The sequence below is a fragment of the Panthera pardus genome, unplaced genomic scaffold (genome assembly GCF_024362965.1).
Source record: "Panthera pardus isolate Hobbes unplaced genomic scaffold, ASM2436296v1 HiC_scaffold_27, whole genome shotgun sequence".
NCBI lineage: Eukaryota > Metazoa > Chordata > Mammalia > Carnivora > Felidae > Panthera > Panthera pardus.
The window spans coordinates 98,574,707-98,718,885 of record NW_026526843.1 but is presented as its reverse complement, the minus strand read 5'-3'; the positions used below and the strand labels follow the sequence as shown (position 1 = coordinate 98,718,885).

The window sequence follows — 144,179 nt, the reverse complement described above, 5'->3', positions numbered from 1 at the left end:
TTTGTGTCCACACTAGTGGATGCTGGGATGGTCCAATCACTGCGCATAGTTCGCTCTAGATACATAGCCTATGCCACAGCAATTGCGAAGGAAAAGTGGTCTCCTTCTGGAACCGCCTCTGAGTGATTATCGGACCATAGCTGTATTGTATTTGCACAGCCCTGCAGTCTTCAGCCTCCTTCAACGCGAGCTCTCTCTGTTCTCGTAGCTTCTGCGTGCGGCCCGCCTGCTCTAGGGCCAGGGGAGGAGTGTGCCAGCTCTTTTCATGTGCCAGGAAAGGCGCTTGCCACTAAGGGTTCTTCACAAATAAATCTCTTGCATGCTCAGTTTCAGGTAGACTTTCTTCTTTGGAGGGAAAGTAGCTGACTCCCGTCCGCTTAAATGATAAAGGCCTTCATTGGGAAGGTATGACGTGGCCCACCGAACCAGAAAAAAGGCTGAACTGGCAAGCCCTAGAAAAGACAGGAACCGGGGACACTCCAGGAATCAGGCGGCAGGAATTAAGGCGAATCCTTCCAAATTCCAGAGCGGGGAGGGGATCGTATTGGTCTGGCTTGTATCAAATTGGCCAGAACAAGGGCAGGCCATCTTGATCGACACTCCACAGAGACCGTAGGTGGTGTGAGAGGGGGTGATCGCCTAAGGAAATTGGAGATCCTTCCCTCTAAGTGAGGGGGCAGGGGGCTGCCTGGCTGGTTGCCTCAGTGGGGAGAGCGTGCGACTCTTGATCTCTTGGGGTCATGAGTTCAAGCCCCGCTTCGGGTGTAGAGATTACAAAAAACATAGATTAAATAAATGTGGCTGGAGGGCACAGCAGACGTTCCTACACTTGGAAACCTAGGTACTTCTGGTCAAGCACCCTCTCCGGGTGAAGAAGTACGGGGATTTGTTTTGTAACGTTCCATCCCTGAACCTCACGGAACTGCTCTTGAGTAGGGAAAGGGGTAACATGAGGCAAGGATAAATGAGGGACCTTCAGGGAGGCAGACCGCAGGTACACCTGGGAGGGGAAGGAGAGGACCTGTCTGGGCTAGATGCCGTGCATGAAGTCTCACAAACTTTCTGATCAGGTCCCAAGAAAAAACCCCGGGCAGAAACTGTCTGTGGCCACCCACTCGGGTCCCCACTCACTCTGGAAAACTTTACCCTTTCCCTCAAACTCTATCGCGTTGCTCACTCGCTGTTGTGTGCCAGATTCATTCTTCGACTCGGTGAGACAGGGACCCGTGTCTCCGCCACCCTCCTGTAACACTCTGGGCCACATTTATCTGGATTTTGGAGACGGTATGCCTGGATTTGAAGCCCGGTGCTGCCATTTCGTAGCTTTGTGAGCTTGAGACGTAACCTGTCCGGATCTTGGTTTTCTTATTTGAAAAATGGAAATCATACAAACATTTTCATCACAGTGTTGTTATGATGATTAAATGAATTAATCTATCTTAATACACTTAGATGGGTGTCTAACATCTAAGAGCCGTCTACTTCCTGGCTATAATTAGGGAGAGATAATGCATTGTTGTATTGTCTGAGATCTTTAATTATGGTTTAAAATATTCATTATTCTTGGGGCTCCTGGGTGAGTGTCTGACTCATGATTTTGGCTCAGGTCATGATCCCTGGATTGTGGGACTGAGCCCCACAGCTCCGTGCTGAGTGCAGAGCCTGCTTACGATTTTCTCTCTCTCTCTCTCTCTCTCTCCCCCCCCCCGCCCCTCTCCTCCCTGCTCTTGCATACGCGCTCTCTCTCTAATTTTAAAAAAGGAAGGCAAAAAATTATGCTTATTGAAACTATGAAATGGCCTTCCTCTCCTGGCTTCCCAGGTCATAATATTCCTGCTGGATTTTCACCACGTCAGTTTTCTTTGCTGCTGTAATAAGTGAGCGCACGTTTAGTGGCTTAAATATATGTTTATTTCTTGCAGGTCTGGAGGTCAGGGTCTCATTCCTTTTGGAGGCTTTAGGAGAGAATCTATTCCTTGCCTTTTCAGTTTCTAGAGGTTGCCTGCGTTCCTTGGCTCCTGGCCGCTTCTTCTGTCTTCAAAGCCAGCAATCCTCTCTGTTTTCTGGCATCGCATGACTTCCCTTTCCCTTATAGGGACCTCCTCCCTCTTTCCCTTACAAGGACCCTTACATTACCTTGAGCCTGCCTGGATAGTGCAGGATAATCTCTCCATCTCAAGATTTTTTTCCTGTAAAGACTTTATTTTTTAATTTTTGATTTTTTATTTAAAAACATTTTTAAATGTCTATTTATTTTTCAGAGAGAGACAGAGCATGAGGGGTGGGGAGGGGCAGAGAGAGGGAGACACAGAATCCGAAGCAGCCTCCAAGCTGTCGGGACAGAGCCTGACGCGGGGCTCGAACCCACAAACTGCAAGATCATGACCTGAGCTAAAGCGGACGCTTAACTGACTGAGCCACCCAGGCGCCCCAAGACTGTATTTTTTTTTTTTTAAGTAATCTCTACACCCACCGTGGGGCTTGAACTTACTACCTTGAGATCAGGGGTGGCCTGGTCTCCCGACTGAGCCCGTCAGACACGCTTCCACCTCAAGATCCTTAACGTAATCACATCTGCAAAGTTCCTTTTGCTTTGCAGCTTCTGCGGATTAGGACAGGGACGTCTTTTGCGGGGGGCATTATGCTGCCTGCTGCAAGCACTTAATAAACAGGTGCTACATTATAAATTTCTAATTAGTTCTTATCAAGAATGGTTAAGCTTGTTCACCGAAGTCGACATGGCTCCTTTGTTGACCTCTCCTATCAGATGTATCTTGGCTAGAGTTTGAAATGCCAAGATTTGAAATGCCAAAGCGGATTAAGAAAAGGATCCGCTCCCAAATATAGTATTGGCAAGTTTGACACCTTTGAATTAAGGAAGTGTAATCCTTGGGGTTTGGCCCCGGGGGGAAAGGCTTGTGTATTCCGTGTCAGGTTCTAATTTACAGACTCTTCTCTGTAGCTTACCTGTGAATGGCTTTGTGTCTCCCGCAGTGCAGTGGTTCTGGATGGGGGGGGGGGGGGGGTGGTGATTCTGCTTCCCTCCCTCACCCAGAGGCTATTTTGATTGTCAGTGACTGAGGGTGGGTGGACGTTTGGTGGGCAGAGGCCAGGGATGCCGCTAAACAGCCTACAATACAGGGAACAGCCCCCCACACCCCGCAAGGAAGAATGTTCCCACCCCAAATGTCCCTAGTGTTGAGGCTGAGAAACTCTGCTTTAGTGAGTATTCCAATTTTGTCCCTTGACTATTTTTTTCCCCTTGACTATTTGATTCGTTCTGAGACGGTACCTTACAGATTACAGGAAAGGTTGTTTTAGCCAATTGAATTTAGATTTTACCGAACCATGTTTTCCTATCATTAAGCAAGTATAATTTTGTCTGTTAAAAAAAATAACCTATACTTTGTGATGATTCTTTTAGAAACATCATGATATAAGACTAAAAAATATGCTGGAAATAAGAAAGAAATTCATTTTAGACTCAGTGTGTCAGCTTTTTTTTTTTTTTTGTAACTCTTTCGTAACATTGATTTAAATAAAACATTTATTTTCCTTTCTGTGGGAGGGGAGCCTGAGTATAACTGCAAATGTTTTCTCAGTGGAGGGTTTGTGAATCCTTTAATGAACTTTCCGATTTTCTGCATCAATCCGTCATGTGACTCCCTGATTTTGTAAAGGCAGCCTCTATTTTGGGGTTTTCTTGTGAGGCTATAGATTCAGTACCTGACCGAAACACACAGGGCTGTGCAACGTCTCTCTCCGAGCCCTAAAGGACCAGGGGGAAGAACGAGCTCTCTTTCCCTGAATGATGAAGGTGATGTTAATCCAGAGCTGTGACTTTTCTCCTGGCAGCTGGAGTCCTGCAGCTGGGTGAAAAGCAACCAGTCCCCTGGAGATGGCAGTAGCAGGCAGGGATGGAGATCTTTTGCCAAGCAGCCCCAGCCAGAACGCTGGGCTCCTGCCGGGACCTTGGTCTGTCCGGACGGGTGGCCGTGATGGGTCCTTGTAGCCGCAGAGGGCTGCTCTTGCTGGTGCTTGTCCCGGTGAAATTCCACCTTCGCTTTCTCTCAAGTTTAGTCGTCAAGTGCTGCCTTAAGTCCTTTTTGAACAACGTCTTGTGTAAGTGAACGAATACGGAAATAATATTCCTGGGGCTGGCTACACGCTACTGCATTTGAAAACCTATTGAATTGCAGGCACAATATTCCCAGGACTGAGGTCCAAAAGGTAGTAAGAGCGAGTCCTTGGGCTGGAGAGGTTTCAAAACACACAAATCAAGGATTTCAGCATAATGTACGACGACCGGCCTCGTAACCCAGTGCTATCGACGCCGGGGGATCAGCTTAACCCAGCCAGAGGGGTAAGAAAGCCTTTCCCGAGGAGATGGCACCCGGCCTGAGTTGAAAGGAATAAATAAGAATTAGCCAGGTGAAGAAAGATAAAAAGAGTGTTCCAGGGGCGCCTGGCTGCTTCAGTCGGCAGAGCGTCTGACCCTGGATCCTGGGGCTGTGGCTTCTAGCCCTGTGTCCCCATGTTGAGCATACAGATTACTTAAAAAAAAAAAAAAAAAGAAAGAAAGAAAAAGAAAAAGGGTGTTCCAGACAGGCGGCACAGGATGCGTAAAGATCTATGGGTGGGACACATCATGACATTTGTTTTATTACTGGATCGCAACGCGGAAGCCAGGGTGACTGGAGAGTTAAGTAGCGACCAAATCGAGGAAGTGCTAAAAAATAAAGATGCTTTGGTATTAAAGACGTCAGTGGTATATGCAGCGGACTCATCTGGGGGTCTCGTTTTCAACGGATTCCCTGAGTCCATCTGAAGAGATTTCTACACACCCCGCCAGCTAGTGGACCTCATGTCGGAGTTGAGTGAATCTTGTTCCTCAGTTCAAAGCACGTTGACATCTGTCTGGGCAAAGTTCTTCCCTTTGATGCTTGCCTGTCTTCTTACTATTTACCAATTTCCCCCCCTTTGCCCCCGATCCTCACTGCCATTCCACTTCAACTCTGCTCCCCTCTCTATTCGTGGATCTTTATTTGAAAAGGAATAGCGTGTTTAGAAACATACTCATTTTTTTTTTCCCCCGAGGACACGTTCCACATTTTATTTATATTTTAAGACTAACTTTAATCTCAAAATCACATATCCATACACCTGTTTCCTTTTTTTGTTGATTTCACTTAAATGCATGGTTTGTCAAACAAAGACTGTAAACAAATATTTACCATGTCTGTTACATGTAACACACAGGAACGGCTTTTTAACAGATACTCATCGGCCTCCCCCACGACATTTTTTTTATCATAAATACAGGTATCAAAACAATCCTGAACTTATTTTTCATATTTCTCGCAGTCAGCACCCACACCGCTTCAAAAATTAACACAATTTGTGACAAGATTCATTGTACCTGCCACTTTAGACAATTTCAACTTGAAGCTCTTTCGCCAAGCAAGATGGATAAAGCATGCCATTTCGGTTTTTCCTTCTTGAGATTTTTTTACTTTTCAGAAACATACATGCTTCCACAGCATCTGACTCTTCTCTCCATGCTTTCATCTTGTAACCCTGAATTCTATTTTGAGTACTCCAGGTTTATGCTTAAATGACAGTGCCTTAACAAGAGAAAAAAAATGGTGCTGCATTTTTCCTCCTGTAAGCTGAAAACATAATGGTGTACGTATATTAAATATATTCTTACAAATGTCCAGGTCATGTTTACCAGCTGGAATTCTTTTACTTAATGTGTGGGTATTTTGCAGTGTGATATTTAATCAAGACATGAACATGAGTAGAAGGCTGTCGATTTAAGACAAGTTTGAGATCCACTAAAATTAATTGTTGTATGTTTGTCCTTCGGGTGGCTGTGGAAGCTTCATATTTTCTTTGGACATCATTAGACGGCTTAGCTCTTGGAGTACAACTTTAATGCTATGTGAGTGTTGCCATTTTGCTAACACTGGTAGGCTCCGTGCATCCACCATTCCACTGGAATTATTAATTCCATTCATATTAATTTTGGTTACAAATGTAACTGATGAAGGAGCTTCTGGGTATTTAGGTCCACATTCTACTTTCAGGCTATATATTCTGTTTTCATAATTTGTTCTTGGTGGCCCAGTAATCATGCCTGTCCACCTTGTAAGTGTCATATCGTCATCATCTGCAAGGCCCCAGCTAACCGTACCATCGCCTACTCCTTTCTGTCCTTCAAGTTCCTCCTACAAGTGAAAATTACGAGGAACTTTAACTCCTGTGGAGACCGCCATCTTCTCCCGCAGCCCGACGCCGAAACATACTCGTTTTAAATGTACAAAATGTTACTGTGCTCCACATCAGGTCTCTTGCAATTTTTGTTCAACTCTTTGTTTTTCTACCCTTGTCACCTTGCTCTGTGGTACATCCCGTTCTTTGCTTGTTTCTAACTGCAGTATGACTGCACACATTTTGCTTATCCAAGGTATCACGGCTGATACATTGTTTTTCCAAATCCTTCCATGGCAAACAGCTCTTTGATGAGCATTCTCATTCACACCCCCTTACGGACCAAATAAACACTTTTCTGCCTCCCAAAGTCCTGATTCAATAGGTCTGAAGTGGGTCACAGATAATTTTTTAAAAATTTATTTAAGGGGCTCCCGGATGGCTCTCTCGATTAAGCATCCAACTCTTGATCCCAGCGCAGGTCACCATCTCACGGTTAGTGAGTTCGAGGCCCGTGTCTGGCTCTGTGCTGACAGCGTGGAGCCTGCTTGGGATTGTCTCTTCCCCCTCCCTCTGCCCCTCCTCAGTTCTCACTCTCTCTCAAAATAAATAAATAAACATTTAAAAAATTATTTAAAAAAATTAAAAAAAAATTTTTAAAGTAATCTCTATAGATGCCTGGGTGGCTCAGTTGGTTAAGCATTCGACTCTTAGTTTCAGCATAGATCATTCTCTCATGGTTTGAGCCCCTCATGTGGTTCTGGGCTGACAGTGCGAAGCCTGCTTGCGATTCACTCTCTCTCTTCCTATCTCTCTGCCCCTCCCCTGCTCTTGTGCATGCGCTCTCTCTCTCTCTCTCTCTCTCTCAAAAGAAGTAAACTTTAAAAAAAAAGTAATCTCTATACCCAACATGCTGCTCGAACTCATGATCCTGACATCAAGAGTTGCGTGCTCTTCGGACTTTGTGTTGAGAAATTATATTCACCTCTTGTTTGATGCAGTTCCTAGAGAGAGATTGCCCCTGGATAAGGTATGAAGGTCAGCTTGGCTGTCTCCCTGGCTCTTTAGTGCTGCCCCAGGACAAGTAACAAAACGGTCGGAAGATCTCCCTCCCTTCAAAAAGGCAAGCTGGCAGGCCTCCAGGGCTTGGCTGTAGAGTGAGGTCAGTCCACTCCTCAGATCAGGTAAACTGAAGCAGCTTGTGAGGCAGAGCAGTTCACAAGTCGGAAGACGAAGGCCGTCTGCAGCAGAAGGCTTGAAGCTGCGCAGCTAACACACTACTTGACATCCCTTCTGGAATGGTCTGGCGCAGGGAATGAAGTTAAAATCAATCCCACAAGCACAAATAAGCGAAGCGGACCACTGGTGTTCAGAAACTTCTATCTTGTTGATTTTAAAGAGGCTCAAAACAACGTCGGGTCCGGAGAAAAGAGCCATGCCTAACTTTCGCAAGGATCTAAACCCCGTGTCTGAAACGAATCCGGTGTTATATGTCAAAAATACCTCAAGTGCAACACAGAAAACAGAGCCACGCACCGCCCTGTTGCGTCTTTCCCTTAAGGCACCTTGGACACCCTCTTCCACCTGCTTGAGCAGGGAGAAACAAAGAAGGAAGCATGGGGGAGAGAACACTGTAATTCCCATCTCGGAAGTATTATCCATCCATGCCTCTGACAATATGTAAACAGATTCTGTGCATGAAATTCCTCAGAACACAATGACTCCCTCTCCTTGTATATTACATAAGTATGTACACTTCTTTAGTACGATTCAAGTGGAAGCGTTCCTCTGCACGTAGCTGAGGCTTATGCCTCTTCAAGGTAAGCTCAGGGGGAGATTTCGGTGGTGCATGCACTCTAGGGAGTGTTGAGCAACTAGCTCTTGCCTAACACAGCCCCAAGGAGGAGTATCAGCGCCCCCAGCAGGGGAAAATAGGAGATGCAATGAGTAAACAAACCACTGATCACCATTTCTTAGGTATGCTACATGCTTCTCTGACTGCTGCCCTTGCTCACAACCTGAAATACATCCGCCCTCTATCCTCTTCCTTCTAATCTCCAGCTTGAAATTCTCCACGGCCCAGCTGATAGAGGTTTCTTCCGTGAAGTCTTACTTGATTCTTCCCATCCCCGTCCCCATCCTGATTTACCAACTGGAATCCTCTATCTGGCTCTGTCTCTCTCTCTTTTTTAATATTTCCTTATTTTTGAGAGAGAGGGAGCGTGAGAGTGCAGGAGGGGCAGACAGAGAGGGGGGCAGAGGATCCGAAGTGGGCTCTGTGTGGACAGCAGCGAGCCCAAGGTAGAGCCAAACTCAAAAACCGTGAGATCGTGACCCGTGCCGAAGTTGGATGCTCAACTGACTGAGCCACCCAGGCGCCCCTGTGTCTGGCGTTTGGTGCCGTTATTTGTGTCTCTAATAGAAAGCCTGTGCCTTTCACTTTTGGGGGGAACATTTTTTTTATTGTGGTAAAATATATGTAACATGAAATTTACCCTTTTAACCATTCGGTGGCGTTACGTGCATTCACAACAGCCATCACCACTTTCCATTTCCAGAACTTTTTCATCATCCCACACGGAAACTCTGTACCCATAAAACAATAACCACCACCCTCTACCCTTGGTCACCTCTATTCTATTTTCTACCTTTATGAATTTGCTTATCCCCGATACCTCTTACAAGTGAAATCATACAATTTCCCCCCCCCCCGTATCCGGCTTATTTACTTAGTATACTGCATTCAAGGTGCATCCGTGTTGTCGCATGTGTCAGAATTTCCTTCTTTTTTAAGGCTGAGTAGTATTCCATTGTATGTGGAGATCAAATTTTTATTCATTTGGTTATTTAAGTAAGCTTTATGCCCAGCGTGAGGCTCAAATACTCACAACCCCAAGATCAGGAGTCGACATGCTCCACTGACTGAGTCAGCCAGGGACCGCTTGTGCATATCACATTTTGTTTATCCATTCATCTGTTGATGGATGTTTGGGTTGTTTCCACCTTTTGGCTGTTGTGAACAAAGCTGCTATGAACACGGGTGTGCAAATCTATCTGTTTGAGTCCCTGCTTTTCATTCTTTTGGGTGTATACTCAGAAGTAGGATGGCTGGATCGTAGGGTACTTACTTCCATGTTTAACTTTTTGAGCAAGCGTCCTTCATTTTTTAGCCTACGTACACAAAGGGAAAAAACAAGAGCCTGACTAATAATGTCTGTGATACCTGGCTAGAGCTCTCGGCTAACTTCCTGGAGCTCTATCTCCTGAGAATTCAGTCTGGTCGATCCAATCCAAACCCTTGCTGCTCTGAGCAGCGCATCTACTCCAAGAGGGGGGGTGTGTGGGGGGGGGGCTCCGAGCAGAGGGGCATTTTATCACGTCTTCGGTAGCGTGATTCTCACCCCAGACCTCTGCTATTTTGTTTTCTCTGGCTCTTGGGTAACCTTGCATTTGTGGTATAGGGCTGCTTTTTTAGTTTCAACCGTTGATTTGTTCCCCTATTCCCAATGAGGAACACAGCACTTTCTGAAGAGGACGATGCATCCTACCTTCCCCATCTGCAGTCCCCACTTTATATGTTCTCTTTCGGCTGCCGCTGAGTAACTGACCGTTGACCATTAATAGTTTGCCAGTTGCACCATAGGTAGCCTTGCTGGGCCCAAGACGGCTGGCGTTCACCAATCTGGCCCTTCTCTAGGCTGGGCACACAGCTAAACCGAATTTCTCAGCCACCCTTGCATCTGAGAGCGAGGCCGTAACTGAGCTCTGGTCCGTGGAATTCGGGCAGAATGGATGTATGCCGCTTCTAGGCATAACCTACGTATCATTCCACATAATGGTCTATGTGTACCTCTCGTCAGCTGTTAGCTAGATGGCACCAGAGGTACCGAAGCCACAGAAAGCAAGCACCGAGTCCCTGAGTCATCATTTGGAGGACAGCCGTCCAGGAGAGCTGCTCCGACAAGAATGTCCGCTAGCACTTGAAGGGAAGAAGAAAGACACCTGTGACTGCGTGAAGCCTCTGAGATCACCTACTCTGAATACATTTGCATTTCCACTTTGACGACTCCACTTAACAAAGACCTAGACGAAGACCATGGGAAGCTGTTCCGTATAATCTTTTTTTTTTTTTCCCTGCAAGAATTTTAGCAGCACATGGCCATTCGCTTTGCACTTTTTTTTTTAATATGAAATTTATTGTCAGACTGGTTTCCATACAACACCCAGGGCTCATCCCAACAGGTGCCCTCCTCCATGCCCATCAGCCACTTTCCCCTCTCCCCCTCCACCCCCCACCCACCCTCAGTTTATTCTCAGTCTTTAAGAGTCTCTTAGGGTTTGCTTCCTTCCCTCTCTGTAAATCCCCCCCCCCTTCCCTCCCCCATGGTCTTCTGTTAGGTTTCTCAGGATCCACATAAGAGTGAAAACATGGCATCTGTCTTTCTCTGCCTGACTTATTTCACTTAGCATAATCCCCTCCAGTTCCATCCACGTTGCTACAAATGGCCAGATTTTATTCTTTCTCATTGCCAAGTAGTATTCCATTGTATGTTCCGGGTAATCTTACTGACTATCTTCCTTCATTGTTACTCCTATGTCTCGAATTAGGTGCGATCCTTTGGCTCACCACCCTCTTAGGCTTTTCTACTTAACTGGACATTTTTTTTTTTTTTTTTTTTCTGGGGGAAAGAAGGCAACCCTGTAGCAGATTCTTTCTGAAAGAATCTTACGCCCAGCACTAATCCATTCTTAGGCTGCAAAGTACTTCCCAAAGTTCTTCCCGGAGGATTTAGGGACCATAAATAACTAAGACATCCAATAGATTGTGACATTTCCGTGGATTGACTAAGTAGGCAGTAATAAGTTTGGTCCTAGGGTACTCTTTTATTATTTATTTTATAATACTTGGTTGAGTACCTGTCCTTTGTTTTTTGTTTTTTGTTTTAAATCACCACTAGCCCCCCCAGGCCCAAAAGGGTTAGCAGGAACTTGAGAGTGGGGATTTTGAATTCATCTTTATATCTCTAGTAATGCCCAACACGTTATCCTTCAGATTCAAGCAGTCAGTAATTGTCTGTTGAACTTGATGGGGCGGATCGCAGGAGTTTTATCCACATACCCATGACCTCACTGATTCAGCGACTTCCTCTAAACTACCAATATGTGAACTTACAGACAGGCTGATGTAGGATCCACTGCGTACTCTCGGCAACATTTTCTTTTTTTCTGAACTCTTGCCTAGAACCCAGCGTGAATTTTTCAGCCAACCTTATTGAGATACAGTTTACGCACAATAAAATGCATAGGTATAAAGTAAATAGTCTGATGAATATTGACAAATATTAACAGCCCTAAAGCTTCTACATCAATAAAGATCTAAAACATTTTCACGACACCAGGAAGTTTCCCTATTCCCCTTGAAGTCAACCCCCTTCACCACTGCCATCCCTCTTGCCCCAGGGAACAAATGAACTTTTTTTTTTTTTTTTTTTTTTTTTTTTTTTTTTTTTTAGTTTATTTGTTTTGACAGAGAAAGAGCACAAGCAAGGGAGGGGCAGAGAGAGAGGGAGACCGAGAGAATCCCAAGCAGGCTCTGTGCTCCGCACTGAGCTCCACGCAGGGCTTGAACTCGCGACCTTGTGATAATGACCTGAGCCAAAATCGAAGGTCGGATGCTTAACCGACTGAGCCCCGCGGGCGCCCCGAACTTTTTTCTGTAACCATAGATTAGTTCTCTGTGTTCTAAAACTTTATACAAAGTAAACTGTAGAGTATGTGCTCCTTTGTGTCTACCTTCTTTCACTCAGCACGGTGTTGGTGAGATTCATCCAGCTTAGTGTTAGTATGAGCAGTTCTTATCATTTCGTGTTTATTGCTGGGCAGTGATCCGTTGTTTGAACACGGCACAATTTGTGTATCTATCCACGTGTTGATGGACGTAAGTGTAGTTTCTAGTTTTCGGATATTAGGAGTAAAGCTGCTCTCACATCTTATATAAGTCTCATTCTTGTCATCACTTGGTATTGTGGTTGCTAGTATAAATTTACTTGTAACAAATGCTTCATTCTAGAAGGAGAGAGGGAGAGAGAGATTGAGAGGGAGAGAGAGAAAGGGGTTGGGGAGGGAGAGAGAAGAGACAAGGAGCCGGGAGGAGGGGAGAGGGGAGAAAAGAGGCAAAGAGAGGAGAAGAAAAAAAAAAAAGTGCAGTATTTAAGACATAGAGTCATAAATACAATCAGGTTTTCCCGGGTCTGCTCTGATCTCTTATCAACTAGGCTGCATTGCCTTTCAAGGGAGAAATATGAAGCCATATTCTTTCTGTTCTTGAGGGGGTGGCCTGAGCTGGACATTATGTAGAGTTTATTCTAGGAAGCTGGTGGTTTTTCAAGTATAATTTGGACAGGAAAAACTGCAATTCTAAAAGAATGATCTGCGTGTCAGGAACTGGTAATAATGTTGAAGTTCCTGTTCACGTGGTAAAACCTGGCTGTTTTGTGCTTGTGGGAGGAGACATCTTTTTTCTTTTGTTACTGCATGAAAACGAAGCCTTTTTTCCTTGCAGGCGCATTCAAACTAATGATCAGCAAAAGAGGCAAAAGCCAGTAGCTATGACAGATAATATGGGGAGAGAAGGGCAGGGCGTACATTCTTAAACTTCACTTTTACCTAAACAAGGACAAAGCTCATCTGGCTCAGTAGGAAAACACAATGAGTGTAACTATGAGGTATGATTCAGAGAACTAGTCTTTCTAGGGTAAAAGCGTGATCCTTCTGAGATTGATGAATTTGAATACGGAAAGCAAAAGGGGCATTCTAAGTAGCGAGGCCAAAAAAAAAAAAAAAACGGATTTAAAAAAATTCATTGGAAATGACCACCGTTATGAATATCTGCTCAGTATTGAAACTGTTCTCCTTATTGAGACATAATTTAAAAAAATTTTTTTTAATGTTTATTTACTTTTGTGTGAGAGAGAGACAGCATGAGCAGGGGAGGGCAGAGACAGAGAGAGGCACAGAATCCGAAGCAGGCTCCAGGCTCCATGCTGAGAGCAGACAGCTCGTTGCAGGTCTCGAACCCATGAACCGCGAGATCATGACCTGAGCCGAAGTCAGACGCTTAACAGCCTGAGCCGCCCAGCCGCCCCGAGACGTAACTTTTTTTTCAGTGTGTGTATTTATTTTGACAGAGACAGAGACAGCACGAATGGAGGAGGGGCAGAGAGGGAGAGAGAGAATCCCAAGCAGGCTCCACACTGTCAGCACAGAGCCCGACGTGGGGCTCATATCCACGAAGCTGTGAGAGTGTGACCTGAACCGAAACTTACATGTGTAAGTTAACCGACTGAGCCACCCGGGTACCCCGAGACCTAATTTGATGTCACTCGTCTGCTCCCCGGTGCGGGACTCTGGATCATTAGTGCCCATCAGCTTTAAATCTAGAATACAGTGAATGAGAGAGGTGTCCCCAGCTTTGTCCCTTCGGGGTCCTTGCTGTGCACTCAGTGGGCAGCATCGCCCAGGGACAATCGGTGGGGAGTTCGCATTAAAAGAGACATTTGTCTCACGAACCACTGATCAAGTCTTACCCAGCGCCCTGACCACCACGAGCGAGGCCGAGATGGTGAGCCAGCACCTGCTCTGTTACGAATTTTATTAAGGCGCCTGTTTGGAATACAGGCAGTACATGTGAGCTTCCTTTCCTTCACTCACTCATTCACTCATTCATTTCTGTACTTAGTATTTATCGAGGTCCTGCTGTGGACCGGGTACATGTTCTAGGTGCTGGGCGTACATAGAAATGAATAAATAGACAAGAATTTCTGCCTTCGCACCAGCAGGGGGAGACAGATAATAAAAATAATAAGCAGGCAAATGATAGAAAGTATTAGGAAATGATGCATACGGAGAAGAAAAAAAGCAGGATAAAGGGAACGGGGGTTTTGGGGGCAGAGAGGGGGTGCCGCTGGGAGAATAATAAGCCGTTACTACTCTCACGTTTATTGAAGCCAGATTTCCCCTGGGCCAGAGAGTGGGATTTATCTCACTACCATGACAACCTAGAACTATGTCACGGTGATTCTAGATGGTCCGTTCGGCACTCTGGAGGAGGAGCCTGAATTGGGACGTCATTGTGTTTAGTGTAGGTGATGACATCACCGTCATGCATCTCAGTATCTCGTGGTTATCAGGTGACAGGCCAAGACCCGGAAATAAGGTACCAGGGCCACCGCATGCCGTGGAAATTTTGGAGTGAATCCTGCCACCGCCCCAGGGCATACAGTGCATGTATTGACTGAGCGCCTGCTCTTTTTTCCTTTTCGTATAAACAGCCTATCTTTCCTCAGGCCTAGAAATATCTGTTATGACACGGTTTTATCCCTGGCATGGTATTTTCCTTTGTATGTGTTGTGATTTCTGAACAATTCTTATTTTACGACATCTGGTTAATTTCCAAAGTTTCACTGTGATGAAACAGTGTCACATGTAGCTTTGGATATATCTGTGGTTTTGTCCTTCAGCTAATTTGCAAAAATGAGTTCAGAAGATAGGCAGACTTTTAACATTTTTTGATGCAAATTACCAATTGCCCGCTGGAAAGCATGAATTTGGCCCCACCTGGCCAGCTGTGTATGAGAGCGTTTATTTTCCTATATTCTTACCAATGTTTGTGACACCATTCTTTTTACTTCATTCGTTTTCTTTTTACTTTACTAATTTGAAGGGTGATACTTGCTATCTCATTAATGTTTTCAATTGCCCTATCTTTGATTGTGAGGTTTACTGGGATTTATAGGTTTCCTTTTGGAAATTGCTCATTTTTAACTGGGGTGTTTATCTCTTACTGATAGCTAAGAGCTCTTCCGATATTAAGGGTATCAGCTTTTTTGGGCCATATATGTTGCAAATATTTAACCAATTTAACAATGTGCTTTAATTTTATTGATAGAGTTTCTAAAAGATGTTGATGCTTTGGCAAGTAAAATATCTTAGTTAAATTTATTATGGCTTTCGTCCTGTGCTTTCTTGATAAGTGCTTTTTGTGCCCTCGCAAATTATTTAAATATTCATTCAAATTCTCTTCATTTTCTGTATTTTTAACATTTAGCTAAATGGTGATATGTGGAATTTATTTTTGTGTCTGGATTTATATAGGACTCCTGCTTTCCTTTTTCTCAAATGCTTGTCTGATAGTCTCAGGACCATCTCGTTTTTAAGAAAAGTTTTTTTAATGTTTTTATTTATTTTTGAGACAGAGAGAGACAGAGCATGAGCGGGGGAGGGGCAGAGAGAGAGGGAGACACAGAATTCAAAGCAGGCTCCAGGCTCCCAGCTGTCAGCACAGAGCCCGACGCGGGGCTCGAACTCACGGACCGCGAGATCATGACCTGAGCCGAAGTCGGCCGCTTAACCGACGGAGCCACCCAGGTGCCCCTAAACAAATTTTTAAAAAATCATAAGAAAAACAAGCTCAGTTAAAAAAAAAAAAAGATTTCAAATGTGTGTAACGAAGACATTTTTGCTGGCAAGCATAAATGAAGTTGACGTGAGGTAACGTCATTGGGTGGGGTTGACTCTCAAGCCTTTTTTCCTCCCTGAAAACAAACGTAAATGCTGCATTTTCAAAATGTAAGAGTCTTTCCCCTCGTGGACTTTTGGGCCCACTTCGACACCAGCCGAGTTGGCTCACTGAGCAGAACTCTCCTTGTAAGTTCTTTCCTCCTCTCTGTCTTTTCCCTGCTGGTCTCATTATTAAAAACATGCTACTGTCAGGTATAAATGATGTTCCTCACTAAGTCCGCTCAATAATAGCATTTTTTTCCTTTCCCTGTGTTTTTCCTCCAAATCTAACGATGAGCCATCTTGCCTTAGCGAAAAAAAGATCCCAAGCCTCTGTGACTCTTCCCGGGCTTGCGGGCTGGCAGGACTGGCGGTCTGAGTGATTGATCCATAACCTTTGGGCACGCAGGCAATTATAAGTTGCCCATAAGCTTCGCTGTGCCAGCAGCGCAAGTGAAAAACTTGGGGATCTAATTCTGGATCCGCGGAGCTCTCTTTGTGTGATGTCACATGAAATAAGGGGGAGGGGAGGGTGGGAGGGAGGGGGAAGGAAGCAAGGAAGGAGGCTCCACTGCCCATCTCCCGATCCACTTACCTACCTACATCTAGTATATTTTTTCGTCACATGTATTTAAAGTGGAGATACGATTCACGTGCCCAAATGCCCATCTTTTTAAACGTGTACGGTTCAGAGGCGCCTGGGTGGCTCAGTCATTAGAGAACAAGGAAAACTGTATTTTCACTTCTAATCGTCATGAAACATGATACTGATTACTTATTTGTTCTTCTCTGCCCATGCCTAATTTTTTTTCCTACTTCTGACCTTCAACATTTCCTTCTAGAGCCTTTCCACTAATTTAGGAACACGGGGCAGAGAAAGCCAAGTTTCTGGTGTTCGAAGGAAAATGAAAGTCAGAAATAGCCCGTGTAAATCAAAGTTTCAATATTTCCTTTCCCGCAATCCTGGGAGTTGTCGATGATTTTTATTTTCGCTAATGAGGCAATAACTCAAGAGCTGGTCCTCTTCTGTCAGGAGACAAATATTATGAAACAGAACTGTCATTTGTCTCTGAGCTCTGCTTTATGCAGGGGCGTATTGTGTGAGCTTGTAAGGAAAAAGGGCATTTTCTCAGCCAGGAGTGAATGAGCTGTAATAGACTGATTACTAAATGGTTTATCATAAAAATCTCTGTACTGGAAAAGAACATTAAAGGTCATATGGTTCAATCTCCTGTCTACAAATACGCTCATTCAAAGCTTAAGGGCCACGTTAACATGTTTTCAAAGCTGCTAAACACTATCATCATCTAATTGTATGACTTCTCTCTTCCCAAAATGTTCTATGACACATGGATTTTCAAATCGATTATCTAGAATTTTGTGACATTCAGAGAAATTGCAGACGTCCTAGACTAGGTTATGATACTCTCAGGAAAAGGATTGTTTTTCCAGAAGCAGAACTGGTTCACTTTTCTGTTTAGTTTAAGCTATTATTTACTGGCTGTAGGAGGAAAGCATTGCTCCTAATTTCCTTGTGGTTGATGGATGGTTAAATTAACGGCCCTCCAGCCATCACCTGTCCCTGTCTGTCCTTATGTAGTCCCCAACCCTCTCCACAGACACTAGGCTTTGTCATGTGACTTCTTTTGACCAATGGGATGTTAGCGGATATGACACAAGCAGAAACGAGTAAAGTGCTCGTGCATTGGCATTTGCTTACTCTCTTGTTGCTTTATTTTTATTTTTTTAAATTTTTAAAAATTTACATCCAAATTAGTTAGCATACATATATGTACCACATCTTCTTTCTCCATTCATCCATCGATGGACATTTGGGCTCTTTCCATACTTTGGCTCTTGTCGATAGTGCTGCTATAAACATGGGGGTGCATGTGTCCCTTCGAAACAGCACCCCTGTATCCTGTGGATAAATGCCTAGCAGTGCCATTGCTGGGTCGTAGGGTAGTTCTATTTTCAATTTTTTGAGAAACCATACTGTTTTCCAGAGTGGCTGCACCAGCTTGCATTCCCCACCTGTTGCTTTAATTAAAAAAAAATTTTTTTTTAATGTTTATTTATTTTTGAGAGAGACAGACTGAGAGAGAGAGAGAGACAGAGTGCGAGCTGGGGAGGAGCAGAGAGAGAGGGAGACGCAGAATCCAAAGCAGGCTCCAGGCTCTGAGCTGTCCGCACGGAGCCCGACGCAGGGCTCGACCTCATGGACCACGAGATCATGACCGAACTAGTCACCCAGGTGCCCCTCTCTTGCTGCTTTTAGAACCCAGTTTTCATGTGAACAAGCCTAGGCCAGTCATCTAGAGACGAGAGGACCAGCGAATAGCCAACATCAACTGCCGACATGTGAGTGAGGCCATCTTAGACCATTCAGTCCCATTTGAGCCACCAGATAACTAAAACTGCTTGAGATGAGACCAGCAGAAGAACTACATAAGCCGAACTCAGCCCCGATTGCTGGCCTACAGCATCCTAAGCAAATAAAATGGCTGTTGTTTTAAGTCACTTTGTTTTAGGGAGGTTTGTTTAGAAGCAATCGGTAACTGCTGCCTTCCTGGTATATAGGGAAGCCACCTGCTTCTCTGGGGTGAGATTTTTCAGTTACCATGTGAGGAAGAAACCTTGTAAAGTCAAAATTGCCATTGGATATCCCTTAGGCAGTTACCGTTTACAATCAAAGCAAACATTTTGGGAGAGATTGTTAATTTTCTTTTGAGCAACAGAAGGCTGGTGTTTGTGGCCGTGTGACGTGAAGCACCCATCCCGTATCTTCATTTTTTTAAATTAATTAATTTATTTTTGAGAGAGAGAGAGAGAGAGATTGAGAGATGGAGAGTGAGCAGGAGAGGGGCAGAGAGAGAGAGAGAGAGGGAGAACCCCGAGCAGGCTCCGTGCTGTCAGCACGGAGCTCAAAGCAGGGCTCCATCCCAGGAACTGTGAGATCATGACCTGAGCCGAAATCAAGGGTTGGATCCTTAACCGACTGATTGACCCGGGTGCCCCTCTGTATCTTCAAATATTTGTTTTCCAATCCATTGGATCGTCACCAGAATCACTCCTCTCTTGCAAACGCCCCAGCCCCTCGTGCCTTTTCCCCTCATCATGTTTGCCTAGCCAGATTCTAACCCTGGTCACTGGCAATTGTCCTACTCTGCATCGGTGGTAGAGAAACTGAAGTTTGCTGGAGAAAATCCTACAACCTCTGTTGAAGATTCTCGCTTTAAGTCTCCAGTAAGCCTTCAGTACTCCTGGCCGATCCTACTCTATTGCTCTTGTCAACTCACTTTCCAAACGTGAAACAACTGTTTCACGCTTTCTTCTCTCGTCTTTCACCTCCAATATCCCCTCCTTCCCCCAGCCCCGAGTTTAGGTGTCAGGTTCAGTGATTCCTGACAATCGGATGTACTCTGTCACCACCACCACGATCCAGTTAGAGAACACTTCCATCATCCCAGAAAGTTCTTCCATGCCTTTTTATAGACATAATGTTTTTTGTTTCTCTCGAGTAAATACCTGGAATGGAATTGCAGGGTCGAATTTGCCGCCAAATCCAAGCACTGATGAGTCTGGCCAGCATCGCCGTAGGCAGCTTTGCGGTGACTTTCTCTGGTAACTGATTTGCTTGCCATCCCAGGCCTGGGCCACCTCAGCGAGCTTCCCCGTCATCAGAGGGACCATACCCTCTCCAACAAGGTTGCGCATCTCTGAAATGGTGCCCTTCTCCCGGTTTGTTTCTTCCCTGGCTGCTCTCCCAAAGCCTTAGAGACAGTGGCTGCTTCCTTCACTGCTGTTCCCGTAAGGTTAGTTTCACTCTTCTTCGTAGTTAAGCCCCTGTTACTAGTGAATGATGACCTACGCTGAATTTTCCCTCTGCAAATGATTGGTCTGGGTTTTGGGTTTTTGTCTCCTGAGTGGATCCTGATCTTTTCTACTGTACGTCAAGAACGTGTCCTGAAATACCCACCCCTTCCCGTTTCTATTGCTAGTAGCCAAGACCAGCCCCCAACATTTTTTCTTGAACAAATGCGACAGCTTTCTGTCTGGTGTCTCTACTTTTCTATTGTCCTGTCCCCAGACTTCTACAGTCCATTCGTATAACAGCCATAGTGAGCCACCCCCCCTTTTTTTATAGTAAGCTGCACACCCAATGTGGGGCTTGAACTCATCACCCTGAGATCAAGAGCCGCATGGTCTACATACTGAGCCAGTGAGCTTTCAACGTAAATTCAATCATATTCCTATACTGCTTAAAATCCTCTGATACGAACTTCTGGTTTTAGCTTAGAGATGGAGACAGCTGGCATGAGGGTCTCTCCCATCCACCCAACAGTGAAAACCTGGACAAAGTGGAAATTAGTGGTTTTTCTTGAAGGAGCCAGAAGACTGAGGTTATAGGACAACCACCTAACCCAACAGCTGAAGGATGCCAAGTTCTTGCAGGGATATATGGGACCTGCGTGTTGGCTTATCTGGGGCCGAGGCCGTTCGACTCCATACGAGCTGGCCAGAGGATTCCGCCAACAGCTCTTAAGAAACTGCTCGAGGGGCGCCTGGGTGGCTCAGTCGGTTGAGCGTCCGACTTCGGCTCAGGTCATGATCTCATGGTTCGTGAGTTCGAGCCCCGCATCGGGCTCTGGGCTGACAGCTCAGAGCCTGGAGCCTGTTTCAGATTCTGTGTCTCCCTCTCTCTCTGCCCCTCCCCCATTCATGCTCTGTCTCTCTCTGTCTCAAAAATAAATAAACATTAAAAAAAAAAAAAAAAAAGAAACTGCTCGAGGCCAAGGGTGGGCTGGTTTGAAGACGTCACCCTCTTGCAGGATTTTCCTCCACAAACCCCAGCACACACTCCTAGGGAAGTTCAGGGCGAATTGTGACAAAACTTCCCATCGGGCTGCTGGCTGGCAGAAGCTTACTGTCGGCAACAGGAGCCATTGCTGACGCTCTGCTCAGCCCGTCTTTCCTACTTCCCCATGGAAAAAACCCTACATTTCCAGGGGAGCACACAGCACAAGTAGTAATCTCAGGGCACTGGTGAAAACCCGCTGTAGTTGAGAAGACAGAAGAAAAAAAAGAAACTCTACCTCTGAAGGAAAACCGAGAATGTATACTAGGTAGGGGCGCCTGGCTGGCTCAGAAGAGCACGTGACTCTTGATTTCTGGGTCCTGAGTTCGAGCGCCACAGTGGGTGTAGAGATTACTAAATATATATATATATATATGTAAATAAACTTACCAAAAAAGAAGAATGTACATTAGGCCAAAGCTACAGCTGGGGAGTCCAGAGCCCTTGTGAGACTCAGAGACTCTGCCTAAGACTGATGCAGAGTCAGACCAGCAGAGAATGCTCTTGTCTCCTGCCCCTCATCACAGGTCAACAGGCAACATGTCAAAATAACCGTACAATAGAGTGGGGGGTGTGTCGAGGGGGGATTTGCAAGAGACCCACACTTTCAGTGCCATGGCACACATGGGAAATCCAAGGCCAGAAGGGGAGACATTGAGAAAGTAACTTGGGCAAACCAGCCCACATCAAACATTTTCCAAACGACCTTACTTATCTTGCTCGTTGTTGTGTCTCTGGGACTTACTACAGTCCAGGCGCTTTGTAAGTCCTTACTGAATGGCGAGCGAATGACCCTCTCTTAGCTGCTGCATCCAGAGACCAACTGAGGGAACATCAGATTCATATCTCATTGAATGAAACGGTCGGAATCCGCTGATATTTAAATGCCAATTTGTTTCCATTTAAATGTATTCACGTAAGCAATATTTAACTTATTATCATTTCTGTCTTTCATTCTTTTTTAACGAATGTAGTTTAACCCGTGTAAGTGAAATGAATAGGTGGTGAAGTCCCACTGTGGTATCTCTTTCCTTTAAGCAGCGATCTATGCCTTAGAAACCCCGTCAGAGTTGCAACGGTGCAAGCTACGTGCCGTTGGTTGCTGTATCTTCACCTGAAATGACCGGTTTTCAAAATTATTCAAATGAGGATTCGATCAAGGAGATGGCCTCATTCATAAACAGCTGGCTGAACATTAATGATGAATCAAAGCCAACCTGGAAAAAGCAAGCTCACTATTTTGGGGATCATGATAGACACAATCCCAGAATCTTCACTCATTGAAAAAATGTGCAGGGGTGGGGGACATTGGGAGGGGAACCCAAATATCAACGAAATCCCTCATCTTTGTTATTATATTGTCTTACGGGGTAACCTTCCGCTCGCTGGGCATCTGTTTCTTATCTGTAAATTGGTAGAATTGGACCAGTGACCTCTGGGTCTTAAAATTGCTAAAGAAAATTAAAGAAAAAAAAATCTAGAATAGATAGCATTGCCGAACTGAGAATTATACTACATTCCTCTCCACACACACATGTGCACGCGTGCACACCTTGTTGTCTTGGTGATAAAACAATTTCTTTTTTAAATGTTTATTTATTTTTGACAGAGAGAGACAGAGTGCGAGCAGGGGAGGGGCAGAGAGAGAGAGGGAGGCAAAGCATCCGAAGCAGGCTCCAGGCTCTGAGCTGTCAGCACGGAGTCCGATGAGGGGCTGGAACTCAAGAACCCCGAGATCATGACCTGAGCGGAAGTAGGAAGCTTAACTGACTGAGCCACCACAGCGCCCCGGGTGATTTTTTAAAAATATACCTGACTCTGCAGAAAAGGCTACATTAGCTTCTTATTTCAACTAGCTTATATGTACTTTTGGTTTAGTTATTTTTTAAGGATTTTATTTGTAAGGAATCTCTACACCCAACATGGGGCTCAAACTTATAACCCCAAGATCAACAGTCGCATGTTCTACCAACTGAACCAGCCAGGTGCCCCTACGGTTTTGATTTTAAGAACTTATCTTGTTTCTTGACTGATTGATAAATATGTTCACCGAGGAAAACAAACATCTGTGGAAGACTTCCTGTGTGCCAAGTGTTAGTTTCAGTCATGGATGGCATATAGTCCCTGACCTCACGAAATTTGGGGTGGAGTGGGGATGGGGTAGGGAGGATAATCTAACAAACTAGCATAATAATGTGTTCGAAAATTTGGTAGAGTGATAGAATGTTGCCTAGTAAGAAAAATAAATAATTTTAGAAAAAATGTGTAAGAATCCAAATTATCTTTTCATTTGTTATTACTAAAGACTTAACTCGTAGATGGGTGCCTGGTTCGCTCAGTCAGAAGAACTGGGTGACTCTTAATCTTGAGGTGCTGAGTTCGAGCCCCAAACCGGGTGTAAAGATTACTTAAAAATAAAGTCTTAAAAAAAAGACAACTTATAGAGATCACTGATAATGTAGAATATATTTATTTAAGGGTTGAGAGTCTTATTTTTTTTAACTTTATTAATGCACAAATATAATTTATTTATGTGCTGATTTTATTTTCCTTTTTAATTTAGTTATTTTTTCAATTAAAATTTACCTGCCCATGGTTAAAAGCAATGGTTCTCAAAGTGTGGTCCGCTGACCCCTGGGAATCCCCAGGATACTTTCCGGGTGCCCATGGGGTCAAAATAGTAACACTAAGACTTTATTTGCACTTTTCTCTGTGTTGCCAGTGCATCCATGGTACAAAAGCAAATGTGGGCAAAACTTCTGACTTCTTAACACAAATTAAGGAACTGACACCAACCTGTACCAACAGTCATTATATTCTTCAGTTGCCAAAAAAGGCAGTTGCACCTCAACGGTCCTTGAATATGCAGTAAAAATGGTTAATTTTATTAGATTTCGATCCTCGAACGTGTATCTTTTTTTTTGAACACATACCTTTTTAATAGTCCGTGTAACGAAACGGATAGTGTGCCAAAGGATGGGGGCTGTCTCAAGGAAAACGACTTGTGGGATTGTTCAGGTTCTAAATTGAATTGGCTGCTTTGTTCAGGGAGCGCCATTTTTACTTCAAAGAATGACGGGAGACAAACTACGGTATTTCTGATGTGGATATTTGGGAGACATTTTCTCAACAACGAATGAAGTCCGCCTGTCCCTATAGGAAACTCAGCTGACAGTATTTGTTGCCAATAAAAACTTAATAGCTCGCCTGCTTGTTCTTTTTCAACATGTCCGTGTCTCCTGAATGTTAAGGAATTTGTGAGGTGGACCCAAAGACCTTTGGAATTTGTTGAAAGACCACCCAGTTTCCCTGAGAAACAAAGTAGTTCTGAACACCTTGTAAATAAATCTATTTGGGATTACTTGCACATTCCTGTCATTGGTGACCAAGTTTTGCAGGTAGTTAAATGCGTCGTGAGTTTACCCACATATTTTGTGTCTTTTCTTGGAGGAATTTCAGTTGTTTGAGGCAATTGAGCTCATTTGAGAAGAGATCCCTTCCTTACCGTCTGCCATTATCTATTCTAATATTTCACTAGGAGGCCCATATCTGTAACCGCAGATGACATTTATGTGTATACACAGCGTGGTCAAAGTATGGGAATAGATCGTATGAAAATGGGCGGAACTGTTGGCAGACAAACTTAAAAAAACCCCACGTAGTACGTTTGTAAAGTTAGTTTAAGAGTTTTCTAGTGTAGAACATTTACGATCTTTAAAAAATGATATATTTTCTCATTACATAAATAACACATACTAGTCTTCCAAAATTTGGCAAGAAAGAAAATCGTAAAAAAGATAATGAAAATTCTCCATAATCTCACTATCCAAAATCCACCACAGTTAATGATTTGGTGGGTTTTCTGCCAGGCTTTTTTCTCATCAGAGTCTGGACGAGCTAGGAGGGACCTCAGAGACTATCTAGTCCAACCTACTCATTTTGCAGATGAAGAGAATCCATTAAAAGGTTGACGCTATTTCTGGTTTTCTTTCAAGTCGTTTCAGCAAGAACAGTACACTTATGGAAAAACCCCGGGTTGCATCTTGGGTGAGACCCAGACAAAGAGCCTGATGTAACCTAGTTGGCTTCTCAGGCCTTCTTACTTTGATCATTGCCTGGGATGATGTGACATTTGGAGCTGCAGCAGTCATTTTGTGACCTAAGGTGACAAGCCTGAGGATCAAAAGCTCAGACACTGAAGGTGACAAGACTGGCATGATAGAAAGAACATGGGTCTTTACTGATATAATTGAGCTGCCAGACTAACCCCAGAAATGCACATCCTCAAATGTCTTGGTGAGGAGAGTAAATACTTGACTTGTTTAAGTTCCTTTAAGTTGGGTATTCTGTTACTCAGAGCCCCCCAAATCCAAATTCATAAGCCCTGTGACCTTGAACACATACAAGTATTAACTATTCTCTGCCTAGGTGGCTCCGTTGGTGAAATAGAGATAATACACACACACACACACATTTTACAAAATTATACACAATCATTTGTATTCTATTTCTGCCCTATAACATTGTATAATGAGATTCTCCTCTGTTCTTCAAAATTCTTCTAAACGCACAACCTTTGATGGCCACAGAGATGTTTGTCCTAAGTTTTTCTCCAAATGCCCTTACTCTTGAGCATTTAGATTGCCAGTAAATTTTCTTTTGCCAAAGGAAAGGCTGCAGTGAACCCTCCTTGTACGTGAAGTTACGTACCTTCAATTCTTTTTTGAGCATGAATTTCTAGAAGCAGAAATCCTGTGTCACAGGCTTAAGGCTTATGGTATCAATTGCCACGTTGGCTCCCTTCTGTCTCTCACAGGCTTAACTTTGCTTTAAAAGTGTACGTGAGTGGCACCTGGCTGGCTCAGTTGGTAGAGCCTGGGACTCCTGATCTCCGGGTTGTGAGTTCAAGCCCCAGATTGGGTGTAGAGCTTAAAGTAAAATAAAATAAAATAAAGTAAAATTAAATTAAATTAAATTAAATTAAATTAAATTAAATTAAGTGGGAGTACCTGGGTGGCTCCATTAGTTATGCGTCCAACTTCAGCTCATGTCATGATCTTTCGGTTTGTGAGTTTGAGCCCTGCACCGCACTGGTGGTGTGGAGCCTGCTTGGGATTCTCCCCCTCCCCCCCGCCCGCTTCCCTACTTGTGATCTCTCTCTCTCAAAATAAATGAGTAAACCTTAAAAATAAAGTGAAAAGTGTACATTACTGGGGAATATTCTTTTTAATAAGTAATGCATTTACATAGTTCTAAATTCAAAAGTAGTGGCATGTGGGTGGCTCAGCTGGGTGAGTGTCTGACTCTTGATTTGGGCTCAGGTCATGATCCTAGGGTCATGGGATCGGGCCCCACATCAGGCTCCGTGTTGAACGTGGAGCCTGCTTGGGATTCTCTCTCTCTCTGTCTTTCTCCCCCATTTGTGTGTGCACGCTTGCTCTCTAAAATAAGAAGAATCAATTTATTTTTTTATTTTTTTTTAACGTTTATTTATTTTTGAGACAGAGAGAGACAGAGCATGAACGGGGGAGGGTCAGAGAGAGGGAGACGCAGAATCCGAAACAGGCTCCAGTCTCTGAGCTGTCAGCCCAGAGCCCGAGGCGAGGCTCGAACTCACAGACCGCGAGATCATGACCCGAGCCAAACTCGGCCACTTAACCGACTGAGCCACCCAGGCGCCCCAAAAAGAATCAATTTAAAAGTATACACTGGAAAAATTTCCTCCCATTTCTTTTCCCTAGCCACCCAGTTCCTCTCTCCGAGGTTTCTGGGAAAAACTCCCAAATATATTCTAAGCATATATGGGGCCCTGGCAGGAAACAGATCGTACAGTCAAATTAATCAATTTGAGGAAAGACATTGTTTACGAAGTAAAGAGGGGTGTTGGGGAGCCCACTCGTAACGGGACTCGGAGGACTAACGGGGTGGGGAGGGGCAGGAAGTGACCCTCGAGGCAGAAAGGCTGTGTGGAGAGGACTGCCTTGACCTTCAGTGGAGACACAGCTAGCCTGTGGCAATCCCGCAGGGAGGCGCCGGGTGAATAAACTCCCTGAGTTCACTGGTCTCCTGTTGGGGCCTCATTCTGGTGGAAACCAGACGGCCAGGGAGCCCACTCCTGGCATTTCCTTTCATATCGGGAAGCCCGATTTCGTGGCAGTATCTCCTGTTCTCAAGCTTGGTGTACAGAGAATGGCTACACTGAATTTCTCAAAGCAAGTGTTGCGTTTACCGCCGGTGCCTTCTTTCTTCCTTTAATGAAGGAAGCGTCCTGTGGGCCCTCCCGGGGAAAAGGCGGGGGACGAGGCTCTCCAGTTACTTCTATTAATCCGTTCCTCCATTCTCCCTCCCTCCCCCGGGAGAGTGCCTCAGTGACATTAGGTTCTTTTCCATCCAGCCTTGTAATCCGCTCTGGGGGTCCACTCCCACCGATCCCAGTTGTGGTGCGTAGGATTCTTTAGAAAAGAGAGCCCGATTCAACGCTTGATTCACAGTGCAGTTTGCCTGTGACTGTCCAGGTTTTAACACTGATTGTCCCACATCCCTGCAGCCCCAGGCAAACCTGGCTGATCTGTTACCCTGAGCAAGAGGTCAAATCCCAGGGCAGCAGCGATGAGGGAAAAGGGAAAGCAAGGCACGGAAGCAAGGACCAAGGGAAAGCGAACGCAAGGTGGTGTATTAACAAACCGGCCAGACCTTCGAGAGAAAAATAACAGCCGATTGCTTGGTCGCGCGACTTCTCTCCAGACAGCCTGTGCCAAACCACTGCTCCGGGGCTCGGACTCACAGACCGCCAGAACGTGACCTGAGCTGAAGTCGGACGCTCAACCGACTAAGCCACCAGGCACCCTCCATCATCTTTATATAATCACTATCATTGCACGGCAACCAAACTCCACCGTCACTTGCTCTCACGAAACCTTGCCCTTTCATGTACACTGTGTGATAATTTGAATTACTGTGATGTCGCTGAATCCATAAAGATTACCAGCGTCCCAAGGAAGGTCTCTATGCACACTTCGCATTTGTGATCCATCGTATCCCAGAATGCCATTTTAGCGTTCTGTGTCTTAGGTCCAATTCTGGTACCAAATACTGGATCATGCAGGGTCCCAGCATAAACCATACGGCACATTTCAGCCGGTTAATTGAGGTGAGTTAATAAAAGGGCCATTTAATGGGCACCTGGGCGGCTCAGTCCGTTGAGTGCTCGACTTGGGCTTGGGTCATGATCGCGCCCTTTGTGAGTTTGAGCCCCACATCGGGGTCTGTGCTGACAGCTCAGAGCCTGGAGCCCGCTTTGGATTCTGTGTCTCCCTCTCTCTCTGCCTTTCTTCTCCTCACACTCTGTCTCTCTCAAAAATAAACAAACATTAAAAAAAAATATATATTAAGAAAAGAAAGGGGCCATTTACCAAGGTGGGGGGCAGGGCTCAGAGAAGAGTTGGTGTGATACTCCGGGGCTAGCAACAGCATGAGGGAGCAAAGGGAAGGAAGAATTACCAGAACCAGGTGAGAATAACTGTATGGAAAGGGACCCTAGACAATTTTTATGGCCTTTGGTAGAAGGATATGGCAACTCACAGTCCAGCAGAAGAGGAGTAAATATCCTGTCCTTACTCTCCTCCCACCTTCCAATCTCCTCAAGATGGCGTTGTTCAGTTTCGGGGGCACAGAGCAGAATATGGATAGGTAGGGAGCAGACTGGATGGTCAAATGGAAACGTCCAGCACACCTCTAAATCCTGTACTTCTTACCGCTATATCTGAAGACACTGGCCCACATCTATTGTGTGTAGTATCTAAATAATGGGAAGTCTAGGAAAATGCCACTGTTATTTTATTTTATAGCCGTCATTTCCTAAGTCGCGCTGAGATTCCCCAGTACAGGTGACTCTCACCATAGAGTTTCGAGGGCAGTGTTAGTCACATCTACATTTTTAAAGCATATATATTTCATACACTTTTGATATATTAAATTAAAAAATTTAATTAAAAATTGTGATATTAAATGGGGTGCCCGGGTGGCTCAGTCGGTCAAGTGTCCAACTCTTGATTGCGGGTGAGGTCACGATCTCCCGGTTCGTGAGTCTGAGCCCCGAGTCGGGCGCTGTGCTGATGGTGCGGAGCCTGCTTGGGATTCTCCCTCTCCCTCCCTTCCTCTCTGCCCCTCCCCTACTCGTTCCCTCCCTCCTTCTCTGTCTCTCTCAAAATAAATAAACTTAAAAAAAAAAGAGAGATCTATTTTGGACATGTTAGTTTGCTACCCATGTGGAGATATCTAGCAGGTAGTTGGTTCTTGAAGTCTGGCGTTCAGAATAGACGGCAGGTTTGGGGGTTCCTGGCTGGCTCAGTCAGTGGAGCGTGGGACTCGATCTTGGGGTTGTGAGTCTGAGTCCCGCGCTGGATGTAGAGATTACTTAAATAAATAAACACTTAAACTTAAAAAAAAAAAAAAAAAGGAGAGAACAGGTTTGGAGATACAAATGTGAGAGTGACGAGTGAACAGGCAGTATTTAATGCGATGGGACGGGATGAGTTACGCAGGGAAGTAGTGTAACATAGAAAAGCCCAGAGGCTCCACCGTTAAGGACCAGAAAGAAGAGGCAGAATCAGAAAAGGAGAGTGAAAAGGGCCGGAGCGGTAGGCGGGGGAGTTGGGTTTTCTCGAAGCAGGTTTGAGAGAGTGGAGCAGGCAGAAATCCAATTAAAGATTAAGGATATTCAGTAGAAAAAAGGACGTGGAGATAATGAGTATACGCAATTCTTTCGGCAAAGTTTGCTGTGAATGGGACAAAGAAATAGAGCTATACATTGTTTAATCTTTTCTTTTTTCTCTCTCTATAAATGCAGTGTTTAAAGAATGATACCTTTTATGACACTTAAAAGAATTTTAAAAGCTTAAAAGGGGGTTACCTGGGCGGCTCAATCCGTCAAGCGTCTGATCTTGATTTCAACTCGGGTCACGATCTCACGGTTGTGAGAACACAGTTGTGTTCATCTGTGCTGATCGTAGAGCCTGCCTGGGATTCTCTCTCTCCCTCTCTCTGCCCCTACCCAGCCCACACGCGGGCTCTCTCTCTCTCTCTGAAATTAAATAAAACTTTTTAAAAAGGGCCTCAAGGGTATTTTTCATAAAGGAAAATATTTATAATTTCCTATCATTTCGCTGGTAGCCCTTCTGGTCTGGGTAACCTAGGCTGAGGTTGGCTCATTGCGGGTGACTTCATTCACGTGTCTGGTTATGTCTCTATGTCGCGTGAGGCAGGGGATGGTTTGACCACATGTCTCATTATTCAGCGGGCTAGCCTGGGCTCATTCGCTTGGTTGTAGTTAGAGAGTACCCGAGAGCAACACACAAATATGTTTCAAGTCTTTGCTGGTGTCACATTTGCTATTGTTCCATTAGCAAAGCAAGCCACATGGGCAAGCCAAGCGTCAGTGTCGAGGGCACGGAGAGAGGAAGGAAATTATTCCAATTCTTTTTGCAAACAATCCCCTACAACTATTAGTGAATCTCTAATGATGTGAATTCATCCTTTGAGCTGCTCCCCTTAGAAACCTCAACGTTGTTTTCTACCTCTCTTTTTCTTCTCCTCGTGTAAGATGGAAATTATTAGCTAAGCGAAAATGTATTTGGTGGGAAATCATTTTCTCTCAGTACTTCAATAATCCAAACACTAATATAAACTTTGATTACAGACCCATTACTGTTTTAATTAATTGCATTCAGAAACTGGAAGGAAAGAACATAATTGGCAGACTAAAATATAAAATTTATTTAAATTCCTTACAACAAAATGTGGCTTCATATCCCGGTAATACGTTTCATTTTATTTGTTTTCTTACAAATATGCAGAGGTAATCACCGATAAGTGGTGATATTTAAACACTCAGGAAAAATATTAAGTGGTACTCCTGCCTTAGATGATTGTGTATATGCTTCTTATCTGAAGTTGGCAGCGACTGAGATGAAGTGGTTTTCCAAATGACTGCTTTGTCAGTCCGTTTTCTTTCAGCTAATTGACTGATTTCTGTCATTGCTGCCTCCCCAGGGGGTCACTTGCACTCACTCGGAGTACCGACAGTCCCGTGTGGCGCTAAAGCTTCTCACAACCGTCCGTCGCATCCGTGGATACAACCCTGTTAGGGGCCTTTAATTATTAAAATTTTATTTTAATTCCGGTGCAGTCGACATACGGTGTCAGAGTATTTCAGGTGTACCACGTAGCGATTCAGCAATTCTACATATTTATCGCTCCGCGCTCCTGGTGATAAGTGTACTCTTCGTCCCCATCGTCCATTTCACCCACCCCCCCAGTGACCTCCTGTCGTTTGACCGTCAGTTCGTTCTCTGCAGCTGAAAGCCTGTTTTTTGGTTTGTCTCCTCTTTCCCCCCTTTGCTCGGGGTTTTGTTTCTTAAAGTCCGCACATGACCCAAGTCATACGGTATTCGTCTCTCTCTGACTGGCTCATTTCGCTTAGCATATGTTCTCCAGCGCCAATCACGTCGTTGCAAATGGCACGATTTCATTCTGTTCACGGCTGGGTAATATTCCGTTATATTTACATAGGGCACATCTTCTCTACCCATTCCTCTACTGATGGGCACTTGGGCGGCTTCCAGGATCTGGCTGTTGTAAGTAATGGCGCAATAAACATAGGCGTTCATATGTCCCTTCCAGTTGGCGTTTTTGTGTTCTTTGAGCACATAGCCAGTAGTGCAATTACCGAATCGCAAGGTGGTTCTATTTTTTTTTTTTTAATTTTTTTTTTAACGTTTATTTATTTATGAGACAGAGAGAGACAGAGCATGAACGGGGGAGGGTCAGAGAGAGGGAGACACAGAATCCGAAACAGGCTCCGGGCTCTGAGCTGTCAGCACAGAGCCCGACGCGGGGCTCGAACTCACGGACCGCGAGATCGTGACCTGAGCCGAAGTCGGACGCCCAACCGACTGAGCCACCCAGGCGCCCCAAGGTGGTTCTATTTTTAACCTTTTGAGGAACCCCCTAACTGTTCTCCACAGTGGCTGCACCAGTTTGCTCTCCCGGCAACGGTGCAAGAGGGTTCCCGTTTCTCCGCATCCTCGCCAAACGCTTGTTTCCTGTGTTGTTGATTTTAGCCATTCTGACAGGTCTCAGGTGGTTATCTCTTGGTAGTCTTGATTTGCATTTCCCCAGTGCTGAGCGACGCGGAGCGTTTTTTCACGTGTCTCTTGGCCCTCTGTACGTCTTCTCTGGAGAAATGTCTGTTCGTGTCTTCTGTGCAGGGGGCCTTTTAGAAAACACTGAGCAGGGATCCTTTCCTACCCGGAGAGCTGCACGAGGACACGAGCATGGCCTTCTAGAGGCATCTTATTGGTCTCCGTTCCAATTAGCTTTGTTAACAACCTGGGCCTTAGCTGATTCGTCTGAAAGCCAGGGGATTACCTTTAAAGTCTTCCTTCAACCTGCGGCATTCTGAGTCCGGGGGGGGCTCGGTTGGTGCGATGGAATCAGCAATCTACTAACCGTAGAAACGGAGGAGGGGCCCTGAACACCCCCCCGTTCTGATAAATACAGGAGGCAGAAGCAATCACGAGTTTACCTTCTGCCGACACAAATCCCAAGTGACACAAGTAATGGCAAGGCAGGACTCGAATACTTCGTCAAAGAGTTACAATCATCTGTGGCTGCTGTTGGTTGCATAACTGAACCCTACATCCTTTTTCACATGTTAGAAAATGTCTGTGCAGCATCACCTTGCGGCTGAAATGACTGTCCCCCTGCTCTCTGCAGTTCATCGGGGTGACCGGATCGGGAGGGAGCGTCCACCACTTTCTGGGCCCCAGATGGCTGAGAAGCTGTACGAGTCCCAGGTGCGGGCAGTCCTCCGTTAACGTGCATAGGCACGGGGCCACGCCTCTCGGGCAAATGATCCAGAAGGCTTCCTGGGTCTCAGGTGCCGCAGGAAACCTGCTTGCCTGGCTAAGCGCTCGCTCCCCTTCCTACCGCCGACCTGTGTCAGGACCCCAGGCCGCACTGGCTCAACCCCCGCCGGCCCCCGCGTCACTCAGGCCGCTCGTCTTGAAAGCAAATGCCTCATCTCCAGGTACATTCTGTGTCCCCTTCTGTTTGCTTTTTCTCCACAGGCCTCAGGGCTTCCGTGTTGAGTAAACACTTTGTCAGTCTAGTGTCGCCCTCAGAGAGTTTAGAATAGATCTGGGAGTCCCAAGTCTCATGGTCCTTAGAGCTGAGCCCTCGACTTTGCTCTGAAATAGCCCCATCTCTTCCCTTCGTCCCTCTCTGCCTCCCATTCTTAGAACCACCAAGAGCCAAGGGCCCTCCAGTTCCCCGACTACCATGCAAAACAGCCTTTTTTCCTGACCGCATAGGACGTCTGTGGTATCGTTGTTCAAAACTCTCGGGGCGCCTGGGTGGCTCAGTCGGATGGGCGGCCGACTGCACCTCAGGTCATGATCTCGCGGTCTGTGAGTTCGAGCCCCGCGTCGGGCTCTGTGCTTCCGATTCTGGGCCTCCCTCTCTCTCTCTGCCCCTTCCCTGCTTGGTCTTTGGCCCTCTCTCTCTCAGACATAATAAACATTAAAAAAAATTTTTTTTTTTTAAACTCTCCCCACGAGCCTCTGAACAACTGCGGCTCTCACGGGGGCAGGGGGCTCCATCACCAGCCCTTTAAGCTGCAAGTAGAGGAAAACCCGCCTTACAGCAGCTTAAATACAAATAGAGCTTATTTTGTTTCCCTCAAAGCGGAAAGTCTGAATGTAGGTGGTTGCTTGCCTTCATCCGGGATCTCAAGGACTTTGGAGCCAGCAACTCTATAATCGTTGGAGCTTTTCCTTCTGTTTGACCCCCTACGGTTTGCATTCCGGCTTTGTTGAGATGTAATTGACAGAGCGTTGCGTAAGTTTAAGGCGCACAACGTGTCGACTCGATAGGCCTCCGTATTCTGAAATGATTACCACGGTAGGGTTAGTTCACCTCGCACAATTATCATTGCTTTCCTTTCTGGGGTGAGAACATGTAAGATTTATTCTCAGCAACTTTTAACTCTGTAATACGGTATCGTTAACTGCAGTCCCCAGGCTGTACGTTAGCCCCTTAGAACGTGTTCATCTCATAATTGACAGTTGGTCCCCTTGGCTGACACCTTCGCCGCCCTGGCCCGGACCCGCCCCCGGCACACCGGCATCCCACCCTCGGCTTCTCTGAGGATGACCTTTTCGGATTTCACCCATGAGCGACGGCATACGGGATTTTCTTCGTCTGACTTAGTTCAGTCAGCATACGGCTCTGAAGATCCAACCGTGTTGTTGCAAATGGCAGAACTGCGTATATTCTCGGGGCCGAATAATTATCCGTTGGATACGTGTGCTGCCCTCTTCTTCACTCGTCCGCAGAAGGACAACTAGCTTGTTTACATCTCTCAGCTCTTTGTAAATGATGCTGCCCCGAAAGTGGGGGTGCAGGTATCTCTTTGAGACCCTGATTTTATTTCCTTTGGATATGCACTCAAAGGAGGGATTGCTAGATCACGTGTAATAGTCTTTTTAGTTTTTTGAGGCACCTCCATACCGTTTTCCACGGTGGCTGCGTTAATTTCCATTTCTGCCAGTGGCGCCCAGGACTTCGTGTTTCCCCACATCCTTGCCAACGCTTGTTGTCTCTTGTCTTTCTGATAATTGCCACTCTAACGGGTGTGAGGTGACAGTCTCCTGGTGGTTTTGATTTGCACCTCCCTGATGATTAGTGGTGTGGTGCATCTTTCCATATATCTGTTGGACGTGTATCTCTTCCTTGGAAAAATGTCTATTCGGTGCCTCTGGCCGGTTTTCAATGGGATTGTTTGTTTTTGTTTTGTTTTGTGCTTGCTTTTGAGTCGTATGAATTCCTTACATATTTTGGACGTCAGCCCTTTATCAGATATGTTGTTGGCAAGTATTTTCTCCCATTCTGGAGGTTGCCTTCTCATTTTGTTGATTATAGGCCTACTGATTTATTTTTGCTTTGGTTGACTGTGCTCCTATTCAAAATATTGCTGGCAATGGGACGCCTGGGTGGCTCAGTCACTTGAGCGCCCGACTCCGGCTCGGGTCACGATCTCACGGTTCATGAGTTCGAGCCCCACATCGGGCTCTCTGCTGACCGCTCAGAGCTGGGAGCCTGCTTGAGATTCTGTGTCTCCCTCTCTCTGCCACTCCTCCTCTCGTGCTCTGTCTCTCTCTCTCTCAAAAATAAACATTAAAAAAAAACTGCTGCCAAGACCAATTCCAATGAGATTTTTCCTGATTTTTTCCTTCTAGGAGTTTTACGGTTTCAAGTCTTAAGTCTAAGTCTTCATTTTGAGTTAACTTCTGGGGGTGGTGTAAAATAGGACTCCATTTTCATTCTTTTTGTGTGATTATCCACTTTCCCCAACACCACTTATCGAGGAGATTATCCTTTCTCCATTGAATGTTCTTGGTTCCCTTTTCAGATACGAATTGTCCATATATGCTTGGGTTCATTTCTGGGCTCTTGATGACGTTCCATTGGCTTAAGTGTCTCTTTTTATGCTAGTACCATACTGTTTTGATAATTATACTTTTGTACTTGATGGTCAGGAAGTGTGATGCCTCCAACTTTATTTGTTTTCTTGGGATTGCTTTGGCTACTTGGAGTCTTTCTGGGTTCCCTATGAATCTTAGAATTGCCTTCTCTATTTCTGTGAAAAATGCCAGTGCACTTTTGATAGATAATGACGTTGAGGCTGTAGATATTTTTTGGCTAATATGGTCATTTGAACAATGTTAACTTTTCCAGTCATGAGCACAGAATATCTGTCCTTTTATTTGTTTCTTCTTCAACGTCTTTCATCAAGGACTTAGTTTTCAGAGCACAAATCTTTCACCTCCTTGGTTGAATTTCTTTGTAAATATTTTTATTGTTTTTGATACTCTTATGAATGAGATTGTGTTAATTCTTTTTCAGATAGTAGGCTGTTCACGTTTTGACGTGAAACTGATTTCTCCATGTTGATGTTCTACGAGCAACTTTACTGAATTAGTTCATTAGTTCTAACAGGTTGTTTTTTTTTTTTTTCTGGTGGAGTCTTAACGATTTTCTCTATATAAGATCATATCGCTTGCAAACACAGCCATTTTTCTTTCTTTCTTACTTGCCTGCCTTTTATTTCTTCTTGCTTAAGTGCTCTGATTAGGGCTTTCAGTATTGTGTTGAATAGGAGAGGTAAGAGTGGGCCCCCTTATCTTGTTCCCAATCTTAGAAAAAGAGTTTTTGGGGGCGCCTGGGTGGCTCAGTCAGTGAAGCGTCCGACTTCGGCTCGGGTCATGATCTCATGGTTCGTGAGTTCGAGCCCCGCATCAGGCTCTGGGCTGACAGCCCGGAGCCCGCTTCAGATTCTGTGTCTCCCTCTGTCTGCCCCTCTGCTGCTTGCACTCTGTCTCTCGCATTGTCTCAAAAGCAAATAAACATTAAAAAAAATAAAAATAGATTAAAAAAATAGTTTTCAGTCTTTCACCATTGAGTGTGACCTTAGCTGTGGGCTTGTCATATATGCCTTTACTATGTTGAGGTACTTCATTTTGTACCCGGTTCGTTAAGCATTTTTATCATAATAGGACTTAGATTTTGTTAAATGCTTTTTTGTGCATCTATTGAGATGATGCTGAGATCTTTTCGTTTTCTTGTTTTTTTTTAAGTTTTTTGAAGTTTATTCTTGAGAGAGAGAGAGAGAGAGAGAGAGAGACTGTAAGCGGAGAAGGAACACAGGGAGAGGGAGACACAGAATCTGAAGCAGGCTCCAGGCTCCGAGCTGTCAGCACAGAGCCCGACGCGGGGCTCGAACTCACAAACCGCGAGATCAAGAGCTGAGCTGAAGTTGGACGCTCAACCGACTGAGCCACCCAGGTACCCCTCCTTTTCTTGTTCATTAAGTTTTTATTTTAATTCAAGTATAGTTGATTTTGAACTTTGACTCCTTTAGTGTGGTGCATCATGTTGATTGATTTGCATACTTTGAATCATCTTTGCATCCCAGGGATGAATTCCACTTGGCGGTGATGTGTGATCCTTTTCATGTGCTGTTGAATTTGGTCTCCTAATATGTTTTTTTAAATGCTTCCAATAATTTTATCTTTTAATGCTTATAACAATTTTATTTTTTTTATTAATTTTATTTTTTTAAATTTACGTCCAATTAGTTAGCATATACAGCCCCCCAATATTTTGGTGAGAATGTTTGCATCTATATTTATCAGATACCGGTCTGTGGTTTTGTTTTCTTGTAGTGTCCTTCTCTGGCTTTGGAATCAGAGTAATGTTGGTCTTGCAAAATTAGTTTGGTAATGGAAATTCCTCTTCAATTTTTGGAAGAGTTTGTGAAGGAATGGCATTCATTCTTCTTTAAATGTTTGGTGTCATTCCCCAGGGAAACCATTTGATCCTGGGCTTTTCTTTGTTGGGAGATTTTTGGTTATTGATTCAATTTCCTTCCTCATTATTGCTCTGTTTATGTTTTCTATTTCTTCATGATTTCGTCTTGGAAGTTGTATGTTTCTAGGAGTTTATCCCTTCCTTCTTGCTTATTTAGTTGGTTGGCATGTAATTATTCATAAGAGTCTCTTATAAAGCTTTGCATTTTGTGGTAACAGTTTTTTTTTTTCACTTTTGATTTGATTTGAGTCTTCTCTTTTTGTTAGTCTAGCTGATCTTTTCTATTGTCTTTCTGGCCTCCATTTCATTTTTTAAAAATACAATGTTAATGTAATTAAATTTTTAAATTTTTATTAATTTTTTGAGAGCAGGGGGAGAAGCAGAGGGAGAGGGAGAGAGAGAATCTTAAGCAGGCCCCAGGCTCAGCATGGAGCCCAATGTGGGGCTCAGTGTCACGACTCTGAGGTCATGACCTGAGCTGAAATCAAGAGTCAGACACTTAACGGACTGAGCCACCAAGTGGCCCTCCATTTCATTTATTTCTGTTCGTGTTATTTCCTTCCTTCTGCTAACTTTGAGCTTAGTTTGTTCTTCGTTCTACTTCTTGAGGTATAAAGTTAGGTTGTTTGAGAGCTGTGTTGTCTCTTAAAGTAGGCATTTATCACTATAAAATTCCCTCTTGTTTTTTAAAAAATTCTTTAAGTTTTAAAATTTAAAGCCCCGGTGGACCTTGACCTTACAACCCTGATATCAATAGTCACGTGCTCCACTGACCGAGCAAGCAGCCAGCTACCCCTCTAAAATTCTCTCTTAGAACTGCTTTTGCCTCGCCTGTAAGTTTTGGTGTATCATATTTCTATTTTCATTTGTTTCAAGATATTTTTTTTTATTTCCCTTTTGATTTCTTCTTTGACCCATTGCTTGTTCAGGACTGTGTTGTTTAATATCCAAATATTTGTGAATTTTGCAGTTTTCTTCTTCTTGACTTCTAGTTTCCTATCACTGCGTTCAGAAATGATACTTGGCATGATTTTAATATCCTTAAATTTGCTAAGGCTTGTTCTATGGTCTAACCTATGATCTATCTTGGAGGATGGGCCAAGATGCACTTGAGAAGAATGTGTACTCTGCTGCTGATGGATGGAATATTCTGTACATGTGCGTTAGGTCAATGGGGTCTAAAGCATAGTTCAGTTGCAATGTTTCTTTATTGATTCTCTGTCTGGGTGATCTATTCATTGTTGAAAGTGGGGTATGGAAGTCTCCTACTCTTCTTGTATTGTTGTCTATTTCTCTATGTAGATAGGTTTGTATTTGTTTAATATCTTTAGGTGCTTTGGTGTTGGGCTCATAAATATTTATGAGTGTTATATCCTTTAGATGAATCCACTCCTTTGTCATTATAATATGACTTTCTTTGTCTCTTGTTACCATTTTTGGCTTAGAGTCTATTTTGTTTGGTATGAGTAAAGCTACCCCTGCACTCTTGGTTTCCGCTTGCATCGAATATGATTTTCCATCCCTTTACTTTGAACCCGTGTATCCTTAAAGCTGAAGTGAATCTCATTCCTACAAGGAAGTATGTACTTGTGTCTTGTTTTTTTTTTTTTTTTTTTTAATCCATCCAACCACTCTATACCTTTTGATTGGATAATTTGATTCACTTACCTTTAGAGCAATTATTGACAAGTACGGATCTACCAATGCCATCTTATTAATCGTTTTCCCTTCTTTATTACGTAAAGCACAAATCTCCATGTCTTTGAAGTTGGTTATTAGAAGATTTTTGTGATCCTTTGGTGGCGTTATGTTTCCCTGGTTTTTCATGTTCTTTCCAGTCTTGCATCACTGTCTTCCCATTTGAAGTGGGAGTCGCCTCCTCTCGTCTTTACTAACTGCTTTCAGGAGAAAAATGCCTTCGTTCAGCCCTGACAAGGTTCTGAGGCTTTCCCAGACCTTCTATGGATACACTTGTTCCATGTTTCTTGCTCCCTTGTTTGGCAGAATTCTTTTTTTTTTTTTTTTATTCAAATGTTTATTTTTTAGAGAGAGATAGAGAGAGAGAGAGAGAGAGAGTGTTGGGGGAGGGGCAGAGAGAGAGGGAGACATAGAATCTGAAGCAGGCTCCATGCTCTGAGCTGTTAGCACAGACCCAGACGTGGGGCTTGAACTCACGAACCGTGAGACCATGACCTGAGCCAAAGTCAGAGGCTTAACCCACTGCGCCACCCAGGTGCCCATTGTTTGGCAGAATTTAAAAAAAAAAATTTTTTTTTAATGTTTATTTATTTTTGACAGAGAGAGAGAGAGAGGATGAGTGGGGGAGGGGGGGCAGAAAGAGAGGGAGACACAGAATCTGAAGCAGGCTCCAGGCTCTGAGCTGTCAGCACAGAGCCCGACGTGGGGCTCGAACTCACGGACCGCGAGATCATGACCTGAGCCGAAGTCCGACGCTCAACCGACTGAGCCACCAAGGCGCCCTGTGTTTGGCAGAATTCTTAAGCCTGGATGCCTTCTCTTGATCTTGCAAAGTGCCAGGCTTGTGTGCTGATAGCCTCCCTTTTGCCTTCCCAGGGACAGTGCTAAAGCTCAAGTTTGTGGGCTCTCCCTGCCCACACATTTAGGCAGGCTTTCTTGCACATGCTCACTAGCCATCTGCAAAGCTTGCTTTAGACGATCAGAAGCATGGAGAGGGAGCTGGTCACAGGGTGGGGGTGCATGGGGATAAGGCACAGAGCACAGGGCTCATTGCAGGGATCTGTGGGTGAAGTGTTCTGAGCCGCACATGGGTGGGCTTCTGGATGGAAGCCTTGATGCAGTGATTAGGATCTGCATCCTTTAATGCCCTCTGAGTGTCCTGTCAGCTGCTCTCCCAGTCTCTTCCCTCCCCCAGCCACGCAGGTCACAATTCTGTGCTCTGGATGGGGCGTGGGAGAAGAATACGTCTCTTTGGCAGCATCCTGCATATTTGGAGAAACTGGGTACTTATTCACATACTCCCCGTGGGAGAAATCACGGATTGGGAAGGTCTCCTTGGTATTGAGCTATGCCACCCGAGGGGCGCCTGTGTGGCTCAGTCGGTTGAGTGTCCGCTTCGGCTCGGGTCATGATCTCATGGTTCGTGGGTTCGAGCCCTGCATTGGGCTCTGTGCTGACAGCTTGGAGCCAACTTCAGATTCTGTGTCTCCGTCTCTCTCTCTCTCTCTGCCCCTCCCCTGCTTGTGTGCTTGTTCTCTCTCTCTCTCTTTCTCAAAAATAAATAAACATTTTAAACCTGGCTCTGAGCTCTGCCACCTGGAGAAGGGGGACACGGGTAAAGTCAAACTATTCCTTTTACCCTCTCCAATGTGTCCAAAGTCGTATTTTTTTTCTCCAATGGTGTGCTGGGAAGTCTCTTCTGGAAACCTGAACTTGCACAAAGGCTCTCTTGTCCGTGAGTGATTATCTGAGACTGTGTTCTCCAAGGGCTTCTGGACCATGGCCAAGATGGAACGAGTTCATGGGCCCCTGCAGAGTCCACAGCTGAGACCAAGGTCTGTGTACTCATTACCTGATGCATGGATGGGTGATACTTCTCCCGAGTCCCTTGGCACCCCGTGCCGAATCACACAGCTCCCACAAAGGCCCTTTTGTCCGTGGAAGGATTCCAAATTGTTGTTGTTAAAGTGGGGATATGAGCGAAGGACATCTTATTGAGCCATGATATCACTTGTGACTTTTTATGGTTTAAGATGGCCGTCTAACTTCCGTGTTTTCAGCAGACCCAATGTAGTATGTACGGAATATCCAAAAGTTAATAGTTCCCAAAACAGGGTTTCCCAAAACTGAGTGGCCATGGGCAAGCTTCTTAACTCTCCGAGATTCATCACTTTAGTCAACAAATATTTGTTGCTATGTGCGGAGCCCTTTGCTAGGGAAAGCTTAGCAAACCAGTGGCAGTTGCTGTAGTCAAGAAGCATACGTTGTAATTGCGTGTTTCACACTAATCCGATACCCAAGTAAATAAGTGTGTGATTATAAATTGTGACAAATGATATGAAAGGGAAGAAAACAATTTATGTAAGAACCATAGTATCATCTGCAAAATGGGATTAGACACTATCTGTCTCAAGAATTAGATGAGATAATGCATGAAAATCATTTTGCATAGCATTTGGTGTTCCAGAGGTGCTCAACGAACATGAGCGATTTGGGTGTTAATCTATTTTTGTCACGTAATTCCAAACTATAAGTATCTTATATATCAAAGTATTGCTGATTTATAATGATAAATCATTCTTAACAGTTTATGGCCCGTTATTATGATTTCCTACCGTTAATTCACCAACTTGTTATTCTACCCTTCTATAACTAAGAAGTGAGGATATGTAGCTTCTATGTCCCAATACACACATATACGGTTTGTTCCTATGCACACGAATCACAGGGTTCTATTAACTCTATTGCTGTCAGAATTGACAAATTATGTGATCTTATTTGCCTTATTTTCTGCCAAAACACTAAGAATTGATATTATTTAGATCATGCAAAAACCAGACTGACATCTAAATCATCCTTGCCAGCGTTTACAGTCAATTATTTACTTAGGTCTGTTTTCCTTTTTCAAGCCATCCCGCCGAGTCTTACTATGTTGATTTACTTCAACTCGATGCCAATCTTTTCTCCACTTGGAACGCATTCTTGGCACACGGCACCGGCAGGGAGATTACCCTCCCTGGTAGCCTCTGTGCCATTCTGAGAGTCTCGTTGTGTGACTGGGAGGGACCAGAGTGCCTGTCTCTGAGGACGAAAGGATGGAGTGTTCCCCTCCAGCATGTGGCACGGGGTTGACCACGGCCTTGTGCTGTGACGTGTCTCTGGGCTCTTCTGCCGTTTCCCTGTGTTCATCAAATTGCAGGCAATGATGCAGGTCCTAGAGTCATGTGATGTGGAATTTTAGGCCTGAGAGGGCCTAGAGTCCATCCTGTCAACTCTCCAAAGTCCACTTAGATCCCTTCTATGTTATGTTCATATCAAGTGACCATTCAAATATATCTTTCCCCTTGGAAGAGCTATGGCTCCGTCTGTATGGAGAGAACTTTATGAGGAATTTTAGGTGCTGCCTTACTTAAATGGGATCTGTCTGTACTTGAAGGACCTCTATCAACCGTGAAGTAGAATTTCACTTTAGGGAAAGATTCTCCTGGCATGTCATAAAACTGATGATAGGACTATATCTCCTAGAGAATAATAATAAATAATAATAATATGAATAGTAATAATAGTAATACAGTCAAATAATAATAGTAATAGCTAAATTTATTAAAACTTTAATAGCTGTCAGTCCTGCACAGTAAAAGGTAAGCCCTTTACCTACGGACTCATGTAACTCTGGCAATACCTGCCTGTGGGATGTACCGCTATTCCCAGATGGGGAGACTGAAGCTTGGAGAAGTTGTGAGTGTCCAAGAGACTGTTATGGAGGCCACACGGTTGCTGATTTTTCCCCCCAAAATAATGTTGCCTATGTATGGACTTCTTTAGAGTTTACAAACTTCTTTGGCATATGTTATTTCCATTCGGTCTTCCCCCTCACGGGCTGGTGAGAGGCTTCTCGAAACATATCTCGCCTGCCATCTATTTTTGCACCTTTCATCTGAGAAACTGGAAAGCCTTACCCGTACAACGTTACCCACGTCCTGGAAACAAGGGACTGGAGTGGCCTCTATGGTTTGTTCTGGGCCATCGGAAGTTTCTCCAGGTAAATGGTGGTTTGGGTAAAGAAGCAGATTGTCCAATATTCCCGGGAAGCCCGTGATTAGACACCTAGCATCCGCTGCTGCCTCCAGGCCCCCCTCTCCTCCCTGGAGTCACAGCGAAGCCAGGCAGAGCCAGGAGCTGGGAGGGTCCTTCCCGGCCACAAGGGGCCGGCAAGCCGCAGTCAACAACCTCCGAGCTGGGGCCAGAGCGGGTTGCTTCTCACATTAGGACAGTGATGAAGACATGAGCGTTCCAAACGAGGAAAATGATGGTAGGGTGTTTCCAGGAGAAAAGACCTATCGTTTCAGTGTGTCACCACTGAGATGCCTGTGGTGTTCAAGGCCTCCCGAGACTTCCCTGAAAGGCAGTCCTAAGCAAATGAAACAAGTAGAGAAAGGGTGTCTTTGGGATGTCTGTCCACATCTTCCCAAAGCCCGTGTGTTCCCGTGGATGGAACTAGAGAGTATGATGCTAAGTGAAAGAAGTCAATCAGAGAAAGACAAATACCATATGATTTCCCTCAGATGTGCGATTGAAGAAACACAACAGATGAACGTCGGGGAAGGGAAGGAAAAATAAAATAAGATAAAAACAGGGAGGGAGGCAAACCATAAGAGACTCTTAAGAATAGAGGACAAACTGAGGGTTGATGGAGGGAGGTGGGTGGGGAACGGGCTAGATGGGTGACGGGGACGAAGGAGGGCACCTATGCTGAGCGCTGGGTGTTGTATGTAAGTGACGAATCACCAAATGCTACTGCTAAAACCATTACTACACCACGTGTTAACTAACAGGAATGAATTTAAATTAAATAAATTAAAATAAATAAAATTAAAATAAAATTTAATATAAAAGTAAAAATAAATAAATAAAATAAAGTAAAATAAAAATAAAATAAAATAGCAGGAGGGAAAAAAAGCCCATGTGTTCCCTTTCAGCGTAGTGCTTTCCTTCCTCCCCATCCCGGTTTGAAATAAAAAACAACTTTAAGTGTTCTTCCTCCCTCCTCTCCTCTAGTGGTTTGGTTTCCCAGAAGCGATCAGGACTGTCTGGCTCTTTCCTCACTTCTCTTGTGGCCGGCTGCCCCGGCCCGTCCTATTTCTCGTGCTTGCTTCTCTCTTCCCCCCACGTCGCACTTCCTAGAGGGAACAGAGGAGGGCTGCCGTGCCCGGAGCAGGGGAGGGCACGTGGGTGAGGGCTTTACCCAGGCCAGCACCGTGGTGCACTGCTCTGGGGTCCCAACCAGCTAGCTGGAGGGGCCCCTTTTCAACGTTTGTTCTTGGAATTTTATTTAAAAATGTTTTAAATGTTTATTTTTTTTGAGAGAGAGAGAGACAGAGACAGGGCGAGAGTGGGGGAGAGGCAGAGAGAGAGAGGGAGACACAGAATCCAAGGCAGGCTCCAGGCTCTGAGCTGTCAGCACAGAGCCCGATATGGGGCTCGAACTCATGAACCTCGAGATCATGACCTGAGCTGAAGTCGGAGGCTCCACCGAGTGAACCAGCCAGGTGCCCCTGGAATTTTATTTTTTTAAATGTTTATTTGTTTATTTCGAGAGGGGTGGGCAGGGGCAGAGAGAGAGGGAGACAGAGTCCCACGTAGGCTATGAGCTGTAAGTGCAGAACCTGAAGCGGGGCTCCACCCCATGAACCCCGAGATCATGGCCTGAGCTGAAATCAAGAGTTTAACTGACTGAGCCACCCAGGTGTCCCTATTCTTGGAATTTTAAAGGATATTTTCTTTGGGAATTCATACTTAGAACACGTATACTAAAGTATTTCATGTATAGAGCCACAATGTATGCAATTTACTTTCAAATGGTTATATATATATACACACACACATATACATATATATACATATATACACATATATACGTATATATGTGTATATACGTATATTTACTATACACACATATACACATATACACATACGTACACATACGTATATATGTGTATATACGTATATTTACTATACGTATTTACTATATACACATATACACATATATACGTATATATGTATACATATATACACATATATACATATATGTATATAATACACATATACACATATATACACGTATATATGTGTATATATGTGTATATGTGTATATAGTAAAATCTTGGTTTGAGAGCATGATTCATTCCAGAAACAAATTATGTAACCCAAAGTGCTTGTATATCAAAGCGAATTTCCCCATAAGACGTAATGGAAACTCAGATGATTCGTTCCACAACCCAAAAATATTCATATAAAAATGATTATAATACTGTAATATAATAAAAATAGTAAAGAAAATACAAAATATAAAGAAAAAAATTAACCTGCACTTACCTTTTGAAAGCCTTCATGGCTGGTATGAGGGTGACAAGAGAGAGGAGGGTTACTGTGCAGGACCACTTTCACTATCACGAAGGGAATCACTGCGATCTGTTGGCTCAATGGAATCTTTTTGTGCAACTTTAGCAAGGAACCTATCCAATGACACTTGCTTTTACCTCCTTTTGAGCATTTCGCATTGTGACATTGCATTGATGATCACCCACAATCCCAGAGAGAGAGAGAGTGAGAGAGAGAGAGAGAGAGAGAGAGAGAAAGAGAGACGAACCATTGGCTCAGTTGTGATCATGTGACATTGGGCATCACGTACTACTCGCATCGCAAGATATCGCTCGTTTATGAAGTTAAAATTTACTAGAAATGTTTGCTCGTCTTGCGGAACACTCACAGAGCAAGTTACTCGAAATCCAAAGTTTTACTGTGTGTGTGTGTGTGTGTGTGTGTGTGTGTGTGTCTGTGTATGCACACACTGTAGTCCACGTATATACAGTCAGCGACTTGTGGTGGTCCCGCTTAGGGTTTTTCAACTTTACGATGGTGAAAAACAATATGCGTTCAGCAGAAACTGTACTTTGATTTTTGAGTTTGGATCTTTTCCAGGCTGGCAACATGCAGGATGATACTCTCTCGTGGTGCTGGACGACAGCAGCCACGAATTCATGAGGACCAACGAGCAGTGCACTTAGAACCATTTTGGTTTTCACTTTCAGTACAGAATTCAGGATATTACATGGGATGTTCGACACTTCATTATAAAATAACTTCGTGTCAGATTATTTCGCCCAACTGTAGACTAATGTTAAGTGTTCTCAACGGGTTTAAGTTGGGCTCGGCTGAGTTGCGATGGTCAATAGGTCAGGTGTAGTAAACGCAGTTTTGACTTATGATATTTAAAAAAAAAATTTTTAACGTTTATTTTTGAGACAGGGAAAGACAGAGCATGAACAGGGGAGGGTCAGAGAGAGGGCGACACAGAACCTGAAACAGGCTCCAGGCTCTGAGCTGTCAGCACAGAGCCCGACGCGGGGCTCGAACGCACGGACCATGAGATCGTGACCTGAGCCGGAGTCGGCCGCTTAACCGACTGAGCCACCCAGGCGCCCCGACTTAGGATATTTTAATCTGAGAACAGGTTTATCGAGATGTAAGCCCACCGTAAGTTGAGGAAGATCTCCATATACACATATATACCAAATCATTTGAGAGTAATGGAGACACACACACACACACACACAAACACAAACAATGAGAGCACAAATGATAAAGCAAATGAGGCAAGCCGTTAACAGTAAATGACTCTGGATAAAGGGTCACCCGTTCTTTATTTTTTGTGTTTTTTAATTTGTATTTTAGAGAGAGCATGGGGGAGACGGACAGAGGGAGAGAGAGATCATCTTAAGCAGGTTCCACACCCAGAGAGGAGCCTCACCTGGGGCTTGAGATCAAGACCTGAGCCCCAATCAAGAGTCGGAAGCCCAACCCAGTGATCCGTGCAGGTGCCCGAAGGGTCACGTGTTCTATGCACGACGCATGTTCTTGCAATTCTTCTGTTCCTCGAAACTACCTTGAAACAAAAGGTTACATGTAAAATCTTAAACCCCTCTTTTCTAAAATGAAGTTTTGTGTGCAATCATCTACTTTTCAAACTACGCTGCCCGCTCTTCCAGGAAGTGTGGCCTCAGCGCGATCTTGACCCTGCCGTGTCCGTGTCCGTGTCCGAGTCCGAGGGAGGGAGGAAGGCGAGGCTCAGAAGAACCTCTCCTAGCCCCGCCCCTCCCGCCTGGACCCTCCCCGTCTCCCTTCTCACCCGTTCAGCAGGTCACTCCTCGGGAAATGGGCACCCTCCCTCCCCATTCTGTCTCCAGACAAGTAGACCGGGATGGGGCCTTTGCCCTTCCAGCGTGTTCTTTATCTCTTCTTGCCAGGTGTCTGCTTTGACCGCCTTCCGAGGCGGCGCGCAGCAAACGCAGCGTGGAGCCCCTGGGAAAGGGCTCCGGAGAAGCAGTCGGTCCCACCTCTTTCTTCAGTCCCTTCGCTCTGCGCTGTTACCCTCCGGGAGAGTGACAAAGGAGAGCTAATCCACGCAGGAAAGTGGAGCGGGGTGTGGGCAATCAAATAGCTATGTCGTGGGTTAGGAGATTATAGGGAACGCCTTGCAAAGCAGCACACTGCTTTCTGGCCTTGCTGAACACAGCAGCCATGCCTCACTTACCTGGTTAACGTCTCTCTAGGGGTTCGGTCCTGCCTTTGTTCATACGTTCCTTAGGCCGTGTTGTTTTTCTATACGTTCTTACCGGCAGGTAGCCCACTGACGTACCGCGCAATGTTTCTCGACGCGCATGTTCGATCAAGACGGGAGCTGGAGAGCAGCTCAGGGAGACTTCCCTTAGCCTCCCCCTCGCCTCTCTTGACTCGCACGTCAAGAGTCCTGGGTAATCCTCTCTGCCGTCCTCTCCTTTGCTGCACGAGGCTGAGAGCCGCACCCGCAGCGGAGGCTGGGGCCTGCCTGTGGAGCCGTGTGTGCGTGCCCCTGTTGGACGTGGCCTTGCACGCCCTCCCATTCGAGGGTGCCCTTTATTTCTCCGATTCCTCCATCTGGGCTGGCCTGTGTCCCGGGACCCTGACCCAAGCAGAGGTTTGAAAGGCCACGTGCTAGGACTCGCCCTCTGGCTGCTCTTGGAGCCCCCATCCCGCCACGTGAGCCAGCCCGAGCTGGCCCGCTGGACGATGAGACGCACACGCGTGGCCACGACCTCTCCCTCGTCCAGGCCGGCGCTCAGCCAGTTGCCAGACGTGTGAGCGAGGCCGTCCTGGGCTGCCTTTCTCCTGCTGAGCCACCGGCTGGCCCTCCACAGGGGTCAGGGCAGTGGCCCCGGGCCAAAAGAGCCGCCCCATCAGCCCATAGAAGAGTGAGAAGTGATGCTCTGTTGCCTGAAGCCGCACAGTTCTGCCAAGGCTTGGCCTGCGGTGAGAGCCACCTGTCCCAGGGCCCGTCCCCAGCCGGCGGGAGTGCTGTGTTTGCACTTGGAGGCCCTTACGGCCTCGCCCAGCACTGACAGCTAGCTTGGTTACCTGTACACACGGCTTCCCTCGCAGACAGCTGGGCCCCGGCCACTTGTCACTTGCTGAAATAAAGGACAGGAGAGTGGCGTGGCGTGGCGTGGGACCGTATGACTAATTTATTGCTGAAAGTTCTACTGGTGACCTAGGACGCTTCCTCTCTACGGCTGGCGAATCATTGCACTGAAAGGAGCAATTCTTCCTCGTAAGCTGCTCTTCTCTTTAAGAAACCGACCAGTTAAGCGTATACGTGGCCTGCTTGTCTCGATGACAGGTTCTGTCTAGAGGGTGATATCTTTATCAGGAACTAGTCAAGATGTAGATGAGTACCAGAGGGATTACTGGAAAAATACCCCTCTGCTGTATACTTCATAATAGCAACGGCCCCATCTGTCTCCAGAGACGGAAGGAGGTAGCAGCCTGAGAGGGCTTTGTAGTTCTGTGAATAAAGGTTTATTACTTTTCTCTACCTTCCATCAATCAGCTCAATGTTAGGAGAACTAAAAAGGAAAAAGCAAACCTAATCTTTGTGTCTGCTCATAAAAGAGGACAGGCAGAATGTTCCCTCGTTCCTGACCTTGAAAGTAACTTTTTCAAAGTTGGGTAAAACCGGGGAACGTTATCTGATTAGACCTGGAAACCGGAGGAGAGAATCGGTAGCTTTTAACCTCAGCTTTGACATTGGTCCGGCTGTCACGGTTCAAGTCAGGGAACATTTATGGCGCCTACTCTGTGCAGGCAGCAAGGCCGACGATGCGGAGAACACAGACGGGCCAGGCGCGGGGTCTGCCCTCTCTAGACTCGCCAAATAGCAGGGAGTGAGCAACGCACGACTACGATACGCCCCAGAAGATCTCAGAATCAGAGAACTGATGAATGAACTAATAGGGACGGTGCAGATCAGTTCTGACTTTGGGGCCGGGACAAGTTACTAGAGTAGGTGGACTTGGTAAAAGAACTTGGCTTTCATGGGTGGCAACGGTGAAGAAGACAGCTGTCTGAGAGGTGGGAGACTGGGGCAGCTGCCTTGGATCCAGAGATGGAAGCCATATCTTTGGGAGGCCTTGGACTCCTTGCGCTCTTAAACGTTTTTAACAAAGGGGTGGGTGAAAGTGGTCAGAAAAGATACAAACTTCTGGTTATAAAAGAAGTCACGAGAATGTAATATACAGCATGGTGACAATAGTTAATTATACTCCATATTTGAACGTTGCTAAGAAAGTATATCTTGAAGGTCCTCGTCCCAAGAAAAACAACTGTGTAACTCTTTGTGGCGAAGGATGTTAGCTAGACTTATTGTGGTGATCACTTCTCAATATATACAAATATCAAAAAATTGTGTTATACGCCTGAAACTGATATAATGTTAAATGACAATTACATATCAATTTAAAAGAAAGTTGTGGGAAGGGGCACCCGGGTGGCTCAGTCGGTTAAGCGTCCGACTTCGGCTCAGGTCGTGATCTCACAGTTCGTGAGTTCGAGCCCCACATCAGGATCCGTGCTGACAGCTCGGAGCCTGGAGCCTGCTTCACATTCTATGTCTTCCTCTCTCTCTGCTCCTCCCCCACTCATGCTCTGTCTTTCTCTCCTTCAAAAATAAATAAAACCATTAAATTTTTTTTTAAAACTGTGGGAAGGAAATCCTGGACAACGGAAAGGACATAAGTCAAGGCAGAAAACGAGAAGATGTGTCAAGCAGAATAAAAACTACAAGAGGCCATGGGGCGCCCGGGTGGCCCAGTCAGTTGAGCATCCAACTCTTGGTTTCGGCTCAGGACACGGTTCGTGCGTTCGAGCCCTGCGTGGGACTCTGCACTCACAGCGCGGAGCCTGCTTTGGATTCTCTGTCTCCGTCTCTCTCTGCCCTTCTCCCGCTCATGCGGTCTCTTTTCTCTCACAAATACATAAAAAAAAATTAAAAAAAACCCTACAAGAGTCCAATGAAGATTGGATAGGCAGCAGTGATGGGACATGGAAAGGGGAAGGTCGAGAAGAGATTGCTGGAAAGGTCAGTGGGGGTTAGGTCATGGAAGGCTTGTCTGTGTGCTTCAGGTCGTCTTTGAAAACATAATATTCCCCCCAGAGAATTTTCTGATCCTCTCAGATGACTCGGGTCTGGGCTACAAGTTCATGGTAGGTTTGCTTCTGGCTTCCTCTGACTCCTAGAGTGGCTTACTAGGGTCCGTCCCCTTGGCAGCCCCTGGACCCTGACTTTCGTCTTCCCAGCCCCGAGAATCTATCAGACCACCACTTGTTCTCTCAGCTGCCTGGTCAGGACGCTGCGGTCACCTCCCCGGATGTCCTCCCACGTCGGCCTCGCGTTACTATCTCGTACTTGATGTTTTTAAGGAGATTGAAAACATACGTTGCCCGGCTGGAACCTTGCTCTGAATCGCTCCGGTCTCCTTACCGGGTGTGGAAGTTCCGCTGAGTTGCTACTGTAAGTTGATGGCAAGAAAATTCCGAGGTGAACTCTCAGCACCGCCGAGCAATCTTAATACATTCGGTAGTGAAGTCACTTCCGCTTTCTCCGAGGGAGCTGAGACGTGCTCCGCTCTTTCTTCTCAACTGTTCGGCACCCCTTCCTGCCTCATTTTCACCTGGGTCTTTCGAGTCAAATCGCGGGGAAGCATTAGAAGTGAAGGGGGTGGCTTCGTCTTTGCATCACTTGTTGTCTTCCCTGTGGCATTACCCATGTGCTCCTTGCCTACCGTCGATGAAATGTCTGAGCTCCTACTGGAGCCGAGGGGTCTGCTTATCGCCGGGTCCCACCCCCTTGTGCCTCCTGCGGCGATTTTCTGCCGTCATTCATCCCCTTGTCGTGTATCACCCCATTCTCTTTTCCAACTGAACCATCGTGAAAAGGTACCCATCACATGTTTACGATGTTTCGTATTAAGAAACAGAACAACAGCCTTCTCTTAACCACATATGCCCCTTCGGCTAACCAAAAGTCCCTGAAGGCGTTGTTTCTTCCTTGATTCTGCTTTCTTAACCTCTCGTTCTCTCACCAACAGGTTCCACTTATGGCTTCTTCCCTGGCAGTCTGCTGAAACCTCTCCGGTCTTGGTTGCTTAGGACCTCCATCGTGCTAAACCCCAAGGTCGGTTCGCAAGCAGCTTTCAACATAGTTGGTCTCCCTCTCGTCTTTTCACTTTTTATTTTAAAATAATTTGGGGGGCACCTGGGTGGCTCAGTTGGTTAAGCGTCCAACTCTTGATCTCAGCTCAGGTCAAGATCTCACGGTTTGTGACTTCGAGCCCTGCATCATGCTCTGTGCTGACGGTGTGGAGCCCCCTTGGGATTCTGTCTCCCTCTCTCTCTGCCCCTCCCCCACCTGCTCTCTATCTCTCAAAAATAGATACAAATCGGGGCGCCTGGGTGGCTCATTCGGTTAAGCGGCCGACTTCGGCTCAGGTCATGATCTCACGGTCCGTGGGTTCGAGCCCCGCGTCGGGCTCTGTGCTGACAGCTCAGAGCCTGGAGCCTGTTTCGGATTCTGTGTCTCCCTCTCTCTGACCCTCCCCCATTCATGCTCTGTCTCTCTCTGTCTCAAAAGTAAATAATAAAAATAAAAAAAATGATAAAAAAAATAGATACAAATAAACTTAAAAAAATAATAGAACAATTTAAAACTATGGAAAAGCTGAAAGAGTAGAACAAAAAACTCCCACATATCCTTCCCTCGGTTTACTAATAGTTTGCCGTGGCTTTGTCATTATTTTGTCTCCTCCTCGTCCTTCCCCTCCTTTTTCTGTCTCTGTCTCCTCTGTCTCTCTCTTCTCCTTTTGTGATATTTATCTTGAGTCAATAGAGAATAAATTGCAGGTGGCATGCCCCTTTACCCCTAAATACTTCAGCAGTGTGTCTTTCCTGGGGATAAGGACGTTCACTTGCATAATCATGTTGTAATGATCAACAATCATGATAATACAGTTCTGTCCTCTAACCAGCACACTTCATTCAATTATCGCCCATTCCTCCAGTAGTGACTTTTATGGCATTTCTTTTTCTTACTTTAGGATCCAATTCATTTCATTTTCATATCTTTTTAGTTACTTTTATCCTGGAATGCTTTCTCAGCCTTTCTCTGATTATCATCACCTTGACATTTTTGAAAAGGAAAAGCCAGATATTTTGTAGAATGTCCCTCAATTTGGGTCTATCTGATGCTTCCTTATGATTGGATTCAGTTATGCATTTTTTTGGTAGAAACACTGCATACGCGATACTGTATCCTTCTTGGTGCATGATGTCAAGAGACACATGATGTCAGTTCCATTCTTGGTGCGAATGATGGTTTTTGAAGTCATTATTCCTTCTAGATTTATTAGGTAGCATTAGCATGTAAGAAGGAGCTTTTTCTATCTTTCTTTCTTTTCTTTTTTCTTTCTTTCGTTCTTTCTCTCGTCAATACCGAATCATAGATTTTTTTGTTCTATTCAGTGGGTTATAATTCACTGCTATTTTGAAATATTTTGACATTAAAGTGTTCTACATTTAGCCAGTGGAATCCTCTTAAGGATGACTACTGTGTACTTTTGTTACACACTGTAATTTTCTGAGTACTTTTTAAATTTTCTGGCACACACACAAAATAATGTTTCATTTGCATCTTATACTTTGTATATCCTAGCCCTGAAATCAGTCCTTTGTCCAACGACCCTTGACTCCTTTTTTTAAAAAAAAATTTTAGTGTTCATTTATTTTTGAGACAGAGCGTGAGCGGGGGAGGGACACAAAGAGAGGGAGACAGAGAATCCGAAGCAGGCTCCGGGCTCTGAGCTGTCGGCACAGAGCCCGACATGGTACTTGAACTCACGAACCATGAGATCATGACCTAGCTGAAGTCAGACGTTTAACCGACTGAGCCACCCAGGCGCCCCGACCCTTGACTCCTTTTAGTGGAAATGGTATTTAATGGGAAATTAAGATTTGGTGCTAGGTTGTCTCGTTGCTCTTGTCGTGTTTTGCTTCCCATACGGTGGACAGACCTACAAAAGAATTGTGGTTAATTCCAACTCACCGTCAAAATATTCTTTCTAGTCTTTACTCAGTCCATGTTTACATCTCCCTTCTCCAACAGTGAGAAACCTGGCTCCCACTATCATCAGTATATTTACTCATTTGCTCAAGCCTATAACACACATCAAAGAATTTCAGAGTTGCAAACCGACACTTTACTTTGTTTAAGAAAAACAAAGTAAAACCCACGAATGAAAGTTCAAGATTTGTTTGGAGTTCTTTTTGTCTTTAAATCACAGATATGTTGTCAGAGTACTGTGTTCAAAAGTTAGCGTATCTTTTCACCTCTGTATTCAGTTAGGACACATCGATAGCTTGACATCAGCCATGAAGGAAATACTCACACTGTGAAGACTGGCAAATGCTACACATCATCAGGACTCCCCCCCCCCCCCCCGGCCCGCCCCCAGAGTGTCATTTGTCGAACATGTTCCAGTACGCTACTCATACAATTCTCCCATTTGCTCATGCCAAAAACCCAGCAGTTATCTTTGATAACTTTTTTCTTAACTTTCATGTCTACTCCATCAAATTATGTCCATAATCTGACCACTTATCTTATGGGCTGAATGGTTGTATCTCCCCAAAGTTCAAATGCTGAAGCCCTAACCCCCAAAGTGATAGCATTAGAAAGTAGAGCCTTTGGGGGCACCTGGGTGGCTCAGTCGGTTAAGCGACCGACTTCGGTGCTCAGGTCGTGATCTCGCGGTCCGTGAGTTTGAGCCCCGTGTCGGGCTGTGTGCGGACAGCTCAGAGCCTGGAGCCTGTTTCAGATTCTGTGTCTCCCTCTCCCTAAGACCCTCCCCCGTTCATGCTCTGTCTCTCTCTGTCTCAAAAATAAATAAACGTTAAAAAGTTTTTAATAAAAACAAACAAACAAAAAAAGAAAGTAGAGCCTTTGGGAGGAAATTGTGTTTGGATGAGATCATGAGACTACAGTCCTTATAATGGGATTAGTGTCTTTATAAGAAGAGGAAGAGACACCAGAGGGTTCTGCTTTTACAAAGAGGCCACGTGAGCACACAGTGAGATGGTGGACGATCAGCCAAGAGAAGGCCCCCACCAAGAACTGAATCTGCCAGCCCCTCCACCCATATTGAACTTCCCAGCCTCCGGAACTGTGAGAGATAAATGTGTACGGTTGAAGCCGCCCATCTATGGTGTTTTGTGATAACTGCCCTCGTTGAGACAACTTCTCGCAGGGGGCGCCTGGGTGGCTCAGTCGGTTAAGCATCCCACTCCAGCTCAGGCCCTGACCTCACGGAGTGTGAGTTCGAGCCCCGCCTCGGGCCCATCAGCACGATCACATTGCGCCACTCTCCTGCTCCAGATTCCCCCACAGGTTTCCTCCCACTGAAACTAACATGTAGTCTTCTTACCATGGCTTACAAGACCCTAGATTATCTCGGCTCACTCACCTCATGACGTTATCTCCTACCATTTCCCCCCTCCCTCTCCACACCAACTGCTGCGCTCACATTCACCATTTGGGTGTTCTTCAAACACTCCTGCGCGGGGTGGGGTGGGGGGTGATTTCTCCCTCAGGGACGTGGCTCTTGCCGCTACCTATGCCAGAAACACCTTTTGGGGGACAATTTATCCAGCTCTCTCCCTCGCGACTTTCAGGGCTCCGTTCACATGTCACTTCCTCCGAGAGGCGTTCCCTTAAAATCGCATCTCAACTTGGCAATCCTTATTGCCTTCCCTCTCAAGTCCCTAGGCCTGCTACGTTTTCCCCCAAAACGTTCATCATCATCTCATCCTCTCCATAATGCCTCCATTAATTATTTTCACGTTCCCCGCCGCGTTCCACGCCGCCACAACAGCAGCTGGCACGTGGCATTTAATAAATATTTGTTAAATAAGTGAACCAACGAATTCTACACTTTTACGCTCCAATCTTAATGTGGAACCTCACGTTGCTGAGAAATCCTTCTACTTAATTACTGTGTATCTTCTTAACGATTACCTGAGACATTTACTGGTTGCTTGAAATCGTCCTCCCTTTTAGCCGAGGAGTCACAGAGAGCATTTATTTTGCTTTTTTGGCTTCCCAGAATCTTCAGAAAACCCTTCCTGTGCTCCCGTCTCCCCAACGTCTAAGGCAGAAACTTGCTTGTGCAGCATCTTCAGAAGAAGATCTGAGTGGATGCAGTCTCCCGGGCTGGCCATGAAGTGTGAGCACAGTGCTTTCAAGCAGATTAGGAAAAAGCCCTGGCAGATATAATGATACGGTTTCCCGGTTTCCTAAGAAGGTAATGCCCAGCCAGCGATTTCCATACACTGTCAACCTTCTCCTTCCCTCCTTCCTGCCTGCCTTGGAGGAGGCACCGTCTCCAAGGGCTTTGATCAAGGTCGATGTCTCCACACAGGCACTTCCTCCCATCAGGGGCCATGGCACCCGCCACACCCATTATTTTCATTCTCTCTCAAATCCTAATCTTCTGTTGGCTTCCTCCCCTCTGAGTAGAAGTACGTTTGCATTGCTGTCATTCCAAGGAAGGTCTTGCCATTGTCCCTATGTGATTTCCTACAGGGACTTGACCTTTTGTTTTTGTCTCTTTTTTTTTAATGTTTATTTATTTTTGAGAGAGAGAGAGACAGAGCATGAACGGGGGAGGGTCAGAGAGAGAGGGAGACACAGAATCCGAAGCAGGCTCCAGGCTCTGAGCTGTCAGCACACAGCCCGACGCGGGGCTCAAACTCACAGACCGCGAGATCATGACCTGAGCCGAAAGTCGGCCGCTCAACCGACTGAGCCACCCAGGCGCGCCGGGACTTGACCTTTTGTAGTTATAGAAGTTGGTAAATTATTTCCGTAAGGCTGTGGTCTCCACACTAGATTAGCTTCGAGTCAGCAGGGTGGGCAACTGGGAAGGGAAGGTAGCTATGAATTGGGGTGAATCAAGGACGAATAGCAATCCATGAGAAAGGTCTGGAGCCCCTGTCAGTCTCTCGTGGCCTGTGCCTGTGACTTGGATGATGTAGGGGTCCTACAGGAGAAGAGAGCATCTTTGCTCTGGGGCTGATCATCACCCTGGTCCAGCAGTCAGGGGAGCCGAAAGCGGAGAAGGTGAAAGGGGGGAGCAGCTGCTGACCCGCATGACCGGATGAGCCAACAGATAAGTGACAGTGTGCACGGACCGCAACATCCCCTGGTGTCCCCGCACCAACCTTGTGAATCTCGCCCCAAATGTCGCCCAAGACCAGTCCTACCCAAAAGCATTTAGAGAAAGGAATTCTGGGAAATAAGGATTAGCCGAGGCAAGTTGACACGTTGGAAGGCCACCCTCCTTTTCAAAATTAGATTCACTATCTTCCCATGTCTTTTTCCTCAGAAAAAAATGCTCTTCTGACACCCTCCCTATCTCAATACCATCCTCCTCCTCGTCTAATAACTTAAGAACCGCTGACTCCTCTCTACCTTTTTTCTCACAACCCTGCCCACTCCCCCTCATCGTACATTCAGTTAGTCACCAAGTCTTGCTAATCCTAACTCATTAATTTTTTTCACATTTATCCTCTTCATGCAATCCCGTATCTTAACCATGTCTTGTCTGGCCCGTGGATCAGAAGCACTGGTCCAAATGCCTCCAGGTTTTTCCCCACCCCATTCATCTTCCACATCCTTCCACCAGGATGAACTTTCCAAAATTGAGATCTAATTATGTCATTTGATTTCTTAAAAAAAAAAAAAAGTTTTTTTTAATGTTTATTTAGTTTTGGGAGAGAGGGAGAGAGAGCATGCGAGCAAGCGGGGGGGGGGTGGGGGCAGAATGAGAGAGAGAGAGAGAGAGAGAGAGAGAGAGAGGGAGACACAGATTCCAAAGCAGGGTCCAGGCTCTGAGCTCTCAGCACAGAGCCCGACACAGGTTCAAACTCACGAACGTGAGATCATGACCTGAGCCGAAATCGGACGCTTAAGTGACTGAGCCACCCAGGCTCCCCTAAGGTTTTTTTTAATGTTTATTTATTTTTGAGAGAGAGAGAGAAACAGAGTGCGAGTGGGGGAGGGGCAGAGAGAGAGAGGGAGACACAGAATCTGAAACGGGCTCCAAGCTCTGAGCTGTCAGCACAGAGCCCAACGCGCGGCTCGAACTCAAGAACCGTGAGATCATGACCTGAGCTGAAGTCGGCCGCTTAACCGACTGAGCCACCCAGGTGCCCCATAATTATGTCATTTTCTTAGTCTAATGTCGTCCATGAATCATTTGACCTGTAGAGTGAATGAAAACCCCTAACCACGTAGATCGGATTATTGTTCCTCACTCTTCGCTGTCCCTACAATAGAATTATATTTCCGTGCCTTTTGCTGTGTGACTGCAAATCTTTATGTAAGGTGAACACAGTACACTTTCCCAACCCATGCGACTCGCATTGGTCAATGGAATCTTGGCTGACGTGATATGAGAAGACTCTAAATGTGCTTATATGCTTTAGATCCTCCTGTCCCGTTTTAGTTATTGTCATGAGGAATGCATGTCTAGAAATACGTGCTGTGTACAGGTGGGTACAGGTCCTAGAATGAGACCTGTGGAGCAGAACTGGTCTGCACCCTGTAGCCAACCCTGGCTGAACTTGTGTAGGCCCAGCAAAAATCAACCCAAGTCAACCAAACCTCAGCTGACCCACCTGTGAGTTAAAAGATAAACGTTTGTTATTGTCAGCTAATAAGATTTGGGGTCTTATTCGTTACACAGCGTTATTGTAGCAATAGGTGAGTAATGCATGTAACATACGAGCCTTCCACAATCTCAACTCGGCCAGACGTTTAGTGCCAATGTCAAGCCATTTTCTCCCATGCGTCCATAGGAATACTCGTTCTCAGGTATTGCACACGTACACTTTCATGCCCGATCGACTTGCTCAGACACCCAGCTAGTGAATAAATAGCAGAGCCAAGGTTCGTGTATGTCACGTCCCGGAGCATCATGTATTCTTCTCACATTTTTCTTTTGTTAATCTGTTCTCCAGCCATATTGTTGCTTGGGATTCTCCAAACATGCCTATAACATGAACCCTATAATTCTCCATGTACTTTTGTACGCCAAGCTTCAGGCTCCCTTTTATGTATAAGCTGGTCACATTAATAGTGACTACATTTATTGAGCGCTACGTTGAAGACACTATGTTCTTGGTTACTCATTTACTCTTTGCAACGACCCTGTAAAATAGGTACCTGTAAAATAGGTACAATTGTTGTCACCGTAACAGAGGAGAAAACTGTGACCCAGAGGAGAGTAATTTGCAAAGTCACACAGCGAATCACAGATCCAGGATTCGAGCCCAGTTTAACTCCAAAGCCTCTGCTCTTAGCCACTCTACTGAATCCCCAACAACTGCTGTTGGGTCTCTATGTCCCTGTCCTACTCTGCACATATCTGTATTATAACTCTGCACGTTTGATGACGATTATTTATACTACTCTTTCCCCCATTTCACTCTGAACTTTTAGAAGTCAGGGACTCGGGGCACCTGGGTGGCTCGGTCGGTTGAGCGTCCAACTTGGCTCATGTCATGATCTTGGGGTTAGTAAGTTCGAGCCCCGCGTCGGGCTTACTGCTGTCAGTGTGGAGCCCCCTTCGGATCCTCTGTCTCCCTCTCTCTCTGCCCCTCCCCTGCTCTCACTCTCTCTCCCAAAAAGAAATAAACATTAAAAGAAAGAAGAAGAAGAAGCCAAGGACTCAGGGGCGCCTGGGTGGCTCATTCGGTTAAGAGACTGACTCTAGATTTTGGCTCAGGTCACGATCTCACGGTTCATGAGCCGTCAGCGCAGAACCTGCTTGGGATTTTTTTTCTGTCTCTCTCTAAATACATACATACATACATACATGTCGAGGACTCAATCTTAGGTGCCCTTTGTCCTCGTATGTCTGGTACCTAGTAAGTGGATGGCCCATAGCTACTTCTCACTAAATGTTTGTGAATGCTGTTTGCTGTTGAACTGTTTTGTCATCAGTCAAATTGTCATCACCAGTTGCTGGAGAACTGGCCCAAATTGCCTTTCTCTGAAACATGAAAATGACACAACCTATTCTGAGAACGATTTATAGAAAATCATGCTTTTCACACAGTTGGAAAGGACATAATGATACGGAATTTTTCAAATTTCCCCTCAGGTGCTTGCCTTTTAAACATCAACCAAGCAATCCACACATCATGACTGAGTGCCTCCTATACATCAAAACCTGGCCAACCACTTGTACCAGAGGTGGGTAACTAATTACTTTGTGCTCTGCTGGCTGTATTTCATTTTTTTCAGAGCCAGTCTTATTTTTGTGTCTTTGAGCCAGTGGGATCAATGAATATGGAAAGAACTTAAGATAAAAATGAAAATTTTACCCGACAGCCTTTTCTGGAAGCTTCAATGGCTCTGAGAGAGTTTATTGATTCCTAAAGAAACATTACCATTCTCTTTTAAGGGAGGGTGAAATATAGGAGGGTTGAGTGCATAAAAGGAATTGGAACAATTAGCACAGCCTTTTAAAATCTAGATTATTTCTCTTGGTTAGATGGCCTGAGAATCGTTGAAGTTAATGGAAATTACATATGTGAACGAGGCCCGCCTTTTTGAAGAAAAAAGCCCAGGGTGGAGAGAATTCAGTCACAAAAGCGAAGGGAGAATTTCTGAAGGTTTCAAAGTGTATCGGGAAAAGTTTTTCTTCTTTATAAAGGTTAGGTAGTCGTAGTCATGCATTGAGATTTTTGAGACCAAGTACAAAGTACTCGCTGAAAACACAAAATTCAAAACCAAAAGGGAGACGAGACGTAATATTTATTGAACCCATTAGACCTATGGTAGTGCGTTATTTCCTTTTAGCGGGTTATTTTCTTTCAGTGAATGTTTGAGTTTTTTTTTTTTGGTGCTGGGACATTTTACGCGGATTCATTGTCCCAGTCACACTGAAAAAAGCATACAGTAGAATCCAAAACTTTCAGCCTGGCTCATCAAGAAAAAAAAAAAATAGGTGAGCCACATTTTCTTCCATGGCGTTGCCTTCATACCAGCTCCGTATGAATATACTGAACGAAAAAAGTGGAGTTTTGAATGGCCTAGTGATTTGTTTGGTCCAATCTTGCCTGGGTTTCAGAGAATTAAAACAGATGCACATTTCCCTTATCATATGCATTTGCTGTATCAACAGAATGGTTTGTGTCCCAGATGTGAGGAATGCAATTTAAGAAAAGCAAATCTCAAGGTTGAAGAAGGAATATAATGGCGAAAAACATAATTGAGGCAAGAAAGCCCGGAGCTCAGTATTTTGTTAGTTTGGGTAATCAAAAAAATCATTTATATGTGAAGAGGAAGACGGAAGATGATGGCTTTGGTGGTTCTTTGTGCGGCGTGATAGCATTGGATGAATCGTACACAATCAGGGCATGTGTAAAATCACAGTTGAATGAACCAGTGGAAGAGTTGGCTTGGAATGTAGGCCTGCGTTCCCCGTGTGAGTCAGGTACCGTTTCGTTAAAACACATGCCCTCGTCTGTTCATTGCACACCCAACCGCTGGTTTGCTGTGTGTGCGTTTCGTTCATTTAGTCATCAGTGTGTACTGGGGCCTGTTCATTACGCTTGGTTGAATGTACGGGAGCTCTTTTATTCTTCCCAGACCTGTCACTCCTACCGTCTTTCCTCTTGGAGTAAGAGTCCCCGTCTGTCTCACCTTTAGAACTGGGCACAAGGGACGGGGGTCCTGCCCTGGGATCTGCCTACACAGGGTCCCACTTGGGTCGTTTTTTGAGTACAGCCCTCCTCAGAGGGTGAGGAGTCCCTGGGACCAAAACAGGATGCCCGCTGAGATCAGGCCACGGAGAGCTTGTGGCCACTGGGAGCCTCTTCTCGCACCCTTCTAGGCCAAACCCTGAGTCAGGGCCAGGTTCACGGGTGTGCCACCTGTGTAGTTCTGTGGGGCCCTGTGCTCGGAAAGGCCCACCCATGATTTCATGCTCTGCTGTTACTGTCTTGAAATGATTCATGATTTTGTCTTTGAACCCGTGTTTTGTAGAGGAAGTCTGACGGGACCGCGGGCACGCACGTGGGCAGAGGAGTCCCCGTACGTTTCCTGTAAGCTGCCCGTCTGGTGCTCGTTGCTACTCCTTTAGCGTGTAGGGGGCCCCGGGAGCCCAAATAAGTGTGCTCCGTTTATGATTGAGACAGTGACAGCAAACAACCCGGAAAGGCCGCGCTTCCCATTTGCACTAGAACTTGCTTTGAGGGCAGAAAGAATTCTAAGAAAGCACGGATGGGCCAGAAACCCTATCACATCCTTTCTTACTCATTTACTTTCCTGTATTCGTCAGGCACTTTTGCTGAAAAGGAAGACGCAGAAGGAAAGAGGGAAATAGGTTAATGCACAATTTCTGTTCCTCTCCTTCCTTGCGTATCAGGACACTGAAGGCAAAGAGTGTGTTGGTAGAATGCGCACTCGTCAAGAAGTGAAACAGAAACAGCCGAGTTATTTTTGTGCAGGCTTTCCATTGTTCTAGTAAGAATGAAATACAAATGCATACGCTTTTTATAAAGCAGTAACTGTGCAATTTGAGCATCCATCATATGAGTTAAAAGCTCTTATAGTTGCATTTCAACCTGGCATTGCATGACATAAAGATGAATGGTAAAATTCATGCCAAAAATTTATTTTATTTTCAAATTTTTTTTTTAACCTTTATTTATTTTTGAGACAGAGAGAGACAGAGCATGAACGGGGGAGGGTCAGAGAGAGAGAGAGACACAGAATCTGAAACAGGCTCCAGGCTCTGAGCCATCAGCACAGAGCCCGACGCGGGGCTTGAACTCACGAACCGCGAGATCATGACCTGAGCCGAAGTCGGACGCTCAACCGACTGAGCCACCCAGGCGCCCCTCATGCCAATAATTTAAAGTTAAATTTTCTGTCTTTTAGAATGGCGTGTGATAGCTAATAAACAACACTGTGACCAGTCAGGGAGAAGGTGGGGAAAAAAAAGCAAGCTTTATATTTCAGTACCCTTGACGGCAGCTTTTGCCTGCCTTTTGAACACAAGGGGCTTTGCGCTTTCCTTTTTGTACTGGGCCAGGTAAATGTGCAGCCAGTCCTGCTCGAGACAGCTGGGGCCCAAGAATCTCTCGCCCAGAGGGTTCTTAGCTCTCTTGAGACCTTTACCCCACACGCATCCTCCGATTGCATACACAAGAGCGCACACATCGTCTTTGCATTTTCTGTTTCCTTCGCCGACGGCTGAGGGCGTGGGGCACCTTGTTCACTTTTGTGTTCCTGACCGCTAGCCAGAGCCTGACTCACAGTAGGCACTTCACGAGTACTGGCCAAGTTAGTGGACGAATGAATGAACAGAAGTGAATATGGAAGTCTCTGTCTCCAGTGGTTTCAAATCTACAGGGGGCAACAGGCAATACAGATACTGCAAAGTTACATTTGATAATAGGTAAGAAAAGTAAATAAATGAGTGAATGACTAAATAAAAACAAGGTGGTGTGGGCCTACAGAAAAGGGGCATCTAACTCAGCTCTGGATACTGTCTGGGCCGGTAGTGTTCTCCTTTGGGTGCACGTTAGAATTATTTAGAATTTTTGAAAGCTAAGTAACAATGATTTAATTGGCCACATGCCAGATCCGTTAACCCAGACTCCCTGGGAATGGGACCCAGATAATAATAACTCTTTAGGTGATTCTGGATAGAGCCCAAGCTGAGAGCCACAGGTTGGGCTGGGTCAGGAAAGATGGGTAGAGTTCCGGCAAATGGTGGCGGGGGCAGCCAGGGTGGGACGATGACATAGAGAAAAGCAGGTGGGTTGGGGGGTAAACAACTCGTTTAAAGTCTTGGAGCTTCATTTGTCTCGTCTGTAAAACATGGGTAAGAATATTTAGCTCATGGGATTGTTGTCAGGATCAAAGAGATGATTTCTGTGAAGTGCTCCGTTCGTAAGAGGGGCCCAGTCATACAGAATTGAGATCACTCGTGTGTGCAGTTGTTGATAATTTTTGTGTGCAGGTCGTCTGGAGTGTAGAGCACCTACTACCAAGTCTCTGAGCATTTCTCCAAGGAGACAAGGGCATGCTGAAGGCCTCCTTCCAAGGGGTATGTGGAGACAGAAGCCAAGCTTGGCTTTAAGGCCCAGCAGATTGCTGGCCCCCTCTTGTTTTCCTGGTGGCAAACTTCCTTGTCATTAATAATTAGGCTCTGTTCTATTCTGATTATGTTTCTCCTTGTCAGCTTGATTTTCAATCTCCCTCCTCTGCCTTGGCTCAACACATGACATCTACGTGCTTGAGGGACCACAAGGAAAGAGATTTCCATCAGCATTCTCAATAGCCTGAAGGACTCTGTCATGCTTTCTTCTGCTTTGGGGTCCTCGGATAAGACTCAGGGGTTCCAGAGGGCCCAGGAGGTTGAGTCTAGATGAATGGCCCTGAGTGCATGGTTGCCAGGGAACAATTCGTGTTAAATCCTTTGATCCAAAATCTCAAGGACGTTCAAGGAATGAGTGGACCAGGCCAATTCTAAAGGACTGAGATGGGGGCACCTGGGTGGCTCAGTCGGTTAAGCGTCTGACTTCGACTCAGGTCATGATCTCACGGTCCGTGAGTTCGAGCCCCGCGTCGGGCTCTGTGCTGACAGCTTGGAACCTGGAGCCTGCTTCGGATTCTGTGTCTCCCTCTCTCTCTGCCCCTCCCCTGCTCACACTCTGTCTCTCTCTCTCAAAAATGAATACCCTTCAAAAAAATAAAATAAAGGACTGAAATGGATGCAGATTCCCTGGTAGGCCAGCATGGCCCCTGAATGGAGGCAGTTAGGGCAGTGCTTCTCAAGCTATCTGTGGGAAAGGATTTGATATTTGAAACGTTTTCCAGCCCACAGTAAAGCAACACTTGTGTAAAAATGCAGTAAAACCAAAATACTAGAAAAATAAAAGAAAAAGACCCAAAGACATAAAATTCAAGTCTAAAATGTTTTATTAGATTCAACAGACGTCAAATTACATTTCAATAAATATAATCAAAGCAAATAACACATAAAAAAGAAAAGAATCACAGACGCTATGTATGTTGTTTATGAAAATGTGCATATAGGCTATTAATATAATCACCATTAGACATAACTTCTTGTTATTATTCCACAATCACAACAAAACAAAAGTTGAGCAAAGTAGCAGTTCCTTATGTTAAATGCCTGTGCACATTTTTAAACAAGCATTGTATATATCAATATTTGTGGTGCCCACATAACAAACAGGCACGCTTCCCGCTTGTTAACTAATCTAGACATGACTACTCCCAGAGCATAATGCATATCTAAAATGTTTCTGTGTTTTGTTTTAACAACACTCACAGTAGAGACCTCAGTCGTTTTTTTTAAAAAATGTTCATTTATTTATTTTTGAGACAGAGACAGAGCATGAGCAGGGGAGGGGTGGTAGAGAGAGAGAGACACACACACACACACACACACAGAATTCGAAGCTGTCGGCACAAAGCCCAACCCGGGGCTCGAACTCACGGACTGTGAGATCGTGACCTGAGCTGAAGTCAGACGCTTAACCGACTGAGCCACCCAGGTACCCCGAGACCTCAGTCTTAAGTAAGAGTGCTGAGGGAAATGGAAGAAGGTGTTTTAAGGCAGTGTCAGCATGCTGGGGATATTTGTTTTTAACTTTTATCTGGAATGCATGAAGCAATGCTGTGTTTTCAAATTCATCTGCAATCTTTCATCAGCGGCCAGTTCTAACAATTAATCTTGTAAACTAGAATTGCATTTAAGATCTTAGTTATTTGCTTAATGCTTATTTATTTTTGAGAGAGAGCAGAGGGTGGGGAGGGGTAGAGAGAGGGAGACAGAGGATCCAAAGCAGGCTCCATGCCGTGAGCACAGAGCCCAATGTGGGGCTCGTGAGATCAAGACCCGAGCGGAAATCAAGAGTCGGCTGGTTAACTGACTGAGTGACTCAGGTGCCCCTTACGTTCTTTAAAAAAGAATTTTTTTTTAACGTTTATTTTTGAGAGAGACAGAGACAGAATGCGAGTGGGTTACAGGCAGAGGGCGAGGGAGACGCAGAATCCGAAGCAGGCTCCAGGCTCCGGGCTCCGAGCTCCGAGCTCCGAGCTGTCAGCACAGAGCCGGACGTGGGGCTCGGGCTCACGAGCTGTGAGATCATGACCTGAGCTGAAGTCGGGCACTCAATCGACTGAGTCACCCAGGTGCCCCAAGTTTTTTTTAAAGAAAGGGATACGGGCAAGTGGGCCACTCAGTCGGTTGAGCGTCAGAGTTCAGCTCAGGTCATGATCTCGTAGTTCATGGGTTCGAGCCCCGTGTCAGGCTCTGTGCTGACAGCTAGGAGCCCGGAGCCTGCTTCGGATTCCGTGTCTCCTTCTCTCTCTGCCCCTCCCCACTTGCACTCTGTCTCTGTCAAAAATGAATAAACGTTAAAAAAAAGTTAAAAAAAAAAAAGGCAGGGATGGGTTAAAGATCCACGAATTTCCTGTGTGTGATTTTTTTTTTTGAAGGAAAATAAAACTCAAAATGTTCTATCAGATTTGTAACATATTCAGAGAAAAGTTTTTGCAGGTAGGCAATATCGAGGTCATTATTCAAGCCCATGATGATTGTTAAATTATGGGATATGCCCTAACAGTCTCTGCAAACTTTGTTCTTCCAATGTTTTAACTTTCGTCTTGGTTTTTAGACCTTAAGTGCCGTCAAAAAACACATCGTACGGTGTCCTTGCATGGGATCAGTACGGAGCTCAGATCATAATCATCCTGAAAGTTTAACACAAAAGTATCAAACGGGCTGTCCAATTTGTACCTTTAAAAAGCTGGATGAAACGGGTTTCCTATGTTGCAGAGGCAGTGAGCATTTATTCTATAGTTCAGACGTTCTCAACAAAACTTTTCTCAGCATGCACTAATCATTGTTTAGGTTCAGCTTCCATGTTAATCACAAAATATAGAGAACAATCTGAAATGTAATGCATCAGTTTTAATGTAATTATCAGATTGATCATGACAATAACCACACTGTTTAGTTCAGCTGACCTTATTTTCGTAGCAAGAGTTTCGTGATGAAGGAAAGCGCATTGATTTACATTCTGGAGACACCTTGATCTGAGTAACTACTTGGAATGTTTTTTTTTTTTTTTTTTTTTTTTTGTAATTGAGAGAGACACAGAATCGGAAGCAGGCTCCAGGCTCTGAGCCATCAGCCCAGAGCCGGACGCGGGGCTCGAACCCACAGACCGCGAGATCGTGACCTGAGCTGAAGTCGGACGCTCAACTGACTGAGCCACCCAGGCGCCCCCGACTTTTTATTTAAAGTACTCTTTTTGTCTCAAAGATTTTTTGTCTTTATTTTCAACTTATTTCTTTAGGTCTGGCCTATAAAGGCTGCTTACGTTTTGAAATTTTTATTGCCTTTTTTAGCTAGAAAATCTCTACAACTAGCTCACTTGGCTTGAAGCACGTTATCGTCAGTTACGGCTACAAAACTGAACTCACCACTTGAAGGAAAATACTTGTGAATAAAACCACTACAAATTCCTCTCGGCCTTCCTTTTTCAGGGCTCAACTTTTTTTTTTTTTTTTTTAAATTTTTTTTTTTAACGTTTATTTATTTTTGAGACAGAGAGAGACAGAGCATGAATGGGGGAGGGGCAGAGAGAGAGGGAGACACAGAATCGGAAGCAGGCTCCAGGCTCTGAGCCGTCAGCCCAGAGCCCGAAGCGGGGCTCGAACTCACGGACCGTGAGATCGTGACCTGAGCTGAAGTCGGACGCTTAACCGACTGCGCCACCCAGGCGCCCCTTCAGGGCTCAACTTTGATTAGCATCATCTGGTTTATTACTCCTGCTGCAATCAGAAATGGTGTATCCGCTTCACAAAAATGTTCCAGTGAAGCTTGTTTTGTCAAATGCAATTCAGCACTAAATTTTACTTCCTTAATTTAGTTAGTGATGTTAATCTCTAAAAGTTAAAATGTTGTAAAAATGAAAAACTACGAAAAGAAATACATTCCTAAATTGCCTCTGATTTGTATTCCCTGTAGAGTGACAGGTGACAGAGCAATCCTAAAACATGACCTATTGTAATGTGCTCCTACTGTGTAGGACTGCGCCCTGCTCCATGAGACGAGTCTACCAATAGACCCTTAGCTGTTGTGGCAATGTCAGGCTGTTCTAGAAGTTTCCAAACATTCACTCTTAATTTCGCTGACCTCGACGGTAACAATTCATGGAACGGCAGTGGTCTAGGCATCACTGTTTAAAGTCCAAGATTCTGGGGCGCCTGGGTGGCTCAGTCGGTTGAGCGCCCGACTCTTGATTTTGGCTCAGGTTATGATCTCGGGGTTGTGGGATCGAGCCCCGCATCGGGCTCCAAACTGCGTGTGGAGCCTGCTTAAGAGTCTTTCTGTCTCTCCTCCTCTGCCCCTCTCTCCCGCTCGCTCTCTCTCTTAAACAAACAAACAAAGTACAAGATTTGGAGTCTAGAGAGATTTGATTTCAAAACCAAAATTTTATTACTTACTACCTACGCGACCACAGGCATATTTTTGCAACCTCCTCTTTAAAACGGAACTCACAGCATCAATCTCATAGGGTGGTTGTGAAGGCGAAGCAAAGCGTTCACGCGTTTGTTCAGTAAACAAGTATTTCCCGAGCCCCTACCATGTGTCAGAAACTGAGGATCTTGGGTTCTGTCAATGAACAAAACAGACAATGGCATGGGAGAGATAGAAAAAACAACCAAACGAGTAAAGTATAAGGTCTTTAAAGGGTGCTAAATGTTACGGGAAAGAATGCGCCGGAGAGTATGGTAAGGGGACGCGAGTGCTAGTACTTAGTAAATGGTAGCTTAAAAAAAAAATTCATATTTGAGAGAGAGAGCGTCAGTGGGGGAGGGCCGGACAGAGAGGGGACAGAGGACCTGAAGCGGGCTTTGCTGCAAGCCCGACGCGGGGCTCGAACTCACGAAGCGTGAGATCATGACCTGAGCCAAAGTCGGATGCTTAACCGACTAAGTCACCCAGGTGCCCCTAAATGGGAGCCTGTATAACTAACACATGATTACTTCGTGTTGCCCTTCGTGAGACAGAGAAAATTTTGGGGGCGATCGGTAGAACTGAGTGTGTGCACACGTACAGACAGTCACGTGCCATAGAAATTTGGCGTGGATTTAGCCGTCTTCTAGAGCACATGTCCAATTGCATTCATGATCATTTGGGGGCCCAGATAAGTGGGAGTTAGATGGGTTTGGTGGTAGAATAGGATGAAATGAGAGGCTCGTGAAATTCTTTGCCAATTAACCCAGAGGAAGTGTCAACAGGCCAAGAGCAGCTTTTGGTTCCATCCTCTTTCTCTGTGCTTCTAACTTGACTCTTCCTCCTTATTTTGTTGAAGTGCCACTGTCTCTTGTGATCCTGTAAGATGCATTGCATTTGGCCAAAGCCATGGGACAAAGTATATCAGACAAGTGAAAACTGTTATCAGCAAACCTTTACAGACCGTCGCTACCTTTTCAGGAATAACTTACTCCTACAAAATTGTACACGCAGCGTGATAAAACTTTCATTAAAAAAAAAAAAATACAGGATGGGTGTCTATAGAAAGAACGGTTACTTAGAGTGGGGGAATTATGGGTATTTTCCAATTTTCTACGATCAGTATTTTTTTTTTTTTTTTTTTTTTTTTTAGTAATCAGAGCTAGCCGGGAAGTGTTATTAAAAAAAGAAGAGAGAGTGTGAAAACAGCCTACTCTTGCTGATACAAAAAGGCTTATTCTTTTGTGCTTTCATTTTTATGCTGGGGGAGGTGCAGGAGTGGAATTTATTGGTTTGGGGACTGTTTTGAGAATTTCTCTTTCGGATTTTATCTTCACGTTCTCTGAAAACCTCTATGTGAATTTACTACTCACACTGCTTTGCTGTGTTATTATTAGACCATCCTCCTCTAAACTTGGCCGGAAATCAAAGGCCCCTCCAGATAAGGATCTCCACAATGTGCATTTTCAGAGCAAGTCAGAAGCTGTTTTGTTCTAACACTCAAAGAAAGCTTTTGTATTTTCAATTTCAAGTGCTCTGCCGTAAACCAACAGTCTGTATAGATTATACAAAAGGGTCATATGTTGGTTTGAGCTGGTTTCTGGGGGGAAAAAAAATCACCACGGAGGAACAGCAAGTGTTTAAACAATGAACTCACAGCTGCCGGTGCATTAGATCTGTCCACGGGGCCAACTCCCTCTCTCTTCGATTTCGCTGTGATCTGTAGACACAACTCTCTGTGGCTGAGCTGCTGGGGGCGGGCTCGGTTCCAACAGCACCTGCACTTCTCAGAGCACTACCTTTCACCAGAGACCTCTCACATGAGGTCCTTTTTAAGGAAGACGAACAGTGCCAGCCTGCAAAGGGAGAAGAAGGAAATGTGTACCGATTTCGAGTTCCGTATTGGCCACTGAGGTCGTTGTAGAGTGAGCCCTAAAAGCTTGAAGCTCTTGAATTCCACTGCATTCCCGTGACCCTTCTCAGGAGTATCAGGATCCATCCTTAGCTGAAGTTGCGTGCAAAAAGCTAAACCTCATAGTTGGCTAAATTCACTGCTAATTAATGATAATGTCTGTTTTTATTTATTTTTTTATAATTTTTTAATGTTTATTTTTTATTTTTTTATTTTTTTTAACATTTGTTTATTTTTGAGACAGAGAGAGACAAAGCAGGAATGGGGGAGGGTCAGAGAGAGGGAGATACAGAATCTGAAACAGGCTCCAGGCTCTGAGCTGTCAGCACAGAGCCCGACGCGGGGCTCGAACTCACGGACTGCGAGATCATGGCCTGAGCCGAAGTCGGCCGCTTAACCGACTGAGCCACCCAGGCGCCCCTTTAATGTTTATTTTTGAGAGAGAGAGAGAGCACGAGTGGGGGAGAGGCTGAGAGAGGGAGACAAAGAATCTGAAGCAGGCTCCAGGCTCTGAGCTGTCAGTGCGAGCCCGATGAAGGGCTCGAACCCGTGAACTGTGAGACCATGACCTGAGCCGAAGTTGGATGCTTAACCTACTGAGCCACCCAGACAGATAATGGCTGTCTTTAAAAAATATCTTTGTGGCGATAGGCTCAAAGAGGCGAAGTGAAACTTTGGGAAACTATCATCCTCTTAATTTTCTCTTCTCTGGAGTCCGATGTTGGTAATCATCAGCCCTTCCAGACAGCCCAGGGGTTTGGTCCAGGGTTTCACGGAAGAGTGAAAAGTTCTAGGTGAGGACAAGCCTTTGATTCTGTGTACCAAGGTCCTTCCTCATCTTTGATTTGATTCTCTGGTGCGTTGCTTTTTTCCATCAGTCTCTTCGAATGTCTGCCCTTGGGGTCTCTGGATTAGCTTTTCGGTGGATGTGTATACCTGTGTTCTGGCCCACTGCTTACCGTGACGTCACCTCGCTTACTCCCTTCTTAGCCCCGTTACTTCATCTCACCTCTGATCCTTAATAACTGTCCCTCTGCTTTCCTAGACAAAGCTGAACCTGCCGGGGGATTTAATTTTTGTGCAATTCAGGAGCAAACTTTTGTCCTGTACTAAATGGTTAAGTGAAAACAGAAAATCGGTCCTGTCTCAAACAATGTCAGTTTTTAGCCCTTCTTTTTCCCCCTGCAAGAATGCTGAGTACTGAGGACATTTGGTAGGTGTAGAGAATACCTTAAAAAAATTTTTTTTTGATCTTTATTAATTTTTGAGAGACAGAATGTAAGCGGGGAGGAACAGAGAGAGAGGGAGACAGAATCCGAAGCAGGCTCTAGGCGCCGAGCTGTCAGCACAGAGCCCGACGCGGGGCTCGAACTCACGAACTGCAAGATCATGACCTGAGCCGAAGTCGGACGCCCAACCAACTGAGCCACCCGGGCGCCATGAGACTACCATTTTTAATTTCATGGTTTAAAGTTTCAGGGGCGCCTGGGTGGCTCAGTAAGTTGGGCATCTGACTTCGGCTCGGGTAATGATCTCACGGTTCGGTTTGTGGGTTCGAACTCCACATTGGGATCTGTGCTGACAGTGCAGAGCCTGGAGCCTGCTTTGAATTCTGTCTTCCTCTCTCTGTGCCCTCCCCCCACCTTCCTCTCTCTCAAAAATAAACATTCAAACATTTAAAAACAAGTTTCATAGTTTGATCGCACAGCAGAAAGAGGCTGACTCATTTATCAGACCAAAGTAGATAAATGATAGCAGTAGTTTAATATGAACAGCCCAGGACACTCAAAATTGATGCTATGTTATCTAGAGCCCTCCGCCTAAGACCCTGTTCACACATTCGATTCCATTGGGTTGTTATTGGTGTTTGAGCTCTTGTTCCTCAGGACAAGCATAAACGCCTTGAGATTGGACACCTTCACACTCCCATCTGCACCTTTCACAATACATAGCTCCCAACCCGGTGCCCAGTTAAGTCTCCAGCAATCACTGGATTGAATTGAATTCGTGGCTAACCCGAAGAAGGAAAAGGTTTGCGCTGAAAACTAGAGATTTGTGCGATTTCTTTAGGTGGTGACGCGGGAACGAAGGAGGATGTGAATAGTACCTTAGTGGAAGTGCCTCGAAAGAACCTCAAGGGAGCCTTTAACCGCTCGGAAGGCACCGATGTCATATCGCCTTGACTGTGGGGGAAGGAAATCAAAATAGCTGTAGTATTCGAACAGCCACCTAAAAAGTGAAAACTGCTGCTGACTAAATCCAGAACGATGTTTTTACCAAAAAAGTCAGAAGGCACCGGATGGCAAAATAACATTAAAAGATTCATCAGTCCAGTTTAATTCATCTCGACTGAGACGAGCTGGGGGGCAGTTTTTTCTGGTTGTGGAGGCATTCAGCCTCCTCTCTCTCAGACAGAAACAGCCAATCCAATGAGATGAAATGCAAACCCTGAAACATTCTCTGTGTATCATCAGAATACGAAGCAACAGAAGTTATAAAAAATGCTGAACCAAGTCTGCAGTACGGCCACTGTCAAAATGCTGACATTGATTTTATTCACTTCTTGAGATCTAAATTGGAAAATCAAAAAGGAGCAGATTGGACACAGGTCTTTATGATATACCATAATCAAAGACAATCCGGGGCTGGGACTACAATGCATAATGGAAGGTCTCGCGGGACGGAATGTGCTGATTCTGAGACCGAGGAATGAGCTGCCATTATCAGAATGAGTTTGTTCCACAACTTAGTGATTTATTACGCACGTTGCCAATTCACAGATCATTGTCACGTCACTCAGACAAAGACATCTGAAGCTCTGCCAGGAATAAATAAGCAAAAAGGAAAGACCCAAACCCACAAAATTATGCGCAAATAAAGAAGGGGGAAAACTCATTTGCTATCAAATGGCTTTTATCTTTACCTAAAAAAAATATACAGAAGCACAACGAAGCGATTCTTCCCTGCAGTTGTATATAAAAGAGTCGCTTAAAATTTTTTCAAGAAATCAGCTTTCACATAGAAATGTATTTATAGAGAAAATAGACATGCCAAAACGGAGCTGGGAGAGCTCCAGTCTGAAATCCCCGCTTCCTTTGTCAGATGATTGCTCTGTTAATTAATGCACTAGGTCAGGAGTTGGTAAACCATGGCTCACTGGCCAAATCTGCCCCGCAGCCTGTTTCTGTACAACCCAAGGGCTACCGATGGTTTTGACATTTGCAGATGGTTGCAAATTTTTTTTTTTTAAAGAATAATATTTCGTGACGGCTGAAAATTAGATGAAATTCAGAATTCGGTGTCCATAAATAAAGTGTTATTGGAACACAGCCTCCCTGTGCTTACAGATTGTCCAGGCGGCTTTCATGCTACAAGAGCACAGCCGAGGAGTTGTGACAGACCGGCTGGCCTGAAAAGCCTAAAATGTGTGTCATCTGGCCCTCTATGGAAAAAGTTGGGCAACCCTTGTATTATAGCATCAATGGCATATTTACGCTCAAAAGAGAACATGTTTAATTTTTTTTTTCATTTTTATTTTTGAGAGAGAGAAAGACAGGGTGTGAATCCAAAGCCGGCTCCGGGCTCTGAGCCGTCAGCACAGAACCCGACGCGGGGCTCGAACCCACAGATTGTGAGATCGTGACCTGAGCCGAAGTCAGACGCCCAACCGACTGAGCCACCCAGGCGCCCCATGGATACTTTTGGGCGATAGAAGGGTGAATTTACATACTCCCTAGAGAACTACTTGTAAGAAGAGATCAGCATTTGGAACAGATCCCTGGTGGTTTTTCTCTGTTCTCTTTAGGACTGGAATAGATGGGCTGCATTTGAGCTATTTCATAAAATTCTAGACATATACAGAAAGGAGGAACACCGAGGTCAGGGTCTTTCCAAATTTAAATACATCGAATGTCACCGGCACCAATGAAAACCCAATTATTCTTAGGAACTTGCCACGTTAAAAAACAAAAACAAAAACAAAAACAAACCAGTGCAGCCTCTTTGGCTCCCTTAGCCCAGGATGCATGCTAGGTTGTGTGTTATCTGAGCACCGGAGGACGTGGCCCGAGAGAAAATGGAGCATGCGTGGGAAAATAGATCGTTGAGTTTCCCGGTTACGGCTTTCTTATTTTAGACAACTCAAGTGTAAATGCAGTCCTGACCTTTAAACATCCACCCGTTGATATATGAAAAATATATGATACAAGCAATAAACAACCGGCCAAGCATTCTATTTCTAACTAGTCTGCTGCTGTCTTACAGCATGCTGATTTGCTAAATATAATTCGTAGCGTTGCCATTGGGCAGAAAGCCGCTGCCCACAAAGCGGGCTCTCTGAGTAAAAGTGTCCCGTAAAATATCTTTAATAGAAAAACGATGCATTTTAAAACATTTCACTTGCTGTACGCATGAATGACCCCGAGGATAAAAATAACTCGCATGTGGATGCAATATATAAATCAGGAGATAATATGGAACGCTACTAGCTAGTTTTTTTTTTTTAGAATATTCTCATGCTGCAATATTGTGATGTCTCTGTAGGACCCAGTCACTGCAGAGGCAAAGCAAGCGACCGCGAAACAAGAAAGAGAAGCCGTGTGTCGTTCATGGGAAGGTTTACGCACACGGGACTTCGAAGAAAGTGCGTCTAGAGAGGATTTCTTCTGCCACAGACAGTGGGATCGATTGCAGAGAAGGCCCCAAACTCCTCCCATCTCTGTATGTTCTCTCTCTACAGCAGTTAACTTCGCTGCTTCTCCCAGCAAGAGAGTTTCCCACCCCCTCAATCTGGACTTGGCTGAAGGAAGGTAGCGGATACGACACCAACAGAATCTTCAAGAGCCTCCGGCCTCCCTCTGGAGTCCGCCCTCTCTGGGTGCTCTTCGTAAATCTGAGCCCGCCGTGCGCAGAAGCCTAGGCTAGCCCGCTGGACTTGATGGGGCGGACAAACCATCCCAGCTGTGGCCCTGAGGCCAGCCACCCTGCCAACTGGCAGACACGTGAGAGAGACCACCCTAGGCAGGCCAGGGCGCAAGAACCTCTCTGCTGATCCACAGAATCAGGAGAATTAATAAACGCTTATTATTTTAAGCCGCCACATTTGAGAGTGGCTTGTACGCAGCACGAGCTAGAGTAGGTGCCCCGGTGGTGGGCCCCGAGTGGTTCCTGCCTCGGGGAGCCAATCGCGCTGCTCTTGCCAGAATGTGCCTGACTGTGGGAGCCATTATTTACAAGTCTGTGAAGCCTGCTGGGCTGCATGCTGATTGCTGGGGCTTGTTTATGGGGTACAGGGTTGCCGTAGGTAACATGTGATCGTGCCAAGCCCTAGGGGACCTTCTTGGGCTGGCAGCCACCTCCGTGAAGTGTCTTATAAATTCTGGTTCCTTGGGGTTTCCTGCTGGCCTGCTGAAATGACTCAGGTCCTTGAAGTTGGGGGAAGTTCTGGGACTTTCTCCACCAGTTAAGAGTTCCTTATACTCCACAGCCTCTGAGGGTCCTCTGACATTTCCATATATTTCTTGGAGTTGTCCTGACTCCAGCGAGAATCTTTGGGATTAGTCCCAGAAGCTCCAAGGACAGCGACAAGGGCAGACATCCAGACTCTAGCTCAGAGGGCAGGAGGGTGTCCGGCTCTCTGGGGGCAAACGTCACTCCTGAAGAGGGCGTTTGGCACTCCTCAGAGGCAGGCAGGTGCATTGAGTGCCTGGGTTCCACACCGGATTTGGCCACAAACTACCTCTACATTTCTGACCATAAATGAACAAACAAACAAGATGTGTGACTTTGCTGGGTTTCGGTTTCCCAAATCTATGAAGTGGGGAGAAGTGGGTTGGAGGCTATCTGCTGTCTTTGGTGGATTTCACCAACGGTCTCCGGGAGTCATCTCCCAGACTTCGCACCCTGCCCTTCTCCATCTCTCGCTACTTTTGACTCTGCTCTGTCATCCCCCGCTGCCAGAATCATGACTTTCGGGATTTGGAGGGAGAAGGGAGGCTGGCCCATTTCAGGATGAGGACAGGAGCCATGCACACAGACTCTACCAGCGCTCACATAACTGAGGTTAGTGACTTCTCTCAGGGGAACGTTAGCGAGGGTCTGGCAAAAACGGATGTAGTGTTGGAGGTCTGGCAGAAAAGGAAGTGTTGGAGGCGGAGGAGGGCGCCGCCCCAGAAGCAGCCTGGGAAGTGTCCGATCTATTACGCTCTCTTGTAAATAACCTCCTATCCGCGGAGGGGCGCTCTCTCTGGCACGCTCGCTCCCACTCCCGGTCCCCAAATCTCTCTCCCTCTCCTCTCTCCTGCTCCCGCTGCCGCTCCCTCCCACGCTGCCAGCTGATCAACTGTTTTGCAACACCAGGTAAGGACTTCAGCCTGTGGGTTTCCTTAATTCATTTTTCTCTGCGATTTCTGTTATCCTGACGAAGTTTTGGTTTCTACCCTCCCTTCATAGACTAACCACGCTAAGTTAATATGTAGGGGTTTTCTTTTGCTTTTTAATGGGGTCAGGGCTTGAGTTTTTTCATATCCTGAAGGCTTACAAGCTAGTACCAGTTCAAAACCCGCCAGTGGCTCCCCATCAAATAAGACCCTTACTGGTTCCAGTGACCTGAACGTCGCCCTGGGACAGCCTTTCCCGCCGCCCTTCCCACTCGGCTCTACCTGCGGATCCTGGAATACACCAACACTGTTCCCCCCGCACGTTGTGAACCCAGGTTCCTCTTGCGACACACTGCTCTAGGGGGAAGCAGGGCTTTTCAGATCATCCAGGATGTTCTGACGTGTGACCAGGGTCGAGAATAACTGAACTAGAGTTCATTTAGGCTCAAAGCGTCTCCCATGTACACGTGGGTGTAAACCACCTGGGAATCTTGTCCCAGTGCAGGTCCTGATTCCGGAGTGGGGAGGGGCTCGGGCGTCCACAGTTCAACTCCAGTCCCAGGTGATGCTCATCGCGACCCTGGGGTGAGTTTCCTAAGATCAGGGAACGCATCTCATTTCATGCCAACTGTGAAGGTTTGCCGACTGAAAGCGTTGCGGGTTGCCTCGGCCTCCAGTAGGTTCTCGTGACCTCACATAAGATGGCACGTGCCACCTAATCAAGACGTCGGGCTCTGTAACATGCATCTGGATGTTGTAACGGGACTTGACGTGGGTGAACATTTTGTCTTAAACCCTTACATTCTAGAGCCGTGACGGTTTTGTTTTGGACCACGAAGGAAGCTTTCATCCCTCCCGCGATCATAAAATGGGCTTTTGTTCTTCAGGTTCCTCCCCATGGCTGTTATTTCCTCCTCAGTCTTGCTGGGTTTGACACGGAGTGAGGTAGGCTTCGGCCCGAGAGATTTTCTGAGGGAAAAAGTGGCAAAGTAAGAGTGCTTTTCGGTAGCCAATATCCTTTGCTTGCTCATAAATAGCCCTGATTCCTGACACCCATGGTACATAGATTTCCGAGTCTGTGTTGTGTCAATATCTTGATCAAGTGCCTGTATAGCGTTTTCTTCTGAATTCTTCTTTGTGCCACTTTATATAACTTCCCTGCCCAGAGCGCCCGCACCCAAAAGTCCTCCCTCAAGCACCCCACTTAGTCACCCACTAAATCCGAAACGAAGTCACCCCTGGTCTTGCCCCATCTTGCACCGGCGGAGGAGATAATCGAATTTCCGCAGCTGCAGCCTCTCTCCTCCCCAGAGTATAAGAGAATGGAATTTCTTCCTAACGAGGCTAACAGGGGTATTGTTGTTTCAGGGTTTGTTGACAGGCGGAAGATTTATCCCCTCCGCTCTCCTTCCTGACTCAGAAGAGATTGCGGACCTGGAAGCTGCAGTGCCTCTGGGTCACTTGGTAATTTAAAATTGATGACTTGGAAAGAGAATGGAGATAAAGATGCTGTCCTGGGATGTGTCCTTTTATAGAGAGGTATTGTAATTCGGGGGCATGACGTTCCCTCATGCAGTCCTTTGGAAAAAAAAAAAATAGCACGCAGTGGTTTATGGATGTACTCTGATCGCTGAGTTAGTCAGCCCGATACGCACGGCCACCCCTTTCTGAGCGTAGAGACAAAGACGTACCCCTTGCTGATTAGAACAGGGGATCGCGAGGGTGCTAATTAAAATCTTACAAGTAAAATAGTATGATTCCGTTCTGTCCCATTCAAAACCAGCCATGGCTACTGTGCTCTTAGAAGTCAAAATAGAGGCTACCTTGGGATGGGGGTTAAGGACTGGAAGGAAACACAAGGAGTGCTTCCTGCTGTTCTGAACATGTTCTGTTTCTTGATTCCTTTACCAATTCCACCAATCCGTACATACTTCTGATTTGTGCACTTCTCTTTGCATACCGTCCTTCGTTAAAAAGCTTACCAGTAAATATCCGGCCCCCTTAACACTCTTTTTAGTCAAGTTCTCTGCTTATGAGTACGTCATAAGTGGAAGAAATCACTGTCCGAAATGTAGTTGGAAATCAGTGGTTTGATTAAAGGACATACGCCCCCCTCCAACCGAGTGTTCAGTTTCCCACTCAGGCCTCAGTGCCGTGTGCGTGTCAGTCCTGTGCCTGATCCTAACAGCTTGGCTTTGGTGACGCTTAACGCCGGAAAATCCATGACTTGGATGGAGCTGCGACCTTAACGGGCTTCTTTATCTTACTAATGAATTATATCTTAGATATGTGCTTGCGTTGAAATATGCAGCCTGCCATTTAGTTATTAGTCACTGAAACCGCCCCACATCTTGGTGACAGCACTCCCTCTCAGTGCCTGCGGGACAAGACGAGGGACCCTTGTGATCAAGCCTAGTGCTTCCTGGATGCGAATTCTTTCTCCACACAATGGCGCAGGCTTTGCTTTTACCACGTTACGGAACGAATCAAAACGTTGAGACGGATGATACGGGTGCCCGCTTTACTCCCTAGGAACAAACCAGATGTAATAAATGAATCCTTGGTGTGTTTTATTCCCCCCCCCCCCCCCCCGCTGTAAATTTATTTATTTAATTTCTAGGGTGGCCATATCTTCACATGGCTCGTGAATCACAAAGTACAGATCGTATATAGGCAATGGTATTTCTCCCACCTCTGTTCTCCGTCAGCCAGTGTCCACCCCCCACCATCACTGTCGATAGTGTCTTTGTATCTTCCAGAGACTATTAGTGTATATTCAAATACAATTGGGAAATATTGGTGAGAGCATTCTGTCAGGCTTCTATGATCATTAAAAAAAAAAAAAATCCCTGTTTCGGGATCTTGCTGCTCAACTTGTGATCTTCGGACCCGTAGCATCAGCGTCACTTGGGAATTTGCTAGAAATGCAGAATCTTAGGCCCCGGTCCAGAGTCACAAGTCAGAATCTGCATTTTGCCAAGATCTCCAGGGGATCTGTGGAGCCTGAAAGCATGAGAAACAATGCTGTGGGGGAAAGGGACCTTGGGAGTTAGGAGATTGGTGGATTACAAAGGTACCCAGCTTATCCCAAAGGAATTCTTTGTTCTTGGGAGGAAAAACTAACTCAACAGAGCCTCATTATCCTTGTCACAGTTTCATCAGAGATTTTTTTTTTTTTTTAGGATTCTTTTTTACAAAGTTATGTTGGGAGAGAGGCAGCACAAGTGGTGGAGGGGCAGAGAACGAGGGAGAGACAGAGAATCTCAAGCAGGCTTGAACCCACGAACTGTGAGATCACGACCTGAGCCCACATCACGAGCCGGACGCTTCACCGACCGAGGCATCCAGGCGCCCCGCATCAGAGAGTTTTCTGCTGTGCGGGTATGAGATGATGCTCAATTGTCTTCTTCGTGTGTGGCTCTCTGAATGCCTGCCCGTCTCCTCTGGCCCTAGCGTTTGAGGACTTTCACCTGTGCGTGTCTGGACCGGCATGTTGGCTGGCTGGGTGTTGAGCAACGGACGTGGCCCCCCCAGGGAGTCGGTGCCAGGGCCTGCCTAACAGGAGAATTTGGTAAGTTGCTGGCTTCCTAGTCCTCTTTCCCCAAAGTCCCTATCTCGCTCCCCCAGTCCGTTGCCGGCGTCTGCTTGCCTTCAAGCCTCCGTCCAGCGCTCTCAGTTGGAGGCAGCGCCAGACTGCTTTCCAGCTGCCACCCTCACCATCCTTTGTCTTTGCTCCGGGCCGTTCCTTTTGGGCTCAAGGATCCTACCCACAGACCTTAGACATGTTGTCCTGTTCCAGTCTGAGGATCTGGAGACAGTTATCAACATGAAACACAAGGGAAAGCAATTGCGTTTAGATTCTCATTGCTTCTTCGAATAAGAACATAATGATACTGTTTGCGGCTGTCAGCGGAGGGAAGAAATTCCACGGGTTGGTTGCGTCCCGCACTGCCGCGTGACCTTCTTTCTTGCTGGTTAAGTCTGTTGATGGGAGACGTTTTTGGTATTGGTATTGGTATATTGTGGTTTTTCCAAGAAGGGACGTAGTAAAAGACACACTTCCTTTCCTCTACTTTTGCAAGTTCTTTCCTGAGTAGGTATCAGCCACAGAACATACCTTATACCACTCAACCATTGGCTGCTACTCTAGATTTCCTTCCCTGCAATTTACAGTCACTGGGCATCTGTCACAGTCTGATGCTGAGAATTTTGTCTAATGACCAAACCACATTTAAAAACTTTTTACTCCGGCAGGTGCGCTTAACATGCGACCCCCCTCCTAACAGACTTTTAAGCGCGGGTTACGTTATTGTTGACTGTTGGTACAGTGTTGCATAGCAGATCTGTAGAGCGTGTTCATCTTGCCTAACTGAAGCCTTATGCTTGTCAAATGAATTTTTATTACGTTATAAAACGTACATATACGTACACGTATAAAACGTATATGTACGTTTTATACGTGTACGTGTACGTTACGATTTTTAAGCGGGATACGTTATTGTTGACTGTTGGTACAGTGTTGCATAGCAGATCTGTAAAGCGTGTTCATCTTGCCTAACTGAAGCCTTATGCTTGTCAAATGAATTTTTATTACGTTATAATATACATACAAAGGTGCACATCAGTGAGCTTTCAAAGCAGGTTGCTCCCACGAAACCAGCACCCAGATCAAAACAAAACAAAACAGAACATGAGCTCCCTCGTGCCTCCTGCATGGTCACCACGTGCCTCCATGGGTAACCACTGTCTTGAGTCCTAAAATCATACTAAACCGGCCCGTGTATGCTTTACGTGAATGTCATCCTGCACTGTGCTCCCTTGCGCCTGGCTTCCGTCGCTAAGCATGAGGCCTGTATGACGCTCCAACCGTATTATGTGCAAAGTTGAAGATCATTCATTCTCGTCGCTGCATGATTTATCCATTCTCCTATTGCTGATTGTTTTGCGGTTTCCAGTTTGAGGCTATTATGACTAGCACTGTTGTGAAACTTCCTATACGTGTCTCTTCATGAAAATACATTAAGTTTTTCTCTTGGGTATATACCAAAGGTGGAAATTGCTGGGTGATGCTGACTTTTTAACGTATCAAGGCCGATTATCTTGTATGCGTGAGTGCCAAAGAAGCAAGGTACGTGATTAGACGGGTATGCACGCATTCAGACACCTAAGTGCAAGAATTGGAACTGGAATCTCCACCCCCCCACCCCCCCCAGCCTTCTGAAAAAGGATCTTTTTGCCTACCAGCAATTTCTGAGCTCCTGCCTTATTCCAGCTTTCCAAGGATGCAGTGTTGATTGCTTTAGTTTATTTTATGATTTTAATGAGATCACCCCCTGCGCCAATAGCTTTTCCAAGCATGACATATCCCGGCTCCATAGCGAGAACCGAGTCAACTCTCAGCTGTGTGCCAGCAGCAGCTAAAAAATGGCTCTTCCTGATTTTCTGCCGTAGGGTCTCCATCCTTGAGGGTGAATAGTAGAGGCAGGACACGCCATAAGCAGAGGAGGTGGTCGTCTGCATGCTGTCACTGGAAGCTCTGCCTGGCCCTTAAATAGCGCTGCCATAAGCACCCTCTTCCTAGAGGGCGTGGGACCCCCACCGCCCATGCTAGCATTTTAGGTTAGACCACGGAGGCAGGGGAGATGCTGCTGGAAGGCTACTGCTGAAATGTATGTGCTTCCTGCAGAGAGAAGAAGGGTCTTTGTCTGTCTCCCAGGGGGGTTAATAACTCATAAACTTGGCAGTCAGGAGAACTCAGTGCGTGTGGCACAGGAAAGAGGGTTTTAATGGAGGTGACAAGGCTAGGAGGTGGAACAGTGGGGACTTGAGGGGGAGGAACAGAGTCTTAGGGCAGTGTAAGGAGAGCCCGGGCCTGGAGGGGATTCCTGGCAAGACCCTACGGACCACCTAGAAGGCAGGGCCGGGGTTAAGAGAACACCCAAGAACAAAATGTCTGCTGAGAAATCACTCGGATCTTTAATGGTCTGTACTTTCGATTCTCTGACTTCATCTGTTGAATAAAACAGTATTTTGATTCTTACACTTAAAAATCTTTACTGTTTGTACTTTTTTTATTATGCTGATCTTATTTGGTATATTTTAGTCATTTCTTGTGGGAGAGGGTAATGGGGCCATAATTTGATAACTTCTCAGCTCCAGGCTGTTCAAGACTTTTTTCTGTCAAATGTGTAATATTTTCTCTTTATTTATGAATATATATATATATACACACACACATAATACATACTATATATATATATATATATATATATATATATATATATATATAGTGTTGGATATCATTAAATTCCATCATAATGGTGATTTTGAGGGAGAGGAGGCATGTTCTTAGAGATTCACCCACATTGAACAGACTTCAAGAACCTTTATTGTTTTTCTGATTATAAAATAAGGCATACTCATAGGAAATTCAAATTTTACAGAAGTGAAGAAAGTAGGAACCCAAAACCCTGGATACCTTGAGCGTATGTTAAAGGTATAGCAGGACTCAGGGATATCTGTTGCTCATATTTTTTGATAGTAAGGGCATACTTTTAAAGAAGTATTCTGACTACTTCTCATACAACAGGATTAAATGCATATATTAAATACATTCCTTGGGGCGCCTGGGTGGCGCAGTCGGTTAAGCGTCCGACTTCAGCCAGGTCACGATCTCGCGGTCTGTGAGTTCGAGCCCCGCGTCAGGCTCTGGGCTGATGGCTTGGAGCCTGGAGCCTGTTTCCGATTCTGTGTCTCCCTCTCTCTCTGCCCCTCCCCCGTTCATGCTCTGTCTCTCTCTGTCCCAAAAATAAATAAAAAACGTTGAAAAAAAATTAAAAAAACAAATACATTCCTTATAACAAATGTCCGATTGGCCATGGGATGTGATGGCCCTTCTGGGAAACACAGCAGAGCCTGACTTTTTCCTTTGCCTCTTCCTGGCCCCTTCTCTGTCTTCCACTGAAATTGAGGAAGCAACGAGAGTAACTACATGACAAGACAACTCCATGTATTCAAAAGGAATTTTTAAAAACCTAAGAAATGTATAAAAATTGCCACAAAAGATTACATAAGAATGTTCATAAGTCTTCCTCATCTTAGCCAAAACCTGGCGATGATCCAAATTTCCATCAGTGGGATAATGAATAAACAGATTGTGGTGTATCTGTGGTGTATCATTTGCCATTATCAGCAGTGAAAAGGAATAAGCTACTGATCAGGCAACATTAGGAGTGATTCTCAAGAGTGTTTTGTTGACAACAAAACTAAACAACAGAATGGGAGAAGATATTCGCAAATGGCATATCAGATAAAGGGTTGGTATCCAAAATCTATGAAGAACTTATCAAACTCAACACCCAAAACACAAATAATCCAGTGAAGAAATGGGCAAAAGACATGAACAGACACTTCTCCAGAGAAAACATCCAGATGGCCAACCGACACATGAAAAGATGCTCAACACCAGGCATCATCAGGGAAATACAAATCAAAGCCACAATGAGATACCACCTCCCGCCGGTCAGAATGGCTAAAATGAACAACTCGGGAAACAACGGATGTTGGTGAGGATGCGGAAAGAGGGGACCCCATTGCTGGTTGGGAATGCAAACTAGTGCAGCCACTTTGGAAAACGGTATGGAGGTTCCTCAAAAAATTAAAAATAGAGCTATCCTATGACCCAGCAATTGTACTACTAGATGTTTATGCAAAACATGCTGACTTGAAGGGGCACATGCACCCCAGTGTCTATAGCAGCACTATCAACGATAGCCAAATTATGGAAACAGCCAGATGTCCATCAACTGAGGATAAAGAAGATGTGGTGTATATACAATGGAATATTACTCAGCCATCAAAAAGAATGAAATCTTGCCATTTGCAACAACGTGGAGGGAACTAGAGCGTGTTATGCTAAGCGAAATAAGTCAGTCAGACAAAGACAAATGTCATGATCTCACTCACACGTGGAATTTAAGAAACAAAACAGGCACAGGGAGAGGAAAAATAAAAACAGAGAGGGAGGCAACCATAAGAGACTCTTAAATACAGAAAACAAACTGAGGGTTGCTGGAAGGGAGTGGGTGGGGGGATGGGCTAAATGGGTGATAGGCATTAAGGAGGCCACTTGTTGGCATGAGCACTGGGTGTCATATGTAAATGACGAATCACTAAGTTCTCCTGAAATTAAAAAAAAAAAAAAAAAGAAGGTGTCTTTGAGCAAAAGAAACCAGAATCAAGAGTACCTAGTATATATGATTGAATTTATGTGCAGTTCTCAAACAGTTGAACCTAATCCGTGGTGACAGAAATCGGAACAGTTGTTGGCTGGGATGGGGACTGGGTTGGGGGAGGTCATGGGCAGGGATTGGCTACAAGGGGCACAAGGGACTTTTGGGGATAATGGAAAGGTTCCATATCTTAAATGAGGCGGTGTGTTCACAGGCATATACATTTGTCACAATTCACCATTGTGTCGTCTTATGATCTGTCCTCTGTGTTGCATAGAAATTCTATTCCAGCAAAAACAATCTTTTAGTAACAATTTTAATGTTTGTTTATCTTTGAGAGAGACAGACAGACAGAGTGAGTGGGAGAGGGGCAGAGAGAGAGAGAGAGAGAGAGAGAGAGAGAGAATCTGAAGCAGGCTCCGGGCTCTGAGCTGTCAGCACAGAGCCCGAGGCGGGGCTTGAACTCATGAGCCGTGAGCTCATGGCCTGAGCTGAAGTCGGATCCCCAACTGACTGAGCCACCCAGGTGCCCCAGCAAAAGTAATTTTAAAAGAATCCCGTAGGGGCACCTGGGTGGCTCAGTCGGTTGGGCGTCCGACCTCAGCTCAGGTCACGATCTCCTGGTCTGTGAGTTCGAGCCCCGCGTCGGGCTCTGGGCTGATGGCTCAGAGCCTGGAGCCTGCTTCCGATTCTGTGTCTCCCTCTCTCTCTGCCCCTGCCCCGTTCATGTTCTGTCTCTCTCTGTCTCAAAAATAAATAAACGTTAAAAAAAACAATTTATAAAATAAAAAAAAAAATAAATAAAAGAATCCCGTAGTAAGTGAGAGAGGGCATGTAGCACGTGGCTCCATTGTCCCACCGACACACCTGTTACTGCTCCTTCCCTTCTGCCCCAGGCCTTCGGCAATACCAGGGACATGCTGAATGCCCACTGAAGGACTTCCCATGAGTTACTATTCCTGGGTCCACCATCAAGCCCTGGGGGACAAGAGCCCGTGGATAAATACTCCAGCTTGTCAGGTGGACGATTCTGGAAGGTCTTCTATGGGCCGTTTGGTGGTCTTCATGGAATGGAGTCACCGTAAGCTGTGTAAAGCACCTTTACAGCGGCCAGTTCTCCTTCCCTCTCGCTCTCTCCCTTAACTTTCGCTCCTCCATTGTGGGATCCACTCCCAAACAAATGACCTGCCTCCCTACCTCAAGTTCTGTCGTCAGAGGAACCCAAACTGTGTAGGGCGGGAATTACTCCAGCATTCCCCTGCTTCCTTATTCCTTTCTTTCTCCCTTCTCCTTTCATTCTCTAAGACTGTGTTTTAGGGAAAATAGAGGGGAAAGAAGATGCATTAGAGGGAGGGTTAGTAAGAGAAATATATATATATATATATGTATGTATGTATTTTCCCCATGAAAGCACCGTAATCTAATTGCAGAACATTTTCATCGCCTCTGAAGAAAACCTTGTGCCCACGGGAAGTCACTTCCCACCCCCACTTGCCCCTGGCTCCTTCACTCTCCAGCCTCTGGCAGTTCCTAATCAGCTTTGTCTCTCCGTGGTCTGCCCATTCTGGACATTTCGTATAAATGTGTTTAGTCAGGAGGTATAAACAACCCAAGACCATCAAGAGATGATTGGATAAATGAAACGTAGTAGATACGTACCACATAGTATTATCCAGTCACGAAAAGCACTGAAGCTCTGACACGTGCTACAACGTGGACCTTGAAAATATTATAATAAATGAAAAAAAAAAACCCCTCAATCATAAAAGACCACATCTTGTACTATTCTATTTGTAGGAGATGCCCATTTACGTGGATTGGTCCTACCTTTTGGCTGGTGCGAATAGTGTTGCCCGAACCTTCAAGTACCAGTTTTTGTTTGGACACCTGTTGTTAGTTCTTTGGAGGTGTATACCTAGATGTGGATTTGTTGGGTCATTTGACCGTTCTGTGTTCAGTTTTTCAAGGAACCACCAGACTTTTCCGTAGTGGCTGTGCCATTTTATATTCCCACTGGTAATATATGAGCGTTTCAATTCATACGTTGCCTTTTTTTTTAACCTATTCCCCAAGCTTTCCCTCAACGTTTATGGGAAATACATATATAATCATCCCTCATTTACTTCTCGTAAAGTTGTAGATTTCTCTTACTAATCTTCCTCGAATGCACCTCCCTCCACCTCTAATGTTCCTAAAATGCGGTCCTTCGTACTGACAGAATTCCATTGGGACGATTTCAAGCCCTGAAAGAAGGAAGACAGAGGTCACGGTCTCTTTTCTCCCAGAAGATTCTTTGGTCCCTGAGGACATTTACCCACCTCCTGCCCAGAACCAGCTCTGTGTCGTAGTGAGTACTGGGAGACAGAGCTTTCGCCAGGACCTAAAATGATAACGGTAGTTACCCCTTGATAGAGAAACTTCACCTGGCTTTTCCCCCCCTCCTCTCTCCTTCTCCCTCCCTCAGAATATTTTGTATAACTTTTTATGTCATACTATAAGAATGTATTGTTTGTAACTAAAAAACAATCGAAGGAGAAAAAATGTGAGGCTTAAAAAAAAAAATGTCCCCAACGATGTCTCAGTATTTAAACATGCAACACCAGTTATGTTAACTTAAGGTTGCTTTTCAAATTCCCTGTAATTCACAACATGCTAAGTTGACGTTGGACCCCCTCCCTCTGAATTGGAAGAAAGTCTCAGTTCTTTTAGCAAATACTTCTAAGAATCTCTTGGGATGCTCGTGATGCATGGTGTACAATTGTGAATATACTAAGAACCACTGAATTAGTGCATTTAAATCAGTGAAATTTCTAGTATGTAAGTCATCTGTCAGCAAAGCTGTTAAAAAAAAAAAAAAATTAGTCCTGGCCCAGGGAAGGGAATCAGCACTAATTTTAGCAAACAGTGTTCTTCCATTTTAAATTTGGTTGGTAAAATTCCAAGGATCATAAACAATGGAGAGAGAATTAGACACCTGTACTCATGTACTCTTTTCCCCAGATGTCCTCTTTTCTGCACCCATTCATTAGTTAAATTATTTAACAAATATTTAAGTATTAATTAGTACTGTGTGCATCTAGATCAGTTGTTAATTCAGAAAGAGAAACAAATTTCTTTAAAACAACACCCAAACCGGGACTATATGGAAAGGGGCCCTCTGACTTGAGAGCCTTGTGAGCCTTTGCTTTCGGTGGACAGATTTGGACTGTGGCCCCCTCTAGCCCCCTTCCTTTCAATGAGGAACAGGGACATAGAAACTCGCCTGATGCATCAGGATGGTCCCTAATCAAGGCTCATGTATTAGTGATATTTTCTCTCTTCTTTTTCTTTCTTTTGTCTCTATTCTCGATGCTGTGGAATCAGGGGCTGGGGTGGGGGTGGGGGTGGGGGTGGGGGACAGCTGACCCGAAAGGGATGGTCCCTCCCAGGGTTGGCTAATTCCTGGAGAAAACCGACAGTTCGACCTGGAGTGTGCCTTTCATATGCAAACGAACAAATCCAGACCCCATACCTCCTCCACCTCTTCCATCTGGCTCTTCCATTCCAGGCTGATATTCCCAGGTCCTAATCACCCCGGGGCCCAATCAGACCACTCAGGACAGCCCCAGACCACACTGCAGAGATTATCCAAACTAGGCAACCCTAAACCTGTTTATCCTGCCCTTGCAGCGAAAACCACAGTAAAGGCTTCTACCCACATTGTCTCTTTACTCTTTCTGCCTCCTGATCCACGCTGTTCTCTGTGCCTGTGCGACCCTGCGCGGTGTGGCGTGCCCCTTCTTTCCGGGATCTGTGAGTAACAAACTCTCTTTTCAATGGTAACATCTTTTGATCTGTTGGCTTCGTCATATATTACTTGAATAAGAAAAACCTTACCTTTTAAAATAGCCGGCCGTATTTAAGGCTAAGTCTTCAAAGAGCAAGAGAACCAGGCGTTGATATGGGTGGCTCCGTTCTGCCCTGGGCCTAAGTATTAGAGGGGAAGATTTGTTCTGCACATAAAATACAGTGACTATCAGGATAGATTCAGAGATGCTGATAAGCATCCCTTTAGACTGTAAGAAGTATTTGGTGTGTGTGTGTGTGTGTGTGTGTGTGTGTGTATAGGCCTTGATTCAATTTCAGTAGGTCAAGACTCCAACATCAATTTAACATGTCATGAATTACAGGGAATTTGATAAGCAACCTTAAGTTTGCATAATTTAATAGAGTTGCATGTTCAAATATTGAGACACCACTGGGGGGATTTTTTTTCAAAAACGCTCACATTCTTTTCTCCTTTGATTTATCGTTTTCTAGTTATAAATAATACATTCCTACAGTACAAAAAAATAGAAAGCTACACAGAATTTTCTGAGGGAGAAAGAGAAAGGAAGAGATTGAAACAAGAAGAAAAAAAAAAAAAACAGGCGCAATTTCTCTACTAAAAAGTAACTACCGATATCCCTTTAGGTCCTGGTAAAGGCACTATCTCCCAGTACGGCACAGAGCTGGTTCTGGGCAGGAGGTGGGCAAATGTCCTCAGGGACCGAAGAACCTTCTGGGAGAAAAGAGACTGTGACTTCCGTCTTATTTCTTCCATGGTTTGAAATAGTCCCCGTGGGGGTTTGTCAGTGGGAGGGACATGGAAATCCCCAAAGGGACCATCACAGAGACGAACCCTTGATGGGTGATCGGGGTCCAGTACCAGGCCCTACATCTGGGCGGATGGGAGGTTGTCTCGGACACAGTGTGTGTGATCCGGCTCCGACAGCTTCCCTTACGTAGAAAAGGGGCTTTAGGGACAGTAACGGAGTGTGTGAATGTAAACTCGGTTAGAGCTCAATAACTAACTCGAGTGGTATTGCGTTTCCTTGAGAACCGGCTGTGGCTGGCAGAGATCTGGACGAGGGTGAGGGTCCGTCCCAGGTTCCCAATGGCACCTTATGGGGACCACAAAGGCAAGGAACAGAGGCTTACTAGGGGTCGAACAGAACATATCTAACTTTTGTGCCAAGTCTGAATGTGTCACATGCCTTTATTTATTTAACCCTTATACTTTAACACTCACAGTGCAATGAGAGGGCTGCAGTAAAGAAATCACTCCCGTTTACAGAGGAGCAGGTGACGCACAGAGCATTGAAATACTTCACAGCGCTCCTGAAGGGCTGCGCTAAACTGTACTCTTCGTCGGACATATTCACTTTCCTCTCCACACACCTCCTTCTTGCTCTGTTGACTGGGGACTTGACCCCTGTCCTTCACTCACCTGTTCTCGCACCACGGACTACCCCAGAAGTTAGTGGCTTAAGACACGACTTGATTAGTCCTCATGATTCTGTGGTTTTGCTGGCGCTCAGCTGGAGTTTCCTCTGCTGGTCTCACTTAGGGTCTCTTCGTGTACCCACCTCAGCTGGGATCTAGCTGAGGCCAGGGTGGTCTCTTATCCTTCAGGACTCCCCTTCACATGGATTCTGTTCACTCTGTTGTCCAGTCTGGATTTTCTTCCAACTTGTGCCCTAGGACACAGGAAGTTGAAGCTGCCAGCCTTCTTAAGAGCTGAGCTTAAAAAATCCTCAAGTGATGGGAATGCAGGCTGGTGCAGCCACTCTGGAAAACAGTATGGAGGTTCCTCGAAAAATTAAAAATAGAACTACCCTACGACCCAGCAGTGGCACTACTAGGCATTTATCCAAGGGATACAGGTGTGCTGTTTCGAAGGGACACGTGCACCCCCATGTTTATAGCAGCACTATCCACAGTAGCCAAAGTATGGAAAGAGCCCAAATGTCCATCGATGGACGAATGGGTAAAGAAGATGTGGTATATATACACAATGGAGTATTACTCGGCAATGAAAAAGAATGAAATCTTGCCATTTGCAGCTACGTGGATGGAACTGGAGGGCATTATGCTAAGTGAAATGAGTCAGTCAGAGAAAGACAACAATCCTATGACTTCACTCATATGAGGACTTTGAGAGACAAAACAGATGAACATAAGGGAAGGGAAACAAAAATAATATAAAAAATAGGGAGGGGGACAAAACATAAGAGACTCATAAATATGGAGAACAAACAGAGGGTTCCTGGAGGGGGTGTGGGGGGGGGCTAAATGGGTCAGGGGCACTAAGGGATCTACTCCTGAAATCATTGTTGCACCATATGCTAACTAATTTGGATGCAAATTTAAAAAAATAGAATTAAAAATAATACTAAAATAAAAAAAAAAAATCCTCAAGTGATCCTTCCTGCCACATTCTGTTGGTCCAAGCAGGTTCACAAGGCCAGTCCAGATTCAAGAGGATGGGAAACAGGCCCCGCTTTTTGATGGACATAGCAGCATATACATCCAGAAAAGGAAGGAATCGCTGGTAGAAACCATACCATGTGACTTACTTTATTTAGTAAAAAAAATATGAGTGGATGTGACATCCAAGCAGAAGCTTTAAGAGTGTTTGCAGAGTATAGTTTAGTCTCTGCTGTCTTCCACTAGAGCATGTATTTCTCAAATCAAGATCCCTCCTTCAGTCAAGAAGGCACATGGTACAGAGCCTATCACGACCCAGAGTCAGGATCATAGTCAAGGCAGCTTACCTATGGCTACCTACACGTCGGATGAAGGAGAAATATGTATTTGTTGCTGTAATCAACATTTGTTTGTTAGGCAGCGTAACCCGGCGGTAACTGACTAGTACACACGTAGAGCTGGGATTTGAACTCAGGCAGCATAGTTTGGGAATCCAGACTCTCAGCCAGTACCCTCTACACTTGATGTGGATTCAGTGATAATCCAAGTTCAACTTTGGATTAAGGAGGCCTTGGATGTTCCAAGACAAACGGAAACCGTTGGGGAGGTGCTAAGAGAGACGTGGTGCAGATGTGAGGAGGTATGGGCTACAGGAAGAAAGTGAACTGTTAGAAGGATATATGATCAAATTTGTATCAGAAGCTAGACAAGTGGGCCATTCTCCTTATTCAGCTACGATGTGCAACCCAGCTCTTGCCTCAGCTGTACCTTAGCTCCCCTCCTAATTAAAGGAAGCTTTTACTTTTATTGTTTATCATTTTTAAAAACCTGAAAAACAGAACCAGGTTACCTTGTATGGGGGAGACATACTCCCTCTGGAGTCAGCATTGCAAACATGTTTACTGACGTTAAAGCCCGAGACAGAACTGTTAAAAATGTCATTTTATTTTATTTATTATTTTTTACGATTATTTTCTTTTTAGAGAGAGAGAGAGAGAGAGAGCCTGAACCGGGGAGAGGGGCAGAGGGACAGAGAGCATCTCAAGCAGGCTCCACGCCGAGTGTGGAGCCTGATGGGGGGCTCGATCCCAGGACCTTGGGATCCTGACCTGAGCTGACATCAAGACTCAGATACTCAATTGGCTGAGCCACCCAGGTGCTCCTAAAAATTTCATTTTAAGTGCTGAGAGTTTTCTGTATACCAATGCAACGGTCACCTCTCAGGTCTCATGTTACCCGACCTGCGAGCATTATGAGACAGAGCCGAATGCCCCTCATCCATTAATTGCACTTCCTCCATGTGGCTTCTGAAACCCTGCGCCCTTGGGGTTCCTCCTCCCGCCCTGGTTGTTTTTTCTCAGTATCTTTGGCCAGGTCCTCCTTTCCCGAGCTCCATTTTCAGTCGTTATCTTTCCTCTGTCTACGCCCGCTTCTTTGGTGAACTCATTTGATCTTGAAATAGTTGACATTCTGTCCGTGTACCAATGACCCCAAATTTACCTGCAGCCCAGACCCCTCTCCTCAACTCGAGGCATGCTCGTGTGACTGCTTATTTGACATCTCCATTTGGACGTCAGACCTTTCAAAGTCAGCATTCCGAATGGAACTCCTGGTTTCCTCCCGCTCTACTGCTGGTGTTTCCATCTCAGTTGATGGCAACTCCATCCTTTGGGGAGTTACCTAGCCCCAGATCTTTGGAGCCATCTTTGTTCTTCCTTTTTACCCTCCGTATTCAGTCGATCAGGAAATTATGTTGATTCTACCTTCCACATATATTCACAATCCCCTTCCTTCTCATTACCTCCCCATAACCACGATGCTCTGAGCCCCAATCGTCTCTCACCTGGTTCATTGCCATTGCCTCCGTATGGGTGCTCTTGCCTCTACCTTCACTCCCTTGCAGTCACTGTCAACAGAGTCAACAGACTGATACTTTGAGACGTAAGATCACGGCACTTCTCTGCTTCAGTGGCTTTTCATTTCATATTAATACAAAGCCACGGTCCTTAATTTAACTTGCAAGGCTCTAGATACGATCTGTCTCCCGTCAGACAGAGAGCACTTCGTCTTGTACCCTGAGTGCAGGCATCGATCCAGACACATAGGAGGTATATAAATATGTACTGAATGGATAAATGAATGAAACTAGTTATAGGAGAAGCCTTCAGTCCCCCAGCGGAAGGGAAGATATGTTTGTTCAGAATAGAGGTGTTGTGTTTTGATCGTTCAAGTCAGAAGTCCAGCGAGGTGTGTTCCTGTTTTTCACAAAAGCTGGTAAGACAGTAAAGATGGTGAGGAGTTCAGCCTACCTCACCGAATTCTTTCTTTTCTTCTGCTTCCAGGACTGGGTTGGATGAATTCAGCAGCCCTCAGCTACACTGTAATGGCCCATGGCCACATCTGGCTTCTCTGAGCTCACACAGCTGTTCTGTCAACTCCCCGTGGGTTTATGTCCCCTCCTCTTCTAGGAAACTGCACTGCCTATTGGCAATTAGCCCTAATGAAGCAGCAGGAGTTTCCTGAGGGGAATGCATTGCTGACAAGTATAATTACTATTCGCAGCTGTGGGGCCTCTGGCTCCGTGAAAGGAACCCATCCACCTGTCAGAGCGGGCAGCAGGACTGCTAAAGCCGCACCTAGCAGTCAGTTCATGTCTCTAAGCCAGGCCAACTCTGTGCCGAAAACAAGAGACCGGCATTTGGAAACCAACTGAGAGCACTTAACTTCAAATGTTCAAGTTTCTGCAGCCCAGCTGCATGGGTCGTGGAGCCGTAGCAAATCGCCGATTCACATCTCTCCGTTCAGTGCGATCCTGGTCTCTTCCAGGCATCCACAATGGCTGCCTATCCTTAGAAAGCAGTGGGGACCCCTCACAGGGATGCAGGAATGTCTAATTGTGTTTATTTTGGTCAAAAAAGAAAGGAGACGGGTTTTGCTGATAACTGACTGACCCTAGTTTCTTTAGTGGGTCAGCGTATGAGACCTTCCCGTCTCTTCTGGGAGGAGATGTGCAGTTCTCCAGTGAGGAGGGTTTATGGTGGCGCCCTTTTGGTGCCGTGTTTCTATGGAACTAAATGTGATTGCCGATTCTTTTCTGCGTCTGAAAGATGGAATCTAACTGTACTCCCACTTGAATCCAAGCTTAGTGACTTAGTTGACCAACAGTGTATGATAGAAGTGACTCTGTGCCAGTTGTGGGGCTCGCGTACGAAGAGACTAAGCGCTTCTGCATTGGACTTTTAGAACCTCGGGCAACCATGCCGTGAGGAAGCGCAAGCTATGCAAATGGAGAGGCCGTGCGGGGAGATGGCTGGTGGCCCCGGTGTTCTGTCTCCCAGTCAACTCATCCTAGATGACGTCCCAAGCATCATGAAGCAGAGATGAGTTGTTCTCACTGTGCCTTGTCCAAACTGCTGACTGACAAAATTTTAGTATTGAATAATACTGAATTATTGTTTTAAGCTCCTGTCCTTGGGCATAGTTGTACAGCAGTAGTTAGTAGAAACGATGACCAGTTTTCGTAATTGAGAGGATTTCGTGCTTGAGAGGATTTAGAGATTGTATTAAGAAGTTTAAATAAACTCTTGAGACACTGATAGGGACCTCAAGAGATTCTTACAAAGAATCCTCAGATGGATGAAAACACCAAGACTAATACGAGTACACTTAGGAGCTGACCGTCCTCCTCGTTCGAACTAGGTTTTCATCACCCATATTGTGAGGTAAAAATGTGACACTTTTATGAAACCTAACAAGTAGTTATCCCCAAATCTGAGATTATTAGAGAAGACCATTTGAAAAATTAATAGACACCCGCTATCATTAACACTATACGTCACCCTGAGTATATACGAGTCTTCAGAAATTAGCTAACGTGAAGCTATCGTGATTAGCGAGACGTTAAAAGCTAAGTGTTCAGAACATGAAACCAAACTACAGTTCACCAGAAGTATATTTTTGATACCATTAGTTAAAAGACTGTTTAGTTTATTTTACCCCACCCTTTAAAATTGTCTGTTTTTATGTGTTTTGTAATTTCTACATAGTGTGAACTACCATACACGTAAACTACACACGTAACGGTGTAAAAGGTATATGTGCAAATTAAATAATAATAATCAAGTGCGCATTCCTGGACCTACCACCCAGCTTCAAAAATAGAACATCACCACCACCTTAGAAGCCCCCTTAGAAGGTCATGTTGCTCACCTTCCACGTGAACAGTAGCCTGGATTTGAGATTGCCAATCAGCTCATTTGCTTCATAGGGGTTTTCTTACCTCGGTGTGAATATATCTGTTAATGATACACTGCTTAGTCTTCCCCGGTTAGACCAGTAGACGATTGGATTTAAGCTGGATGGATTCTTTTTTTTTTTTTAATTTATTTTTGGGACAGAGAGAGACAGAGCATGAATGGGGGAGGGTCACAGAGAGAGGGAGACACAGAATCGGAAACAGGCTCCAGGCTCCGAGCCATCAGCCCAGAGCCTGACGCGGGGCTCGAACTCACGGACCGCGAGATCGTGACCTGGCTGAAGTCGGACGCTTAACCGACTGCGCCACCCAGGCGCCCCTAAGCTGGATGGATTCTTTAGTGACCGGCCTTTTCACTGAACTTTGTGTCTCTGAGTCTCATTCGTGTTGACGCATGCGGCTGTAGTTCATTCGCGTCCACTGTTGCAGCTCATTCCAGGGGATGAATGTCTCAGTCTGATGATCTTGTTACTTGTGATGGAGAGTTGGTTGTTTTCAGCATTTTGTTGTCAGGGTGAAGACTGCTGTAAGCATTCTTTCTATACCTCCTCGCGCGTGTGCAAGAAGTTGTCTAGCTTACATATCTACAAGTGGGAACTACTGGGTCACAGATATGTACGTGTTCAACTTCGCTTTTCCAAAATCGATGAGCTTCTAGCAACAGCGGCTGAAAGCGCGTGTCGGTTTACATTTTTTGTCCACCCTTGTTATTACCTGACTCCAATCTTGCCATTCTCGCCTGTGCAAAATGGTATTTTGTAGAGTCCGTTTGTGTTTCCCTGAATGATTAGTGATTTTAGCATCTTTGCGTGTTATGGCCATTTTTATTTCCTCTTTGGTGACACGTCCGCATCCATTTGTCAGGAGCACCCTGTCTTCAACGTTACAGCCATTAAATAAGACTTGATGGCTCCTAGGGTAGGTCTTTCCACCTTATTTTTCTTTTTCAGGAGTGCTGTGGTTATTGTTGGTCCTATTCTCTTCTGTGTAATTTTAGGATCAGCTTGTCAAATTCCACCCTAACCCCACTGAGCCTTTGATTAAAAGAGCATCGACTGTATGGATTCGCCTGGGAAGAGTTGACATCTTTACAATGCTGAATCTTCCAAAACAAGAATTGGCTCTCTGTCTCCGTTTATTTAAGTCATCTTTGTCTTTCTATCTAGGGTTCTAATTTTCCCATAAGGAACACACTCATCTGTTGCTAGATTTAGTCCTGGAAACGTTTGTCTATACTGCTCATTTTAAATGGCAATTTTTTAAAAAAATTGTATTTTCTAAGTACTTTTTTCCCGGGGCATAGAAAATCGATTGGTTTTTGTATTTTGTGTTCGTATTCAGAAATCTCGCCAATCCATCTTTTATTTTTTCCCCAACTGAGCTGTTCTTTCTACCATGTTCGCTCCTAATAATGTATCCTGTCTCTCTCACTTCCCCACTGCGTACATTTTCCCCTTTCACGTCTTCATTCACCCAGGCTGTTTTTACCCCCACCCCACCCCCCATTTCATCTTTTTTACCCTCGGCGAACACTCACACCAGTATCTTTTTTCTGCTCCGGATTGCCAGCCCATCTTATTAATTCTAATAATTTATCCGTAAATTCTCTCGATTTTTCTGCATCGGAAGTTACAATCACATATCGAAAGAGTTTTGTTTTTCCTTATCGATCCAAAACCATTTTGTTTTTTGCTCTTACCGTATTGGCTAAAAGTTCCAAAACAATGCTGACTGGAAGCTGTATCGGTGAGCTCAGTTATAATATAGTAACAAGAGCCCTGCAAATCTCAGTGGCTTACAAATTTTTTTTTTTTTTACTTGTGCTTCTTGTCTACATTGGGCTGACCGTAGCCTCCAGTTTATTTTCATTCCAGAACCAAGGCTCAGTGGGCATCCTCTCTCTGGAGGATTACTAGGAAGTTAAATATGCTAGAATCAACACTCTAGTTCTTTTTTTTTTTTAATTTTTTTTTAATGTTTATTTATTTTTGAGACAGAGAGAGACAGAGCATGAACGAGGGAGGGTCAGAGAGAGGGAGACACAGAATCTGAAACAGGCTCCAGGCTCTGAGCTGTCAGCACAGAGCCCGACGCGGGGCTCGAACTCACAGACTGTGAGATCATGACCTGAGCCGAAGTCGGCCGCTTCACCGACTGAGCCACCCAGGCGCCCCAACACTCTAGTTCTTAAACCTGTCGTCAGCAGTGGGCACATCACTTCTAATCACTTTCATTAGTCCAAGCAAGACTATTGGCCAAGGCTGGCACCAGCAGGGCGGGGATGTAGAATCCTAAACAGGGAGCAGCAGCAAACATTATGCGCAGTAAAGCAATCCACCACGGGGGCTGTACCCCCATTATTTTACTACTGGGAGTGCATCTTCAAAAAGTGCTTCACCTTTTGGAAGCAAGTTCAACTTCGTCTTGTGAGCATTTTGGCTTTCTCTGTCACTTCCTTCTCGTAGCTGGCTGCATCTTTGTTGCTGCCTAATGTGGGGTCTGTTCTCCTGTCAGTGATCTCTCTTTATATTTCCCCACTCTCTTTTTCCTCACGTTCTTCAAGCCCTGGTGGAGGAACGACTCTTCCATGAATCCTTCACCGACTAAGCCCAGCTTTCCGTATTAGAATCCCTAGAATGTGCCCTCCGTGTCACCAAGCCATTGACTGATTATATAGACCATTGTGCTCTTCTCGTATGAATCAGTGCTCCAACATACGTCTTTTTTTTTACCTCATTAAATAAGCTGTAAGAATTAAATGAGATATGTGGAAACTTCCTCCTACGTAGTACCTAAATTATGTGTTTCCTTTATTATTTAAGAATATTTACTTATGCTCTACAGAGAACAACGGAAATAAAGGCAATAGGTGACATAAATAGAGAGGCTAGAGATTGCTAATAGATTGAGACATATTAGCCATGGTAAGGCAAGTAGAGCGTATATATTGAACATCGACAAGAAGGACCCAGTCAGACTAAATACCCACAAAAATTGTAGATTTCTTAAGTCAGCTACCCGTTAGTGACTCCCGTTCTGGCCCCACATGTCCTCTGTTTGAGACACACAGACAAAAGCAGCAGAGTGGCAAATTATAACAGTGGCCAGGCATACTTGTCCCCCTTTCTCACCGATAGAGCAAGAATATATTACCTCCAGGTGCTTTCTTTTTTAAAAAAATTTATTTATTTTGAGAGGGAGAGGGCTGGGGAGGGGCAGAGAGAGGGAGAGAATCCCAAGCAGGCTCCGCTCTGTTAGCACAGAGTCTGGCACGTGGTTGGAACTCATGAACTGTGAGATCATGAGCTGAGCCGAGAGCAGGAGCCAAACGCTTAACCAACTGAGCCACCCAAGTGCCTTGTCTCTAGGTCATCTCCATTTGCTGAGTCTCCTTGTTCATTTTTAACTCTGATCTTTTTTTTTTTAATTTTTTTTAACGTTTATTTATTTTTGAGACAGAGACAGAGCATGAATGGGGGAAGGGCAAAGAGAGAGGGAGACACAGAATCGGAAGCAGGCTCCAGGCTCTGAGCCATCAGCCCAGAGCCCGACGCGGGGCTCGAACTCACGGACCGTGAGATCGTGACCTGAGCTGAAGTCGGACGCTTAACCGACTGAGCCACCCAGGCGCCCCTTAACTCTGATCTTTATAACCACGTCACCAGTAGGTGATGTGACAGTGGGATACAGGACGTACACATTTGGCGTAACTCCTGTTTCAGGCGGCGTGGTCCTTCTATCCCACGTGTACCCGATCCCAAATGTGTCAACCACTCCGTTTCTTTCCCTTTACTTCTCTCTTTTTCTAAGTCAACTCAAACTATGTGATTCGAGCGCTCAAATTTGATCTGTGAGCCTTTCTGTTTCTTTTTTTTTTTTTAATGCTTATTTATTTATTTTGAGAGAGGGGAGGGGCAGAGAGAGAGGGAGAGGGAATCCCAAGAAGGCTCCACTCCGTCAGCACGGGGCCCCGACGTGGGGCTCAAACTCAGGAACTGCAAGATCATGACCTGAGCCTTAATCAGGAGTCGGACACTTAAAACAAGTGAGCCACCTAGGCGCCCAAGCCTTTTTGTTCCTGATCCTTTGGTGTAGTTTGTCTGCTGATGTTCGTGGAGTCTCCGGATTCGTCCAGATAATTTCCTCCCCAGTTTCTGTCACACAGGTGTCCGTCAGTATTAATTACTGTCAAAAACAAAAGCACAGACCCAAAATGGAGTCACTTAAGCTAGACCACATCACCAACGGTGGTGGGGGGGGTGCTTAATACCTAACCTAATTAGGGTACTTAGGCAGTTTTGACCCCCCCCCCCCAGAAATGTAGTTTTTACTGGCCAGTCAAGAATTTTCGGGTCAGCACCGGTGGGGTCATCTGTCACACAGGGCGTCTCCATTCCCCAAAAGGAGGATGAGGTAATCTGCATGATAAGACCCCCAGCTTTTCCACCTAAGGGCAAGTGGCCTTGCCTGACACAGTCCTTTCTTATTGATGAACTTTCCTCCCAGTTTCACGTAGGCAAGATGTGAGAACCAAGGCATTACATTCCATCATATGAAGTTTTTGTTTTGTTTTGTTGTTGTTTTTTTTTTAAGTAATCTCTGTGTCCAGGGTGGGGCTTGAACTCTCAACTCCAAGATCAAGAGTACCACGCTGTACTGACTGAGCCAGCCAGGCGCCCCCGGCCATATGAAGGTTTACAGGTATACTTCCAGCTCTTAATGTATGTAATCTTGAAACGATAGTGTTTTCACGTACAGTATTCCAAGCAATTATCGACGCGCGCGCACGCACGCATCCACACTTCCGTGTGTTGGGAGAGTTGTGGGCAGTGGGGGAGGCGGAGGAGGGAATAAAACTTACTGTGCAGTTACTCTGTGATGTGGCTGCTTGGCCTTGTGCCAGTTATTTATATACATCACATCGTTCAATCCATTACAACAACGGTTCTCAAACTTTAGCCCGGTGGGATGGCCTGGAGGGCTTGTTAAAATGCAGATGGCTGGGCCCTGCCCTCAGAATTCTTGATTCAGTGGCTCTCAGGTGAGGCCTGAGAATCTGCATCTCAGACCAGTGCCCAGGCGATGCTTCAGCTGCTGATTTGGGAACACACTTTAAGAGTTACTTGATAGCAAATCTGGAAAGTAATCACTATTCTACGGATGAGGAAATATAGTTGGACAAGTAAAGCACGTTTCCCAAATTCACACGGAGAGTCAGTTGGAAAGCTTGAATTTGAACCCTGGTCTTTCTGACATGAAATGCTGGGTAGGGTGGAAGGAAAGAGTCCCATGACTGGTTTCCTTGACTTCCAGGGAAGAAAAAGCCTTGGGGTCTTGCAGAGACAGATGTATGGTCTGCAAGTTAACAGCAAGGTGTTTTGAGAAAGCATTGTCTATGAAACACGTGTTGGATCGAGTTCAAGTGCTACTGAGTCACTGCTGTCATCTGTGTTCGCTCTATAGCCTTGACTGTGACGTGCCCAAATCCAAATCGTCCCTCTGTAGCCGCGCCTTGACTTTGAACAATTCCGGGGTGTCAGGTGGTCCTCCTCTGCTTCCCATCTACCCTTGTGCACCCACTTTCTGTTCCCATGGTCATTGGTTCAGTGGGGGTGCAACACAGTTTTAGTTCAGCATAAACATCATGGACATGTGTCTATTTAAAAAAAATTTTTTTTAACATCTATTCATTTTTGAGAGTGAGAGAGACAGAGCATGAGCCGGGGAGGGGCAGAGAGAGAGGGAGACAAAGAATCCGAAGCAGGCTCCAGGCTCCGAGCTGTCAACACGGCCCGTCGTGGGGCTTGAACTCACGGACCGCGATATCATGACCTGAGCTGAAGTCGGACGCTGAACCGACTGAGCCAGCCAGGCGCCCTGACATGTGTCTATTTTTAAAAACAGTTTTTGTCATCCTAATCTAGGGTTTTTGGTCACTCGCTTCTCAAGTTCAACCTGAAGGGTCCTGATACCGAATATCATTATCAAGAATATGAACATTGGGGCACCTGGGTGGCTCACTGGGTTCAGGGTCCGACTTCGGCTTAGGTCATGATCTCACGGTTTGTGAGCTCGAGCCCGCCTCGGGCTCTGTGCAGACAGCTCAAAGCCTAGGCGTCCTTCAGATTCTGTGTCTCCCTCTCTCTCTGATCCTCTCCTGCTCACATTCTGCCTCTCTCTCATATAAATAAATACTAAAAAAAATTAAAAAAAAAAAGAATATGAGCGTCTATATGTGTATAGACCTTTCAAGTTTTGAAACTGTCTGAAGATCTATATTCTTCTTATCTGGTCTTTTCAGAAATTATTTGAAAATATTATTAATAATCCTCATGTGCAGAGGAAACCATAAGCTTGTAGATGAGAGAAGAAATTTGCCGGAGGTTTGCAGACACGTTTTAGGGATTCAATAAATATTTGCTAAATAAATTAATGAATAAAAATGAAAAAGCTAATACATTATGAAAGTAGGCCTCTACTTTATAACATTATCTTCATTTCCAGTGATTCCCTTTTATATACTTTTTAAACCCAAAACCCTTCCACAAAGAAATGTCTAGCAAAGTCCATTTTTTCCCTTTCTTCCATGTTACCCTAATATCCGTTATTTATTGAGCTCTTGTCACATGCTAGGCATATCTCAAATTCCATCTTATTTATTCTGTAAATTAAGATTAGGAAAGAATCTCATTTAATCCTGTGAGGTGGATACTATTATTCCCATTCTAAATATAAGGAAGATCCCAACTGAAGGACATTCTATAAAATAATTGGCAGGTTCTCTAAAAAAAAAAAAAAGAAAAAAAGTCAATATTACCAAAGACGAGGAATAGGAGGATAAAAACAGATGAAAATTAAATGCGATATGGGATCCTGGACTGGATCCTGAAGTGGAAGTTTTCTTTTGGGGACAGTTTATGCGTTTGGAATATAGACTGTTGATTAAATAAAAGTATCGTGTCAACGTTAACTTTCTTAAATTTGAATTATGGTCATATAAGAGCTTCTCCTTGTTCTAAGGATATCCACACTGAAATATTAAAGGGTTACGAAGCATACAGCTGTAGTCTGCTTTCAAATGGTCCAGAAAAAAATGAAACCGAGAGAGAGAATAATAAAGCAAGTTATTTGGACTCTTGTTGATTTCTCTAGTCGAAACTTTTTCAAATTAAAAAGTAGAACAATAGCAATAATAATAAAACTCAACAGGATCCAAACCTGTCCAAGGACGTTTCATAATCAGCACCACAGCCTGTCAGGTTCCTCACCACCCCCTCTCACCACTCAGGCCCTGCTTTCCTTACTGAACTTCCTCCACGGGGCTTCAAGGCCTTGAAGGTGTTAGGCCTCACAGGAGGTGATGAGCTGGCCCACTTTGGCTAGAACTGTCTCAGTTTTAATATTGAAACTCTTGTGTGCCCCGAAACCCTCAGTCCTGCCTGGGCAAACGGAGCGATTGGTCACCCTACCCCGTGAGTAAGCTTTTACCATATGTACTGCAGAGTGAGTCTAGGACCCAGGAAGGAGGTTTTAAGGCCCCACTACACTCTGGGAGGTTAAAACCTGTTACCTGTTCCCCTTCAGCACCAGCCTGGCAAACCCCATCCACAGTGCCCTTGAAAGGGTCACTTAACTTGCCCAAGGTCTCACGGCTAGTAAATGGTATAGCTGAGCTAGAACCCGAGCTTGGGGCCAGTGCTCCATTTATTCATTCATCCATGAATCTGTCATCTAAAAACTGCATTTAGTGATCACTTACTATGTATCAGCCAGTGTTTTAGGGCCCTGGGATATAGGGGATATAGCTGTGAACGAAATAAACAAGATCCCAAACTACCTTAGAGTAGCGAGGAAGATGGGTAGTACACAAATGGACAAGTCAACAAGAAAGAGTGAGAAGGGATTTCCAGAGAATTAAAACAGAGTCATGTGCTAGAGTGAGTATGCCTGGGTGACTACTTTAAATTGGAAGAGTAAAACAAACATAGAATGACAAAAAGGAGACTGCCACTGAAGTTTAGGGAGGGACATTTCTGGCTGAAGGTAGAGCAAATGTAAATTCCCTGAGGCAAGAATGATGTTGACATTTTCAAAGAACAAGAAGAAAGCCATGTGGCTGGTATATAGTGTGTGTGTGTGTGTGTGTGTGTGTGTGTGTGTGTGTGTGTGTGTGGTGTGTATCAGGCGGGAGAAGGAAGGAAAGGAAAGGGGAAAGAGAGAGAGGAGGGAGAAGGAGAGAGAGAGCTTGCTCTGAGAACGGCGGGAAACCATTTGAAGGTTTTAAGCTAGGTCGGTGACATGACCTTGATATGTTTTTTTTATTTTTTTTTAATGTTTATTTATTTATTTTGAGAGAGAGCAAGAGAGCAGGAAAGGGGCAGAGAGAGAGGGAGAGAGAGAATCCCAAGCAGGCTTTGTGCTATCAGCACAGATCCTGATGGGGGGCTCCATCCCATGAACCGTGAGATCATGACCTGAGCCGAAACTAAGAGTTGGACCCTTAACCGACGGAACCACTCAGGCGCCCCGACGTTGATATTTTAAAGGAGAGTGAATTTGTCAGGGTGCAGTGGTTCAAGTAAGATGATGGTGACCTGGATTATGTCACTGGTGACGGACATGGAGGGAAGTGGGATTTGCAGGAGGAGTTGGCAGAGCTTACCGACAGATTGGATAGAAAGGCTGAGAGAATAAAAAAAAAGCAATCAGGTCTAATTCCTAGAGTTTTGACTTGAGCACTTCTCTCTAAGGCAGCTGTGTACTGAGAGGGGGGAAGGCGGGCAGTGGTGGGGAAGCCGACTGAGAGGCGGCCACCCAAGGGTCGTGTTTTGGCCACGTCACGTCAGGTGTCTGTCGCAGAGCCCCACGGAGTTGTTAAATAGACACTAGGGGCTGTGAATCCGGTGTCCTAGAGAGGGATCAAAGCTGGAGATTTAGTGCTTGGAGTCTTCGGGATCTGGGGAACCTCAGCATAAACTTGGAATTGAACGAGGTGGCCCGTGCTTCTCCCTGGCTGCATGTGCTGCCTGGACTGAGAGGCTGGGCAGAGGGCTAGGAGCCAGCCCCGGAGACCTAGTGGAGCAAGAGAGGGACTGGAGGCCAAGCGAGGAAGCTCTTTGATTAAGGTCCGCTCCCCCTGTGGGCAGGGTAATTTACACATAGCCCGATATTTACATGAGGTCACAATAATCCTTTAAACTCAAATAGCGCTGTAGGTGAGCGAGGGTTTTGGCCCAGGTTTTCTCAGGTAACCGGTGCGACAGTCCCGTGAGGTGTCTTTTATTATCGTCGTCTCGCATGTGAGGGACCTGCTAACGGACATGTCAAGTGAGTGTCCAGGGTCCAAGTGCATCTTAGGTCGGGTTCCCTAGAAGCAGAGCCTGAAGCGGGGGCTCTTGTTCGAGTGGCTTATTGAGCAAGCGCTCTTCGAAGGGGAGAAGGGAAGTGGAAAAGGGCAGAGGAAGAGAGCCCAACAAAGACGTGGTCTGGACTAGAGGCTGATTTCTGCCTGATCCACAGGAGCCCCAGGGGCACACGAAGCACCACGAACTGGTCCTCCCTTGAGATAGTCGGCCTTTGGTACTCTCGTGGCATCACTCATTAGCTAGTGGCTGCCCCTGGGAGGGGAGGGGGCCTTAATGTCCTGGGACAAGGGACTCCCACTTGTCCGAGAGCAGTTTCCTGGAGAAGAAGACAGCCATGAGCGGGTAGCTGCCTACAGTGATAGCAGCTGGGGGACGAGCGAACCCGTCAGGGAGCCCAGTGCTAGTGGGCATTAGGATTTGAACCCAAGTCTCCTGGGGCTACGTCCCACGGAGTTTTACCCCATCGTCACACGGCACTATGATGTCAATATGGGGTCCTTTATGGAGTGTGGCTTTTTACCATGGGGCGGGGGGTGGGGTGGTGGGTGGAAGAAAGAAAGAACTGAAGAGTAGGAAGAGGGCAGAATCGTAACTGAGAGGTTCTAGAACGTGAAGCAGGGGTGAGGTAAGATACTAGAAGTAAAGGATGAACTTGATCCTTTTATTAACATTCCATACATTGATGAAAATAAGTCCTAGGTTCCCATGTCTTCCATATTAGAAATTTAATCTGCGAAATGGGTAACATGAAAACAAAAGAGTCAAATGCCGGACAAGCGTCTTCTTGCTAATGGGAGGCAGTGCTGGTTGCTAGATGGTTCTTGTAAACGTTCAAAACATCTTCCTCTGCATAAGTCGCCTAGGTTGATTTCAGGTGTTTTCACTGGCTTCTTTTCACAAGCTCCCTTTTTGAAGACACTGCTGAAATTAGTGATACTTTGCTATAAAACCCCTAACAACTTTCATGTCCATTTTTTCCTTCTGTGACCTCCGGATAATTAAGTGCCTTTTCCTCCCAAGAAGAAATGTGAAGCATGTGGTGAGCCTGCTGGCCTATTTGCTGATTTATGGGTCAAGTCTCCAGTTATTACAGACAAAATTTGAAAGTCTCGGCTTAAGAAGCCCTGCTGATTTAAGAATCTCGCGAGAAATATGTGCATAATGAATTATCTGCAGATAATAATTCAGACTGTCCCTGGGTGATTCATATCACCCGCTTTTATTAAATTATCCATTTTCTGGGAGATATTCAGGTCTGCACAAAGTAAGATGTAGGGATGCACATAATATTGTAAGAGGTTGAACAGAAAACAGTTTTACTGCAGAAGAGCGTTGACTCCAAATTTAAAGCTAATTTTCACAAGGCGAGGAGTATGTGTGTGTGACTTATACACATGTGTTGAAGAACATTTTCTGTCTGTACGTGTTGGAGCTCTTGGCGTGTTTAAAAATGTTTTTTGCAAAAAAAAATAACCATTTCCTTGTGAGTGGTGATCGAGAGGAGCAGGATAAAAATAATCAAATTATTTCTTAAAAAAAAAATGGAAACAGCAGTCATCAAGGTCCATTTTTAGCAAGGCACATGGGCCTGACAAGGCACTAGTTAGGAGAATGTGTCACCCTTAAATATGTGGGTTTATTTAACAATGGAACAAGTAGATATATAAAGAACAGAGCTCCAGTACCGAGAATTCAGAAAGACCTATTTTTCTTTGTTTCTTCCTTTTTCTTTGTTTCTTTCTTTTTCTTTCTTTCTTTTTTCCTTTCTTTCTTTCTTTCTTTCTTTCTTTCTTTCTTTCTTTCTTTCTTTTCTTTCTTCCTTTTCTTTCTTCCTTCCTTTCTTTCTTTCTTTCTTTGGAACGAAGCTTATTTTTCCAATCTTGTTTTATATAACAAAAAGAAGGAAAGAAAACCTTCACAAAACAGATGCAGGAGTATTCCAGAAGGCAGATGCCAGAGTCAGTAAAGAGGTTCCCCCAGAGTCTCTGCCCTCCTCCGAGGAACATGGGGGGGGGGCGCACAGGCGGGTTGGGGGTGCCAGCTTTCAACGGGGTCTCGGCTCCTTTTCACCTGAAAACCTGATTGAGGTCTGCTCTTACAGAGCCCGGCTGGAGATATTGAGGGGGAGGAATTGCAAGCAAGCATACAAACCTTCTGGAAGCTCATCGAGGCCTTCTGCTTCTCCACGTTTTGATTTTTCGGGGTTTTTTTTTTAAGGTTTTCATACCTCGGGCAAGGTGATTTATTATTATTGGGACTTTATATAACTCTTTATTCTTGCAAACTGCTTTACAGTCATTTTTCTCTCCTTACTGAGCACCGTGCCTTTCCTGTCCGCCACTATAATTGGTTTTGGGGGAGGGGGCACTTCCTTTCCTGGGGAAAAGGAGATGCTGTTTCTGATAGTAGGCACCTTCTGAGGTTTTTACCCTTGTTTCTCCTTTGCTGTTTCTTCCTTTGATCTCGTTCCCTCCAGCCACCTGTCACCTTGTTTCTTTGCTGCTCTTCAGACCTGCTCTCATTTCCTCCACCTCTGTCCTCAGGTCCCACGTAGCCCTCTTGTTCGGTCTCGCCCCCACCGCTGGATCCCTCTCTCCTCTCTGGACGCCAAGTGGTCCAGAGTCAGCCTGAGGTCTGTCCTTGGGAAGCGGGCGTTCCTCTCGTGCCCCACCTGCCCTTGGAGCTCCACCGATGGGATCTTACGTTAACAGAAGGGAGGAGCGCATTCGTCCCAGGCCACTGCTGAAAGTGTCATTCCCTTTTGTGTGCGGATGCTCTCTTTTTTTTAATGTTTATTTATTTGTTCTGACAGAGAGAGAGAGAGAGAGAGAGAGAGAGAGAGAGCGCTCACGCACCTGTGCATGAGTGGGGGAGGGGCAGAGAGAGAGAGGGAGACAGAGAATCCGAAGCAGGCTCTGAGCTGTCAGCACCGAGCCCGATGTGGGGCTCGATCTCACGAACCGTGAGATCATGGCCTCAGCCGAAATCACGAGTCGGACACTTAACCACCTGAGCCACCCAGGTGCCCCCGGGAGGCAGATACTCTGAAGTTGAAGCCTATGCCGTTATCATTTGGGTAGCGATTTGAATAGTAGCGATTTCATGTGCTTCAAACGAAATGCTATTCCCGCGTGACCTTAGAGTTCATATGTGTGATGCCTGGGTTCCGGGAGAGCCAGCCCTACCCCTTCTCCTCAGCCACCAAAGAAAGTTGGGGTAAATTCTTTGAAAACTTTGTAGACGGTCAAAGCCCCTCTGCCGGTTTTCTCTGGTCCCTGTTTGCTACGATATGCGACTCCTTCCACTTACCTTTCCTGTCCGCTCACGCCGTCCCCTCCGCCCCGGGAAGCTTGCAACTCGGATCCCGTGCTCTGCTTGCCCACATCCTCGCTCGCTCTCCCTCAGTCCTAACTGAAGCCTCGTCCCCTGTGGGTCTTTCAGGCGGTGGTCCCCCAGCTCTCATTCACAGGGTGTCAGGTTGAAAGGGGGGGGCGGGTCCTCGCCTGGCTCTTCGTGCTTCTTCCAGACCATTTTCCACCCTCGGGGCTTCTGAGACTCAGGTGGGGTAACTGCCATTCTCTCAATGTCCTCATCTCTGTCAGCGTCCAGCTCGCTGGTCACTCTCCCTCAGTCAGTGACTGTCCGTTGTTTCCTCTACACCCCAGCCCTGCCATCATCCTCTGAGCTCCATGGCCTGTGTAGATAACAAGCCACCCCTAGGCTTTCAAGGTGCGTATCTTCTTCTGTGACCTTTGCCTACACTCCCCTCCAGTCATGCGTTCCATGGCCTTATTGTAGAACTTGTCACTCTTAGAACCGCACCCACTTCTGGTGTCCTTCGTTCGCATCGTCCGCTCTGACCACGGTCTCCTAAACGTCCCCTCCCGCTGCCTCCCTCAGTTGCCTCCTCTACCCCTGTTGGTCAACCTCAAGGGAGCGATCGTCGCTTGACCCACTTATTTCTCCCTGCGTGATACTGGCTCCCTCCTATCTTCCCTTTCTTGCTTTGCGTGCATCTGGCGGTCTGTCACCCTAACCTCTCCCCTGCCGGGATTCTTAACGTCTTTGTTCTATCCCTTCTGTCAAATCCACGTGCCAAAACCCTATTCTCGCATGGACCCAACTTCTGCTGTTTGCTTACATCTAAACAGTTGAGCGCTTCTGGGCAAAATCTCGCCACTGGTACGACCATTAGCCCGTGACTCGTGAGTTCACCCACGACTGCCCTCCGTGGCACCTAGAAGTCCCTCTGTGTTTCCATAGTCGACTCCGTCCTTCTCGGTCTCCGCTGTGACTGTTGGAAACCTTCACTCTCACCTTATCTCTGGTCTCTCCCTCACCCCTCAGTCTCTGCAGAGATACCCTGGTTCCTAGTTCACTGAGAAAAAAGGTCACCAGGTAGGAGCGCACAGAATTTCTGCCCACCAGGCTTACACATATCTCTGTAACTGCCCCCTTCTCTCTTATTCCACCTGTGAGGATAGAAGAGATGTCCCTGCTTGCTATCGACCTTTAAAAACACTTAAGCCCTTCTACTCTTGTGTGTGTGTGTGAGAGAGAGAGAGAGAGAGAGCGCAGGCAAGCGTGCACATGAGCGAGGTAGAGGGGCAGAGAGGGAGAGAGAATCTTTTTAAAAAAGTTTTTTTTACTGTTTATATTTGATACAAAGAGAGCACGAGTGAGGGAGGCGCAGGGAGAGGGGGAGACACAGAATCGGAAGCAGGCTCCAGGTTCCGAGCCGTCAGCCCAGAGCCCGACGCGGGGCTCGAACTCACGGACCGCGAGATCGTTACCTGAACTCAAGTGGGACGCTTAACTGACCGAGCCTCCCAGGCGCCCCAGACCTTTCTCCTCTTAATAAGCCCTTCTCATTCCATGTTCTCCGTCCTCTTCTTTTTCCCCCCATTCCCTCCCACACACCTGAGGGCTAACTTCCCTAAAAGGCTTGTCCACACTTGCTGTCTTCATTTAATACCTGCCATAGCCTCCCCGACTCACTACGGTCTCCCTTCTGCCCTCACCACGCCACAAAAACTGCTCGGGCCAGAGTCACCAGTGACTTCTCGTGTCGGGGAACCCAGTGCAGTCCCTTCTCCTCAGTTCTCACTTGCTCTCTTGGCATCCTCCTTGTGTTGAAACACCCGTTTCCTTGAGTTCGGTGATACGGGCCACTCGAGCTTCTCCTCCCGCCTTTCTGGCCACTCCCTCTCTGGCTCAGGCTCAGCCTATACTTTTAGTATCGGTGCTCCCTGGAGTTTGGTCCTTGGCAGTCTTGTATTGCTAGTCCATAGATGCCCTGGGGAGACCTTGTCCATGCTCCTGCTTCGGTTATCGTCGGCACGCCTCTCTCTTCTCTTGTGTCCATGCGATGGTTTCCTGTTTTCTTTTCTCTCTACTCGTTATTCATTTCCTTCGTCATTTGGTGCCTGGATCGCTTTCAGCCACGGAGTGTATCCAGCTCCTAAGTATTTCCGACACAACTCCGGTCACTTTTTGTTATCTGTCGGCCAAATAAAAGCTCACGGTTAGCCAACTACGGTTCAGTGGCATTTGATTTGGTGTGAGAAAAATTTCAGTTAGATCCTGGTTCTAGAACCCATATTAATCGACTTCATGGTGATCATTTATTTGGACAAATTTTGGTTTTCTTGAATGAGCTTGAGATTCCAAATTATATCCAGAGAAATCTGTTAGGCTTTAAAAAAGGCATTTGAAATTCTTCCCTGCAAATGAACATATTCCAGCCTGTGTATAAAAAGCAGAAGGAGCCTGAGACGTATTTTGGGTTACTCAGTGGTGTTCTGAGACGTCCCCCTGATTCAATACAGCTTGGAGAAGGATTTAAGAAAGTGGGTTATGTGGTTATCCTCAACCAACAATAACACCATAACCATCTAATGAAGTGTGCATGGGTGGGGGGGGGGGGAGCTCAGAATGAGTATGTGATTTGAATGTGATGCATCAGCCTTGCAAATAGTTACTCCCAGAGCGAGTTGCAGTTTGCTGTGTCAGGTGAATGCTAAAACGGCTGTATTCATTCATTGCATGATCTCTAAATCTCCCGGGGGGAAGGAAAGGGAGATTTCAAAAGTTCTCGGTTTTATACTTACTTTTCAGGTTGCAGAATATGAGGTTGATAGAAAACCTTGTACCTTGTTCCACTGAATGAGGCTCCTCAGATAATGTTTACAGATGATGAGTCTTCCCTCGCCAAAATGTTCAGCAAGAGGAACAACACACTTTGAAACTGCCTATCAGAGGCATTTAATCATAGTATAAAGACTCCCGGAGTGAGCCTGGGCGGGTAGTGCAATCCTGCCCTGTTCACCATTACAGGCTTATCTAATATATTCTGCACAGTAACACTTCGTACGGCAGTGGGGGCGCTCGATTCAGGCTTCAGGACGTTTCTGATCCTCCGGGAAGCTTTTCGGCTTGGGCGAGATTTAGGTTCTATGTCCTTCCGCACCAGGCGGCTGAACTGCCTTTCTCGAAACACCGAGAGGGAGGTAGGGAGGGGTTCCTTCATCTCGGTCCCTTGCCGCGTCCAGAGTGCGCTTTGTCAGGAGAGACTGTCAGATAATTTGTGCGGGGACATCGTACCCACGTGATAAAAGACCTTGCCTGAAGATCAGCACAATAATGTCTGCCCATCTGTGCAAAGCCCTTCTGGGCAGCATCTTAGTAAACTACAGAAGTCATGCTCTAGACACGAAACAACCCAACTGGAAGCATATGCATAGAGCCTGTATTAGATAGCTTTTGCCGTGTAACAAACTTTTCCAAAACTTGATGGCTCTGACCATCATTTTATTCTTTCTATCTATCTATCAATCTAAGAGAGAGTGCAAGTAGGGGAGAGGGGCAGAGGGGGAGGGAGGGAGAGAGAGAGAGAGAGAGACAGAGAGAGAATCTTAAGCAGGCTCCGCTTAAGGCACGGAACCTGATGCGGGGCTCAATCCCATGACCCTGGGATCGTGACCTGAGCCAAAACCCAGAGTCCGACGATCAGCCGACTGAGCCACCCAGGCGCCCCCATGATCATTTATTTAGCTCCCAATTTGGTGGGCTTCCGGGGCAGTTCTTCTGGTCTAGGCTGGCTCTACGGATTTCTGTGGGTTTTCTTCCTGAGTACACAGCTAGCTGGAAAGTTCGCAGGTGGCTGGGTGATCCAGAATGGCCTCATGTATGTGCCTGGCTGTTGACTGTCTATTGGCCAGTAGCTGACTGACTACAGTCCTTCTTCCTGTGGTCTCTTAACTTCCAGAAGGTGAGTTGAGAGTCAGTCACAAGGTAGCCTTAGGGTCCCAAGCATAGCAATAGGGCAAACCTCAGCGTGCGAGGACTAAAAGCGTCTGTCCGAGTCATGTTGGCTATTGTCCCATTGGCAAGAGCAAATCACATTCAAGGACTAGAACACGCCGTGATGGGGAGAGCTGCGACATTAATACTGCACGTGTGTGGATCTAGGGGTTGGGGGATGATTTGGGGCCATTTTTGCGATCAAGCACACAGCTCTTTGGAACTTGCCAAGTGTTCTCACGTGCGTTATCCTCGCTGCAATCATGCGGGATGGAAACTACGGTTCCCATTTTACAGATAAGTAAAGTGGCTCACAGAATCTAAACAGCTTAACCAGCATCCTTGCCCCACACAGCAGCCTGGAGTGCAAAAAAAAACCACAGAGAAACTCTCTGTTATACTGTTAGCTCTAAAAGCATATGCTCGATATCTCAGCATTTTTTTTTTTTTGTTTCTTATATCACGTGGTTCCCAAATTTAATGAGAATCAGAGTCGTTTCCTGGCACTTGTTAAAATTCAAATTCCAGGGGCGCCTGGGTGGCTCAGTCGGTTGAGCGTCCGACTTCGGCTCGGGTCACGATCTCGCAGGCCGCGAGTTCGAGCCCCGCGTCGGGCTCTGGACTGCTGGCTCAGAGCCTGGAGCCTGCTTCCGGTTCTGTGTCTCCCTCTCTCTCTGCCCCTCCCCCGTTCATGCTCTGTCTCTCTCTGTCTCAAAAATAAATAAACGTTAAAAAAAAAAATTCAAATTCCAGGGATCCACCTGAGGTTCTGAATCCACACTGGCTTATGACACTGGGCGTCCCTAGCATGGTACATTTTTATGCTCCAGTGGACAATAAAATTCCTGTGGTTGGCTTTCCAGATCCACGAGTTCATAGCATTGGGACAGTGATTAATTTCTCTGAGACTTTGTCTTGTCGTCCGCGAAATAGGGTAATAAGCAAGACACCCCCCCCCACCCCCGCCCAGAAGGCTGGAGTGAAGATTAAATGAATAACCTAGGAAACGTTGAGCCTGGTGGCCGGGAGGTGCTCAGTAAGTGTTATTTTTTGATCTCTTCATCCTGACAGGCCGTAGGACTTGATGATGAGGAACATCAACGCGAGGGGGAGAAATTGTGTCCACTGTGCTTGGCAGACTTGCACGGTCAATGCCCATACCTGAGAAATGATGGTCCAATGTGCATCAGCACTCCAGAAAGCACATAGCTCTGGGGCACCTGCGGGGGGGCTCAGTCGGTTGAGCGTCCGACTTCGGCCCGGGTCGTGATCTCGCGGTCTGTGAGTTCGAGCCCCGCGTCGGGCTCCGCTGCTGACGGCTCGGAGCCCGGAGCCTGCTTCGGATTCTGGGTCTCCTTCTCTCTCTCTCTGCCCTTCCCCTGCTCCCACTCTGTCCCTCGCAAAAATAAATAAACATTAAAAAAAAAAAAAGAAAGAAAAAAAGAAAGCACATAGCTCTGTTTGAGGGGGAGAAGATACCAGATTCTTCAGAAGCCTAAGAATCATGACTGGAAAGAGTGACAGGCCTGGTAGGCAACAGCTGTTGTCATTAGAGACCAACTATATGCACAAGAGGCGCAGAAGGGCTGGTCATGCCTCAACCCCTCCAGTCTTTTCCAAATTGCTGCGAACTTCAGTGTCAGCACTATTGTCTGTGTGTCCCCAGACAGGGACAAAACGTACAATGATTCTCTGTTACGGCTTCGCCTCATCCGAGTCCGTTGTGTCAATGTGGAGAGAAGCCCACCACACAGTTTCTTCCAACAATTCCAAGGAAGGATCTAAAACGTGGCACGTGGTAGGTAATTTCCAAATAACGCGAGACATCCCCTTGAAGTCTCTGCGTCAAAATGATGATCAAACGGCCGGTTTCTTAAGGTTTTTTCATTTTGGCACGTTCTCTCCTATTTTTTATGCTGCTTCCCCCGTTGTGTCTCCGTCCGCTGTGTCTCCTTTTTCCTTCGTGGCTTCTGTCTTTGTAGATTTCATGGTTTTCTCTGCTGGTTCCTTCTTTCTCGTTTTTGAAAAGGAAAAGGTGCCTTTTTCCTTTTTGAACCCGAACGACCAGCATCCATTTTAAAACGTGTGCCTTTACTCTGTTTTTATGGTGTTTGCAGCTCATCTCCTATATTAACCACCGTGGGGCGTAGGGTGGGGTGTTTTCCGCTCATCTGTCATTGTGGCTGAGGTGAAATCGTAGCTGCAAGCTGGAGTGATACAAAGCACACCTCCTAATCTTGGCTAGACTAGAACATCTACTCTTCTGACTCGTGTGAGCAGCGCAGGGCTTAACAGCCGCTGGTCCGGATAGGTGGTAGCTGAAAAATAACGAGGGGTCGTGCACGTGTGTGTGCCTGTGTGGCCAGCGTTTGTGTGTTGAAGACCGAGCAGCTTTGTGCCAGAGGGACCCTCTCTTCCCCGCTCGGTCCCTCCCTCTCCTCCCCAGTGTTCCTTTTGGCTCTCCGGACTTCACCTCTTGGCCGTTTCTCCCGAGGTTCAAGGCTCCCAGTACCCAGCGACACGCACCTGTCCCAGGACCTCAAAGTAAAATTAGAACTTGGTCACAGCTGGAACCTTCATTGTTCTCTAAGGCTGAAAGCAACAGGGCCCAGGGCAACGGAGGACCCCTGGTGGCACTTGGGGCAGCCCTTATCTCCGGTGGCACCGCTGTCACTGTCCTTCCTGCTGTTGAGCAGCCATCCGTTAATGGTGGGCTCAGGGCGGGGAGAGTTTCCTGATTTGCCCGCTTTAACTAAAGTTACTCAACACTGATCTGATCAAACAGCTGATCTGATCTTTTTCATCAAATCAACCAGCTGTTTTAACTTCGCTGTATGTTGGGGAAGGTGCAAGCGTCAGCTTTTGAATGAATTTGTTCCGTATGTTGCCTGCCGTGGCATCGTGTGCATTTGGGGACTTGTGTTTAGAGTTGGTCAAAGGTCCATCTGAATCAGCTGGGGTACTTGAAATAAACCCACAAATTCACAGATGCTATTTCTGTTCTGTAGCATTAGAATCTTTTGGCTTAGGGCTTGGGAAGTTGCATTTTTAACGAGTTTGAAGAAATACCTGAAGTTTGAGAACTTAAGAGATGTTGCTGATGACTGATTCTTTGGTGTACCTCACCTGTTTTGGCTGGGCGTCCGCTTTCCAGCCCCGTTCTGGGGAAAACAAAGCTTAGGGGCCAAGTTCTGTGCAGGACAAGTTATTGTACATTTTTCTGAGTGAGGGCTGGGGTTTTCTTTTTCTTTCTTTCTTTCTTTCTTTCTTTCTTTCTTTCTTTCTTTCTTTCTTTTCTTTCTTGTTAGAAGTTTATTTATTTTGAGAGACAGAGCAAGAAAGCACACAGGGAAGGGCAGAAAGAGAGAGAGAGTGAGAGAGAGAGAGTCCCAAGCAGGCTCTGTGCCATCAGAGCCCGACACGGGGCTCGATCGCACGAATAGTGAGATCACAACTTGAGCCAAAGTCAAGAGGCGGACCCCTAACAGATTGAGCCACTCAGGTGCCCCGGGACTTTCTTTTGTAAACATAGTTTAGAAAAGCTCGTTTGAATAACTTCTCTTTGGGGGAAGCCAACCACTTGCTTCTATCATAATTAAAGGACATTTGCCCTGAAACTTTCTTAGAACCCTGGGCTGGCATCTTACGACACCACCACCAACCTCTCTCCTTCAACATATTTGAAGATCCTAATATTTATTATCTACGACCAGGGCCTTCCTACTAAAAGGCCAAAATACTTACTGCCTTAAACGGATTAGTGTAGAAATGTGAAGATTTGGCTGATTCCAAGATGTTTTCCAAGTTTCCAGGATTCTGCCAGCTGCCTCCGAGGGGTCTGTGGCAAAGGCTCACGGGTGTCATGTCGCCTTCTCCCTTTTCCTTTAGAAAAGAACCCTTGTTGCCTTCAAGGGGTTCAAACACTGCCCTGAATCTGATCGAAGGCCGCGTTTTCCAGCCTCTTTTGCGCACAGTCGAGGCCACGTAACTAAGTTCCGGGCGATTCAATGTAAACGGAAATGTCCCATGGGATTTCTGCTTCAAGGTCACGGCCTAATTTGGGAGGGTTTCCCCTTCCGTCTTTTTTCTGTTGTCCCTTCCCGTTCCTCTGAATGTGACATGCGAGTGCTAGAGCTTGACTGGTCGTCTTGGACTGTGACGCGCCCTTCGGGGCGAGAGGCAGGGCTGAGGGTGGCCAACCTGCAGACTTTTTCGACATAAAAGAATAAATCTGCTGTGTTTCGCCACTAATATTCTGAGTTTTACATTTTATATGCAGCTGAAACTAGTTCTGATACACATTATAAACCTCCTTCTGCTTCCCTTCTGTGCTCAAACTTTATCCTGTATGAGAATTGCCTGGTGGGGGTTGGGGGGGGGGGTGCTGGGTGGCTCAGTGGGTTAAGCTTCCGACTCTTGATATCGGCTCAGGTCGTGATTTCGTGGTCGTGCGATTGAGGCCCGGCCCGAGTTGGGCTCCGCGCTGACAGCATGGAGCCGGCTTGGGATTCTCTCTCGGCCCCTTCCCTGTGCTCTCTTTCTCTCTCACTCTCTCTCAAAATAAAGAAGGAAACATTAAAAAACAAAAAACAAAAAACAAAAAAAACCCCACGGTCACCCGGAAGGCTTTTAGACGCACAGATTTCTGGGGCCATCCCCGGAGTTTTGGAGTCAGTAGACGTGGGGTGGGGTCTGAGAACTGGCATTTCTAACAACCGCAGTGCGAGGCTGACGCTGCCGTCCCGGGGCTGCACTTTGAGAACCACTGTCCTCTCGAGATGATCTTGCATCGTCGGGCAGCTTCCGACTCCAATCACTGAGAGTGAGCATAGGTCAGCTAAATTTCACATCTCTCGGCTGATAGTGAAAGTGCGTGCTCCCCAGCTCAGTGAAATTAATACAAATGCCACAGTTTATTGGCTTTTGGAGCCAAGTCGCTTCGATTCCTGGGTTCAAGAGCACGGCCATATGCGCGTTCTTCGCGGTTCGCCCGCCCCTCCGGCTCCAGACCCCCCGATACCAACTCCTCTCTCATCCTCTTCACCACAATATGCAAACAACTTCCGGAGAAGCCCCCCTACATTCCACAGGGAACTCCTTGGCTGTCGTCCGTTCGTTCCAAGTTCGAGATGGAGGGGGAAAGCATTGCATTGTCCTCCTTCATGCTGGGCAAGACCATTTTCTTATATATCTGATGGGGGGCAAAATGTCTGCCGGTGGAAAGGACGCCTGTGTTCGTGCTCATATGCGAAAGTGCTGACTCGAACTTGGGATGTCATTGGTGTTTTCTACCCCCGGTCAGTGCCGACGTGCCGTTCGTCACTGCTGCTTGCCAGGAACTGCTCCTTCTTTACACCGTTTTGCTGGATGGGTTAAGTCCAGTCTTTCCCTTATGACCTTTCCCACCTCCCGTATCCCACCCCAAGTCCTGAGGAAATCCTCTCTCAGTTAACATTCCCCAGTCTTTTTTCCTAAGTCCATTATACCATGTACTTTGGAGTCAGACGTACCTGAGTTTGAAGCCAGTCTTGACTACTTCCTCACCATATGAGCTTCAGCAAGTGACTGACCCAGCTAAGATTCCGTCACCTCATTTGTCATAATGCGGCTAATCGTGTGGACTCCACAGGGCTGAGGTGAAGATTAAGGTAGGCGATGCTTATGAAGGGCTTAACCCAGTTCCCGGTTCCTGGTACGTGCATAATACCTGGTGTTCATGATCACGAATGGTGGCCTTTCAATCCGCTGAAGAAGAGTTTAGTCCCCCTGTGATACCAAAAGCATGTGCCACGAAAGAAAAAAATGGACACGTTGGACTTCGTCAAATGAAAACCTTTTGCTTTACAAAAGCCCCTCTTATAAGAACGAAAAGACAGAGAATATTTGCAAATCACGTGTGCTACAAAAAACTCACATCCACAGTATATCAAGAATTCTCTCAATTCAACGGTAAGGAAACAAACCGTCCAATTAGAAAACGGACAAAAGACTTGAACAGAAATTTCAGCAAAGAAGATAAACGGGTGGCAAGGAAGCGCATGAAGAGTTAGTCGACATCACTGGCCGTTAGCGGAAGGCAAAGTAAAATCACGAGAAGGTCCCACTACAGTAGAAGGGCGAAAACGAACGTTACCCATCATACCAGATTCTGGCAAGAACGCAGAGATATAGGGGCGCCTGGCTGGCTCAGTCGGTGGAGTGTGCCACTCTTGATCTCAGGGTTGTGAGTTCGAGCCCCATTTTGGGAGTAGAGATTACTGAAAAAATAAAATCCTAAAAAACAAACAAACAAACAACCCAAAACCCAAAACAAAAGAAGAATGCTGAGACACTGGATCTTTCGTAATTGGTGGAAACGTAAAGTTGTACAATCCTCTAGAAAGCAGTATGGCAATCATCACACACCTGGGCATTTATCTTAGAGAAATGAAAACTTATGTTTACGTAAAAAACATATACGTGAGTACTCATGGAAGCTTTATTTGTAGCCCCAAACTGGAAACAGCCCAAACGTCCTTCACCAAGTGAATGGTTGAACACATTATGGTACGTCCAATCCAATGGAATACTAGTCAGCAATAAAAAGGAATCGACTATTGATAGAACAACTTGGATGGATTTTAGGGGAGTTGTGTCCAATGTCTCAATCCATTTGGGCTCCTGTAACAAAATACCACAAGCTAAGTAGCTTATGAACAACAGAAGTTTACTTACCACAGTTCTGGAAACTGGGAAGTCCAAGATCAAGGGGCCAGCACGATCTCATTCTGGTGAAGGTCCCTTTCTGTGTTCATAGCCTGAACCATCTTGCCATGAAGGAAGGGGCAAGGGACCTTAGTGAGGTCTTTTAAAAAAAATTTTTTTTAATGTTTATTTATTTTTTTTGAGAGAGAGAGTGTGTGTGAGCAGGGGAGGGGCAGAGAGAGAGGGAGACACAGAATCTGAAATAGGCTCCAGGCTCTGAGCTGTCGGCACAGAACCCGACGTGGGGCTCGAACCCACAATCCGTGAGATCACGACCTGAGCCGAAGTCGGACGCTTCACCGACTGAGCCACCCAGGCGCCCCGTGAGATCTCTTTTATGAAAGCAAGAATCCCGTTCACAACAGTCCTACCGGCATGATCTAAGCACCTCCCAAACGCTTCCTAACAGCCTCATCTTTGGGGGCTAGGATTTCAGCGTGAGAATATGGTTGAGTTGGGGCACAACATTCAGATCATAGCGCTCAGTGAAAAAGGCTAGTCTCAAAAAGCCTTACATTTTATGGTTTCACTTATGTAACCTCCTCAATGTTACATAACATTTGTAATGGCAAAATTACATTTTTTTGGAGATGGAGAACAGACAGGCGGTTTCCAGGGGTGAGGGAAGGGGAAGGAAGGAAGGAGGTGTGACTAAAAAAAGGAGACGGCTCAAGGGAGTTCCTTTGTGGTGGTGATGTCGCACGTTCCTACGTGTGACAAAATGCCACGGAACTCTACACAGACATGGAAAAATGATTGCAGGCAGAAACTGGTGAAATTGGAATCAGATCTGTGGTCTGATAACTTAGGCCATTTCATCGCCCGGTTTTGACGATGCGTGATAGCCTTGTAAGATGTCACCACAAGGGGAAGCCCCGTGATGGGCACATTGTGTCATACTATTTTTGCAACTTCCCGTGAATCTCTAATTATTTCAAAATTAAAAGTGAAAAAAAAATTAGCGGCAACAAAATTGCAGCCCCAATCACCGAGTCCACGGCCCATTCAGTCGGCAAAATGAGAGAAAAAAATTACCCTCCTGCTATTGGTTTTCATGGTGATTTCAGTGGAGACGAGCTATACTCTGGAGAGATCGATGCTTGATACTGAATTTTCCTTCAGACAGTTACTAGGTTGTGTTTTTTGCTTTCTAGAACTGGATACGTGTCGTGTTCTCATCAGAGCTTTACCATCCTACGGAACACTGAGTGGGAATAGAGTTTTAAAAGGAATTTAGTGTTGGAATTATTCTCTGATCGCCATATAGCCTTCTTCCCGTTGTACCCATGTCTTTTTTTCTGGCCACGTTGCAGAAAGGTCTAATGTTCTGCCCACTTCTCAGTTGTAGGCAGCAAGGATCAGGTGACTTTGGTAGTGGCTTTTCCTAACCAGGAAGAGTTAAAAGTGGGTGGTGAAAAAGTCACCCAAGAGCTGTATCCGGTGAAAGGACAGCTTTAAAAGAGCAACAGAACAATTCAACCCTTAAGCAGAGACCTTATTTATATGCCACGTTTCGGCTGGGGAGAGATTTTATGGCCAAATCTCGGAGCCTTAAAGATGAAGTCTATAATATAAACACACTAGCAGCGTTAACTCTCACGTCGCAAGGTGGGCTTGACTCACAAGCCCCATGTATTATTTTGGTTCCCTCTGGCATGGGAGACGTTTCAATAGTCAGTGTCACGCTTGCATTTCTATGCTTTTCATCTGTGAACTTTCAGACGTGGCCCAGAACTACATGCACAATTAAACCGTAAACCCCCATGTGTATTCTAACCCACAGACTAGATTCAGACTTTGGGTTCTAGGATGGACTTTTGTCACTTCCTTCCCTCTGACAAAACGGACTTTGGGATATAGGCTGGGCAAGCCGAGGCTTCCTTCCGATTTGTTCTGGCTATTCTTTCCGGCAAGAAGTGAGCGACTGGGAACTATCCTTTTTCTTCCCGGTTGCCGGCGAGGTTGGCTTGGTTACATTACAGTAAGGTCTCGGGTAGAGGAAGCAACAAAAACTCTCAGTTACCTGCTTTCTAGAAGTCCTGCTTCTGAGCCCTCGTATATACTGTTCCCTCTCTTTGCAGTGCTCTTCTGTCTTTCTACTTCAAGCTTTGCCCCTGCCCTTGAGAGGTCAGTTTTTGTCCATCCTTTCAGAATTAGCTCAAAATGTACTTCCGGGAGGAAGCCCTAAATTAGATCAAGTCCCCTCGTCCACTCTCTCCTGGCAGCCTGGACTTTTCTTTCATAGCATTTATGACAGATGTAATTAAACAATTAATGCGGTAGTCACATTCTGCATGATGTCTTTTCTACTGTAAAGGCTGCAAGGGCAGAGAGATGTCTCACTGAACACAGACGCTCATCCCCGGTACCCAGCACCGTGCCTGGCATATACTAGGGGCTCAACGAACGTTGGTGCTCTTTAATTAAATGTTGTGCTCTTTAATTCTTACCGTAACTCTGAGGTGAATACCATTCTCATCCCCCATTTAACAGATAAGGAAACCGAGGCGTTAGAGAGTTTAAGGAAGTTGCTCAAGGCTACGTAGGTGGTAACATTTTTGAATCCTGTACTAGCTTCTCTCGTATCCCTTTTCGCCCCCTTCCCCCTCCTCTGTCCGCTTTATAGCCACACTCACCCTTTCTCAGCGGAGAGCATCCCTGATGTCGATGATGGAAAGAAGTTCCTTTGTCCCGGACATTCTCTGAGGACATTGCTCCTGGGGGACGAGCTGCTTCTGGAGCACATGTTTGATGGGGTGGCCAAGGGCAGGTCAAGTTGCCTGATTCACGACATCAGTATCTCTCTCTGGCAGCCGGCGGGTGTTTGGATGATACGCTGAGGCAGGTTCAAAAGCACCGTTCTGCTCATTCTAATATATATGATAATACTGTACTTTAGTTATAGGGTACTTTTTTTTTTTCTTTTTATCCCAGGGTCTAAAAGTTCTTTGTCAACGGATCAGTTTCGAACAACACGACGCGGTTTTAAACACGGACTCATAATGCTGTTGGAGACCCAAAATTTGAGACGCTAACGGCCACTATTTAATATTTTTCAAATCTGACTCATGGCTCTCCCCTCCCTGATGCTAGCTAGTGCCATCATCCTGACTATCACGGTTTAGCGGTTTTAAAATACACGTTACATACCAAGTAGGCTGCGGTAGCTTTCTCAGTGACATTTGGAAACACGCTAAAAATATGCAGCTTGACTTTTCATCCCCTTCACACCCTCTGCATTTCCCTTTTGGAGAGCTCAGAGGGCGGCAGAGTGGGAAGAAAATCGGCCGAAAGAAAAGGAAAATAGCATTTACCCCCGTCGAAAAACAATGTGCAAACACAGACCTATTGTTCTCGCTTCAGGCTCCGGCTTCCATGCCTGCCTTTTTGCGTCTTGCATTTTATTTGTGTTTAATCGTGCTTTTGCCAGCTTCAGGTGTCCTTTTGCTTAACCTCTCCTCCTGCCTGTCTTGCTGGCCCTACTGTTCCGTTGGCTGCTGCAGCTCTGCTCATTTTTATGTTGTTCTTGATGATCCTTGCTTTTCGTTCGCCCCGTTCATTCACTTTGTCTGCGTCCCTTTCCTAATTCTCCACTCCCTCGTAGTTTCTCAGATCTCAGACAGGTCTTGCTTCCAACTCCAAGAATATATCGATTCTAAACCTTGACCCCTTTCGTTAACTAATGTTATTTCTTTAATTAATCCCTCTGCGTTTTATTCTTAAGAATCTATCTACAATTTTCTCTAATTGAATTTCCAGCTCCCGTATTTTCTTGTGAGGTTTCTTTCTGGCAGAGCATTTACTTGGTTTCTTTTTTCCTTCATCACTGAATTTAATTGGAGAGGCTTTTTTTTTTTTTTTTTTTTTTTTTTCTGTCTGTCTCTGCTTTTGGTCTTCCGATGTATGTGGACTCAACAACGGGAAGCAGTGAGTGAGCGGGGCACGTCGAAGGAGCACTGGATTTGGAGTCCGAAGGTCTGTGCTCCTGTCTCAACTCTGCCACTTAACCATCAGAAGCTCATCTGTACAATGGAAATAATGGTCTTACCGGCCCTGCTAAGGGATCAAATGAGATAAAATGATGCAGACAGATGGCAAATGTCTCCTCCTCCAGGGATTTTTAGGCCTTGTGGATGCATTCATTTCCTTTCAATGGCACCTCTTTTCCAGTTAGCTCAGGGCCAAACTAAAACCATGGCAAATGTGAACTTAAGCACTAGAAGTTTAAAATCTTATCCAATTCTCTCAGAAGCTCTAATTAGCCTCTTGGTAAAAATATCCTGGTCACGGTGGCACAGAGGATGCTGACCATATCTCCGTTTCTTGGCGGAAGCATGCATCCCAAGAAGCCTGTTAAATTTTTTTTTTTTAGTGTTTATTTATTTTTGAGACAGAGAGAGACAGAGCATGAATGGGGGAGGGGCAGAGAGAGAGGGAGACACAGAATCCGAAGCAGGCTCCAAGCTCTGAGCTGTCAGCACAGAGCCCGACGCGGGGCTCGAACTCGCGGACCGCGAGATCACGACCTGAGCCGAAGTCGGACGCTTAACCGACTGAGCCACCCAGGCGCCCCAACCAAAAGCCTGTTAAACTAGAATTAGAAGAGATCTTAGGTTCCAGGATCTGGAAATTGTAATTCTTGTTTCCCAAACAAAGATGGAGTCTTGTCTTCATCATTTCCTTAAGTCGGTTGTCCAAACTTGGCATAAATACATTTTAGTTATGGCTACTTGCTCTTTCGGAAAGCAGCCCGTTTCACTGCCTGATATTTTGTGCAAAATGATCCATAGTGTTCATCCCCTGCTGCCGCTGACTTCCTGAACTACTCCAATTCTTCTTACTTGCGACAGCTCTTTGATGTTTCTGGGCAGTTTCTATGCTCTTCTTTTCTAGAGGCTACAATCCCTGTCCCTCGGATGGTTTTTCGTATAACGTGGATTTTCATGTCCTTCGACATTCTAGATTGCTCCATTTGTCAGTGGCCTCTACAAAACCGAGCCTCCGGAGCTGGATGCAATACTCTGGATGTGTTTCCACCCTAGAGATCTGGACGTTATGCTATCGCCGAGGAGGCTCACGCGCCTTGGGAACATGGGTGCTTTTGTCGGTTTGAGAAAGCTGCATTACGGTCCATAAAATTCTCCCGCAAGAGCCAATAAGCCAGGTTTTATGCGTATGTCAAGAACTTGCACAGAGAAATTTATTTTCGGTAGGACTGTAGAGGGCTCTAAGTTACACTATGGATAATGAATTTCTTCTTATTATGTAGAAACCCGAGGTGTCCATTCAGTATAATTGGAACTACTTTATGCAAAGGATAGAATGCTAGGTGTCGGGTTCTTATCTGTCATTATTCTTTAACCTTTATTGAGTTTTTACTCTGCACTCTGCATGTGAAGTATTTTACAGATACAACAGCCCTGCGAGGCAAGACAATTATTACTCCTATTTTATAGAGAAGGATACTGAGGCACAGAGAGATTTATTAATTTGTCCAGGGTCAGCCAGCAAGTAGATCCGAACCCAGGAAGTCTGACTCTGAACTCTATTCGGCCTCCCCTCCCTATGCAGTGCATGATTGGAAAACATTACTTAGGGTGATTGGTTAGTCTGTATTAAAGGAAACGATCTGAACAAGTCCTTATCCTCAGATTTCTCTCTCCCAAGTCTCCAAGGTCCGTTCCAGGGAACGTTGGTACCTTAAGATGACATGAGGGGGGAAAAGGAGTTCCCACGGTGAAGGCCACATAGTTACCATTTTTAACGTAGCCCCTTGGACCATGCTACACTAAAGGCCTGCTTCAAATAAAAGTGACAGGTTTCCGTGAGATGCTGTACGCGAGAATGCTTTGTAGATGCCGAACACGTGGTCCATGTATATGGCCTCTCAGATCGTTCATGAATTTTACATGCCTAAAAATGCCGCTTAAAACAGTTACTTCTCTGATCATTTACATGTCCTTTACGGAGTATTTTAAAACTTGCTGCATTTATGGTTATCAGTCGTTGCGACACACGTAATTATAATGAATTAGGAAGTTTAAGATCCCAACGTGGAGGCTGTGTTAGAATAGGAATACTGGGGGCGCCTGAGTGGCTCGGTCGGTTAAGTGTCCGACTTCGGCTCGGGTCACGATCTCACGGTCCGTGAGTTCGAGCCCCGCATCGGGCTCTGTGCTGACCGCTCAGAGCCTGGAGCCTGTTTCAGATTCTGTGTCTCCCTCTCTCTCTGCCCCTCCCCTGTTCATGCTCTGTCTCTCTCTGTCTCAAAAATGAATAAAAATGTTAAAAAAAAAAATTTAAAAAAAGAATAGGAATACTGGTAAGGGACAGGAAATGGGAAACATTTTAAATCCTATCATCGTCTTTTGTAATTCTCTGAAGCAGAAATTCCGTTAAGTTCAACCGTCGATGCTCAAAGAAGCATGGACGAGAAATGTACATCAGTTATGTTGAGCCACTCCTGTATATATATACTTCAGTAGCAACCATAACAGCAACAATAAAGCTCTAAAGACACGTAGAAATTCTCTAAATTAACTCTGTGTTTTAATAGAACCACGAATGTGACTACTCTAGATCTGTCTTTATTCTGTCATTACAGTCCAATTTGCTCTCTAGCTTCCTTTTATCCATTTTTGTTCCCCGCACACTATGAATAATTCTTTCGGTTGTTCATACCGTCCTCCTTCACACGATATATTTACTGAATGATCGTGGCCCACTTAGAAGCATCACTTCGGGAGACTAAACAAATTAAGTGCATTCAATCTCTTTGTGTAAATGACATTTTCAAAGACAAGTTGGGAAAAAAAATCAATCCATTCCATACAAGACACAATAAAAATGTCACAGAAACTGGGTGTAAAGTCAAACCAAGCAAGTTTGTACATTTTTATTATTATTATCTTTCCAAAATGAAAAGGGAAATCGAAAATACATGAACCTTAATTTTTGAGACCAGTCCGGGAAACTGTAATTACATTAGCAACATCCAACAGTGTTATCAACAGTGAGCGATTCCTCTCATCTCAACACAGCAGCCGACTCAGAAAATCACACCTTCCAGCTCATGGGATTTGTGACACTTAGTAATGCATGTGTAATTGGGTAAAAATAGTCATTACTGCAATCTTGATTTTTGTTTGCTTCTGTATTTCTCTAAAGGAAGAAATACTCATGAGTCTCTTCCTGCTTCTTCAAAAAGGCTGTGGTCCGATCCCCTTGCAAGGAGTATCTAGCATGACCTTTTTCGATCCCAGTCATGCAAAGGCTGCCATATTCCTGACGGGACAGCTGTGCCAGCAGAAGCCCTGGAACCTCTTCCTCCCCCTACAAAGAAGCTGGAGGTGCTGGGAGATCCCAGTCATCTGTTGGCTAGATCTCTTTGCCCCCGCTTGAGCCTACTTTTTCTCCTGGACGCTATTTCCAGACCATATTCCTAAAATATGAATCATATCATGTTCCTCCTCTGTTCGGACACCTACCATGGCTTTTAATTGCTGAATGCTTCAAGTCTAAACTTCCCAGCATCCATCCAGAGAATAAATTTATTAGGAAATCCAGTGCCATCCTCTTGGTAATGTTCATTTTCCTCTTCTCTACATCTTGAACCTTCTGCCCTTGCCTTGCTTGGTACCAGTGTTTTGCCTTCGTTGATTCTGCGTTGCCTCCCTGAACTGACTTTTCTTCTCTCTTCTGCTTGTTCACATCCCGGCCTTTCTTCCAGTTCCCATTCACCTTCTACACCATCCACAAACCCTTTTCTCTTTATCTTCCTATCATTTGGTTGGAGATTTCCTGCAGGAAAGGAGCCAGGATATACAAAGGCAGAAGGGAATTAGGTATTGGAACATTTACCCCTCACCTTTCGTTCCATGTAGTCTAAATGTATAATTGCTACATTTCATTCCTTTTTCAGCTCCACCTACATGTCCTATGGCATCTTGAACTTGGGAAGAGTCCCTGCTTTGTCCCAACATCCCCATACCCCTCTTCGGTCCCCTCTTTCTAACAATGATGTTACCCTGTATCCAGTGCCCAGAGCTAGAAATCCAAACACTATCCTTCAAAATCCTTTCCTTTCCTTTCCTTTCCTTTCCTGCCCATCTGGTCACCAAGAACTACAATTTCTCATCTTCCATATCTCTCAACACCACTCTCTCCTCTCTTCTTAACTGGCTGAACTGCCAGATTTTCTCTGATCTCTCCTGGTTCTTTTCCAGTATCTTTTCTCTTTCCTTACCCTCTGCCTTACGCTTCTCCACTTTTACCCTAAACATGGGAAGGTCGATGTGGCCCACACCACTCTCTCCATCTGCGATGTATTCCCCTGTTTCTTCTCTTCAACATCTCCTATTCGGTCTTCAAAATTCTGTTCAGGTATCACCGTGCCCGAGGAAGCTTCCAGGATACCCACCACTCCCAAGGCAAGATAACGTTCCATTTCTCTGTGGGTCCGTAATTCGAACATAGCACTCACATAATCGGTTTTTATGTTGGTCTCTCCAACTTAAATATGAACGTCTTGAGGGTAGAACGCCTGCCACCTCGCACAGTACTTGACCATAATGAAGCCCTCATAAATAATTATTGAACGAATGAATAGCATATAGTTCTAGTATTCTCTCCTTGGCTTTTTAAGAATTATTCGTTGGTTCACATACATAAATATATCTTTCTAAGGTTATAAGGACCTCAATAATAAAAAACGCAGTGTATCTAAAACTGCACTGGAATCACCCCCCGCACGTGAACAACTATGATAGATACACTAGAGATCATGACTGGGAGTAAGAGGTCAAATATGTGAACCGGTCAAGAGGCTCTGTTTAAACTTTCATTCCCCCTTCCTGCTCAGCTTTTAACGGATCCATCTTTGGCTTATTGAGTAGAAGTGTAATCATTTTTCAGGACATCACTTTCAGGTCTAGCCAAGGGCACCCATCAACAGAGCCCATCATCAGCTGCGGTTGACCAGGGCTCTAATTTGGCTGTTATCACTGAACTCTTTTGTAAGAAAGGTTGACTAGGCAGTGACCTTGTCTATTTCACAAGATATAGAGAGCTCTCCCTCTAAACTTCTCCCATAAGGTTCAAGACCTTTCATTTTAATGTCTGGGAGCTGTAGACGAGGCATAAATAACCACCGAGGAAGTGGTGTGGTAGATAAATAATAGCGGATCAACAATCCCACAAGCCAGAATTCTGCTCTTGATGAAACTATTGACATAAAACAATCTATTGCCACGGTGGTTTCAGTTTCTTAAAACTATGCCGAATTTAGAATGAAAAAGAAAGTATATGTAATTCAGTAACACGGATAAATGCAAGAACCAAAATGCATAAGGAAAGTTCACATATTGCCAAACTATTCCGGTTTCATGTATTCCTTTGGACATCTGGTGGACCCGGGGCTTGATCATGCTGTATGATAATTCAAAACATGGCACTTCCCATGCATTTGCCACACTCCTGCTGTATTATATGGCATCATATGGCTCCTCTGTCCCAGCCAAATTGCTCCACAACTTGTTCCTGAAAATGCTTCACATTCTGGCTCCTGCCTAGATACCCCCACCCCTCCTGTCACCCTTTTCTAAGTCATGCTCTTTCAAGATGTAGCTAAACCCGTCAAGAGTGTATAATGCTTCAAAGGCAAAAGGGATACTAATTTGGGAGAACTTAATTCTGCAGGCAGAAAAAAATCCCAACGTGGTTGCGTATGGGGTATATTCAATGCGGCCGGCGCGTCGTCTTAGGAATAACCTCTCCTCCAAGAAATTACTCTGCCAAAATAGATCATTGCAGTGCCCTGCCCTCCACTAAGAGGCTTTAGTATAATAACTAGTGACGGTTACCTGTTGAGTGACTTAAGACCAAACTTATCTAAGGAATGAAAGCGAAGCAATGGTAATTCTGTTCTTACGCTCTTGGTGTTTTCACGGTGCTTAACATACATCATTCCATCACGATGCTGGCACTGCTTCCCTAAGAAGAACAACTGGTGGGCTGTAGACCCAAACATCAATAATGCCGTCGTGGCTGGCAAGGACTGTTCCTGCTTCAAATCCTAAAGAGCATCCGATCATTCACTCATTCCGTCAAACATATTTTCTGACGATCTCCTCTGTTCTAGGCAGTATTCTAAGCATCTAAAATAAAACCGTGGACAAAACAGCTAAAAATCCCTGCCTTCATGAATTTTATATTCTAGAAGGAGAAGACAGACAATGAACAGAACAAATAAGTAAGGTAAGAAAGTGATAGTTGTTACAGAGGGACATTAAACAGAAAGAGGGGGGCATAGGAAATAGAGAAGGGGAGTTCAAGGAAGGCTCACTAGACAAGTGATAGCGGCGCATAGGGTGGAAGGAGGTGAGGCAACAATTCAGGAAGGAGGAATAATATTGACGGTAGATTGTTTGCAAAAGTGGCCACAAAAATTCCCATTCCTACAGCCACATCTTTGGGTAGGCCCTTCCACATTGACTCTAGGCTTAGCCACGTGTTCTTCTTTGACCTATGGGACAATATCAAATGTGATCCAATTGATCTCAGAAACTCTTGTGACCACCATATGTAAACAAACCTGGGCTACCTTGATGGATGATGAGAAACTTATGGCTAAGCGGGTTAATATTGCCCCATTAACATCAAGCCACTCCTATTATACTATGGAAGCAGTCACAGATGATACGTAAACATAGAGGCATGGTTGTGCTCCAGCGTAACGTTATTTACAAAAAGAGGTGGTGGCAGGCCAGATTTGGCTGGCAGCCTATAGCCTGCCAAGTCCTCTCCTAGACGATCTCGTCTTAGCCAAGCTGGCCTAGGCAAAAACGGTCCAGTCAACCCAGAGAACCATGAGAGGCAACCATTGTTATCTTAAGCCATTGTGTTTTGGATTGGTTTGTTACACAGCAAAAGCTAACTGCTACAGTGTTCCAGACAGAGAACACCAGATACAAAACCCTAACAAAGGAGTATGCTTGGGTCACCCTAGAAATCATAAAGGGAGCAATGTCACTGGAGCCAAGTGAGCAAGGAGGCGAGCAATAAAAAATAAGTACAGAAGAAACAGAATAGAGGAATAGGACAGGCAGATTGTAAGAGCTGCGAGGGCCACCGTAGCAGAGGAGTGATGTGATTTGACTTACGTTTTTAATTTGTTTTAACGTTTATTCATTTTTGAGAGACAGGGAGAACAGAGCATGAGCAGGGGAGGGGCAGAGAGAGAGGGAGTCACAAAATCCGAAACAGGCTCCGGGCTCTGAGCTGTCAGCACACAACCCGACGCGGGGCTCAAACTCACGGACCGCGAGATCATGACCTGAGCCGAAGTCGGACGCTCAACCGACTGAGCCACCCAGGCGCCCCTGATTTGACTTATGTTTTTAAAAGCTCAGTCTAGTTGCTGTGTTGAAAATAGACTGTAGAGTGCAAGGGCAGAGGCAGGGAGGTCACTTAGCCTATTGCAATCACCTGGGTGGGAGGTTTGGTAGGCTGGAGATGGGTAGTAACCCTAAAGGTTGAAGAGGGATCCAAATTTGGGTATATTTTTCATGAGATGCACTAATAATTTGGATGTGGACTATAGGAGACAGAAGGCAATTAAAGATCACATCACGGCCTTTGTCCTAAAAAATTGGAAATTGCCATTAATTTGAGATGAAGAAAATTGTAGGTAGAGAAGTTCTGGGGCAGAGTATGAGGAGTTCTATGCAGCACGTCAAATTTAAGATGCCTGTTAGGCGTTCGAGTAGGTATTTGTGTACCCGGGTCTAAAGTTCAAAAAAGAAGGTTAGATTGAGGTACAAATTTGGAATCATCAGCACAGAGAGGACATTTCATATGCATGAAAATGATGCTATTGCCAAAGGAGTGCATGTACACAGTGAAGAGAAAAGCCTTAGGAAGCGAGCCTTGGGACATTCCAATTCTAAGATATCAGGGAGATGATGAAGAGGAATTGATCACTAAAGGAGCAGGTGACCGAGAAGGAGAGGCCAGAGAAGTATAAAGGAAACCAGGAGAGTGAAATATCCTGAAGGTCAACTCAAGAAAGTGTTCAAGGAGGATGAGGGCTGAGAATTAACCCTTGGATTTATCGGTACAGAGGAAATTAGAGACTACGACAAAGTCCGTTTTGGTGGAGTTATGGACACGTAAGCCTGATAGGCATGGGTTTGGGAAGAGATTGTGAGTATGGAGAGCATTTTCAAGGAATTTAGCCATGAAGTAGAACAGAGAAACCAATCAGTAGCCAGAGGGTAATTAGAGGGATATTTTAGAGTAAGATAAAAGATATCATGGTTTTGTTCTGAAGAGAATGATCCAGTGAAGAGAGAGCAAGTGATGATGTAGAAAAGGGAGTGAGGGGGGCGCCTCACTGGGAGTGAGGGTGGCCCAGTCAGTTAAGCGTCGACTTCGGCTCAGGTCACGATCTCGCGGTCCGTGAGTTCAAGCCCCGCGTCGGGCTCTGTGCCGACAGCACAGAGCCTGGAGCCTGTTTCAGATTCTGTGCCTCCCTTTCTCTCTGACCTTCCCTTGTTCATGCTCTGTCTCTCTCTGTCTCAAAAATAAATAAACATTAAAAAAAAAAAAAGAAAAGAAAAGGGAGTGAGGCCGTCCTAGACCACGATGTCCATTAAAGCCACCAGATTACTGCATCAGCCTGAGTACCTCCAGATGAGACACAGAAGGAAAGTCTTTGAGTGGACAAGAAGAGATGGGCTTTAGGGGTTAACCTTAGATAGGGGCATGGAGAGTTCATCTGGTAGTAGGAGAGACAGTAGAGTAAATGGGCCCACATGCTGGTGGGTGGGAGGTATGGTGGCAGATGGGAGTCTTCAGATATCCTTATACTTTGTATTTGTTCAGTGAAATGGGAAGCAAGGTTACCAGCCGAGAGTGAGGTTTGGGAGCATGTGTGAGTGGTTAGAGACTGGAGAGGGTAGTAGATTGTTCCAGTAACAACTCCCAGCGCATAAGACCCTTGACATTCCTCTCCTCCGCTGATTCTGGGCTGGCCATGTGATTTTCTGTAGCTAACTGGACATTGGCAAATATGATACAAGCAGTGGCTTACAAGATGCCTCTTTCTAGGAGCTGCCACCCCCACTTGAGGCTGCTCAGGCTAGCCTGCTGGGGACATGTGACCCATCCACTAGCAAGTGCCAACTGCCGTCTTAGACCAGCCAGCCGCATTCAAGTCACTAGATGACCACAGCCACGTGAGTGACCCCACACAAATGCAGCAGAGGAACCGCGCAACTGATCCCGACCCAACTGGTGACCCACAAAATCGTGAGCAAATAAAATGATTACCGCCTTTAAGACGCTATTTACTGGGATGGCTTGCTGTATAGCCAAGGTTAACAGATACAGAGGAGAATTACGGACAAAGGTCCTGTCCTTTTTCCATAACTGGTAGAGTTGGTAGAATAGGGACATACAGTATGGATGGCTGGTGTTACTAAGGGACCACTTAAGAGTCCTACTCATTGAGTTTAAGGACATTCAGTCAGTCTGCTTGGGCTTTTTTCTAGCCACATTCAGTTACATGGGTGCAGGTGTGGTCTAGGGGAGAATTGAATATAATCAGGGTAGGGATTTTTGCCGAGCAAGTACAACAATGCCAGAGGAACAGGTGGGGTGGACATATCTACAAGGGAATGATGATCGTCACTTACCATGGGCTGCAGCCTCAGAAAATACAGGAGATCAAGGAGTTCAGATGAAGTAAAAAAGCCGTTGGACCAATTGATAGGATTTCCCAGAGGGGTTAAAGGATTTTTGTTTTGTTTTGTTTTGTTTTGTTTTTGGCATCAGGACACCAGGGAGCATGAACTGGAAAAAGAGGAAGTGGTGGTCAGAGAGTCTGGTACATGAACTAGAGATTACGAGAAGAGAGTAGTTATTGCGGGTGACAAGGTTTATGATATGACTATGGCAATAAGTGGCCGAATAGATAGGACAAGATGGTGGGAGGAGAAACAGCAAGAAAGTAAGAGGCCAGGTTGTGGCGGGATCATCTCTGTGGATATTGAAATCACCAGGAATTAGGCCAGCGCTAATACTGGGGAAGGTTGCCGTTGGCCAGGAGCTAAGATAGTCGAGAAATGTCGGGTGGGGGTCCCTAGGTAACTGTAACAAGAAAGGATCGTGTCGGGCCATTATGTGGTGGCATTCGATTCTAAGCTGGGGCATTTAAGGGCAGAGGGCCAAGAGGAAGAATGGCCTGGAAGTGTGAACAAGGAAGAAGGAGGACACCTGTCTTACTTTCAGGCCCAGCGGTACTGGGGGGGCGGGGGATGGCTATGACTCAGTGGGGCTGCACCAGAAGGAGTGTGCTTAGGGGCATTGCTGATTTCCCACGGAGCAAGAAGGTAAAGAAGACAGCGTTCAGAAAAGAGGTTGCGAATGTAGGAGATTGTGCTAATGATGGCCCCTGAGTTCCAAACGGCTCAGGGGAAGGCTTTCAAGAGTTGGGGGAGGGTGAGAGAAGGGGACGGACAGGGGAAGTGGCCAGCCTCGTGGGGACTAGAGCGTGAAGGTAGAGGCGTGTTTCGGGAAAGGGCTGGGCAGTCCGGTTCTCACGGCGACAGACGGAAGCGGAGGTGAAGACCGCTTGAGGTCAGACCTTGCCAGGGCGAGGCGGACCGTCCTGGTAAGGCGTCAGTTTTGGAGGCTGGGGAGTTTCCAGGGGACCCCTTTTCACATCTGCCCGCAGAGATGTCAAGTCGGGCAACGGTGGTCACGTGTTGTTCGTTGGAGAGGCACGCGGGTGAGTGCCCGCCGTCCAGCCTCCCCGTCGTTGCTGGATTCCGTCTGGACACGCACGCGTTCCCTGGGAACGGCCCGGCGGGAGAAGGTGTGCCGGCATCTGGTAAACCTCGGGGGTGGCTGATAAAACTTCCTTCTTCCTCGTGTCTGACACAAACAGCAAATGGCTTTTTAAGAGCGGCCCGACGGGCCCGAGCGGGGCGTGATGTTCTTTCTCTGGGAGCAAGGGTGTGGGGCCTGCCTTTCTTCGATGTTGCGCTGAGACGCTTGTGCCGTCACCACGGGAGGCTTGGATGCTCCCCCGGCACTTCTGACGTTCTGACGTCTGGACTTGGACTCTTCCGAAGCGGCAAATTGGAACCATAGCGAAACTCTGGTATGAAAGGCGAACGGACAGCAAGGCCTTATACAGAACTTTTTTTTTTTTTAATGTTTATTTATTTATTTGAGAGAGAGAGAGACAGAGCATGAGTGGGGGAGGGGCAGAGAGAGAGAGAGAGAGAGAGAGGGAGAGAGAGAGAGAGAGAGAATGTATCCGAAGCGGGCTCCAGGCCCCGAGCCATCAGCCCAGAGCCCGACGCGGGGCTCGAACTCATGCACCGCGAGATCGTGACCTGAGCCGAAGTCGGTCGCTCAGCCGACCGAGCCACCCCGGCGCCCCTGTACAGAACGTTTTGATGTCGCTCGCCTCATCACAGAGAATACTCTCTCTGCCTCTTCAAACGCAAGATCATTAGGTTTCACGTTTTAATATTCATCCCAAGCGTCTGTTGCCGGGCACCCTCATTAGCCCAGGATTTCTCCAAGAAGGGATTTAGCAACCCCCTCCTGAAGCCCAGATCCAAATCTGTGGCTGCCTCAAATGGCCTTTTCGTTAAACCTAAAAACTTCATGCTTGGCCTTCAGCCGTCCCGAATGCTTCGTCTTTTATCAGCTGACCTTGAGTTGTATACTTCTTCCCTTCACACCAGGCGGACTCTCTCTCTGGCCTTCGTCCCCGTCAGTCAGGCCCAGATTCGGAAAACTGGTCTCACGTCGTACACTCTCTTCTTGACATCTGTCAGGCCAGCTCTCCCCCGTCTCGCGAGGTTCCGCGTAAAGCTAACCGTCTCCCAGAGAATGATCCATATATGGCTTTTTAATCAACAGGACACTCTTTTCCTTCATTTCTTTGTTCTCCATTTTCCATACACATTCACATACTTGGCAGAACAAGTGGAGGGAAAAAAGACATTGTTTTGGTATTAAAGTTGCTTCGTTCAATGTGGACCTATCATGTTTTCTTCTTTTAGGTTTATTTAGTTCCTTCGAGGGAGAGAGAGCGAGCTGGGGAGGGGCAGAGAGAGGGGGACAGAGAGAGAGAGAGCTGGGGAGGAGCAGAGAGAGGGAGAGAGAGAGAATCCCAAGCAGGCGGAGCCCCATGTGGGGCCTGAACTCAGAACCATGATGTTATGACCTGAGCCCAAATCTAGAGTCGGACGCTTAACCTATGGAGTCACCCAGGCGCCCCTGGACCTATCACGTTTTTATATGTGAAATCTTCTGGGCCAGAGCGTGCCTTTCTGCCAACCGTAACACCATTATGAGTTGGGCTGTAATGATTATCATCGGGTTCTCCGTCTTCCTGACACCTTCAAGGTCCCCACTTCTCTTCCTAGCCTCTCGGGTAAGTGGGGCATTTTCTTTTTCTCGAACCTCCTTTCCCAGAAGGCCACGCTCCCTTTGCTGCCACGAACAGATCAGATAAATGTCTTCTTCCTGGTGTGCTGATGTCATGCTTGGAGCTCTGTTAGTCATATTGGAATGTGAGGTAAACAACACTGGAAGCAAGCTCTGTCCCAGAGAGCAACAGACAAATACATTTTATCAAATCAAACGTCTCAATTGTAAGGCACACCGTTATTTTATGCACCATAAAGAAGGCAAGAAGATGCTATCACATTCGGACGCAATTTTTTTTCCCCTCCGTTAGATTTTCCTTAGGTTTTTCAAATTATACTTATTAGAAGTTCTCTTGTACATTGACGTAGACACATACCTTTTTGTCAGTGGATCACTCATGCGTACACACAAAAAGGCAACTATGGGAGGTGATGAAGGTGTCACCTACCCTTATTGTGGTGCTCATTTCACATTACATCCACCCATCAAGTCATGTCGTATGCCTTAAACTTATACAGTGCCGTACATCAATAACACCTCAATAAAGTTGGAATAAAGCATAAAATATATTAGGGGCACCTGGGTGGCTCAGTGGGTTAATTGGCTGACTTCAGCTCAGGTCATGATCTCACGGTTCTCGGGTTCGAGCCCCACGTCTGGCTCTGTAGTGACAGCACAAAGGCTGCGTGGGATTCTCTCTTTCCTTCTCTCTCTCTCTGCCCCTCCCCTGCTCTCTCTCTCTCTCTCTCTCAAAAATAGACATTAAAAAAAAACTTAAAAAATCATTTAAAAAAACCAAATCTGAACTCTTCTAAATTGCTTTTGTACTCTGCATCGTTGATGGCTCTTGCTGTCATCCTCTGTGCCATCAAGAGTGCAGCATTTCGTGGCGCCTGGGTGGCTCAGTCGGTTAAGCGGCCAACTTCGGCTCAGGTCACGATCTCGCGGTCCGTGAGTTCGAGCCCCGCGTCGGGCTCTGTGCTGACAGCTCAGAGCCTGGCGCCTGTTTCAGATTCTGTGTCTCCCTCTCTCTGACCCTCCCCTGTTCATGCTCTGTCTCTCCCTGTCTCAAAAATAAATAAAACGTTAAAAAAAAAAAAAAAAGAGTGCAGCATTTCTCAAAAGTCCTCTTCTGGAGGACAAAATGCCCCCGGGATTTTGTTCCTGGCCAACAATGCCACTCTGTCGAATCTTGATGTGCCTGCTGAGGCATTGACAGCTATGGCCAACAGCGATTGTAAGATGCATCCCGATGTCGAAGATGTGAAAAAATGTACCGCTTGGAATCAGTGAAATCATATTTGGAAGGAGCTCCCACGGCAGCCCGAACTATTCTCCTCCATACTTGTTTTACATACAGGGGAGAAACCCTATCTTTTTAAAGCTACTGCTTTTGTGAGCTTTGTTACTCATAACCGAACCCAATCCAAACTTATATAGGATTCTTTTTTTTTAAGTTTATTTATTTATTTTGAGAGAGACAGAGACAGCGCAAGTCGGGGGGGTGGGGCAGAGAGGCAGAGAGAGAGAGGGAGAGAGAGAATCCTAAGCAGGCTCTGTGAGCACAGAGCGGGGCTCGATGCGGGGCTCGAACCCATGGAGCCATGAGATCGTGACCTGAGCTGAAACCAAGAGTTGGACGCTTAACGGACTAAGCCACCCGGGCGCCCGCAAACTGACATACGATTCTTAAAAACAGGTTAGCCACTCTTGCTTTGCTTTCTCACCGTAACATACACCACTCTTAGATCCTCCTTGACTAGTCAGTCGAGGCGTCATTTTTTCTTGACCTTCTCGGTGTTCTAACACTTTGCTAACGACCCTCATTTTACCCTTCACCTCAGCCTTGCTGAAGCGGATTCTCCATCAATATCCCTCTGAATCTGAACTCAGGACTGCAAGCAAACGATGCGTAATAACAGCGTTCATCATTTTAAAGGAGTCAGAAGCAATTAGCGGGTGCTTGGTACTTCTTGTCACACGTTTCCGAGGGGGGAAAAACACCTGCTTTTTCCTTTTTCTGGAAAATGAAGTACAAGCTGTCAGTGACAACAGTCTATTAAGAAGTTTTCTTTTGTGATACAGTGAGGACTTTCAACGCGGTTAATTTGAATCCGTGTTTGAGCCTGAGATGAAGTTATCAGTTTTATCATCTTCCCCCCAGTCTGTCCTGGTGGGATCATTGCCTGCGACCCCCGTGCCCGTAGCAACAGCGCTCATTTCCGACATCATTCCTTAAAGCAACAGACTGACCACGACAACGGCCAACGGCTGACACGCGTCCAGCTGTGTGTCTCGGGGTGGTATTTTCCAGGCCTGGAAGAGACCAAGTCACGAGTCACTCAGACGTCCTGAAGGTCAGGCGATCGGGGGGGTTGGAAGGCTGTGAGAACGCAGGAAGGGGGTGCACCCACCAGGGTGGTGTTTGAAGGGCGCTCACCCCTTCTGAGGGGCACGTGGCAGAGGAGGGCGGGAAAACGCGACAGCACCGGACGGGAGAAGAGGACCCTCGGAAACTTCAGTGGCCGTCGCGTGAATTCTCACATCGTTCTGCCACCGCCCCATGTGTTCAAAGGCTGCTCGTGGACCCCAAAATGGAACCTGAAGGAGGGGATTTCGAAAATTCCTCTTGTCCCGCAGAACAAGAAGGAGGGCAACAATTGAGCTGCCACCGTTTCTAGACTTCCCTGCCCGGGGTGCTTAAAGAAAAGCTGTGAAACGCTACAGCACAAGCAGTGGCTTATAATAGGCGCTGGAGTGTAATCACAATTCTCTTTGAGTCTGGAGGGCGAGGAAATCCTTCGTTTCCGGGTACAACAAGAGGATGTAGGTCTAAGCGGACTTCTCCGCATTATCTCGGGGAGTCCCTCTGAATCACAGCAAAGGGAAGGATGGGATAAAGGGGGCGCCCAGCGGCCAAGACAGAACCAGACTGGGGTCAGCTTTACATCCCAGGGAAGAGACCACAACGGGCCATGGTTCGGCACGTACAGTCGGGTACCCTGTGTGTGGCTAGGATTCAGGCTATCTCTGTGCAGCTGAGCTGGATGTGCAGGCCGAACAGGTATGTTTTGCAGCCTCCCCTTTAAAACCTATTGTGCCCAGGGGCGCCTGCGTGGCTCAGTCGGTCAAGTGTCTGACCGCGGCTCAGATCATGATCTCGAGGTTCGTGGGTTCGAGCCCCGCATCGGGCTCTGTGCCGACAGCTCGGAGCCTGGCGCCTGCTTCGGATTCTGTGGCTCCTCCTCTCTCTTTGCCCCTCTCCCCTGCTCACGCTCTGTCTCTCTCCCTCTCCCTCTCTCAAAAAATAAATAAACAATAAAAAAAAAAAATATCCTGTCGTGCCTGTGCAGAAGCCACTCAGAGTGAAGCCATCTGGATGGAGAGTATGCCCTGGGGATTTCCAGTCCTGAGGTCTTCCTAGGTGCTCGGTGCCAATTCAGGTAATGCCGTGGCTGGCTGCTGCCTGAACGGAGGGAGTCAGGCGTACAGGTGCCGACTAGCTCTAGCCCTTATAAATTCTGTCACTGGTTCTAAGGACTCCTGGCGTAGGGGAAGGGTTTGGCTGAGGTTCAGAGGCTGTCCCCACCCCGAGACTGCAAGGCATCCCTGTAATTAGGGGAGGGACTAGAGTGATCAGGGCTGTCTTTAAGAGTGTTGGGGATTTCCCTCCCTTCCGGGTCTGGTTATCTGGCTGGATTTCCAGTCTACCCACACAGTCTTGCTTAACCCATTGATATACCTGTGGGGCAAGAGGAAAAAAAAACAAAACAAAACAATGGAACACGGCATCGGAAAATCGATGTTCGTGTCCACAGTCTGTAATGTATTTGTGGGGCCTCCCTTTTTCTCGCTGGTTAAGACTTGCTCGTGACACCTGCCCTTCTTACTTCCCGAGGGTCCTATAAAAATAAAATACGCCAATGTTAAATAAAAGGACTTGGACTTGCAAAGCGCCATTGTTATTTTAGTTCGTCACACCCCCCGTCCTTGAGGGAGGCGGCCTAAGGGTCATTTCCCATAATCACTGCAGCCTAGAGTGGATCCACGCGCAATCCCATTCCCTCTACCTCGTTCCCAGAGACAACTACTATGATGAATTCTAGACCATGTTCTTTTATATTTTTATTTTTATTTATTTTTTAAATTTTATTTAATTTTAATTTTTTTAATATGAAATTTATTGTCAGATGGGTTTCCATACAACACCCAGTGCTCATCCCAAGAGGTGCCCTCCTCAATACCCATCACCCACCCTCCCCTTTTATATTTTTATCATACATATGCACCCACCCGACACCAGGGTCCCAGACCACCCAGACCACCTTACCTCACCCCACTCCACTCCACCCCACCCCACCCCACTCCACCCCACCCCACCCCACCCCACCCCACCCCATCCCACCCCACCCCATCCCACCCTACCCTATCCCACCCCACCCCATCCCACCCTACCCCACCCCCCTCCACTCCACCCCCCCCCACTCCACCCCACCCCACCCCACCCCACCCCACTCCACCCCGCCCCCATCCTCAGAACCATTGATCAGGGGATTGGTTTGTCTTTTCTAGGGTCCCACAGAATGTCTTCTCCCTCCATTTCTGGAGATCCTGAGCTGCATACGGATGGGGCTGGGTGGGTGGAGAGACTCCTGGATACCTGTTTAAAAACTTAAAAGGTGAGAGATTTGCACACGAATCACCCAGACACCTTTATTTCTTTAGGAACCAAATAACTTTATTGAAACAAAATAACTTTATTTATTTATGGAAAACTGGAAGAAGAAACTGGAACGTTTTGCAAGCGCAATACTGCAAAATGCATGCCCGGCATGGTGACCAGGGGAAGTCACCATGCACCCTGTGGCTATGGGAAGGCAGTCCCAACTCAGTTCTTGTCGCTGTTGCCCAGGGTGAGCTTGTCAAAGAGGTACTCTGCCATGCCGGTTTCCGGGGCCCCCATCTTGCTCAGGTTGGTGATGTAGCCTCCCAACTCTTTGATGACCTTGACTTGCTCGTGCAGGTAGTTGGTCTCCAGGAAGCTGCACAGATGGGCGTCGTTCTTGTCGGTGGCCAGCTGGTGCAGGTCGAGCAGGCTCTGGTTCAGGCTCTTCTCCAGGTGAAAGGCGCACTCCATGGCGTTGAGGCCGTTCTCCCAGTTGTCACGGTCAGGCTTCATGATGTTGTGGAGGCGGATGCGGCCCCCACGCTGGTTCTGCAGCTGCATCAGCTTCTCGGCATGCTGGCTCTCCTCGTGGGACTGGCGCAGGAAGAACTTGGAGAAATTCTCCAGGGCCACGTCGGCGCGGTCGAAATAGAAGGCCATCGACAGGTACACGTAGGAGGCGTGGAGCTCCAGGTTGATCTGGCTGTTGATGGCGGCCTCGCATTCGGGGTGGTAGTTCTGGCGCACTTGAGAGGACGGCGCGGTGGCCATGGCTGGCGGCGCTGGCACCAAGGCGAAGGCGAAGGCGGCTCAGAAACGAGGGCGGCGAGGCGGAAGGCGGTGGCGGCGGGTCTCCGGCGCTTTTTCAGAGTAGCCGACCAGGCAGGCCCGGCGGCAGTCTCCGAGATGCGGCTGGAATGAGGTCCGTTACTCGGGAGGTGGGGGTTAGAATCCGTTACGAGAAGGGGCGTGGTCACGAAGGCGAGGGAGGGGCGGTGGGCGGGGCCCCGCGTTCAAGGTTCCATCCGTGCCCGAGGTCCGGGGCGCCTGCGCGCTGAGTGTCTTGAAGCCGTTAAAAAAAAAAAAAAAAAGTTATGAGAGGGAAGGAGGCAAACCCTAAGTGACTCTGAAATACTGAGAACAAACTGACGGTTGATGGGGGGGGGGGGCAGACGGGAAAGTGGGTGATGGGCATGGAGGAGGGCATCTGCTGGGATGAGCACCGAGTGTTGTCTGGAAACGAATTTGACAGTAAATCATATATAAAAAAATAAAGCCATAAATCCTAAAAAAAATAAAAATAAAAACATAACTCTTGTTAAAATATATATTTAATATATTTTAATATATTGCTGTGGTTTGTGAATATATCTCGTGAAAAAAAAAAACCACCGGATTTTTTTTTTTTACCCGTATTTGTCAAACATTCGTAAAATAACTCTTGAGATACAATTCACATACTATAAACTCGACCTTTTGAAAGTGATTAGCTACCCGGTTTATAGGCTGTTCATGGCGTTAGGCAGCCATCACCACAATCTAATTTCACAGTTTCATCACTCCAAAATGAAAATTCCGTAACCATAAGCTGTTACTCCCCAGACCTGGCTACCACTGATCTGTCTTCTGTCTCTACAGGTTTGCCTATTTGGGATATTTCAAATAAAGGGAATCCTACAGTATGTGGACTTTTGTGTCTGATTTCTGTATTTAGCAGAATGTCTCTAATCTTCCTTTTTTCATTGCTGAATAGTGTTCCATAATATGGATATGTCACATTTTCTTTATCCTTTCATCAGTTGATGGACATTTGGGTTTTTTTTTCCATTTTGTGGTTATTATGAATAGTGTTGCTATGAATATTTGTGTGCAGGTATTTGCGTAGACATATTTCTATTCTCTTGGGACTATGCCTAGGAGGGAATTGCTAGGTCATATGACAACTCTGTGTTTAATATGTTGAGGAACGGCCACATCTTTTCCAAAGCGGCTGCACCATTTTGCATTCTCACCAATGACGTGTGAAGTTTCCAACAGTGTTATTGTCTGTTACTGCAAAGTAGTATCACGTTGTGGCTTTGATTCGCGTTTCTCTAATGACTAAGCATGTTGAGCATCTTTGTATGTCCTTATTGACCGTTTGTATATCTTCTTTTTCTCTTGGCTGCTTCTTTTCTTTTTAAAAATTGCAATTCCAGTATGGCTACCATACACTGTTATATTAATTTCAGGTATACAATATAGTGATTCCATAATTCTGTGCAGTACTCAGTGCTCATCATAGGTGTACTCTTAACCCCCTTCCCCTGTTTCACCCACTTCCCCCCACCCCGCACCTCCCCATTGGTAACTATCAGTTCTCTATAGTTACAAGTCTGATTTTTGGGGTTTGTCTATATTTTTCTTTGTTCGTTTGCTTTGTTTCCTGAATTCCACACATGAGTGAAATGATATGGCATTCGTCTTCCTCTGACTGGCTTAGTGTGCTTAGCGTAATACCCTCTAGATCCATCCATGTTGTTGCGGACGGCAAGATTTCATTCTTTTTTATGGCTGAGTAATATATCATTGGCTGTTGTAGATAATGCTGCTCTAAACATGGAAACACTGGGGCTCATGTATCCCTTTGAATTCGTATTTTGGCATTCTTTGGGCAAATATCTAGTAGTGCAATTGCTGGATCATAGGGTAGTTCTGTGTTTAAGTTTTTGAGGAATCTCCAGACTATTTTCCAGAGGGGCTACCCCAGTCAGCATTCCCACCAACGATGCCAGAGGGTTCCCCTTTCTCCACATCCTCACCAACACTGGTTGTTTCTTGTGTTGTTGATTCTAGCCTTTCTGACAGGTGTGAGGTGATATCTCATTGTGGTTTTGATTTGCATGTCCCTGATGCTCAGCGATGTTGAGCGTCTTTTCCTGTTTTTGTTGGCCGTCTGTCTGTCTTCTTTAGAAAAATGTCTGTCTATGTATTCTGCCTGTTTCTTAATTGGATTATTTGGGGGTTTTTTGGTGTTGAGTTATATACCTTTATATATTTTGGATACTAACCCTTTATCAGATATGTCATTTGCAAGTATCTTCTCTCGTTTAGTAGGTTGTTTTTTAGTTTTGCTGATTGTTTCCTTTGCCCTGCTTTTTATTTCGATGTAATCCTGATTGTTTTTGTTCTGGTTTCCCTTGCCTCAAGAGACATATCAGGAAAAATGTTGCTATGCCCAACGTCAGAAAAAATTACTGCCTCTGCTCCCCTCTGGGATTTTTTTTTTTAATGTTTATTTATTTTTGAGAGAGAGAGACAGAGTGTGAGCAGGGGAGGGGCGGAGAGAGTGGGAGACACAGAATCGGAAGCAGGCTCCAGGCTCCGAGCTGTCAGCGCGGAGCCCGACGCGGGGCTCGAACTCACAGACTGTGAGGTCATGACCTGAGCTGAAGTCGGATGCCTAACCGACTAAGCCACCCAGGCGCCCCTCCCCTCTGGGATTTTTATGGTTTCAGGTGTCACATTTCAAACTTCCAGTTCTAGGGGTGCCTGGGTGGTTCAGTCGGTGAAGCATCTGAGTCCGGCTCAGGTCACGATCTTTCGGTTCGTGAGCTCCAGCCCTGCGTCGGGCTCTGTGCTGACAGCTTGGAGCCTGGAGCCTGCTTCAGAATCTGTGTCTCCCTCTCTCTCTGCCTCTCCCCCGCTAACACTCTGTCTCTCTCAGAAATGAATAAACATTAAAAAAAATTAAAAAAAGAAAAGAAATGCAAGTGAGTTGCGTTGAGCGGAATGCAACTTATCCGGGGCTCATTTTGCATCACTTGGGTGCATTTATCTCAACATTCCTTATTTCCTGCCTAGCCAAATAGGGCTCTTCTCCTTTGAATCATTGCTAACATCTTACTGGTTTTCTCATTAATTAATGAGTTCAATAAAATCTTTGACCTGTAGTATCTCATATTTGTGAGAGATTTCAGTTTCTTTTTCTTTAATTATCCTTTAACAGTCCCCACTGTCATCCCCACCCCACCGGGAACATAACAAACCCCACAGGAGCTGTCTTACTTAGTAGGGTAAGCACTTTTGGGGGGTGCTCACCAGAGCTGTGAATCCTGAAAAGTACTGGAGACCTAAAGGCATAGCATCCCTGAGTGGGATATGGAGTGAGAGCATCTCTGAGGAGAAGGAGGCCGAGTGTAACTCTGGGAAAACAGGGAGCCAAAGCAAACCAGTGGAGGAAGGTAGCACGTATAGAGAGCGGGCCACAGCAGGGACCTCATCCAGGGGACACTGGAATCCCTGCGGGGCTGAGGCTGGCCCAGGGCATGTTAGGGAGGGCAGAGAAGTAAGCATGAGCAGTAAAGGTCTGTACGGAACCAGAAGCGGCTGAGAACCAGGGGAGTGTTGAAAGCTTCCAGGCAGGGGAAGTGGTCAGCAGAGACTTGAGGGGATCTGACAGGCTGAGAGGCATGATCTGGCTAAAATTAACCCTGGAAGGAGGTAGGGACGTGAGCTTTTGCAGCCAGGAGAAAGGATCCCATCATCAGCGATTTCACGCTTCCTAAGTCACAGCCCTGAAAAGCGTGTTGGGACCCACAGATACTGAGGGTGTAGAATACTTGGGACTGGGCCATGAACTCTGTTTTCCAGAGAAGCTTCCTTCCAGCTGGTGATCAGAAGTAGGGAAGCTCTCGCGCATCGGGCTGGCTCAACCGAAGGGCATAGCAAAGTTCGGTGAGGGCTCCTGTTTGGTTGGGTACCGATGCGACGTCCAACACCCGCACGCGTTGTGTTCTGAAGAGGGGAGTGCTCCTTCTGGTCTCCACTTCTTCACTGTTCTGATGTGGGGTGGGCGGAGAGGGAGATCGCAACCTTGAGAGGCAAAGCAGAGGCCGCTCCACTTAAACACGCCT

General features: G+C 45.9%; 1 protein-coding gene, 2 long non-coding RNA genes and 1 pseudogene across 3 annotated transcripts in view; 2 read left to right on the top strand and 2 right to left on the bottom strand.

Annotated features, from left to right (window-relative positions):
• Positions 1-5,101: 5,101 nt before the first annotated feature.
• Positions 5,102-6,278, bottom strand: LOC109249385 (ubiquitin-conjugating enzyme E2 variant 2-like; annotated as a pseudogene).
• Positions 6,279-75,968: 69,690 nt separating this feature from the next.
• Positions 75,969-132,458, top strand: LOC109249386 (uncharacterized). Its single transcript, XR_008418307.1, has 4 exons — positions 75,969-76,024; positions 77,413-77,583; positions 79,498-79,615; positions 131,277-132,458. It is a non-coding gene; the product is annotated as an uncharacterized LOC109249386 (long non-coding RNA).
• Positions 132,459-137,885: 5,427 nt separating this feature from the next.
• The window catches only part of LOC128773849 (uncharacterized), a 16,015-nt gene continuing 9,721 nt past the window's right edge, over positions 137,886-144,179 (top strand). Inside the window, exons 1-2 of the long non-coding RNA XR_008418306.1 lie at positions 137,886-138,061; positions 139,191-139,297. This is a non-coding gene — a long non-coding RNA (uncharacterized LOC128773849). The remainder of the gene's footprint in view (positions 138,062-139,190; positions 139,298-144,179) is intronic.
• On the bottom strand, positions 139,355-140,221 carry LOC128773848 (ferritin heavy chain-like). Its single transcript, XM_053891728.1, has one exon. The coding sequence runs from the start codon at positions 140,053-140,055 to the stop codon at positions 139,507-139,509; it is 549 nt and encodes a 182-aa protein (XP_053747703.1). The 5' UTR covers positions 140,056-140,221; the 3' UTR covers positions 139,355-139,506.

Excerpts from the sequence above, each read along its gene's own strand:
- LOC128773848 (XM_053891728.1), bottom strand. The coding sequence starts at position 140,055 with ATGGCCACCGCGCCGTCCTCTCAAGTGCGCCAGAACTACCACCCCGAA.